Genomic DNA, 120,152 nt, shown 5'->3' on the forward strand with positions numbered 1-120,152 from the left:
AACCACTAATGCTGCTCAAAATAACTCCAAACCTCTGCAGCAGCATGAGAAGAGTCCCTACAGAGAAAACGAAGCACCAACAATGTTGTTAAAGAACCCCAGAGTTTATTAAAAGAGTGTTTTGAAAGACTTACCAACTGGCCTCGGTACCAGCTCCTCTCATAGTAAAGTCCATTACAGTGGATTACCAAAGTCAATCCCAAAGGAAGGAGCCCACTGGTGCTTCGGTTAATGTGTAAGGACTCTTCTCATGCTGCTGCAGAGGTTTGCTGTTATTTGGAGCAGTATCAGTGGTTAAAAAAGACGCTATAATGCCTTTTACCGTGCTGCTAATCTGTGTTTTAGCCGCATTGGGCTGTTAGCAGCTGTGAACGACTTTCCTGGATTTCTCCGTTAATAGTTGTTACACAAAAAAAAATCTCTAGATTGGCGTATTTGACGAGTACATTTGCTGAAAAAGACCCTGGGGTGATTTTACGCCAGAATTTCAATTTAATACACACCTTTTCTCATGCTTTGTTTTACACTGTAAAGGATGCCAGTATAAAACAATTTCACTTTCGATCTACCAGTCAATCTTCGTTCCTACCCTCACCTATGGTCATGAAAGCTGGGTCAGGACCCAAAGAACGAGGTCGCGTACAAGCGGCTGAAATGTGTTTCCTCAGGAGGGGGGCTGCAGTCTCCCTTAGAGAGAGGGGGAGAAGTTCAGCATCCGTGAGGAACTCGGAGTAGAGCCGCTGCTCCTTTGCGTTGAAAGGAGCCAGTTGAGGTGGTTCAGGATCATCTGGTAAGGATGAACCCTGGGCGCCTCCCTAGGGAGGTGTTCCAGGCACGTCCAGCTGGGAGGAGGCCTCGGGGAAGACCCAGGACCAGGTGGAGAGATTAGATCTCCACACTGGCCTGGGAACGCCTCAGGATCCCCCAGTTAGAGCTGGTTAATGTGGCCCGGGAAAGGGAAGTTTGGGGTCCCCTGCTCAAGCTGCTGCCCCCGTGACTCGACCTCTGATAAGAGGCTGAAGATGAGATGAGATGAGACTTTTCTATTAACCTCACCAATTACAATAGTTAGTTAAAGTTACACTAAAGTGCTGTCCTCTTCAGGACTTAGAAATAAATATGGTCTGTGTCATTTTCATTTTAAAAAAAGAAGAAAATAACATCTTACTTTAACATCTAATTCTAATTGTTATTTATCAGACTAGCATTTGGCGTTATCAGCTCAAGTCACTCCTGCTTCTGTGTAATTTGCACTTTTAACACCATGTGGCAGCAAAAGCTCACTCTGTGTGTGTGTGTGTGTGTGTGTGTGTGTGTGTGTGTGTGTGTGTGTGTGTGTGTGTGTGTGTGTGTGTGTGTGTGTCAGCTCTGTGGCCTAACAGCAGCCAGCACTTATAAATACTTAATGTCTTACCGCTGTTGCAGCAGAAGTGAAAGGGTCCAAATACAACAGTTCAATAGCACCTGACTGTGAGGTGTCACTGTCTCTACAGCGAAGGCTATTAACGGGCTGCATCACTGGAACAGGCACCACTGAAGAAGATTGTGGTTATTTAGGGCAGCACTCCATGAAATCTGACACTAATAATAAATTAATAGCTGAAAAAAAATGTTTTTGTTACGATGCACCACTATCAGACTTTCTGTAATTTTGTAATAGTTTGTTTTTTTCAAAATAAATTGCTAATTTTTGTTGTAGTGAAACAACCGGTGCACCCTGGAACATGACTCAGCAGGTTACTGAATAACTTAGCAGAGTAAATAAAGCTGTCAATATACTTTTATTGATATGTTTGTTTTTTTAAATGGTCTTGTCTTTCTTTGGTTGTTTTTTTTCCTATAATAATCCGATGAAGCGCTTTGATTTTCAGTATTTCTCCTTAAATTTTCCAGCTTAAACGTGAATATTTTCTTTTTTCTTCCCTCTTCGAAGACATCAACATCTCATCTCATCTCATCTTCAGCCTCTTATCCGGGGTCGGGTCTCGGGCGCAGCAGCTTTAGCAGGGGGCCCCAAACTTCCCTTTCCCGGGCCACATTAACCAGCTCTAACTGGGGGATCCTGAGGCGTTCCCAGGCCAGTGTGGAGATCTAATCTCTCCACCTGGTCCTGGGTCTTCCCCGAGGCCTCCTCCCAGCTGGACGTGCCTGGAACACCTCCCTAGAGAGGCGCCCAGGGGGCATCCTTATGCTTCACCAGTTTGACATTTCATGGACCAAACAACTCAATGAAACTAGAAATTGATCAACACACTGATTGAACATGAAAATTATCATTAGTTGCAGCCCTAATATACACATACAATACTGAACTATTAAGCTCAGTAGAGACCTTAACTTAAAGTGAAATTATGGCGTAAAATCATCCCAGGGTCTTTTTCGGCAAATACACTCATCAAATAAGCCATGAGACAATTTTTTTTTTCTAACAACTATTAACAGATACACCAGACAGTCGCTAACATTCGCAAACAGCCGCACGCGGCTAACACTGATCAGCAACACGGTGAACGTATTAAAGGGTTTTTTTTAACCACTAATGCTGCTCAAAATAACAGCAAACCTCTGCAGTAGCATGAGAAGAGTCCTTACACATTAAACGAAGCACCAATGGGCTCCTTCCTTTGGGATTGACTTTGCTAATCCACTGTAATGGACTTTACTATGAGAGGAGCTGGTACAGGGGCCAGTAGGTAAGTCTTTAAAACACTCTTTTAATAAACTCTGGGTTCACTAACTACGTTGTTGGTGCTTAAGTTAATGTGTAAAGACTCTTCTCATGCTACTGCAGAGGTTTGGTGTTTTTTTGAGCAGTATTAGTGGTTAAAAAAGACGTTTTAATGCGTTCACTGTGCTGCCCCGAGCTAATCAGTGTTAGCCTCATTACATTACATTAATTACTGTTATCGACTGTCCAGGATTTCTCCGTTAATAGTTGTTACACGAAAAAATTGTCTCAATGACTTATTTGATGATGATGAGTGTATTCACCGAAAAAAGACTGGGATGATTTTGCGTCGGAATTTCATTTTAACCTAAATGGGTCTTTTTGGGTTTTTTTTTCCACAAATAGGCTGATTTATATTTGCTAAAATTATGTTGGATTCATATTCATGTGTATTTTCAGATTAACTTCAGTTGTTGAAAAAATATCTTTCAGAAAAATGACCAAGCAGTAATTTGCCCCTCACCCTCCTCTGAGGACTCTGAGGACCCCTTTAATGGACAGTCACAGTCACAGTATCCATCTCAGAGCGTGCAGCATTGTAACGCGTGTTTGTCAGTACCAGTGATGTCTGACTCGACACATTCCTTTAATCTCTATTTTCCTATGTTGTCAGTATTTCTGTAAGAATGTTGTTGCAGGTCATTACTACTGAACCTTTTGTTCATGTCTATAAAGCGTTATTCATTTTCCTCCTTCTCTATCAGACACTATTCTGGCTTTGCTCTAAACGTGCTCCTGCACCATCTTTATTAACATGTCCCTTCCTCACATCTGAATGATTAATTACAATCATTTTTGCATGACTTGCATTATCATAAATATATGTATTGGAATAAAAGGTCAGTGTGATTAATGCTGTTACTGAAGGTGTGTTTATTCACTGCCCAGCTTGAACATCTAAAGCTTCTAAAAGAGAAAAATAGAGCCATGACTCAGCAGAAAACCTGGAAGGTAAGAACTGGTTCGGAAACATTAGTGTGACGACAAGACTACACTCGCATACCCACCCACCCAAAGATTATGACTGCAGTGCTTTTGACTCTGTTCTGTGGGGGCACTTCATCCTTGCTGCAGTGTGATGCCTCGGATGCTCCTCGGCCGTGCAACACAGCACGCTGCACATGTACGGTGCCACTGTGTAGAGTCCCGTCATGCTGTAACTGTCCCATCCTGTGGTGCACTGCTGTTTCTTCTTGCCTGGGCTCTGTGTGTGTTTGTGACAGGGGGCCGAATTTTTTGGCTGGAAACTCCTCAGCAGCTCCTCCAGAACTGCAGGGCTCTGGGACATCTGCAATGCAGAAGTCTATATATAGCCATGGAGTTACGGAGAGAGAGAGAGAGAGGGGGGGGGGAGAGGGAGACAGAGAGACAGACAAACAGACAGGAGGATAAAGGGAGACAGAGAGGAAGGACAAGACAGAGAGACACTGAATGAAAAGGGTGAACCTTGAACTGGAAAATGAGGACAACGTTCTCCAATGCAAACTTTTACAGCTTACACAAAGTGAATACCTGGTTTGTGCAAACTGAAAGCTGTGCAACACTCATTTTACTGGAGAATATTCCAGAAAGCCCCAGCAACCAAGTGTCAACTAAGGACATCAACACTTGCAATGGCAAGGTCACAGTACAGTGAGTGTGCCAGTATCTCTGTGTTTAACTCACTTAAAAGAGGAAATATAATTAATTGTGGACTCACAGGAACGGGGACGGGTGGTTGTTAAATGCTGAGGCTGAGTATTTATTGCTTTATCTCCAAGGGTCTCGGGAGGGCAGTGGAGGAGGAGAGCGGGTCAATTATGCATGCACCTCCACAACAACACAATCTGCTGACAGCAGAGCTCAGCACGCACGCAGCAGCAGCAGCAGCAGCGTGGGCAAATCAAGGACGACTGTGCACTCTGGCCAGCCGAGGCCCGTGGACCCGCAGAGCTGTGGGATTGATCAGACTCTTGATTCTTCAATAAATCTGCCCTCTGACACGCTCCCCGTCGGACTCCGCATCACAGAGGTCCACGCCGAGTCATAACTCTCCTTGTGTCATGGCCGAGACATAGAGCATCAATCATGCCGAGAGAGGAGGGCTTCAGCGGCACCGGGGACCTTTACACAATATACAAGAGACATTACGTGTATTGATTTACAATTATGGAACAGTTGTGATGTAACAGTGGAGTTTTTTTACATTATAGTCAATGATGCAGATGCAAGAAAGCACCATGATCTTTAAATAGAAATATACTAAAAGATACACAAATGTGCAGTTAAACTCAATACACCGGGTGTTTCGAGTTTGTGTGTGTGTCACGTGGCAAAATGTGGTCCTACTTCCTGACTTACACAGAGGCTAGCATGGTTGCTAGTGTCACAACCATGCAAGACACAGTCAGGTGTGTAGTTGAGATCAAAATAAGGGCTGAGTGTGAAAAGGGTGTGGTCCCAGCAAGGGTCCTGGAAGTGGAGGGGTAGAAAGGTAGGTAGGGAAGGGGCCATTGCCCCGCTACTTCAGCACTCTGGTGTTGCAGCCGGTGTGATCCCATCCCATAATGGTCTCTAGGTCATTTGAATGATGTATCATTTAAATAAATAGTTGGATATTGTGGGAAATACGCTATTTTGCTTACTTAACAAGGGTTTGATGAGATTGATGACCCCTCTGGTGTAGATCTCAGAGGGACCATGGTCTTTAGATAGAACGATGTAAATGTGCAGTTACACTCCCAGACAGCCCAGAGCAAATCCACATCCTTATCTCTCATGCAGTATTAGGTGATCTCTGGTGCACATCCAGAGAAGCGTTTTCTTTACTTTGTTGTAAAACGCTGTATTTTCTGCTCCCTGAACTTTACAAGCGTTCCTTTTCCTGTCATACTTAAAGTTAAACACATTTGTTCTGTCTCCTCCTACTTCTCTGTTTAATTGATTGTCTGTCAGTCTGTTAGTCTGTTAGTGCTGAATATGTTTTTGCCTCTCTGCTGATTCTCCTACACACACGCACACACACACACACACACACACACACAGGACTACAGTGTGTGAGCAAGGATACAAATAGTCTCAGGCTGTGATGAAGTTCTTGCTGGTCACAGCTGTGCTGGTGGGCCAGCGATGGCAACTGCCATCCATCTTAGGCGGCCCCATCTTTCACCTCCGTGTGCAGGCAGCCAGAGGTGATGAGATGAGCAGATAGCAACACCCGGCAGACATTATGCACCTCTGTCCAATAATGGAAAGATGTCGACTTCAGCCCGGAGGCTAAGGACGCAGGCAGGCTTGTGACTGGAATCAGAGTTTGTAGTACTTCTGTGTGAGTGAAGTAAATAAGTAGACAAATCCTTCGATAACAAATGCAGTCAAGGTGCCTTTGAGCACATTACTGATCCAGACCTGGTAGTTGATACATTATAAGCATTTTGAAATGTCCCATGCACCTGTGATATTAAAAACAAGTATGTTCGACCCTCCAGCGAGTCAACCCTCACAAAGCCATTGAGTCAGATGTGGTCAAGGGGAAGTATCTTTATGCATTGTGATGCCTCAAAGATGTGTCAGCTCACAATGACTCACATCAACACTGAAATAAGCTGTTGCTTCAGTTGAAATGTAAACCCGTGGCACAGGAAGCTTCTGATTTACAGAATGCAAAATGTGGTAACGCTCCCCAGTCAACTACATGTGAACTAAAGGCATCCTGGGACAGACTCCAGCTGCTTCCTGCCCTTTTATGGATTAACATATATATTTATGAAGGGAGATGTCAGGTCATGCATGAATTTTAAGCTGTAAATTTGAGTATTTTAGCAGAAGGCTTAATCATCATGTCAGAGTCCCCCTCTTCTGTAAAGACCAACGTCATCATATTTCATCACTTTTAGCGACCTTTTCAACGGCTTAACACTGAGCATACTGATATATTCCACTACTCCTGTTTATTCATGGATGGACAAACTCTCAAACTCAACACAATACTACAGTATTATATATCTATATCTATATATAACTCCATTATAACTCCATGTTTGCTCATTTTAACTTCTATAAGCACTAAACAACTATGGAGTATAATGTTTTTTTTCACAAATTTGTCATTCATTCATCCACCCATCTTCAACCACTTGTCCCTATTGGGGGGCTGGAGCCGGTCCCAGCTGACATCAGGCGATCGGGCGTGAGGCGGGGTACATCCTGGACAGGACGCCAGTCTATTGTAGGGTACATGGAGACAGACAATCATTCACACCTACGGGCAATTTAGAGTCATCAATTAACCTAACACCTGCACGTCTGTGGGAGGAAACCGGAGAACCCGGAGAAAACCCCCGGAGATCATGCAAACTCCACCTAGAAGGGCCCCAGCCAGGATTCGGACCAGGAACCCTCTCGCTGTGAGGCAACAGTGCTAACCACCATACCACCTTGTAATATCAGTAGTTCTAAGGAGTGGAAGAACACAGAGATGATGAGTGTTTGGTTCATAAATGTCTTTATTTGGCTTTGAGAGGAATATCACTGCATGAGATCGCAGCACGGACAGTCACAGTTGTATAGCAGAGATCTGGAGAGTGTCGGCACTCTTCAGCCTCCCCAAGTGAGATGGGCGTGAGACATGTTTTATTTTAACTTTCAATCGTGGTTAAGGCAAGTTTTTTTTTTTTGTTTAAATTGAACACACAACAAGCAAACATCTATCCCATCCAGCAGATATTCAAGCTCGAAGAGTCAGGCCATGCATTCATGCCCGTCGGTTGATTCATTTGTCATAAAAGAGAAACCCCCGGAGGATTTAAGCGATCGGTTAAAACACAGCTCAGAGCAAAGTGATGTGAAAATAGCCCTTAAATGCAACTCTGTACCACAGAGCCACGACACCTGCCGCATCTGCCCCCACCTGCCACTTACAGTCTGAGCTGAGGGCTGTCAGTGTCATCATCAGCTGCCTGACACCGACAGCCACCCTCACCTCCAACTTGTTTCCATTTTACAGCGAAATTAAACAAAAGCACCACTAAATTTCTATGAGGAGAAAGAAAAAAGGGGTTTCTCTAAAAACATAGGGAAAGAAATGAAAGAAGTCGATCCGCGGGTGAATATTAAACTGACAGGTGTGATGGAGGATACATTTATTGACAAATGAATCAATCAAAGAATCAAAAATATATATATATTTATATATATATAGCGTCAGTTTCAAACTCTACAATTGTCGTTTCCCAGAGATGCGCCTCCTCGTCGAGGAGCTGCAGCGGCTGGAATCATCACCCGACCTCCCAACACATTTGTATATACAGTTTTTTCCGAGCTCCGGGTTGCCGTTTAGTGCGGTGCTGTGATGCTGCGGTGACTTAAAGAGGATGAAACGGGGCTCGAATGGTACGCGGTACATATCTGTTGGTCGTGGTGGGATGAGATGCGGAACTAGAGAGTCGTGGAAAGGGCCGGAGGGACGGAGGGGAGTGAAGAACATTCAGTGGCTGTGGGGACATGTGGGGTCGGACTCACAGTTTAAATAGAAGCAGCTTTCACAAGCCGACATTCAGGAATGAGCTGGTAGAGCCTCGGTCTGCGATAAAATCTTTTACTGACAGTACTCTCCAACTTTTATAGACGTAAAAATCAAATAGCACCGTAAAAGTTGGACCGGCTGTGACTCTGTGCGTTTCTCTTAAAGTCTGTGTGCTGTTGTTACTTTTTCGAGGTTTGGATGCTTTGACTGCAAATGAGTATAACGTCGATGGCACACTTACTGCTGCTCGTGAGGAAAGGTCGACCCGTTTGAAACTCGAGACCGTGTGGCGTCATGCTAGCTCTCCGCTCGTCCCTCTGAGTGACGCATGCGGCGCGTGTTGGCGACCTCCGTAGAGTACGGAAATGGCTCCGACTCTTCTGCCGTCGCGATACGTCTATTTCCTCCTAAAGCTCGTTCTCTAATAACGTTTGTACTACTCGGTTCTGAAGTACAGAGCGAACGGAGACAGAAAAACAAGTGTGTGAGGCATCTGGAGTCTGACGGAGACCAGATCCGTATAAGTGACTGACGGTGGGATGTGGAATGTGTTATTGATAATGATGAAGATGATAATGATGATGACACAAGCAGTTTAGCTCTTGCTGTTCTTGTCGGTGGGGCTCTCCTTCTTCTTCTCCTTCTCCTTCTCTTCCGGCTTCTCCTCCTCCTCCTCTTCCCCCTCCTCTCCCTCACCCTCGCCCTCCTCCTGGTCGTCTCCCTCCTCTCCCTCCTCTCCCTCATCTCCCTCCTCTCCCTCCTCTTCCCCTTCCTCTCCCTCCTCTCCCTCCTCCTCGTCTTCGGCCTCCTCTTCCTCCTCCTCAGGCTTGGCTTCAGACCTCCTGTAGGCTCCGAGGGTGTAGGTGCGCGCTGACATGTAGGAGAAGCCCGGGTAGCCGGACTGGACCATGGCGCCGCCGACGGAGCTGAGGCGGCACTCCTCGCCTTCCAGCAGCTTCCTGCAAAGACAGACAGAGACAGACGGGGGACAAGAGATGACGTCGCCTCTAGTCTGGTGTCGTGACTATAATTGTCTCAGTGTATCTCTCCTGAGGGATCGAATATCACACGAGTATCAGTGGCAACACCTCCGCTCTCTGTTTTGTTGTATTTTCCCAAAACACCATCACAGTTGCTGAGTCAGGGTATTGTACGGTCTCACGTTGTATCACTTCCATTCACCTCTAGTATTACAGTTGGAGAAGAGCTGATCCATTTGCAGCAAAGAGGGACTATGAGATTGTTCACGTGAGCATTTTAAATCACACTTTTGAAAAGGAAAGCAGCTCATTACGACTATTTACTGTATAAAAAATGGACGTAGCATACCCGTCGGGGTCCGTTCTCTCAACTTGATCCAATCGTGATCGCCTACGGGAGTCGCCATCTTGTCAGACTTTGACTCCGCCTCATTTCCTCTTACAAAAAAAGGGCATGTATGTGACGTTGGGGGGAGGGAGATGCGTCCATCTGGCTGACGTACACCCAGAGGGTCAGAGGCTAGCTGTCACTCAAGAGGCCACGCCCCTAATTATTCATACATTTTAACCTTCAATAAAATAAAAACTAGCCGGGTACAAAAATCCAACCCCCTCCGTGTTGTCATGGAGATGTGACCTAAACACACAGACTAGATTGGTTTTTTGTACCAGGCTTTAAACAGGTTTAATGATGCTGTGTAAACGGCCTGTTTAACATGGGGGTCAATGAGAAACTGCTCTATTATGAAACCGGCCCCTAGTGGACACTTGGAGAACTGACGTTTTTGGCACTTCCTTTTTGGGTCAACCAGGAAGTCGCTGGGGTGGGGGCTTGATTACGACTCCTATTAACGTCTATTATTAGGTTGCGACCTCTAGTGGCCGTAGTACTTATGCAGGTGCAAAGTCAGAAGTCAGGTGACATCGTACTAAGAGGGTGGATTACAAGTTAACTTGTAAATCAACGTTATAATCCGTAAGATTTTCATCGAGCTAATTGTCTGTTCAGATACTCAAAGAGTGAGTTAAAACCGCGGTGATTGATCATATGACCCACCAGTGAAGGCGCTTGTATTTGCTGCTTTGACGAGAAACGCGATCTGAGTGTCCGCGGCGACTTTCCCGCGCTAAAATCAAACACAAGTGACAGTAAGTGGCGCTTTTTATGTCTTTCCCTCCCCTCTCTTTCCTTCCACATCGCGCGGGTGAGAGCTGCCAACCTACTGACGTCATTCAGTCGACACTGTGCGGTTTCAAAATTAACTCGGGGAGATGAATTACATCTTATCGCCAGAGTTGTGGCTAGAAACAATTCATCTCAATTCTAACGAGTTATGACTTTAAGTACATAATTATGTCAAGCTACTTCATGCATGTTGGGTGTTAGTTACGTAAAAACATATTTACTTTAACGCAAACCACGTGTTGCCTAAACCCAACCAAACTGTGACCGTTTCACAAAGTTAACCACATGTTTTAAACCTCAACCACTAGTTCAGGTATGAGGACGTGTTGATCTCCTGCCACCAGTAGGAGCAATCATTAAGGAAGCGCTCCTGTGAGTCATATTAGATCTGTAGCCAGACCAGGGTCATGCAGTTTTATACGGTGAATCCTAAAAACTGGACCCCAGACTCTGCACTAGAGTTTAATTCTAAAGATGCTTCAAATGAATGTTGGAGTGGAAGTGAGACGTCTTGTGGTATTGACTGGATTTTCGCTTGTAAGGATAGTATCAGCTGACAACATGTCCCTGAAATTTTAAACCATACAAAGTTTTGCCAACTAAAGAAACTGTCTTGCTCGGCTCGTGGACCTGGAAAAGGTTAGTAAGCCAAAGAAGTGGGATTTTGCATGTATCCACTGAACTTCAACAGTATGAAGGTGAGAGAACCAAATGAAAAATACAGTAATAACCATTGTACATCATAAGAATATCTAAATGGGGCCATGTATTGCACATGTAAAAGCAACTAAACACTTAAATTCAGGTTCATTTATCTCCCACCCTCCGTCACTGCTGTAACCTACCTGTAGGCAGCGATCTCTATGTCCAGCGCCATCTTGACATTCAGCAGGTCCTGGTACTCACGCAGGTGACGGGACATTTCTCCTTTGGTGCTGCGCAGGGCACCCTCCAGCTGCTGGATGGTATCCTACACACACACACACACACACACACACACACACACAATCATATTAGGAAACACTTATAAATCAGGTTGTCATGAACAAGACAATTCAAACTGTGCTGATAAACATCTAAGTCCATATGTTGAAGACGGTCTACCAGGTTGTGTCCTTGATCAGGCCTACTGTGTCCTTGAGTCTGACATCTCTGGCAGAATTCAAATTCTGTGGTAAATGGCCTTTGTTACGGAAATTGTCTCTGTTATTAGCCTGCACTCACCCTTACGAGGTGCAAAGCTTGTATTATAGACTGATTTATCTGTTGTCTGATCTTCTATACCGTCATCTTGACCAGGTGTCACTAGCAAAGCTCTCTCTCACCTGGGTAAATAAAAGTTGATCACATCATAAAACCCATTAAAGTATCTCACCCTGTGTGATTAACGTACCTGCATCTCTTCCATTTCATTGTTATGGCGATCGTCCATCTCGGCAATCTGCCTCTCCAGGGCCTCGTTGTGGCCCCTGAGGGCCTCGATCTCCAGGGTGCGGGCCTGCACCTGCCTGCGGTACTCGCTCAGCTCCTCCTTTGAGTGCTTAACAGCGTCCTGGTTGCGGGCGGCCGCCTCAGTCACGCTGGCGAACTTGGAGCGGTACCATTCTTCTGCCTGGTTCTGGTTTCGGGCCGACAGGTTCTCGTACTGGACCCGGATGTCCTTCAGGGCGGCGGTCAGGTCAGGTTTGCTCATGTCCATCTCCACTGACACCTGGATGTAACAACAGTGCTCTTTATTAGTAGGTTTAAACGTAGAAGTCACATCTGTAACACGATAATCCTCATATTTTCAAGAGTACATATGTATGAGAGTGCTGTTTTTGCTTATTACTTATACATAATTAACAAACTGTATCGGGCAGTGGACCACACTAGACCACATGACCAGTCTGATAAAAACAATTTCAGATAAATCAAACTCTATCTAATGATAATGTGCCTGCAGGTAGACGCTATTTTCCCTGTTTCTCACAGCTGTGTTCGATGCACACTCTTTCTTTCCGCGCTATAGTTAGACTGTGTCTCTTCCGGTGACATACACATGTATATTAGGTGAGCAGTGTGTCGATGCTCTGCCGCAGGACTGATGAATCGACTGCTGACTCGGGCTTCTGGAAAGCTGCGCTGTCAATATCTCACATGGCAGTAATATTCCCTGAAGGGGAAGAGGAGAAACCCTGGAGAAATCTACCGGCAGCCATCACTCTGCACGACTTACTCGATACTACTACGCATTCGATGAATTGATTTCTGCTCAAAGTTGCAGCGAAAGTTGCTGCAGCCCTCATTCGCTTCAATGCACCAGCAACACAACGAGCTCTGATATTGCTCCGTAGCATCTCGTTTGAAGAAGGAGCTTCTGTATTCGCACATGAATCGATGTTGTGGATGTTTTTGTCGATGAAAGCAGCTCCAACTAATTACAAAGACATTAGAAAACCTGTTTGTTTTTACTGTTGGGCTCATCTGCCCTACAAAGCCTAAGTGCAGTAACTACAAAGTCACTTATAATATGATTTATGCACAATTTTGGGGCTTAAAGCATGGATGTTAGGATTGATTTGGATAAAACATTATTCAAACGTAAGCTAACAAGCCATAATCCATCATCAGTGTGTCGAATACTCATTTCTTGGGACAATAAAGAAACTTTAAATACATTTTTTAGACCTTAAATGGTAGTTTCTGCACTTGGGCTGTGCAGGGCAGTCATGTTAAAAACACTTCAGCTTGAAATGTAGCCTGCACAAACACAACTGCCAGTGTACGGTACCTCACGGGGGTTTTACCGCCCGCTGCCCCCTTGGGACGACCACACCCCTGGATTATGCGCTATTTCTCCGCATTTTCGTCCTCCCTCCCTCCCCCCCTCCGCACCCTTCCTTCCCTCGCCTCCTCCAATGCAAACCTCACTATAAGCCTATCCCCCTCAAAATATTTACGACCTAACAGCAGAGATTACCGGAGCCTTCTGGAAGTTTGCAATGACCTTGCTGCACTAAACGTTTTCTGATTTGCATTTAAAGAGGCACCCCTGCACCACGACACTCACATAACACAGAAAATACACTTTGCAAAGACCGACATCGACCATTATGTGAAAAAAAGACACTATTTTATACAAAACATCTCCAAGTTTGCACGGGGGCGTGCCGGAGCGCGAGACCCCCAGATTGCATGAGGCGGAGGAGGAGGAGGAGGAGGAGGGAGAGGAGGAGGGAGAGCTCGCGGTGCTGAAACGGAACTGCAGTGCCATCAATTATCTAGTGCGCAATAGGAGCACGCAGTAGGTCGAGGGTACAGATAACCGCGTCAAGGCCGGTTTACTTTAACATGAAGCCCGAGTAAACACCTGCAGTGGACCTGAGTGTGTGGCTGAATGACCGGTGCCAAGGTTACTAACACATGTCTCTGTGGTTCTTTGGTCAGTCTCTGGGTGTTACAGGGATGTTAGTCCATTAAAGCCATTAGGTGAAACAGGCAATGACCTCCCATAATGATTGAGACGGTCGCTGTAAAGTCAGTCCACCAGCCCAAGTTGCTATAGCAGTGTTACACCGCCCTACACAGCCTAAGTGCGGTAACTAGGAAAACATGTAAGGTATAAAAAATGTCTTTAAAGTTTGTTTATGGTCCCAGCAAATTCATATTAGGACCACTGATGATGGATTGTGGTTTACTAGTTTGTCATTTACTAATTTTCATCTAAATAAATCCATATTTTCAGGCCAATCATTGTGCAGAAATCATGTTATTAGTGATTTTGTATAGTTACTGCACATAGGCTTTGTAGGGCAGTATAGCCTATAGAGATATTTTGTCTTATGGCAAAACAGGTATGGATGTGACACTGTAAAAAGTGAAGTCTATGCGGATTGAGGAGATTTAAAGTGGTAGTTGGTGGTAGTTGGTGATACAGAACCACCTGTGAGTGTGTGTGGACCTGCAGGTCATCAGAACACAGCGGGGTGTGTGTGTGTGTGTGCGTGTGTACCTGAGAGGCCTGCAGGGACGTCTGCAGCTCCTGCAGCTCCTCCTCGTGAACTTTCCTGAGGAAGGCGATCTCATCCAGCAGCGACTCCACTTTCTTCTCCAGCTCCAGGCGCGCCAGGGTGGCGTCGTCCACGTCCTTACGGTAGCCCTTCAGGGTGTTCTCCGCCTCTTCGCGCAGCTTGGTCTCCTCCTCCAGCTTCTCCCTGACGCGCTCCAGCGTGTCGTTCATCTGCACGCAGTCCAGGTGCATCTGGCTCCTCTCGTGCGTCAGCTCCTCCACGCGCGCCCGCAGCTCGCGGATCTCCTGCTCGTACAGCTCGTGCAGGCGCGACGGCTCGTTGTTGCGCTGCCGCAGCATCATGACCTCCGCCTCCAGGACTTTGTTCTGCTGCTCCAGATTGTGGACTTTCTCAATGAAGGACACGAAGCGGTCGTTGAGGCCCTGCAGCTGCTCCTTCTCGTTGGTGCGGATGATTTTGAGCTCGTTGGTGACCGCGGTGGACTGGGTCAGGTCCATGGCAGAGTCCGGCATGGAGGAGAAGACGCGGCCGGGAGCCGCCGTCCTGCGGTAGCTGGTGGAGGACATCACGGAGGGGGAAGCGTAGGCGCGGTGGCTGCTGCGGTACCCCGCGGGGTGCAGGCGGGACGGGCTGCTGCCCAGACCCACGCGGCCGGACCGGGGGGCATCTCCGAAGATCTTCCGATAGGAGCTGCTGCTGTAAACGTCGCTGGAGTAACTCATGTTTCCTTTACCTCGGTGGTGTCCGGTCCGACTGAGAGAGAGTGCGTGTGTGTGTGTGGAGTTTAGGAGTGTGTGAGGGTGAGTGTGTGAGCGAGAGAGAAAAGTGAGATGCGAGTGATGCCCGGCCCGAACAGGTGCTCTTATAGTGAAGGCGCCGGCGCATCATTTGACGCAGGGACAACAGAAGATGAGGGAAACCTGCAAGCTTTTGCAGAAAGCCTCCACCCTCTGGGGAGACACGAGTCCACTCATGCAGATCCTCACTCACACACAGACACACACACGCACACACACACACACACACACACACACACACACACACACACACACACACACACACACACACACACTAAATGAAGATCACGGTTTTGTATAGGGGCTGTATTGTACCCACTGACCCGAGGACTTCACTTCAACTTAAGGTCGCCTTTCATGCTCTGGCATCTTAATAACTATAATAATATAACCTCATGATAATAATCAGGTGTAATCTCATTTTCCCGGCACATGTTTTAGCCCTCCGGACTGTCTCATGTTACCTTAGTCCACACTGTCCACTGTCATTGCACTTTTTCTTTGCTGTCCCAGCAGAATGGCAAGTGGGATCGATGCGTGTGCCAGAGTGTTTTGGTGCTGCAGTCCGCATCCATCCGCCCTCATCCTCCCCCGACCTCCGCAATATCGGAATACGGAATGACACTCATCACAGTGGCCTGGTTCCTGCGCTCCCCAGCCCGCTCCCACATCCTCGCAGTCTCATCTGCAGCCCCAACGTGGAAACATCAGTGATGGGTTAGTAAATAATAAGTTAAATAACCGTGACATGGTCATAGCATCACAAACCAAAACATGTCATTGTATAAGCACCAACATCAACTCTGTATGGGACAGTTGAACTATAAGTGTCCCCATGTTCAAATGTGTGTGAAAGTGATTTCCCAGATAACTACATGTGTATAGAAGCTGATCCTTTGGTTGGTTATCATTATATCCAAATGTATCAGATGAATACAGTTACAGAGCTATCGTCATACCGGCCTGTGTGGTGTTTACAGCCGCGCAGAGGTGTCGCTGGCCGTGGTCCTGATCCAGGCCAGATGCAGGAGGAACCACGCCCCTGCAAAGGAGAGAACCCCCACCCGAAGAACTGCAGCCTCATCACCTCCAAACAGCACACAGGGCGCCTCCCCTAGTGTTCCTGTTCACACTGTCAGTCTGGAAAACAGCCCAAACTGAGAAAAGTCTGCAGCCAAGTCACCATTTCCTCTGATTTGGAATAAAGCCAGAGCTAACTCAAAGCCATCTTCACTGCAAATAAAATAAGGTTTTCCTGATACCAGTCACCTGCTTTATTTTACCTTAATGCAACATAAAGACACGAAGAGTTCATTTGCAAAAACAGAAGAAATCAAGATTTTTTTCATTGCCAATTCATAACAAAAGTTATCTCAGATATGGAGCAGGTAAAGACCACACTCCATGACCCAACAATTCCCCCATGAGTACACAGTGGTAACGAAAACCTTCCCTATAACAGGCAGGAACATCAGACAGACCCAGCTCTGTGGAGGACGGACATCTGTCTGCACCGGTTGGGAGGAAGCAAAGGAGAGAGAGAGAGAGAAAAGACGGACAGATGGACAGAGAGAGACAGAGAGACAATCCCAGAAACAACCACAAAAGTAACAGTAACTATAATAATATCTATAGTAATGTCAACACAACCCACATGTTATGGCAGTTAATACAGCAGAATAGTAGGAACAAGCACAGCTAAGGTGACAGAATATGACAATGATAATAATTATGGTGGTAAACATGATCAGTGATGAGTAGTGGTAATAACAGAGCTGTGATACAGTGAAATATATTACTGATGATGTTTTCATGTCTACAAATCTTATAATTTCTAAGACTAATGATAGTTTATATGAGTAATAGTGATAACAGCAGCAGGAAGCATCATGCAGGACCACGGCAGCAGGCACCACCACGATCAGCAGAGACCTGCGAGACGACAAAGCCCAAACAACTCCGGGGAAGAAGTTGAATTAGTAACATGCACTGATGAGACATGAATGATACAGACAGAGAGGAGAGAAGCTCAGAGGATCAGGAACAGGATTATCCCCGGCAGACTAGGCCTATAGCAGCATCATTAAGCAGAACAAAATCATCTTAGGCCCCGTACATGCAGGATCTAAGAGAAATGAAATGCCAGTAACAGCATCAGATTCATAAAACACGGGACGTGATGTTGAGACTGTCCATTGTGCCAATAGATGGTGTGCACTCACATGAGATTTGCCGTGATGTTAAGAGTGGCATGGGAGATGTGTTCCTAAGGGTGGGGTTACATGTGAAATTTCGGGACACATCCTCAGTAGTGATCCTTTGAATCGACGGGTGTTTCGGCCTTTAAACACTCGACACCCTCATCAAAGGTGGCCAGCTACAGGGTGATCAAGCCTTAGCTTGTGTCCCACGCCCAATCATTAGGAGTAGCCTAGCTGTAAAATGGCTAATATCCCAAGGGACTATGCAAGGCAGGGGCGTCCTCTTCCCTGAGCCAAGCCTACAGCTGACCGCATACCTCATGGGCCCTCCTCAGGTTGGAGGGTTGGGATTCGGGCTCTCAGGTCAGGAGGGGGTCATGTTCTTAGGGCCCAGCAAGGGTCCTTCCGTTAAATCCATAGCCACTGGCTGCCCCCTTTCAGCTGCTTCAGAAACGGATCTGATGGTCTGCCGCAGAGCCTGTCCCTGGATTCCAAGTTCCTTCAGCAGCCTAATGGTGGAAGAGGCCACGAATCCTCTACATCCGACTTCAACCGGACAGACTTTTGTATTCCAGCCATGTTGAATTGCGTCTGCTGCTAGCTCCGTGTAAATGCCAGTAACAGCATAACTAAGTCCAGTAAGCAGTTTGATTATCAGTGCACAACAAACAATAAGAGTTCCACCTGTTTGGGAGCTCAGTGAGAAATGTGTCTGAAAGGAGGGTTTTGTTGTTACGTACGCATATGAACCACTAGAGGACGCTAAAGCATCAGGGGTGCTGGACCCGTGCAGTAGATGAGCTGATGCTTTTCTCTTTTTTAGCACATTTTATTCAACAATTTCACATTTACAACAAATACGATGTATTCAACAAAAAATTAGAGTTTGAAAATACACTGAAAATGAATAAATAAGTAAATCTGGGGATAAATACTACTACTACTAATAATAATAATTATTATTATCAAAGATAGTGTGACTTGTTGCTGCTAATAAGGGGATTGTTGGGTCTCTGTAAATCATAAATAAGTCATAGCGTGTGGTCTTGACCTACTCTACGTGTTAGTGTCTAAGTGTCTTGAGTTAACTTTTGTTATGATTTAGTACAATAAATACAATTGAATTAAATTGACATTGAATCCTCACTATTGTTACAGTCGCATGTTGTAACTTGGTCATTGCCTGCACTTGCATAGTTTCCAGCGGCATAGGTGACTTGGCTGGGAACCGTAGGGTCGCCGGTTCGAGTCTGTGTGTGAACTGGTGGCTGGAGAGGTGCCAGTTTATCTCCTGGGCGCTGCAGAGGTGCTTTTGAGCAAGGCACCGAACCCCCAACTGCTCGGGGCAGCCCCCTCGCTCTGACATCTCTCCATTAATTGCATGTATGTAGGTCCTGTTTGTGCATGTGTGTGTATTTCGGGCCTGTGTGTGTGTGTGTGTGTGTGTGTGTGTGTGTGTGTGTAACATGAATAATAACAGAGTGAAAAAATTGAATTTCCCCTTGGGGGATAAATAAAGTAATAATTCTTCTTCTTCTTCTAAACTAATGCAGTCTGATACAACCGTCCTGCAGTCCTTCCTTCCTTCACGAAGGCTCTAATGTTCTGTTTTTGTTGACTTTACATTGAGAGAGGCGTCGATTCACCTGTATGATAATTACATGTGGTGCTGTTGAACTGTGCTGTGCTGACAGCCAGGTGTTGCCAGTATTTTATGCTAATGAGGGGAGGCTAAATATAAACTGTAGAGGCCGTGAGGTGTCGCCAAGGTCACTCAGCCTGTCAGGCTCCAGGATGTAAAGCTGCAGGGGCCACTGAACATATACAAACACACCCCATGATGACAACTAGGTCCTCACGCCAAGATAGTTCAGTTCATCAAGACGGAGAAATCATCACTGCCGTGTGTGTGTGTGTGCGTGTGTGTGTGTGTGTGTGCGTGTGTGTGTGTGCGTGTGTGTGTGTGTGTGTGTGTGTGTACTCTTATCTCACAACTACAATCATCATGAGATGACTCATGAACGAGCGATTTCCTACTCCTGACTTTTCTCTCTCACATACTTTCAAAATAATAATGTTTAAAAATGCAAAAACAGCCAAAACACACACACAGAGCTACAGGCTCAGATGCTGTGGACACAGCCTGGGAATGAGGACGTACTTCCTCTCAAGCAGGGGGGGCTCAGTTGTGTGTGAGAGAGAGGGAGAGAAAGAGCTGCCTCGGCTTCCCAGCCATTTTGACAGTCTTTGGTAACAAAAGGAGCTATTGAAGAGAGAGGATGACAGTGACTCAGCAGGAAACGGTTGGATTTCTATCATCGTGCGTCCTGCTCAGCCTCCCTGTCCCCCTTTACTGTTACCACCTGCACAGTAATGGCACAAACAGCACCTCTATTCAATTCATTTGACAGAAAGCATCACTCAGTGAGGTGATACATGCCATCGAAACCTGAATGACTCAGTCAGCTCATGCATCCCGTCCTCTGTAATGCAACTGCAGAATCATAAAGACTTTCAGTTCAGAGTGCAGGAGCTATGTGCGGCGCTTTGCACCAATAAACAACTCCCGCGTGAATCCTGAGACAACAGTAATGACTGTAAACAAACAGAAGCACAGTTGGCAGACTTGAGCAGTCCCTACGTTGCCTTTTGCACGCAGACGGTGACGCTGGGTGGATTATACAGGAAATATTCAGTGTTGTTTCATGACAAAAAAGACAGGAAGAGGGCGCTGTTCTCCCAGCAGACACAGAAGGGAAGCTGTCAGGGGTTTGTGGCAGTGGCAAATGGTGGAAGGAGTGAAAGACAAACAACATCCAGCATGTTTATCCTCTTCAGTGCAAGAAGGGTAAAAACACAAACAGTTTTAACAGCAAGTATTTTGATGTGTCACTGTGGGAAAAGCCCGTGGTAACACTGGAAGCATTCAATTTATTCAATTTAGACTGGGGACCTTTATTGTGATTACTGGTTCACTTGCACGGCTCACTGCTCACACGAATGAATATCAATCATCAAAGGTCTTCATTACACACGTTTAATAGAACCATATGGGGCAAATCGCGAGATCATGATCATTACTGGAAATGAGAGAAATACTCTAAAACAATAGTACATTTCCATGTTATTTCCATTTAGGGCTCATTTGGTATTATGTCAAGGGAGCACAGCTAATTTAACAGTCATAATGAGATGTTAAAAGGTAAATTCTATATTTTGGGGGTAACATATAGGGCAGGGGTGTCAAAGTGATCCAGTGAAGGGTCGCTGTGGCTGCAGGTTTTCATTCTAACCAATCAAGAACACACCTGGTCCAACAAATCAACTGTGTGAAGACAGTTCAGGTGATTGCACGACTCAAGTGTTTTTGCTTGGTTGGAATGAAAACCTGTCGCCACAGCGGCCCTTCACTGGATCACTTCGACACCCCTGATATAGGGGACGGACTGGACGTAGAGAGGTGAATGTGTTTCAATAAAGTTTCGCCTGCAATTACATCTCCCCACCAAAGATGCCGCTCCAAACAACACGTGTCGAATCTTTATGGCGTACGACTTAAATCCCATGTGAATTGGCCATTTATTACAGACGTCCTGAGGTAAGACTACTACGCCCCACGTCCCCACATTAAACTAATCCCGTCCGAATAGGGCTCATGTGTGTGTGTGTGTGTGTGCAGAGGGTGGGGAAACAATGCCCCCCACCTCCTCTGGTAGAATTGAAACATAGTGACCACCCCTTCACCGGCCTGCTGCTCTAACCTTTCTCCTCCTGCTGTCCCGAACCACTGCTGCTGCCGCCACAGCCACACTAGCCACACTAGCCTCACCGCGGTTTCATCTAATAGACGTGTAAACACTGGTCCACATGGCGGCTAGTACACTTCAGCTACAACTGCAACACAACAACCAGAATGAGCCAATGCATAGAGTCACTAGAACGTGAGGTATGGAGGTGCAAATCTGCTCATGTAGTTTGATTGATTAAGTATTTATTGCGTTCAGTGCTGCAAAGGGAAACATTAGACCGCATACCCTAATGTCTGGTGCATCTGTGGTACTATTTCCTTTACATCCAGTACATCATGACATCTAATAACTCAGAAACTCCCAGATCTCCATGGAGCCTCCCACACAAAAGCCTCTCCAGCAGCCCCGCTCCTTTGAAACTCCTTCCCTTTTGGGTGCTTTGATATGCCAGGTGTTACTCTCTAAGAGGCGGTTTCTGTGAAGAGCTCCACTACGTGTCAGGTACAGGCCACTCAGCTCGCTCGCTTTGTTCCATCTCGGATGCACTGATCTTGACTGATGTGCACTCTTCACCGCGCTCCCCCGGGATCCCTGGTTCCCCTACGCAGACCGTCTCCTCCATCTGTTTGCATACGCGAATGCAAAGCACACACATGCACACAGTCAAATATCCGTCTCTCGATGGGAGCTGTCAGCCGGGATGGAGGATGGTCTAAGGCGGTTGCCACTTCCTGCACTGACGTTCATTCACTTTGGATGTGAACGTGGGTGTGTAAGGGGATATGTGCCATCTACTGCTCACCGATCGTTTTAAAGTCAGTTTTCCAGAAGGACGCTGTGCTCACCCTTCAAAATGACGGATGATACAGTAACTTATTTATCTCATAATACATTATAGAAATATAAACACAAGACTGATTGGCTCATTTTCACTCAGCTGGAGTTAAATGCATATTGAGCATCAAATAGCAAACAGCTATTAGCATTAATAGTAAATACACTCAAACTTCTAACTGTGCTTACATCCTCATTCAACCAGCAGTGTGCGGTGAAGTTAACTAACTCACTTGTCCCCAAAATGTCCTGTTTACGTGGCATACATCATATGCTGTTTCATTGTGATGGTGATTTTGTGTGTGTGTGTGTGTGTGTGTCCGAATGCGAAGGTCAAGTGTGGGTGTGCAGGTGCCGGTTAAGATGCTGGATTTGACTAATCTGACGAGCGAGGATGCCGAGAGGTGAGGTCAGCCCGTGACCCTGACACAAACAGACACACTTACTTACACAACTCCGGCGATAACATCTCTATACACACACACACCAGCAGGTAGGTTGTGTCAATACACTCAGGAGCGCGTTGTGCTCGGCTCAGGCTGAGCTGCATTGCGGTGTCGGTCCTGTTTCATGTGCAGATTAAAGGTAAGGTGTGTCTTTTGGTGGATGCCTTTGTGCTGTACAGGAGGATGGGAGGATTATTTATACCATCACTGACAGACAGATAGATAGATAGATAGATAGATGGATAGATAGATGGATAGATGGATAGATGGATAGATGGATAGATGGATAGATGGATAGATAGATAGATAGATAGTAGTACATTTGTGTGACCTGACCCCTACCACTGTTATAACCAGAGTAGTAGCGATCAATTCTACACTAATATAAGATCAATAATTCTTCTATTTATCATATCAAAGTGGGGAACTCTGCCCCGGTTGAACGTGATTCATCAATCGAAGACTGATATTGATGTTTTTGCAATTACATAACAATGCTTTACAATGAAACAATAGATTCCAGTCTTGTGCATTTGGGTGTTAATGTGGGCCCTTCATCCAGAATCCCTATTCCCCCATTGGACCTCAGTCCTCAGGCAAAACCTACAATTGAAACGCTGTCGGAGCTAAATGAACCACTCCCCACGACGGAGGGGGAAAAAAAAGCCCTTCCCCCTCTGTTGCCAACAGCTCCAGAAGGGCTGTAGGATGCTCTTCAAGATGCTCATCCCCCTCTTTCTCCTGCGTTCACTCTCCGGCTGTGTTGGTTATCGAGCAGCAGTCAGATGGCTGTGATCATACAAACCTGGGATTAAGCCAGCAGATTACTCTGAAACACACTAGCGAGGATCAAGACCCTGTAGATCTCATCATTGTCTTTCCAATATCAAGATGAAGATCATTGGATGAGAAACGGTTGGGTGTCGTTCCTCAGTTGAAACCTACATTTACAGATTATAACGGCCGCACGGGCTTTTGTGACTCGAAGCGCAAATCACAACAATGACCAGGAGATAGGTAGGTAAACAAGGGTTTCACGTTTTTATTTCTTCAATATCAATGGCAAATATAAATTGCTGCTGCACAATTTTCAAAGGTTTTCTCACACGTTTGAAGTGATTCAGTTTTAAAGACATTGTCCAAATCATACAGTTCTTAAAAAGTAAGTGCACAAGACGCCCTCCTTTGAAGTTATTGTTCACTGAATCGACGTTTGACCTTTGTCGTGAGGAGAACGGCGGCAGGCGGCGACGATGTTCATGGAGCGATGACGCGGTGTGTGTCTGTGTAGGTGTGTGTTGTGTAATGCGCGAAAGCACCACGCCTGAGACCGTCACAATGGAAAGGAATGGCCTTTTGTGATACACGTCGATATAGATCATGTGCACTCATACGTATCTTATGCTTCGGTTCGGTCGTGTCTGTTTTTTAAGGCGTTATCAGCCGCTTTGTATGCAGGGAGAAAATGTGCAAAAATCAAATATACACATGAACACGAGTTTCCCCCTGATGCTGAAACCTGTAGCTTAAACAACTGGTCGGACGTTAGTCTTGTTCTTTGAGAGGTTCGACACCTGCTTCTTAAGGCAGACGCTGAGAGCACCGGGGTCTTTTGTTTTTGTTTTTCGAAGGGAGGATGAAGGGTGAAGGTCAGGAGACATAGCTGCATGTGATCACCGACTTCACCGCCACACACCTGCCTCGCCTGCACCATGGACACAGATGCAACATGTGGAGGGAGTGGACCACGCTCACACGTGCATACAGGAAACACACACACACACACACACACACACACACACATACATACGTACATACACACACACACACACATACGTACATAGATTGGCGGAAGACGGACAACAGGCAATGGATGGAGAAAGGTAGGAAACAGGAGACTCCCATAGACAGACGTTAATGCTTAGGTTCACACATGAAGTCTTGATTTTTTTTTTTTGCATTTTACTGGTAAACAAAAATGAACAGAAAACCAAATCAGAAACTTAAACGCCTCACACTTGTATTTATTTAAAACCCCCCACCCTCTACCACCCCGAGCGTTTCTCTCTGAAGACAGCGACCGAGTGAACACACACACTCACATCCACGCCGACAGATGGCATTTCCGTGAACACAACTACCCACTGACACCTAAATTTTCATCACGTTTCCCGTTTAGTCCCCCGTGTAACGCGGCTACACGGTTCCTCTCTGTTTGACAAAGGTTTCAATTTGACACAAAATAAGCAGCATTCCACACGCAAACACTAAACAATCCTAGATCTGTTTTTTTTTTTCTAATTCATCTTCGTGTTTTGACAGATATTTGAAAGCGGTGGGTGCAGGAGCGAGGGAGCGGGGAGGTTCCTTTGGCACTGTGCTGCTAGGACGCAGGGTCGAGGACGTCTACATTCAAAAAGCCGCGACCCTCGTCCTCCCCGCGATGAAGTTTCCGAACGCAGAACGCGGTGGATTCTCACGAGGCAGGGCGGCCATTTTGTTGGATTTTCCCCGAGGACGGTGATGGCCGAACGGGCAGCACAGCTTCGCCAGAGGAATCGTCCCCCGCCCTCGACCTGACCACCGGCTCCTCTCGCTTTTTTACTTTTTCATTCTGATTTTTTTTTATAAATTATTCAGATTTTTTTGTCCTTTTATTCCCCCGCTGAAGGGCGAGATAGCTTGGAAAACAGCTAAAAAGAATGATGATCAAGCACAAAGAAAAACATCTCATTTCCTAGGAGCACCGTGCCAAACTCTGAACGCACACAAAAGCCTCGACGTTTCTAAATACTCTATGGATCGACTAGGCTGTGCAAACAAACTACACATAGAAAACTCTCAATAAACCTCACGAGAAGAACATAGGCTATGACTAATTAAATATATTTCTATATATGTATCTATATATTCAGTAGATCTAATAAATACATTTGTTGATAGACATAGAGATCTTTCTGTAAACTATTTACATTGACATTTGTTTCGCAGACACAATAAATAGCTATGAAGGCAAAAGGAGAGAAAATCTGGAGTTTGAACATTTTTAGTGCTTTTCATGTGTGAGTGTGTCCCAACTGAAAAGTCAGAGCCGGTCGTCGTGGTTTTAGGGAGACTCGGCTCGTCTCGAACTCTCCCTTCATAAATAATTGACAGGAACGTCCACTCTGGAAAAGAAAATAATGCTCTCAATCTCACCTGCCTGTCCTCTCTACATAATGGAATGTGCTCCAGTCTCTGGACTGCTCTCAGTAGATCGGCTCTTCCCTTTCTATTAATACCTGGTGAACGGGGCAGTGAAGGAAGTGGTAGTGTACAAAAATGTACCAGCACCTGCCAAGATATACCAGCATTTGGCCCGGTGGCTGGTGTTAAAAGTTTCCACACCTGCTAATGACCCCCGTCAAGACGTGACATACACACATTATGAGAAAAGGATGCTGTAAAAACGCCACAGTCGTCAGAGAGAGGCAAAAAAAACCCATCAAACCCACCCCCCCAAAAACCCTCCCGTATCCCCCGGCCCCTTCACAATCTCATGCTGCACAAATAGTTTGTTTTTGTTTCTGTGTTCTTATTTTTTTCCTCTGTGTGGACAGAAATTACAGAGTAGGTAAACGCCTGCCAGTACCTCGGGATTAAGGGACGTATTGCTGTCGGCCCCCGATAGTTAAACCCCACAAACTTTAGCGTCCCCACAGCACGGCTAGACAACTGCCGACACTCACTTCATCTTGTAACATTACTGCAACAGCTGTGGTGGGGCTCTTTTAAGTTTTTAAGAGACAGCATATGACAAAAAAATTAAACTGTTTACAAAAGCAACTGTAAGTGCAAAACACTGTGCACGGATGGTTGACTGGTGAATCGGGCAGAAAAAAGGCCCAACATCCTCTCAGTGTCACACCTGCGGGAGGACTCTGTCACACTGGACAACTAGGAGCGATGGATGGATGGGTGTGTGTGTGTCTGTGTGTGTGTGTGTCTGTGTGTGTGTTCAGTAAGGGTGAAATCTCATAAGTGCTTCCCATGGCTCTTGAGGCATAGAAAAAGAGGCAGTGGGATATTGTGTGGTAACATTCTCTGGCTGAAAGTTGTGTTTTCTGTCGGATGGACGGAGGGACGAAGGGGTGGAGTGTCTTTAAAATCCCACTCGTTTGATTGGTGCAGAGCGGGTAACACCCTAAAGACTGACCGCTGATGATGGGCTGGATGCGGGCGGGTGTCTTGGAGGTGTTGCAGTGTGGATGGATGTCGTCGCGAGGACATGAAGTCTGCAGAGGCCTTGCTGGTTGCGAGGCCTCAGACTTGGTCAGTCCTGGTAGGGATGGAGAGAGGGAGGGAGGGAGGAGTGGGATAAGGGAGTGGTGAGGAAATTCTGGGACGGGATTGGCTGAGGGGAGGAGATGAGAGTTGGGTCAGTGACCAGTGCTTTCTATAGGCTGCAGCCGAGCTGCTTGGCCATCTCCTGAGTGTCCTGCAGGAGCAGCAGGCTGGCGCTGGAGTAGCCCTCGTCGCTGCAGCTGCTGCGCAGGCTGCCTCGCTCGTCCCCTGAGTCACTCACACTGCTGGTGCTCCACTCCAGGTCACCTAGCATGTAATCCGTCCCCTCCACATCCACATCCAGGTCCTCTGTTGGAGCACAGGAACCACAAAGAGAACAACGTTATAGGGCTATGATCATTATTTCAACGGGTGCTCAAAAGCTCATATTACCACTTTAATCCTTCCTGAGTAAACAAGATAAGCTACACTCTCTTTCGTCCTTTGTTCTAGCACTTGTACTAGTGCAGACACCAAGACCCTGTAGCCTGGTCCCTGAATCTGTATGTATGCATTACCCATCCCCCCCAACCCCCAGTTTTGAAAGACTTTGGAGAATATGACAATATTATTATCTCTACAGTAAATTACAGTGACTGTGATGGCCATATTGAAGACTTCAGTGGATCATCTTGTTAGACATTTTTCAGATTTATATTATTTGCTGTAGATACAAACAGGCTTAAAATCCTATAAGACATAATTGGGATGAAGGGCTCATAGCCCAACTAATTATTCATCTCTCAAACCCTCATCATAACAATTAGAACTCCTATTGTTTCACAGAGCAGCAAGTTTATTGTGTTTATTGTGTTTATTGCATATTTGAGGACAGCTGTTAACCACAAGATAAGTGGCTCCGGGGTTCGTAGAGCTTCTCACCACATTATGAGTCTCTATCATTTGCGAGACTGTTTATTGTTGTCTTGTCCTTATCTGGATTCACCTGCTGAGTGAGTGAGTGTATTATGTCGCTGTACCTTGGTCAGAGTCGGATTTATCCGAGGACACAGTGGAGCCGGTACTGTCCATGCGGGTCCTCTCCACCCCCAGCTGCTCCAGACGCCTCCTCAGGTGTCTCCGCTCCCGCTGTAGCTGCTCCACGGTGTGCTGAGCTCTCCTATCGCTCTCCTCCAACCTCTACAGAGTGGGAAGAGAAAAAGCACTTGAGAAGTTGTCAAAAATGTTTCTGTGTGTGTGCGTGCGTGTGTGTGTGTTCCCTCAGTGGCTTATCTATGACAGTTTAGTCACTCAAATACACAAACATCCATAACAGCACAAATTGCCCCTGTCTTGTTTAGGGGACCTCCAGTCTAGATTTCCCCATCACAGCACTGCGCTGCGCTTATTAAAGCTTAATGGCATATGATTAAACACTGACGCAAAATGTCAATTCTAGTGCTTCTAGATGTCGATCATATGCAATACAGTCCCACAGACTGATTAAACAGGCCTGTCTTACACGGTCCTTGATTGGTTCAAGCCCTATCTTCTAGGCCCACTTGGTAGGGACATCTGATCTGGGTGATCCGATCACAAGGGGACCGCTCTCAGTCTCTGTGTTCAGACCTGGCGGTAGCACACGTCTCCGCGTGTGTTTTCAGTGATTACTTGTGATCTGATTCCACTTCCCTGTTCTGTATGTAAATTACCACGTACATCATTTCCATTTAGGGTATAGATAACCTATATATTTGAATGAAAATTTGTTTTTTGGTAATGTGTGTGTGTGTGTGTGTGTGTGTGTGTGTGTGTGTGTGTGTGTGTGTGTGTGTGTGTGTGTGTGTGTGTGTGTGTGTGTGTGTGTGTGTGTGTGTGTGTGTGTGTGTGTGTGTGTGTGTGTGTGTGTGTGTGTGTGTGTGTGCGTGAACTCTTATCTCACAACTACAATCATTACTACAGAAATGTCTGAATGTGGACACCGAAAGTGTTTTTTGACATCCGATCTCAATGCGTCCTCAGTGTTTTCACCTGTAGTTAGAGCGGTCTACTTGTGTTCGGCTCACTCAGATCGCATGCTACTGCCAGGTCAACAGGGTCCTAGACAGGGAATACTTTGTCTTCGTTGGTAACTGCTTATGCGAGCGATCTAGCATGACATGGAGTTCCTCAAGGCTCCATCCTTGGACCTATGCTTTTTAACCTCTGCATGCTTCCTTTAGGTAAAATCATATAAAACATTGCTTATCATAATTATGTAATTGATATCAACGACTGGGCTCAAATAGACTTGCTGCATTATTAAAGCGACTGTGGCTCAGTGGCAGAATGGGTCGTTCTCCATTCGGCAGTTCGATCCCCACCTCCCCCGGTCCACATGTCGAAGTGTCCTTGGGCAAGACACTAAACCCAGCTCCTCGTGCTGCGCATGGGTGTGTGAATGCGGTGTGAATGATTAGATTAGATGGTATGTAGATGTCCACTGCCATCAGTGTGAATGTCTGTGTGAATGGGTGAATGTGACAAACACGGTGAAAGCGTCTTGAGTAGTCAGAAGACTAGAAAGGTGCTATATAAGTACGAGTCCAATTACCATAAAGACAAAACTGAGATCATGGTCTTTGGTGCCAGTGAAGAAAGGCTAAAAGTGCAGGTTCATATTGACTGGTTTGTTTTTTAGTAAAAATAAACAAAGAATTAGAAAAACTCTAGTAGGTTAGACTAACTGAAAGGGTCTTTTCTCTGTCTCTCCAAGAAAGCACTAATGTAGCTTCAGCTCATTCAGAACGCCACTGCTAGAGAACACATTACACTAATTCTCTCCAGTCAGACAGAATTGACTTACAGCCAATGCTGGTGGTCTACAAATCATTTAAAGACTTCTTTATGTAAAACAGACATTTATGCACTTGTGTCTCATACCTGTCTCTTAAACGTATATGTAAAGAACCTTGAGTTGCGTCTGTGTATGAAATGTGCTTTACAGATAAACTTGCCTTGCCTTGTCGCACTGATTCAATATCAGAACCAAACACACATAAGTTCACGCACCTTGATATGATCTTTGGCCTTCATCAGCAGGCTGAGGGTGGTGTGCCTGTTCGCATCTGGTCCTAAGGGAACGAGGGATTTCAAGCGCTCTAAACACAGCCGTAGATGTGCCCGTCTGAGGACAGAAGAGAAGAAACAAATATAGCTTTTTCACACCACATACACACAATAAGCATGTGATTAGTTGAGCCTTAAAGTTCATTTTCAGCCTTGGGAATAGTAGTTGACAATAAATAAGTAAGTCAAGGTCCACTTCCAAAGTTTTCATCACTGGAGGAGGTTTGCTCGGTTGTATCAGGTGACCTAAATATGGAGCATCGGCTGCGTAATGTCAAATGAGCAAAGTTATGATCACAGCTTCATCCACTTGCGAACGGAAGAAAAAAAGCGAATTGATTTGTAATTAATGCAACTACACTTAAAGCCTTATGTAGCTGTTAGGACTGAGAATCATTCACATTTCCCTTGCTTTGAGGAATAGAAACATGTTTTTTAGTCATGTTAGTGGCTTGACTCTAGTCCTCCACACTGGTCGAGATGGAAATATCTCAATTATTGGATGGATTGATATCCAATAAATGCTGAGTTCATAGTCGATAAATGATTAATCCTTGTGACGTTCGTGATCCTCTGACTTTTCCTTTAGTGCTACCATGAAGTTGACATTTGTGGTTTTGAGAGAGAGGTCTTGACAACTATTGGATCAAGTGCCATGAAATTTGGTGCGGACATTTATCAATAGTCATAACTTTAACAGTCAAAATTTCAGTGTGTTTTAGTCTTGTATCTTAATTAGCATGCAACACTGAAAATTACACTGGTGAACATTTTCAGTTTGAGCATGTTAGCGTTCCGATTGTGATAAAAACCATGCTTCCTTTACCAGTGGGGTCCTTAGGTCCTCTAGTTTCATACGATACCATTCCCTTCATTCAGTGCTATCTTTCAATATTCCACAGTTTCAGTACTTACAGCTACAGACACATGTTGGGCTGTACCAAGGAAGTAGTCAAAACCCAAACACTGGGTGCATTTAAATGTCAATGAGGTTTTTTTATGTTCTCTAGGAGTCTCTCTCTACATGTGTTTTAATCCCACTGCTTTTTGACCCAAATACTCATTCATATAAGGGCACACTCACACTGTCCTTCCACACCAAAACAGGTTTTTCGGCTAAAGCCTAGTTCGTTTGACCAGTGTGAGAGCAACCGCTCCGCGCATAACTGCGGCCAGCTGGCCGTCCACGGCCCGTCTGAGAGAGGTGGGCTTTTGTAGAGCACGTTCGCACATGTACGAGCACGACGCCTACGGCGGTTCTGACGTCATTTATGTGCGCCTGTTCGGACATAGAAATAGAAGGACGGACCATGCACGGACATTTAACAACAACAATGGCAGCGAAAGGTTCACGTTGGTGTGATGCGGAGGTGGAGCGGTTTTGGTTGAATGAAAATATTCAAAGACAGTCGACAAGATACACAAAAACTCTGAGGTCTATGGAAAGATTTGTAAACAAAGCGACGCATCACGAGGACGTCAATCAATGCTCGTGACCTGTTACGGCGTGATGACGTAGGGACAGGCAAGAAGCATTTGCGCAAGGCCCAGGTAGTGTGAGTACAAACGGGCCTGGGGCGCGGGGGGCGGGGGGGGGTGGGCAAGTACCCTAAAGCCCGGGGCACGGTGCGGAAGGACAGTGTGAGTGCGCCCTTAGAGGTTTTGAGTAAAAGATTCTATATAGAGTGATGAAACTCTCCTGTGTGTTTGGTCAGCATTGTATCATTACTACATAACGTTGCTACATAGGATATTCGAGGTATAGTGTACAAACCCTCCCTTGACAGGAAGAAAACAGACATGTGCTGAAATCCCCCAAGATCAACTGTTGACATATGTTTAGATCTGAACTCATTACTGATGTCACCTGTCCTATGACGCAGCCTACATTTACATTTCTCATCTCCACTCCGTATCCTCCTGTTGCCGCTCAGCTGGCTGTTACTAATGCCTGGTGGGTGTTTTTGCGCCCACTTGACCCCGCCGTTACACAACACACTCCTCCAGCTCCTGCCTCGGCTGAGTGTATACGCGTTTGAAGGCCTGAGTGTGCCTGAGTGAGTGGGTGTGTGTACGTCAGACTCCCCCCGAGTGAGTGTAAAAATGTTTTTTTCTTGCAGCTGAGGGCCGGCTGGATGAGCTGTTCATTTATTGTCTGCTGCAGGTAATCCTGATATGAGCGTCACTGCCGAAAGAGTTCATTCAAAATTGGACTCATGGAGAGAGGTTAAGACTGACTGACTGTTAGCAGAGGACACGCATTAATACATCATCACCCCTGGCTCTTTAAAAAAAAAAAAAAAAAACACAGGCATGCTGTGAAACCTGTGCACGCACACACAAAGTCAAGTCAACTCAGGTTTGAGTTGCTGTACCAAGTGTCTGCTTCTCTGCTGACTCAGTCCAAAGGGCATGCAGATTACCATTACATAACACAGAATGTTAAATGCCTCCGGTTGTGTTGTTCTGACATAATCAGCCGGGTTAGATAATGTTTGTTAAACAACACTGACGAGCAGCATACTCATAAAACAGCGCAGGTCACATGCTGTCTGAGTGAGAGACAATACTCTGGGGCGTGGCTGTAACACTGCAACAGGTTTATTCTAGTTCAGTGTGGCTCCAGTGCAGTGTGTCAATAGGTGAGTATGTATGTGGAGCTATAGGCTTGTTTGCTATCAGCCTGAGGCCAGAACCTACATTTCCCTGCCCTAATTTTGCATAACTGTTTTAAAAGTCACATGACTGGTCCGGCCGCTGTCCCCGTGTATTCCCAAATGAAGCGAATGTGCATGGTGGCCTTTTTGCATCAAAACAGTTGCAACTTAGTCGCGCCTTGCAACCAAAATGATGTATCTTGCTGCTAGCAACCTTGCAAAAACTACACCTACATCAAACTACAAACTACAATTCAGTCAGTGTGATGCACTTTGCTAGGCTTGCGAGGCCATCCTGATCTTGCGAGCTCCAATGTATTTTTCAGTCTGGTAACGTAACCAATCAGCGTTGGTCTTTAGGCGGATTCAAGTGTGACGAAACGAGAAGCGACTGTTCAATGTAAAACAACATGGCTGCTTCCATGGATAAGATGAGCGCAGCTATGGAGCTAGCTGCTAACGCGTTTCTCTCTTGGATCCTTCTGTTTGAAAATGAACCGCGCAGCTGTAATTGTGCCTTTTATTCGTAAATTTGCGTTACACAAACGGCAAATATCCTTTACCGACATGTTGTTTACCTTCTGACCTTTGCCCCGATATTGTTAGTACGTCATACGCTTAATCTGATTGCTTGATTTGGCCCGTATGTTGGTGATAGACAGATGGTTTATCCAGTCAGCTACCAGTATTTTCGCCCCTTCCCAAATATCTCCAAACGAGAGTTCGCAGATGGATAGATGGCTTACATGTAGTTTAAAAACCCCCAAATATATGCGGGTTAAGGGCAGACCCCGGTTTCTTAAACACCATGTAAACCCTATACCCCGGGTAAAATCAGGGTTCTGATAACCCAGTTAACAGACCTAGAGAACTCCTTCAGTTCCCCAAATATTCATGCATGTAAATAGCATTGTCAGATTATTATCGGGTTTCTCGTCTGTGTATGCTCCCCACTCCGCAGCGGTGGCTTTTGACCCCAGCTGTACTGTACAGGAGGTCGAGTTACTCCGTCATTTTCCCATTCAACCCCCGCTCATGTATACTGGGGGAACTTCAAAAATCTGATCATTCCCTTAACCGGGGTAAGGCCATTTTAGGGTTACTGATGTCTGTGTAAACGCACTGAATCAATCAGGTTAGCACTTGCATGAGCAGCAGTCAATCACCCTGCTTTCCTCTCCCTCTGACCCCCCAAGACGGTGACCAGCTAGGATGAACTTGAGCATGAAAAAAAAGGTGTGGTGCTGGTTGGAGTCGTGTTACATGGACGTAAACATGCACGCTCCTTTTTTCTGTGTGCAACCAGAGAGGGGAGGGGAGTACAAAATAAGGCTTTGCATGCGTGTATGGAGATTTCACTTAGACAATATTTCCAGAGGGGGGGATGGGTCGCGTTGCACTCCTCTGGCTTTAATAGCAGTGGGTCGACATGAGAAATTTACAATCTGCCTCTGATAGCTTTCTATCATCGAGACGCTGCTGGGAGAAACTGGCTAAAGGCTATGGATGTCCTCAAGCGCAATACGACGGGCTGCGGTCGTAACTTTGACTTACTGCTGTGCATGAGGTGTCTCAGGCAGAGGGTTAAATCCCAGGCACAGGCCTCAGTGCCATATATTATTCAGTTTATCCACTGAGCTGCTGGTTTGGATCAACTAGCACAGGGTGGACGGAAGCACTGCGAGTGACGGGGAAAATGTGTGCCTGAAAAATAACAGCAGTTTCATTTTTGTTTGGATTCATTTAAACCTCACAGCCTGGTATAACAACGCGGACATTATCTCAGCCAAAACGTATTAAAGTGAAAGTAATGCAGTGTTTAATGTTTATAGCAGGGGTAAGAGTCTAAAGCAGCACTGTGAGGCTGTACTTTGGCACTGCGGTGCTTTGCTGGATGCTAACTTAGGCTTAAGTCAAAGCTAACTCATGCGGATGTTAAGCAGGTTAGCATTTCTTTCATCATAAGCCAAATGGGTCAAAACACAACATCAGTGGGTCAGTCGACTGGTGGCTGCACTAGCTAACAGAGCGATAAAGAGATGTGTGTTTGGATACGAGTAGGCAAAAAAACATGACGTTATATTCACAGCATAATGCTAAAGACTCTCCAACTTCTGTTCCACAGGAACTTTAAGTCATAAAAAAGCATTAGACAAATTCATTTCAGGGCAATTCATCCAATAATTGTCAGACCTCTCACTCATTACTGTGATTTTCATTACGTTCCTGATTCACAGTCAAATGATGTAAATAGGAACAGATGGGTTAAATTTGAAAATGTAAAGCGAAATTCAAAAATACAGAAAATGATATACAACGAATATCCACAGGGAAAATAGGAAAAGGCAAACGCAGAAGGGAGGGAGGGAGGAAAAATGTATTTCTATTGCAAAATGTCTTTATCACTTTCCAAATTTAATAAACAAATACTAAGCTATAAGCGTTTAAATGTCAACATGAAATAGAAGCATTGCCACTTTTTTACAGTATGAATATGCCATTTTAGTATCCAATCACCTTTTTTAGTTTCCTTTTTCTTTTTTAAATATGTAATTATGGCCGGATTCTCCTGAGAACTAAACTCAGAACACTTTATTTACCATCTCCTCTTTTATTTTTAATCCTGAGTAAGATCACACCTCTGTGACTGAGCTGGGAACCGGAGGGTTGCTGGTTCGAGTCCCTGTGTGGACCATGAATGGAGTGTGGACTGGTGGCTGGAGAGGTGCCAGTTCATCTCCTGGGCACTGCCGAGATGCTGTTGAGCAACGACCAGCGCCCCCAACTGCTCGGGGCGCCGGTCACTGGCAGCCCCCTCGCTCTAACATCTCTCCATTAATTGCATGTATATAGGTCCTGTCTGTGCATGTGTGTGTATTTCGGGCCTGTGTGTGTGTGTGTGTGTGTGTGTAATATGAAAAATAATAGAGTGAAAATTGAATTTCCCCATTCGCGGGACTTATAAAGGAATTCTTCTTCTTCTTCTACTTACCAGAGATTCTTAATCTGATACAGTTTCTTTCCATCTACAACCCATTCATGTATAGACACTGTCCGTGGTGCCGGAGGAACAACAACTACTCACAAATATGCACAAACAAACACACAGATTAGGACATTTTCACGTACCTGTTCTTTTCCATTTCATTGTGCGTAGACCTGTGGAGATAAAACGCACATTAGAAACCACACATGATTATAACCCACTGCTTAAACAGGGAAATGTTTTCCTCTTTGAGTGCCATCATCGCAGTCCAAGGCCTTACTGCAGGGGAGTAAAACAGAGAGAAAGGGCTGTGTGGGAGTTTTATGAGCAGTCACAACGGCGGAGAAAATGAGATTCTAGGAAAAATGAAGAATAGACTGGGTATTCTGATGCCTGAGGCTTGTTCTACGGACGATGCTTGTGCTTCTTTTAAGGCCCACACTCTGATACGTGATGAGGAGGCCAGGGGTAAACATAGTAACAGTAACTAGAAACAGAAGCCAGGGACTATGCCCCTTCATATTGCCTGATTATCTGCTGTGCATGCAGTACTGAGAGAGGTGGGGGGTTGGGGCAAGACACAGTGCTGAAGGTAAATTGAGAGATGGAGGAGGTGTGCTAGTGGCCAGCATAACTTCTGCATTGCAGTGTTAAAGACACACACACACCACACACACACACACCACACACACACAGGGTTATATGTAGTATTTGGAAAGAATGTGCTGGACTGACCTATGGGAAAAGGGGTGAATAGATAGTTGTTGTTGGGGGGGTCGAAGGCAAAGATCCCCTGAGCATTCTTGAACTCTACCTCCACCTTGCCTACTGATCCCTTCACCCAAGATCCCAAAATAGCATCTGCACCTTCAGCTCAGCTGGGCTTGACACGGTCACCATGCCATGGTCGAGGTCCTCAGAGGCCTCTCACTTTCACACACACACACACACACACACTTTAATTCACCTCTGTGTTTGACAACTTACTAAGCTAAGAAATACTGTCTTACAGTATCCTGATTAACAACCTCTGAACAGGGGTGGGGGTTGGAGGAGATGGGGGGGGGGGGGGGTCATGTCTGTATGTGTGGTATCATCTTGTTTCAGCTTTGGTTGCTCTCCATCTCTCTTCAGCCAGTGTGCATTCCTGTGCGGGGCAGACAGCCGCTGGTGACATAACAGAGCTAGCAGGGACATGATCCCACTTATTCAGGTTAGATTTCAGGCTCTTAGACACGTCCCACCTCCTGGCCTGGCCCCATAACCCTCTACCCTTCCACCTAACACGCATCAGACGCGACAGGGTACAGCTGACGGATAGTTCGGATCTTTTGAAGCGATCGGGTACCTCTCCACAGTCTGTGTATTACCAACAGTAGGTGGGAACTGGCACACCCCCTGTTTGGTGAAGCAGTGTGCACTTACAAGCAATGTGTAAGTGTACGCTATATTTAGAATATTTTCACTGCCGTTGTATCCATCTATGCTCTCTCTTTCAGGGACGGTACAGTGAGCATAAATGTATAATGCTCACTGTACTATCATGCATAATTTGTCCGCCGCTCTGCATTACGCAAATCGTTTTGTTGCCAGTTGGGGCATTTTGGTCCACTGCCGTTGATAACGCTCCTTAGGAAATTAAGTGAGAGATTTCAGGCTAACTTGCGTTTGCAATTTGGTCGAGCAGCGTGAGGCTAGCAAAACCTGAGCAGTGAGGTGATCAGGTCGTAGAGAAGCAGACAGCGGAGCCAGATTATCGAAGTAAAACTTTAAGTAGCGCGCATGAATGCTAGTAATTCCTCATTGCATGGGAATAACTGCAGAAAGTGCAGGTCAAAGTTGAATGAGGAAGTGGGTCTGTTGACCGTAATTTACAACGGGCAGTGTGAATACTAATTTGGCAGTTAGCCTTTATTTCCTACAACTAAGAGGAAACAATCTGACTGTCGATAGTTCTTGAACTGTCCACCGCCTTTTAGCAATGTCACCACATTCCCACATTTAAGCAATTAACTTGGTGAACACAAAGTTCATATTAACGACAGATATATTAATCCCCCAAACTACATAAGTAAGTCCAAGGATGATTCCTGGTTCCTCTGATTCCTGGTTAATCAACTTAGAGAAGAAGCGGCTCTGACGCTGCTCCTGGCTGCTTTTACTGCAGCTTGTGTGTCAAGTGAAAGGGACAGTGATGGGCAGGGTCACTGACGGCTCAGGGCAATGTCGTGAAAATGAATGGCTACTCTAATAATAACGCTCAGTCTTAGAACTCGACGCACAGAGAGGACCTCCAGTCTTCAAGTCTTATTACATAGGTCACTGGGCTATTACAGTGCTCCTCCACCGTTTCCAAAGTCAAGTTCAAGCCCATTTTAAGCATTTTATTGTGCATTTTCAGGCTTTTCCAGCACTTAAATGACATATTTGTGTACAGTACATGACAGTAAACTAATGAATGCACTTCATCACATTGTGCTATGTCAATATTCAGTTTCATGAGATCCTATATAACAAGCAGTTTCAAGTGTGTAAGAAAATATCGACAAACCTGAGTATAGTATGTTTTTTCTGATACTGTATTGATTCTGTACTTTTAATAGTTTAGATGCAAAGATTTGTGGCATACAGTGGTCCTTTCATATTGTTTTAAGTCTTCAGTAAATCTTCAGCCATTTGAATTTATACTTTATACACTTTTCCCTAAATTAGATTTTTAAAAAAGTAAAATATCACCTTGCCTACAGAATAGGAATATAGCACTATATCGTCATAACCCCTATTTCTTCATATGTATCCTATTGCAAAGCCCTAGTTTCAAGCACTTTATTCAAAATCCAAAACACTTTTCGAACGCCACATTAAAGTTCAGGGGTTTTTAAAGGATTTCCAGCATCCGTACGAACTCTGTATTCTTTGGAGTCCTTGATGGAGTAAGTTTGAGATGATCAGACTGGATAAATGAACTGAAGCAAGATGATTCATCAGTGCATCCTTTCCTTCCCCTCAGTCTACAAGAAGATTCTTCCACATGAATCTACCATTAACCTGTGTTTTTATCTCTGTAGCCTCGCCCAAGACCACATTAGCCTTTAACAACAACACAGGGTGGGTGAGCACGGAGGACTCGATTTGCCTGCTCAACAAGGATGGCAAGATCATTGTATGATTTCCATAGTGCACTGTAGTTTCACAGTGTGTGTGTGTGTGGGTGGGTGTGTGTGTGTAGGATGGGGGAGGACTCTGCATCTATGTAATGGAAGAGCTGGTGCTCTCCGTTGCCTGCCAAGAGTGAGAACAGAGCAGGAAAGACACCGAGGGGTGGAGGAGGTGAGGAGAGAGAGAATACACAAGTGGGTGAGAGTGATGAGGGGGAGGGTGGGAGTCACTTCTACTGACACACATGCACACATACACACGGCAGGAACACAACAACTCCCCTCCCCCACTACACACAAATCCACGCCACGGGGAAAGGAACGTTGCACATAGTGGGTTGAGTGGCTCCACATATATACATACATTACTGCCCGCCCTACATTTAAAGCGCCAACAGCAATAAAATAACATATAATGCCTGATTAATTAATGGTCCGCTCTTCTCTGGGAGAAATCCACCCTCCCCCCCTAAAGAGGAAAATTCATTTAGTCATAGTGCCGGTCTGCCTATTAATGGACATCACACAGGACCGGATCAGATCATCTAGGCTGAGCAGAAACCCTCACTAATAACAAGTGTGGCTCTGACGTCCTCAATAGTAATGAGTGATAGTTTGTTGAATGCTCGTAGATTATGTGGGAGTTGCCCCACATAACCCTGGAGTTGAATACATAAAATGGTATGGTAATGGTTTCTTCACAGGGCCGTATAAAAATGTGGTGCCACGTACGCGTGTTAAGACAAGTTCTGAGGTGGAGGGAGGCGTGTTCTTGCAGCGCTCCACAGCCTGCTTCTTTAAGTGCGTGCTGGCGACAGATATGTCACCGCCCTTGACAACGTCGTAAACCGAAAACACACAATAATCCTGGCCAACAGGCTGGACCAAATATTTGAGTAACACCTAGTTCCCTTTAAAGAGCATGATTTAGACACGTATGGACACAATGAATGAAAGAAGCTTCCTACACTGAATAAGTAGATACGGGCAATTATTCAGATTTCTTCAAATCTTGGCGGCCGATTCGAGCTCAAGTGATTAACTGATCTAACAATTTGTCTATTGAAAATAAATGAATCAGCAACTATTTCAATCATATCATAATGGCTTGCTTTCGATATCACTTTTAGACTGTTGGTCAGCAAAAAAACAAGACATTTGAAGACGCCACGTTGGACCATGCAACACTTTTCACCATGGGCTTCATTCACTCATGTCTTCCTAGGTTTTTTCTTATAGTTGTTCTTAAGAAAGGTCTACGTTGGCGTCACGACGTGTTGAGTTGTTCGTACCCCTGTACTTATCACGATGAAGCACATTTCCTCGTGAGTTGAACGCACGTGCTAGATGATCTTAATGAGCATAGGAAGCTGCCCACGCCAATCCCATAAAAAGAGAAGGAAGCTCCGTGTGCACACAGCCACACGAAGAAATTTCAAAGAAGATTTGAGAGAATCGAGTCAAGAATGCCAAGATGAGAGTCTATGGAGGGTGGAGTGCAGGAAGTGAACACGGAAAGAACCCTAACCTATCCAATGGTAGACTAGAGTAGTAGTAAAGCCCTTGGTGGTGTCCATAGCTGTTTAGCTCACATGGAAAAGCCTACACCTCAAGCACAGAGGCTGTCTTCTTACTACTGCATCAACACTTCAGCTCTCTCTCTCCCTCCCAATAAAGGTTATAAAAAAACAACTAAAATACTACTGGGTAGTGCTTTTTTTTAATTTAAAAAGGACATATTGCTTTTGTCAACACATTATTAATGCGAAAAATATTAAATCCTTTATATTATACAACTGTGTAATTGAAGATAACGTGTGATAACATGTCAGCACAAAGCTTTTGAGTGTGCGTAGATTTTGTTCTTACTTAAGAAAACATTGGGGAATGCCCGAATCTTGAACACTGCGTCAAGTGTGGGTGGATTTTAAAAAGGTATTACTTCCTAATAACGGTTGGTGAATGAGGCCCTATGTTCTCAAGAATTGTAAAGACTTAACAATTAATTATAAAATAAAATCAATTGATTAACCTGGTATCTGTGAAGATAGGAAATATTCAAATGTCTGTGTATACCTGTATATATCCACTCAGGGGTTATGAGAGGTAACAGGCCTATACATAAACACGTACACACGCTTCACATCGTGTGCTCTGTACATTGGATACAGAACATGGCACACAGCCATCCAGGGGACACTTCAGGTCGTACGCACGTTTTAAAGGTCTGCCATCTTAGATAGGCGTGACAGTTCGAATGGGGATCACACGCACTCTCGGTCTCTCCTTGAAGATATTCATGGTGCTGCCCTTGGTGCACACACTACCATAATGGAAGCAGATGTGTCGAGAATGAAACGCAAGGGGCCTCAGAGAGAAGTTCAAATCCTGCACGTCTGCACGCCTGACCAATCGCTGCATGGGCGTTCTGGTCAGATAGTCGCTGGTGTACACTGGGTCACACGAGGTTAGAGGCCTACAGACCTCTTCAAAGTTGTACACATAAACTAAATTCTCAGTGTTATAGTTGAAAAACACTCTAAATGTGTCCAAGTTTGATTCCTGTTGCAGCGAATGCAAACGACATCAGCTGACAGTAAGTTAACAAGACCCCAGGCTGTTGCCTAGCAATGGAATTACATTGAAAGGGTCTATATATAAACCTGTCCGTATGCTTCACCTCATGTGATCCGCATTCACAGTGGACGGGGAAGTTGTTAAAGGGGGATCATACAATGGATTTAATTAACCAGCGCAGTTTTTCAGACTCATGAAACTCAAGATCGTACTGTCAAACTTTCAAATATGAATCAAGACTCTGTTATTGTACCGTTTATTTCTTGCCTCGTCTGTTTTCAGAATCGCTCATCTGATACAGTTTGCGACACTTTTTTCCTGCTTCAAAAACAACCAAGCACCACCTCAGCTGCATGTGTTGTGCAGAGATACGTCGTTTCATTGCTGCGGATGGTTGTAGGTCACTTTTTGTTGCTCTGATTGGTTGTAGGTCTATCTAATTGCACCCAGGGGCATTTTGAGCTGCACTGTTGATAATGAAAATCAAAGATGAACAGAGAGGTTTCAGACTACTACGCATTTGCGAATTAGTACGATGCCAGGAAAGGCTGCTCCCAGAAGTTGTTTGGTCTATAAAATGTCAGAAAATGGTGAAAAATGTTAATCGGCATTTCCCAAAGCCAAAGATGAGGATGATCAAATGTCTTATTTGGTCCACGACTCAAAGATATTCACCTCAGTGTCATAGAGGAGGAAAGAAAACTGAAAATGTACCCATGTGAGAAGCTGATATCAGAAAATATGATATTATGGCACACTATTATATCCGTGCTCTTATCTCTGGGTTTGGGAATGTTGGACATTGCAACGCTGTTCACCATGTCGCATAACTGAAGGGGTGAAATATTCAAATGTCTTTGTATAGCCGTCTTGTTACCTTCGGTCTGACAATATCATAGCTGGATATCCATTCAGGGGTTATGAGAGGTAACGGGCCTATACATAAACATGCTTCACAGTGTGTGCTCTGTACATCGGATACAGAACATGGCACACAGCCATCCAGGGGACATTTCAGGTCATACGCACAAGTCTGCCATCACAGATAGGCGTGGCGGTTCATATGAGGATCACAGCACACAATGTTCAGAGGACACTTTAGGTCAGAGTGACAAGTGTTTCCCAAACCCCAAGATAACGTTCTCAGATGTATTGCAGAGGCTCGTTCCACATTTAAGAGTACACTTAAAACGTTCCTCTTTGATAAATCTTACAGTTAGGGCTGACTAGCACTTAGTTATGCTGCTATAGGCCTAGTCTGTCGGGGACTTTGTGTAATACTCTGAGTGTCCCTCCCCTCCTCTCTCCCTCCTCATGTCTCATTAATTCATTTTACTAAATTACTTCTTCCCCGTCTCACAGGTTTCTGCTGCCGTCGTCCTGAATGACGCCTCCTGGTACTAGAATTATTATTTTTATTATTATTATTTATATCATCATGACCTTTTGTGTAGTATCACAGCTATTTCTACTTTCATTTTGGAAATTTTCATTCACTACCTACAATGCTGATAAAGTTGACACACTTTGGGGGCAACTGACAGCCCAGCCAGACAGATTCTCCATCGCTGGGGATTTTAACCATGCAGACCTCGAGACTGTTCTGCACCAATTCAACCAACATGTGAACTTTCCAACCAGAGAAGGTAACACCCTGGACCTGGTTTACACCTCACACAAAAGGTGCAGACAAGGCTTACAAACAGCTGGTCTGAATAAGGCTTTTTCGTCCAGTTATCCTTTGTCAAAATCCTAAGCAGGGAAAATGGCAGACTATTTGACAGAATTATAAACGAACTGGGTCTCCTTGGTAGTGATGTTACTTGCCATGGCAAAGTCCTCCCTCGGTTTAAAAGGTAAAGCTTGTGTTGTTATGTTTCACAACATTTTCGGCGCTGTTGTTTCCTGATTTATTCTATTTCCGGGTCAAAAGCCACTGAGCGGGGTGGAGGAGTGCATAACCCACAGAGCATGCGCAGACGCGAAACCCGATAATACTCTGGATAAACTGTTTACACGCATGAATACATCGGTTACTAAAGGAGTTATCTAGGTCTGCAAACTGGGGTACGAGAACCCTGACTTTACCCTGGGTACGGTGTTTACAAGGGTGAGTATTGCCTTATTCCGAACATAATCGGGTTTTTAAACTGCTTGTAAAGGCTGACACTGTCAATTCCTACATCAACAAACGCTTTGCTGATGATATATTCACCGCCAGGACCATCACGACCCAGGCTAACCAGGAGCCATAGCTGACAGGAGAGGTCCAAAGGCGTCTGAGGGCCAGGAACGCTGCCTTCCGAGCCGGGAACACAGCTGGCCTGAGAAGAGTGAGGGCCAACCTGTCTTGCGGCATCAGCAAAAGCCAAATTCAACTACACTTTTTTTTCGTCATTCATCACGATTTTGGCGTTGTTTCCCGACCGTCATGTACTACAAGCCCTCGCCACAGACCTGTGACAGCAATACCTTCCTCCTGAACGACCTCAACAGCTTCTTTGGCAGGTTTGAAGCACAGATCAACATGTCCGCACAGAAGACCACCCCTCCTCCCCACGACCAGGCTTGGTGCCTGACTGCGGCCAGTGTGAAGAGCACTCTCTCCTACAACACCGGCAAGGCTGCAGGTCCTGACAACATTCCTGGTCTTGTGCTGAAGGACTGTGCAGAGGGGTGTTGTTCCATCGTGCTTCAAAGCCACCACCATCTTCCCTGTGCCAAAGAAGCCCTCTCCATCCACTTTCAATGACTACCGCCCCCCCCTGCACTGAACCCCATCATAATGAAGTGCTTTGAAAGGTTAGTCATGGCTCACATTAAATCCACACTAATCAAATCCCTTAGGTCGTACAGAATATGGTTCCACCAGTGCTGCCTCTGATCATGGAGCTTTTTCATTCTCTTCACCGAAACAATCTGTGAACTTAATGGTCAAAACAAGTCTCACAAACAAAATTTCACTATTGCATGAAATCCAACTGGAAAGGCATCATATGTGCAGTAGTGTCCATTGACTGGAACTGTCAGGACGTGCTACCTCACTGAAATGTCTTCTGCAGTCACCTTGACTGACCCACTTTGCCTTGCAGAGTGGCCAGTCGCTTCAAGTCGGACTGATGTTTGCTGCTGTCAGTCACATGCTTTAAAGAAGATAAGATCAGGTCAGATCATGGCCTTAACCCAGGAGCTTTACTGTAGTGCCGTGTGTTGAATTTTATATTACTCTGCTTTGTAACATTTCTCATTCGAGCATCTAAAAAGTGAGAAACAAAACGCTGTTAAATGTGCTCACCCATAATTCTGTCACCGCAAATGGCAAATTATATGTGTGAGTTGTAAAAAGAAAACCACAATCAACAATCAGGAAACAGGAAACAATCAGTGGGGACACACACACACACAAGAGTGTACATCACGAGTGCCTTGATGCAGGGCTGAAAAATTATACAGTGTGTTTTCTGGCCACAACAGGGTGATGTGCCTTTACCTGCTACTTGTGTTTTTCTTGCTTTTGCTTTTCCTTTTCAAGCTTTCCCTCTCTCCGCTGCTGATAAAGGGTGGCATGGAGGCATAGCCGTGTTCAGCTTCTGCAAGCAAATAAACAACATAGTGGTCACGTGTTCAGATATCTGGAAATGCAAAAATACAGCCACGGTGAAAATGAGCCAAAGTGAGAATAGAAAGACTGCAAAATGTGCCCCGTTGGATCTTGAGCCCTGTGGAATTCAGTAGCAATATGTTGTGTTGAAGTGCAGGCGCGCCATGAATGGATCTCATGCGGTATCTCTACACAGTATTTTCTCCCCTCAGCCTGGACAATGATGTCATCTTGAACTGAAATAAACCCTACCAGCAAACCACAACAGAGGGAAAGGAGGGGCCTCCATGAAAACAATGTCTCTCTGCACATTTGACTGCATTTGCCACATATGCATTCATCCTGTCATTACCAGAGAGGCAAATGCAGGTGTGTTTTTGCACATTTACAGATTACCCCCAAAAGGTCTGACTATTAATATGATGATGAATGATTAGCACCTTTTGTGGGTAGACGTGCATTCTGCTGTTGCTGAGTAAAATCTGATAATGTTACTGTATTTAATGCATGTAAAAAAAAAATATGAAGGGCACCAACAGGATTTACTGTAGCTGTTAAATGTCAGTAGCATAAATTAGGGGGTTTGGAGGAGGGGGGAGGGGTGTCATTGTCATTACCCAGGAATAAAACAATCCATAGAAAACAATCCACTTTACCTCGTTCCCTGCGCTCGAGGTACTCGGCTGCTTCGATCAACATCTGCACCATTCCGATCGCCGCCATTTTCAACAATAACACTGATAATAATAATGTAACAATAGGACGAGGGGCTCTGTACACAACTTGTCAGGTCCTACCACTGGTCTACCTTAACGCACAGGTGTTCTGCTAGGTGTTATTTGTATTAAAAAACGTTAAAAAGCTCCTGCTGCAGTGTTTCAAAGTGAAATGTCCTGAACACAGCAATGTAAAATAAGCCAAAATAGCCTCTTTCCTTGGTGTTTGTTCAAAAGAGTCAGGCGACGTCAGGGGGTTTGGTGTCAACACCGACGCTAACGTTTCTCCAACGGCTAATGTCGCCCCGTTTATTACACCAACGGCTGGGTTAAATATCGTTGTTTTTGACGTAGTTTAAAGAGAAAAAGGCAGCTCGTCGACTTAATTAAACAGTTGCCTTACACATTAAAAACCAAGCCTCCCTCACGTTATTTGGCTAAAAACAACAACTTAGTTTACGTGACAAAGTGCCAAATGCACGACAAGTTAAAGCTAGCTCTGGTGTATAAAGACGCAGCCAATCAAAACACAAGAGCGCTGGCTGTCAGTGACTGGAGTGAAATGGATAAAAAAAATAATAATAGACGAGCTACTTGTCTTAAAAAGTTCAACGGACGAAGTCATCCAACCGTATCGGTTCAGCGGGGTTTGTGTTTGGCTAGTTTCGCGCGGTACGGTCTCGCTGAAAAACGCGGATAACGACTGACATCGACCGAGGAACGGCGAGTGTTTATCAAACTGCTTCCGAAATAGAGGCTTGTTGATCTGGGCGACAGCTAACTAACTGTGCTTCGCGACAAAGCTTCAGCGTGCTGCGATATGATTCGCTGTTGGAAATCGAATCGAGCTCCTATTGGTCGTTCACGCTGTCAATCATCGAAGGGGGGATGGAACTGACTACCACTATGGGCCACTGAGGGCCCGGTTCCGCCATTTTGGCTCTAACTCACATTGGCTTCAGCACACTGTGTGGAGCCAGAATGGGCTCGGTTTCCGCACTACACACTCCTGTAACGTGATTGGCTGCTTCCTGGTAAGCTCGTAACCAGGAGCTGAAGTGACACACCCGCTTCTGACAGAGGACACGCCCCTCTACCATGCTGTTTCGCGGTGTATGGCGATGATTGGCTGTCGTCGTGTTGTTTGTCTTATTTCGTATTCAGGTATTGGCCAGATTCACATGCTCTTTTACTATTGGCCTCCTGCTCATCCAATCAAAAAGCGTATTAGCACGCATGCGCACTTTCCGTAACAAGATATCAGGATAAGCTGCTTCAAAATAAGACGGATGTCCATTTAAAGCAGGGAAAACATGCGGTAAAAAACCTTAACTATGGTGAGGACGACATGAAATGGGGTTATCAGCTGGTGGACGTCCTTCATCCAGTCTCAAATGCAATAATTGAATAAGAAAGCAGCCCATAGCATATGTTTTTACATAAATTAGATTCAATTTGGTGACACTGACCACAAAAAACCACATACACAAAAACGCACATCCATCCAAATGTACATTAAGTTATATTTATAAAGTCAGTTGCACTAGATTCTGTAATACTATGCGCATTTTCATACATTTACAACATTAATGTTAGCATTATGTCACTGAAAATGATGTATGAAAGTGTTCCTGCACATCATGACAGATGCAACAGGCACCTTCATGATGTCATAATCAAGACTGCAACCACACATTTTTAAATGCTTTTATTTCAAATAAAGCCCCAACACACCTCAAAAACACAACGCCTCATGCATTGTGTCGCATGTCAATATTCATTAAACCACAGCTTGAGGGGAGACCTACTACTCATAATACAAAACAGTATATACATAATTGTTTCATCACACAAAACAGGTTTGAAATAATAAGAAATAGCACAACATCGTCCACTGCTCCGAGGGGTGAACGGAGGGAAGCTTCTCGGGCATCACGATGAGTCGTCGATACTTTCAGGCGATGAAGTCCAGTGGTCTGTTGAATCCACCTTTTCTGTTCATGTACTGCCTAAAAAAAATAAATATATAAGAAAACATTACATCACTATTACCCTCGCAACACTTGCAGATTACATCATCGCGCACCAATAGGAAAGCAGGGATCTCCGCATAGAAACACCTGCAGAGGTGATTGGCTACACAATAACACTGGTTGATGCTTGAGAGCGCTCGCTGTGAGGGGGACTGAAAAGTTGACAGCCTGACCGACAGCTGGGCTTCAAACACTACCCACAAAAGGATCACTATACAACAGAACAGGGGCTTATGAAAGAATTCAAAAAAGGATGTGTTGCACTGTTGCACTGCTGCAGGACCAAATGACAGCTCTATGCAATTAGAAACATTTGGATTTTTTGTTGTTGTTGTTGACATACCTGTATTTTCTCTTCATGGTCACATTGACGGCAAATGCATTGACTGCTCCTTCATTTTTCTTCCTCTTCCCCTGTTTGAAAACAATGTTACTGCCTCTCACACACACAAAACGTCACACACAACAGTTCTGGTTAAATGGTGACACATTACTAGTGAACAGCATGTAGGAGTCTCTGCTTGACTTCCTTAATTTAATTCACAAAAAATAACTTGTGCAGCATTTGTTAGTTAAGATTCTCAATATGCAACATTCATTCCGCAATGCCAAGATGTTCACTGAAAAGCGCACCAAGACATTTATTCCAACATGTCATAACATATTCAGCGTATTTAACAGTATAAATTAAGTATTAAGTTAGCCATGGAGGGCTAGCTTGCTGTCCATCAATAGACGATGAATACCGCATCAGTGGCATGACCTTACTCATACCATCAAAAAGCATGGTAAAGGGGAATGTTAAGAGTGGTTGCTACATTATCCTGAGCTGCTCTGCTACACTGTGGGCATCCACCATGTGTTTGTAGAAATTCAGAGCAGAACTGTGATAAACTGGAACATTTGAGAGTGTAATCAGGGATGGAATGACTACGTGGCTTGAGAACATTACAGAACCTTTAAAATTAAAGTTTATCACATTTACACAACAACACTCGTGGTTGAAAACAACGAAAAAATGTATCAGATGTGCCTTTCGTTTAGACGGCGACTGCATTTTTGGGGCTTAAAAACATAAATAAGTGATCCCACCCTCCAGAGTGGAAATCTTAAAAACGCTCCACTGTTGTGTTTCTGTGTAAAGGGGCAAAAAGAGCAAAAGTGTGCTCTGATCTGCTCACGTGGCGTACGTGTTTCCGTAACATCCATGTGCAGAGTACAGGTAAACAACAACAAAACATGTCGGACTGTTTCCATCAGTGGGACATTCAAGTGTCCTGTGGGAAACGAGGCGGTGGGAGGCTGCAGACCGTGCTGCAGATCCCTGTCACACTGTACAGCGTCCTGCTTCTCCGCCATTAGGGAGAAAGGCAGGTGGAAGTTTCTATGCATGCACCAGCTCTGGGTGGTGTTGTGTGGCAGTGCTTCACAGCCCCTCCTAGCCATCTGACGTGTGTATTCCACATCGAATATCATACACTTTTGAGTCAATGTATGCACGCAGATTTCCCCCCAAAGACGCTCGTCTAAATGTGGAATAAAAAGTGAGAACGCAACGCCACTTTTGCATTTCCTTACTAGATTGTCTTCGTCTAAACAAGGCCTGAGACTCACGGCTTTAAGCAAATGTTTTATGTAAAATGTGATGTTGTGCAGACAAAGTGCTGGGCACACAGTGCTGCTTTTTTGCTATTAGCAAGAGGAGTAGGAGGAAGTTTCTATGCATGCAGGAGCTCAGGGTGGTGTTGTGTGGCAGTGCTTCACAGCTCCACCAACACACCTGACATGCATACTACATCGAATTTCACACACTTTTGCGTCAATGTCTGCACGCAGATCTCCCCCCAAAGACGCTCGTCTAAATGTGGAATAAAAAGTGAAAACGCAACGCCACTTTTGCATTTCCTTTCTAGATCGTCTTCGTCTAAACGGGGCCTTAATCGAGTAAAGAGAATCCTCTCTGATGCGTCAGTTCTCGCGGTATGAGCTGTTACAATCAGGCAGACTATACAGAGCTCGGTGATGCATGTTGAATGGATTTAAGAACTCCTTTGTGTGCGTTCCAGTAGGAGTTTTAAACACCAGCCTAAACTAAGCAGAGGTTACAGAAGCTGTCCTGCAGTACAAACCCACAACACCTCAGGGTGTAATTTTGTATGTGTATGTAATTCATATCCTCCGTTTGTTGGTGTTGTTTGCCTTTTTGTGTTGACAGGTCTAGCTTTGTAGAGTCCAAGACAAATTTCCCATGGGGACAATAAAATATCTGTCTGTCTGTCCAGCAAGCTCACAGAGATGAATGCAAACAAACCATACAACTTCAGTTCAGCTATCGTGTGCAATAACTATTTGAAATAAACGGCTCCTCCCTGTGGCTGCACTACAAAGTACACCCTTGTATTCTTACCTTGCTGCTGTCGAAGGAACCAAATCCCATCAGTTTCATCATCTCAATTTCCTCTTCTGTTTTGCCCTGCATGTCTTCCTCTGTCACAAAAAAAAGAATAAAAGATGAATTTGAATTTTGGCAATAACCTGAATGTTGCCCTTGATAATGTCATAAGCACTCAATATGCTGCATTTCTTCCTAGCAGGTGCATATTATTAATCTAATACCTGAGATCTCAATGGGCTTTGCAGACTTTTCCTTAGAGTCTTTGCGATCATCATCCCGCCGGTCAGAGGAGGAGGAGCGGTGACGTCTGGGCGGAGACCTGCAGTGGGAACATTAATGGCTGTCAAATGGCTGCAGGATGGGTTACCATGACTACTAAGGTCAGTCACTTCTGACAATAGTTTTCTATAACAGCTCACTTATGTGGAGATAACATGTGAGTGAAGGCATCAGGCTTGACATAAACATTTAGCATTTTAAAAAGGTAACAAATTAACAGGCATAAATGTACTTAATATTGTTTATTAACAAATAAAGAGTACATTAGCAGCAAAAATTTATAAATAACACGTCATGTAAAGCGCACTGCAAACATATTTTAAAATGTAATATAAAATATAGCAGCTGCCTGAAACCCAACAAGCAATTACTTAATTAACCTACTGTGTATGATATTAATAAAAAAAGGAATGACTGGATGCTAGTTAGCCAATATTGGAGGTGATATATGATCCAGGTATGGGATCGGTGCATCTCTACTTATATGTAAAAGATAAATAACCATGCAAAGTTCTACAACTACAAAAAGTGGTTGCTCACCTAGAGCGTCTCCTGTGAGGAGATCGTGAACGACTCCTCCGCCGCTCTCTGTCCCGATCTCTTGAACGAGAGCGTTCCCTTTCCCTGCGCCGTCGCTCACGGTCCCGTGAAGCTGAGCGGGAACGCCTTCTCTCTGCTGGAAAGGAGGAAACAATATGACATTAGCAAATTTCAGGGCATGTTTGCAGCAAGACAATAACATTCTTCCAAACAGAGTTTATGAGATTCTCTTCTTTGTTTTGCTGAACTTCTCTGCAACGTGTTTGATGTACAAATGAGGGGTTTAAGCAAGAAACGGTTTGTGCAAACAGGGATGCTGAAATAAGGTTTATCGAAACAGATGGCAATATGTTATCAATACTGAGGTTGTTAAAACTGTCAATACCATGTTTCGAAAAAATACGATATCCACATTTGATAGTATCAAGTGTCGAAGCTATAAAAAATGCAGATCTACTATACGATTTTCAACCCAAGACTGCACAGAAGAAACAACAGGGAACAAAATAAACTGTGTTTGTTTGTGTTCACTGCCTTTTTCTGTACCAGCACTGTGTGGAGGATGTTAATAATAATAAAGAAAAGATAATCAGTGTGGCATGGACTTTTTTCTTCTTTTTGCTGGTATCAAGTATCGTCATTTTACACTAATGTTAGTATCAGTGAATTGTAGTGACCACATCTTGAACTTTCTGTTCCTCTCCACAGACTCTCTGAACCCCAGTCACTACGACACACAGTCCCTCAGTATCCTATTGGTTCTAAAATCTGGTCACCTTAAGATAGGCGACATTTTAATGGTTTATATTCTCACATTTAAGGCTAAACTAAGTAACTTTGAAACAAACATTCAGTTCATTATCTTTTGCTTTCTTCCACTGTAAAATAAGGTACAACGGCAACACCGGACCAAGCTAAACCAGCTAACTGCTCAAACAGCTAACTGCTAAACCAGCTAACTGCTCAAACAGCTAACTGCCCAACCAGCTAACTGCCGAAACAGCTAACTGCTCAAACAGGCTAACTGCTCAAACAGCTAACTGCTCAAACAGCTAACTGCTGAAACAGCTAGCTGCTCAACCTGCTAACTGCTCAAACAGCTAACTACTGAAACAGCCAACTGCTCACACAGCTAACTGCTAAACCAGCTAACTGTTCAAACAGCTAACTTCTCAACCTGCTAACTGCTAAACCAGCTTACTGCTCAAACAGCTAACTACTGAAACAGCTAACTGCTCACACAGCTAACTGCTAAACCAGCTAACTGTTCAAACAGCTAACTTCTCAACCTGCTAACTGCTAAACCAGCTTACTGCTCAAACAGCTAACTACTGAAACAGCTAACTGCTCACACAGCTAACTTCTCACACAGCTAACTGCTCACACAGCTAACTGCTCAACCTGTTAACTGTTCAAACAGCTAACTGCTCACACAGCTAACTGCTCAAACAGCTAACTGCTAAACCAGCTAACTGCTCAAACAGCTAACTGCTCAAACGTAACGTCAGCGTAACGTCCCTTCTGGTTTCTTACCTCGTCTTGGAGGAGACCGACTCCTGCTCCTGCCCATTCTCCTCACAAATCAAACGTTACCCTCTAAATCAATGTGGCACTAAATAGAAAACAACTGGAGAAATGTTTAAAGTGTGTTGTTTGTATTTATTCACATTAATGGCTGCCACTCCGAGGCAGGCTCGTTGTCTCTTTACTTCTCTACGAACTTCCGGTGACCTTTCAGCAGAAGAGCGCCCTCTTTAGGGGAGGATCTTCTTCTTCTTCTGCATCTTTATTTAGGCAGACGAGACGCAGCTGTGGCGCATTGCTGCCCCCACTGTTTGTTATTGAGAACTACATCAAACCCCTTTGTACAAAGCTGTTTGGGGAAGATAATCCACCTGTTTTTGTTTTAACCCAAGAATCACAAGGACTGTTTTTGAGTCATATATTTTTATGTTTAATAATAAAGACTAATATTCCTTATGTATCACAAAGCTTGTTTTTTTAATATACTTATTATTTTTTATGATCAAGACTAATATTCCTCATGTATCACAAAGCTTGTTTTTTTAATATACTTATTATTTTTTATGATCAAGACTAATATTCCTCATGTATCACAAGGCTTGTTTTTAAATTATATATTTTTTATGATAAAGAGGAATATTCCTCGTGCATCACCAGGCCTGTTTTTTAATTATTTTTACGATTTTTTATAAGAAAGACATAATATTCCTCATGTATCACAAGGCTTGTTTTTAAATTATATATTTTTTATGATAAAGAGGAATATTCCTCGTGCATCACAAGGCCTGTTTTTTAATTATTTTTACGATTTTTTATAAGAAAGACATAATATTCCTAATGTATCACAAGGCTTGTTTTTGAATAATATACTTTTAATGATTTTTTAAAGGATAAAGGTTAAGAACAATTTTTTGACTGGCAGGCAATTTAATAAGATAAGCATGGCAAATAACATTTTGATTTGTTCTATTTTTATACATTTTATAATAATGATTTAAAAATATAGATTTATTGTATTTCCTTTTTTTTCTTATCTTCTCTCCAATTTGCTGAGGCCCCATTAGCGCTCCCTGTCCCCCACTTTGAAAACCACTTATTGTGTCAATTTAGGAAAACCTATTTGTAAACATTCATCATTCCTTCATTCATCTTCAACCGCTTGTCCCTTTCGGGGTCGCGGGGGGGCTGGAGCCTATCCCAGCTGACATCGGGCGTGAGGCGGGGTATATAAACAAATTTTAATGGCACTAAAATTAATATTGTGTATTCCTCTGTAAATTATTAGTAACGGTACCATTATAAGAACAAAATGTTAATTAAGATAGACGAACTAGTTGTGCAGCTGGTTTTAAATCAAACTTGATCTTTAATGACTGATACATGGTTACCTTGCAACACTCACTTTATACATTCTAATATAAAATAAATTAAAACCATGAGCAAACATCACACATCAGCCTAACAGCTACGGGTCCAAACACAAAATAATTACAACTGTTAAGAGGTATTTTGCACATACATTTAAAAGAAAACGGGGGGGAAAGTGGAATGTTTAGTACCTTCAGTATCTTCTGTTACTGGGTTTGAAACTGCATCTGCAAGCAACAAATTCTTTACGCTGTACGCTGTTAAGGGAAACGGAGGCATTCGTGGCGGCTTGTGTTTTGTTGTGAGCCAGCCTACTTCCCCGGCCTTCTCTTTCCTTTAGTCTTCCCTGCTGCGATAAAGTCAATAGGCAATAGGTTTTACGCAAAACCAGCATTCGATAGAGCACAATCAGTAGCTATCAGTATATTTCTACATGTACTGCACCTGTGCTCACACAGTATACCTGCAACGTCTATCTGAGAATTAGAACCAAATCATGAGTGGAAGATGCCTATGGTGAAGAAGAAGAAGAAATGCAACATACTAGAATGTCAATATACATATGCTAAGTGCCTATTATACATGAATAAGGGGTGCGTCATTCAAGGGGACGTACATTTCCACCTTGTCTTGCAAAGTCGGGGATAAAAAAACAAAAATGGTAGGAAACCAATTCTGAGTCAAGTGCCGTAGATCACACTAGTAATCTTAAGTTTGAGAAAAGAACGTGTTTGAATGCCTATACGGTGAAGTGAAGTAATGGTTTCATAGCACAGCAGGTGAAAATAAGACATGAGTAATACAGGGACTGTGTGTGTGTGTGTGTGTGTGTGTATGTGTGTGTGTGTGTGACAAGAAGCATCAAAACGTCGGGTCTTATCCGACCTGGGTCAAATAGTAAGTGAAAATAATCATCAGTGTTTTTTGAACCTGCGTAAGATGAATCACCACGTCGACCAATTCAGTGAGTGCCAGTGTTACAGTAAAGTATCGCTAAGTCAATTTAGTACACCGTGTCTGTGAGTGACATTTAAACCGACCGCCGTTTGAATAGATCTGCTGTGGTTAACTCATCCGCTACTGCCGTCACACGCTCCAATGCTTCACAGTAGTATTTCACCGAGGTCAGGTGTGTGTGTGTGTGTGTGTGTGTGTGTGTGCCTGAACGCCTCAGGTCTCCGCTTTCTCCTTCTGCTTCTTGCTCTTTTTCAGGAACGACGGCGGCTTGAACTTCTTTTTCTTCTTGGACGGGGACTTGGAGGGGGAGCCCTCCGGGGTGCCACCCTGTGGTTTGAGGGGCAGAGGAGCGACGGGTGCGGAGGAGGTGTCGTTGGTCGAAAGAGCCTTCATGCCCTTCTCCAGTTCCTCCGTCGTCTGCTTCTCCTCCTCGTCTCCGTTATGTATGGCTGGAGAGTCGGTCTTTGCCTCTTCTGCTCCAAGTGTTGTTTTAAAAAAGAAAAGAAAAAGGAAAAGAGAATATTCAGCAACCAGACCAGAGAGCTTCGAGTGTGGTGGAGCTGCAAAGCCACATGCCAGCCATGTCACAGCAGATGAACATGCTTGCGTAATGAGAAGTGCGTCGTCATTCTCTATACTTACTAGTGAGACAAGGTCAAAGCACCTGAAGTGCGCCCTATGAGTCAGTTTGGAGTAACACAGAAAAGGACGGACAGACAGACAGACACAGAGGGAGAGAGCACAACAGATGCAGTAGGTACAGAGACGGATGGGCTGAGATGTGGCAAATGTAAATCAAACGGTAACAAAGACACTTGAACCAGCGAGACACTGGACTTACACAGACATAATGAATGCATTACATTTACTTTTAGCCGTCTCTATGGCAGTGCTGGCTCACTGGCAGAGCTAAAGGAATCCCTATTAATGCTATAACCTGTATTTTCCTGCTGTTAAGTCAAAATGTCTCATGAGAAACTTCAAGTACCAACCAACCGTAAGTTATCCAACATGTAAACCTTCACCACTGATGACTCAGCAGCTGCATTATAACTATTACACAGTTGTATTTGTAATATTTTACTTAAGTTTGTGTTTTCAAACTCAAGTAAACTTGTAAACTTCAAACTTGTGCTTTGTGTTTAACTGTGTTTATTGTGAAATTGTAATAATTGTAACCAATGTTTAAATGTGAAGCAAATTCAGATTCAAAAGTTAGATCTTTTTAAGTGAGTTTAGTTTGATTTATCTGACCATACGTCACCATGTCCTCTTTCTCCTCCTGACAGTATCGGACACTCAGTTTAGACCGATAACCATGACCAGAATAGGTCTCTTCACTGTCTAGATTGCTGTGCTGTGAATATAATTACAAACATTTGAAATATGATCATGAAGCACTTCTTATCTACAAGGCAAATCCTTCAATAACTGACATTAGATAACCCAATTATTTCTGAATGTGTGCTCACAGAAACTCCCTTTGTCTCAAACACAAACACAGCAGCTTGGTCAGTGGCCCAGCAGAACGCTGTTCATGCCTTTTGTGAAAACACAAGTTCCACTGACTTTTATTAACGTACGTACGAAACCTACTTTAAGTTGACCTACGAATACTGTACTCAACTGATGTCACGTAAGAAAACATACTCATTTTCACACAAACCACAATTCTCTTTGGCAGTTTCCAGGCCTTTTTTTTAAAGGACGGACAGGAAATGGGGTGAGAGAGAGGGGGAGACATGCAACAAAGGGCCGCAGGTTGGGGTTGAACCCACGGCTGCTGCTGCCTAGAGGACCTTCAGCCTCTCTATATGGGGCAACTGCTCTAACCACTGTACCATGAGCTGCCGCTCCATTCCATTTTGCTAAACCAACCATACCCTAGACATTGAAAAATGGCGCCCCAGGGTCCCGACTAAGCGGCTGCACTGGATGAGTTAGGAGTGCAAATGTGTCACAACTGCGTATGAAGAGATGTGACACAGTCGTCAGTGAGCATATGAGGCATGAGAGGGCAGAAGCAGCACTGGATCACGCATGAGTCCGTGTAAGATTTGGAGCAGGCCGCTGAGCAGATACGCAGCGTGCAAAGCAAGCAGAGCAGAGAGTCAGTCAGCGCTGTGCCAAGCCTCACCTGAGGGGGGAGGGGGGCTGGGCGGAGGGCCCTTTGTGGGGGAGGCAGCGGGGGGAGACTCCTCGTCGTTTGCCACCTCCTCCCCTACTTACCCAAATACACACAAAGACACACACGGTGAGGGACAGTGAGGGTTCGGGTGCGCAGGAAGTTAGAGTTGCGGACACACTTTACATGACAGTCACAAGTGAAGTCAGGTTTGTTTCAGGGTGCTGTGTGTAGCATTTTAACTTCAGAGAGGAGTATCTGTACATTTTGAATCATGACGGTGAACATGTGGCGCCTCGGCCAAATGTTTACAGCCATTGGACACCGTGCATCACTGTGCGCTGAGATTTTTGACTGGTTGTAGACACTTAAATCATCATTGTGACCTGTACACTAATTCAGACCGGCCATCTTTGAAGGTTCTAAGGCACATTCACCGGCTGAAGCTTATTTATGAAGCTCTTCTGGGTTTGGAGCCTTCTCACTTATGTTCATATCTTCAAAGAGCCAGAAGCCACTATGCCTTGCGTTCCTGTGATACCTTTAAACTGTCTGTGCCTCGTGGCAGCACTGAGCTCGGGAAAGGAGGGTTTAGTTTTGCTGCTCCCACCGCGCGGAGCTCTCTCCAAAATGACTCGAAAAGGGTGGATCTCATTTCGCTTGAAGCCTTTGGCTCAATGCTAAAAGACACGAGACAATTGGAAAATGCCTGTGTTTCTGATTTGTAGTCCATGGTCAAGAGTCTGCCCTTTATCTGTAAATCATTTTGCACATCGTAAATCGTTGTACTCTTTTAAACTGATGTTTTTAAACCGTCACTTTATTATGTGATGCTGCCGTGACGTGCGCTGCTGCCGCCTTCTTGGCCAGGTCGGCCTTGTGAAAGAGATCCCGATCTCAATGGGTTTTTATCTGGTTAAATGAAAATTAAGCGTCGCACCACGCGGCAAGAATCCAGCGGGACGCCTACTGCCTGTTTCACCGCACAACACGGAGGAGGGCGGAAGACTTCACAGTTTCGCACAATGGAAGATAATGGATTAAGTGACAGCCTGATAAGACTTCATTTTAAACCAAAGGTCTAAACTGGATGTGTCACACACAGCACCTGTGAAAGGGTTAGAAGAAAATGTGCAATGCATTAATAATGAAAGTGAAGGGTAGTGTATTGAGCTGCCTTTACTATACTATACAGGCAAAAGGATGTAGACTAACCTATGGCAGAAGAGCAGAGGCTGTTTTGGAAGGACATGTTTAACTCGCACATCTAGACGTTATATTTGCCAACATACTTTTTCCCATATTAAGTTATGGAAATAACATTTTATAGCTTTATTCTAATGCTGCTTAGAGGAAAAATCAAGTTCTAATCCTAATAATAATCAGACATCTACTGTATACTATATATTACAGTAATCAAATCTAAATAGAGTTGAGTTGAATGGATCGTACCATTGGTCCCTCCGTCCTGTTTCCTCTGTACCTCCTTGCGGTACTCCTCCAGCTCCTGGTCGGTGAGCTGGTTGAAGGGGTTGGGAGGTTCTGGCTCTGGTGGGACTTGAGGTGGGCTGACTGGAGACTATTAAGACAAGCAGACACCCACATCAGAGCTTTTAATACTGCAGATGTTCAGGAGGACGTTTCTTAGAGATGACAAATGACGTGATGTTTGGTAAGCAGCGAGACTGAAGTTTACCGGAGGACTGTCGACCGTTATGACGCTGGCGAGGACTTGAGACTGCGGCCCTGCGGTCTTCATGTCCTGACGGTTCTGCTGTCGGATCTGAGGAGAGTAAAGCATTTTCGTGTGACATTCTTGATTGATGTGACAGTATGCAAAATGCAAAATTGGGAAGACAGAAGATGGTGGGAGACAGAAAAGGCCAATAAGAAGTTACCTTGTTTCGTGTCTCTATCACCTCTCGGGGGTTGGTGAAAAGAGGCACAAACTGGTTCATGGTCTCCATCTTGATGGCTGTGCTGCCAGCTTGTGTCACCTCTTCTGCCTTTAACCACTAAGGGAAAGACAACCAACATCAAAACAATATCTCAAAATCATTGTTTTACTCAATATTTCATGTAGAGGATCCTGCCTGCATGTTTGAGTTAAGTCCCTCGCTTCCTCAAAATAGTATTTATTCCCTTTAGAAGCCTGTTTTTAATCACGCAGCTCTGATATCGTGGATGTTTGTCCACCAGAGGGCAGACTCTGCACTGCAGCAGTCAGCACAGGGCAGTGGGCTTTCCCCTGCAATGCAGAGAAGCTTAGAGCAAGGAGGGTGGGAGGGACTGAGGAGGAGAGAAAACACAGAAAGAGAGAGTCAAGCTCCTCCCACTGATGTAAGACAACCAGCCTCATACTGTTCTGGTCTCCACAGGAGTCGTTGCCGCAGCTCTGCTTCATCGTTTCTCCGGAGTACATAGAAATCAAAACAAATGCTCCGCAGTGTACATCAACCTCAATGGGAAACGTGTTGATTTTGGTTGGATGCACATCACGGATAGATCTTAAATGTCTTTTTAAATCATCAGAAAGAAGGCGAGTCCACTACTTTCTCTGTCTGTCTCCTCCTCCATCAGTTATAAGCTTACACCACCAGCTTCCATCCTTCTCTTCCTTCCCCCCTCCTCACAGCTCACTTTAACCTGCCTTGGTTCTGATCCCTCTGCCCTCGAATCTCTTTGTGTGATTTGTTTTACCTACGTTTCACTACAGACACTCTACCTATTCCTCCCTCTTTGAGCAGGAAGCATTACACAGTGGCCAATGTAGCGTGGTCTGCACACATAGGGGCGTTGCAATAAACAACTTATGAGAGCAGACATTTTTGGGACCGTCACAATGATTTCACACGTCTGGTCTGCAACTTCATTCGAGGCAACTCTTTAACTTCTCCTTTAGTGTGATCTGTTCAATAAATCAGTGATTCCCGGAGCCTCACAGTGGTGCGCTGTCCCGGGCTGGCTAGCTCCTGGCTGACTTTTTGGTAGGTGTTTGGGGTGTTGAGCCATCGAGTCCTCTCCTGCTGCTGGCGCTGAGCAAAAGGGTGCTGCCTCAGAGCCGGGTGGACCCCGTCGTCGTCAAACTGGTGGAAAGCCGTGGCCGTTGCGGGTACCTCCACCTCCCTTCTCGTCCGCGTCCGCTCCAACAGCACAGGGAAGCGGTAGGCGTAGCCTGTACGGTAGCCCTGAAAAAACAGCAGAGGAAAGAGTCGGTTCACCCTTTGGAGGACAGAATGATGCAGGAAGCAGACACTTTAAGGGTCTGCTTTAACAAGCCTTTAATACACCATTTCATATCAAGCTGTAATTAAGGGATAACAGCACTGACTCACAATATCTGGCCCTAGTTAGGAGCAGAGCTTAACCTTTATGGTCGTTTTCTGCAACCAAGCTGTGTCAGTGCACTAAATGGAGCAGTTCAACATTATGGGAAATACGCTTATTGGCTTAGTGACAGGTAACAAAATGTGCCGCAGCCTCTAGCACTCACATCAACACTCAATGTATTGTTTGTTGAATAAGTTGTGGTTTAATAGGGGGTTATGCAGCACTATATATCGGCCAGGAGCAGTGGTTTTGTCGTCACTGTGAAACTGCCAGGCAACAAGCAAAGAACTCTGGAAAACCAGTTCTGTTTCTGATTAAACAAATGTGATACAAGATCATCATCAGTGAGCTTTAGAGGAGCTGGTAGGTGGATCGTGTGGGAGCGTACCCATGATCCCAGGGTCCTATGTTCCCCGCTTTGTATGCAACCGGGGAACATAGGACCCTTATTTTGAAAAAAGGTCCAATGCTCACAGAAAGGGTCCTACGTCCCCCAATCTGTTATTTTTTCCACAATCGGACCGAATTTCCCTGGCAAATGGGCCTATATAGACCCTTACACTACCCCCACCCCAGACCCGAACCCCTAACCCTAACAAGATGCCATATCCGCGAAGGCAGAGGCTTATGCGACCGGGGAACATAGAACCCGGGGAACATAGGGATGACCCCCAATGGGTTACCTTCAGTTGGAGCCAGGCTAGCTGTTTCTCCCTGTTTCCAGTCTGTGTATATGTTCAATGGACCGATGGGGGGGGAATCGATCTCATAATTTGATTCTAGCCTTTATCTCATGTCTGTGATTGCGTGTGACCAGAGTAACATTTTCAAAAGTCTCACTGAAAAGTCTCAACTGTGTCTGCTGTTCAGTGAACTGCTGTTAAGTTACTGCTGATGCAAACACTTAATGACGCTGCTTTACATTAAAAGATGTCCATCAGCAACCCACAGAAAGGCTTTTATGATTTTATTGTGAAGCAGCTACAGGAAATGCAGCAGCGCTTACTCTGCATTCACATTGCAGCGATGGGAAGATTACCTCAAACAATCGTCAACATCATCAGACAACTGATGATGGTTGTGGGATTGCAAAGTGGGTCATATTAGGGTTGAACAATACTCTGCATTGATCTGACAGACTTATATCCATTAAAGGACTTAAGCTGATGTGCAGTATTAATATTTCTTTGTCTTTTTAGACACAAAAGCACCTCAGAGGAATACAAATGTACCTGTCATATGGTGCGTTTCAGTTGTACTCGGAAGTCGGGATTTCCAAGCTCCTAGTCAGAACTTTCAACTGGAATTAACCCCGAGGTCAGATTTCCAACTCGGGAAGTCGGGTGATGCGCATAACCCCCGAGTTGACATTTAAAGATGGCTGCCGTGGTTGTAATCAGTAAGTAGAAACTCCTGTAATACGGCTAACCTTAGTTTCAGCCAGTGTTATGTTATTTAGGTTTTATCAGTGACCTCTTTATGCAGAGAAGGGTTAAAATGACCTTTCGTAAATGTAGTCATCTTGTTTCCTCTTACGTTTTTGGCCATCGGCTACTTTTTTCCGACTTTGTAACTGAAACGCTGAGTGTGACGTCATTCCCAGCTCCGACTTCCGACTTAAAAGGAACGCACCATTACTTTGGACTTGGATGTTAACGTAAAAGGTATTTACAATTGACCTCCATATAAAAAGGACATGGCATTAGTAACAACTCTGAGCTTTTCGTTGGTGGACTGTGGATCAATTGTGAATATAGCGTGGTAGGAGCGGTCTAAGATGCAGCAGCCGCACTGAGCTGTTTGGCTGAAGAGCTGCAGCTGAAAGACCTGGTGTGAATCAGCAACGATCCCACACACATCGAGGCGAGTCAAACCTTCTACTGTGCCCGAATCTTAAATCAGTATTGCACTGCCACAAAACTGAGAGAGACTCATGAAAAAGAGAGTGTTTTAAAGTCAGTGCAGCAGAGACTCATACGTATATACTGGCTTGTATTCCCTAGTATGGTTCAAACATATCGGATCCTACACTTGCTATAATGGGACTCACTAGCAATCTCTATTAGACGTATGTTAGATATAACCCTCATCCGGGGCCCTTGATGCCCCTGATGTATAGTACTCTCCATGATGAGTAGCCTCATCTCGCATCTCATCTTTAACCGCTTATCCGGGGCTGGGTCGCGGGGGCAGCAGCTTTAGCAGAGGACCCCAAACTTCCCTTTCCCGGGCCACATTAACCAGCTCTAACTGGGGGATCCTGAGGCGATGAGTAGCCTTAATTAAAAACATCTAAAAGATGTATTAATCCTCGCTCATGGCTGTACACACGTTTCTGTTTGGTGTAACTGCTGCCTACCAAGTTATCCAGGGTTCTCATGAGGGCTTCAAACTCGTGCTCCCCGAGGCGGCTCTTGTGCAGGGGTCCAAAGGTGGAGCCAGCCCAGCCCACGGTTCCGGCTACGTTGGGTTTATGGGTGGTCCGGTCCAGCAGAATTAGGTTCTGTTCGCCACCAGCACAGCATAAAGCTGACACCTGACAATAATAATAAAAGATTTAGAACAAGCAGCAGCGTCTCTTCCTTTTTATTCAGGAATAAGTTACCACGCTTCTACTTCATACACAGACATTTATTAAATCAATCCAGCTTGGTGCCTTGCTCAAAAACATCTTAACTATGTTTACTGTGAGGGTGAAAATATACAACACATCAACCCCTATAGATTTGAAGGATCAATGCCCTGAAAGTGACATATCTGTTTCCCTACAGGCCACTGTTGGTCCTGTTGGACCACTGCAGTGTCTCTTTGGCACGCGACACTCCTTTAGTGTATTATGCTGCAGTGCAGAGCTGCTGGCTCAAGTTCAGTCAAAGAGAACCAAGAGAAAGAGACAACTGCCCAGGTGTAAAATTGGTGCATCTACATTTGTACACAACACACACATGCCAGCTCACTCTCCCACTCACACACACCCACATACTGTACATGCAGTGGCAGCACTTCGTCTCAGTACATCAGCTGTTAGTCAATAGTGTGTGTGTGTGTGTGTGTGTGTGTGTGTGTGTCTGTGGACTACCTGGATCTGGCAGGCAGCCTGGATGTGGTAGATTGTGTAGAAGGCCTCCTCCACAGACTCCCCCAAAGCCACAATGCCATGATTCCTCAGCACCAGGACCTATCATGAAACCAGCATTTACACACAAATGCAAATCAACTTCTTTATTTCTATTTTACAACAGCTGCAGCGTTTTGAGAAATGGTACCGTAGAACTAGAGGATGCGGCTTCTGTAGAAACTGCGGTGTGAACGCTGGGTGCTGAAAAGCCAGACACACCGAATGTTGAATAATACTAATATTGTACGAAAACCTGTGGAATATTTTAAGGTTTGTAGAAAAGCTGACGCTAAAACTGTGTTGCTGGTTTGAATCTGAATGAAAAAGCAGTTGAACTATGAATTAGAAAAGACGGAAAGGGCTTTATAATTGTGAATTGGATACAAAAGTTTAATATAACTAATAATATATGAAAGATGTGGAATATCTCAAGGTTATTTGAATGGCTGACACTCAAGTGCATTGTCGGCTTTAAACATTGAATACAGATTATGTTTAAAACATGAAATATTTGCTGAATGGATGAATAAGTAGAGGAGACGTGAAGGTTTGAAGATATTTGAGTCAAACTGTATTAATTAGCTCATCTCACTCAGCTCTGTCTCTCCAGCTGCATTTAAAGGTTGCCATGGTGAGGGCACCTGCTAAGTCAGACCAACTTTAGTCTGCAAGCAGCAGCAGCAGCTTCAATAATTAATCCAGTGTAAGAGCACATCACCTTGTGTCTGTTCATCGTTCGTTCATAAAGCAGGAACAACCCCCGTGGGACGCACAGGAGCAGGAACAGCTCCACCAGGAAACGATACGCACCTTTTTCAGATTAAATGTCTGTTCTCTTGGGGTCTGCTCACCTTACAGGTTGGCCCCAGGCTCTTCTGCAGCTCCACTCTCTCCTCCTCCTCCTCCATGACTCCGTTGTAGTCGTAATAAGCCACGTCGCCAACCAGCAGGGCCTCATGGGACAGCGGCAGGAGGCCGCACTTCATTGCTGAAACCTGGGAACGGTTGGCTGTCAGTTGCGGCAGCGAAGGTCATGTTCACAGTGTTGACGTCACAAAGTGCTTCACAAGCAAATCCATGCTGGACAATGATATAGGGTTATCGGATTTGAAGGGAACGAGATGACACTGCAACTGCTACAACAATGAAATTATATTCAACTCTAAAAGTAGATTGTTTTCTATCTTAAGAGTATGTAAGACCTGACACGAACACACTGAACAAACTTATAAAGAAGGCAGGGTCTGTTGTTGGCTCTAAGCTTGTCAACCTGGCGGAGGCGGTGGAGCACAGGATGCTGGCAAAACTGCTGGCGATCATGGACAATGTCTCCCATCCCCTCCATAAAACCCTGGACAAGTTTAAGAGCAGCTTCAGCTCTTAAAGAACGGCACAGGAAACCATTCCTACCTGCTGCCGTCAGACTCTACAACGCTTCACAGCAACGCTTCACAGCAACGCTCAGGGAATAAACTCACACTATTCAAAGTGACTTATCACTGAAATGCACCTTTCTCTCTCTTGCACATTAAAATCCACATAGTATATTGTAATATAGTGTTTATCTGCGATACTGTACTGTAGGGATAAATAAAGTTATCTATCCATCTAAGTATTCATTCTCCCGTGTGTATCTGGGTGTGCCCAGCAGAAGTGTAAAGGTGTCTTCTCTTAACAGGACCAGACAGAGCTGTGAGCTAATGCCACTCTGTCCCCTCAACCGGGCTCAGGCTGACTCACCGCAGCAGTGGCTGGTGAGTGTAGGTGAAGCAGACAGCGAACATCTGGCCGGGCTGAGTAGATGGCCGAGTGCAGGCTGAACCGCTCCGTGTTCACGCCCAGGTTGGTGCTGCCCTTCTCCACCACTTCACCCAGGATATTCACTTTTACCTGGAGACCACATTGAAGCTATTTTAAATCTCATTGTGCGTAAGATAAGTCAACGAATCTGAACATTATAAATGGTGCAAGTGTAGACTCTTAGGCAAAGCTGTTGCGTTAGCCTGTGCAGGTGTTCAGGTACCTAACAAAGGAGCATGTGTAACCTTAATTAGTCTTACTCACCAGACTGGATCCAGTCACTTCACTGTAGGCCAGCCCGTCTGGAAGCACCAAGAAGTGTTCCTGTTCTTTACTAACACGCAGCTGTCAGGGAGGACAAGAGGCGTTAGTGAAGACGGACAGATGATGGAAGTAAATCTGCGCTGAGATATGATGTGGTGTTAAAGCTGTCCCTTAAATGCTGCTGTATTCATGTGTGGAAATAACCCTTACAGTGCTTTAAAGGTACCGCGTAATGCTAATTTTCAGGTTCATAGTTGTCATGGCAGCCTGGGAAAGACTGTAACGGCACCGTAGCATCACTTTCTACCCATATATAGTATAGTTGTGACATCACAACTGTACAGAAGTCCTAAAAGGCACAGATTCTGAATACAGGCGGGGAGGAATGAACGTTTTGATACTTTTACAGTATTTATAAAGCACCTCCGCCTGCTTTTTAGGAAAGACATGGAAATCTCACCTTTTTACTATATTGGACCTTTAAGGCTGCTATCTTAAACCAACAAACTACAAGAAGTCCAATCTTTCTCTTCTTGTATCCATTGCACCAAACCAACGTGATCAACTAAACATAACACTGCTGACTCAAGCTGATTTCGTGGTGGGTTCTGACCACCAACAGACAGTCAGTATAATCTCAATAAACACATTCTGCTCATGAATGTAGGATATGTAGGCAATGAGACAAGATTTGGGTACGGGAAGCTTTCTGGTTTCCGTGTGTAGTTATTGACCAATCACGTTGGAGCATGTTTTGGTTGCATACACAGTCCGAGAGGCGGGACACATCTGACCAAATGCAATAGCAGAGCCCATTGGCTATCATCTAATGAGGATTTAGCCTTTTCATTAGCTTCTTGCTATTATTTTTCTGCATTCATATTCAGATATCTGTTTACAGCGACGGGGTCTCTCAACTCCAACTCCATCACAAATGAAATTGCGGAGACCATAAACGAGGCCGCCGCTCAGAAGACAAATACTTGTATCACCCGGCTACACCAGATTTCCCGAAATATTTGGCCGTCGCCCCCAGAAGCTGAATCACCATCAGACTGGTAGCCCATGGGTTCGGAGATGGAGTCAAACTAGATTTCTGTACCCGATGTGATGAACAGGTCTGTTCAGTGAGTATGTGTTCTGCCTCACAACCAAAGGAAAACAAGATTAAGTCAGGAATATAATGTGAAAAGGGTAAAGGGACTAACAGTGAGACAGGTGCGGCTGATCTGGACCCAGCCGAACAGATCAAACAGGCGATGGACACTCGACAGCTTGCAGCGCATCAGCCTCTCCCCCTTCACCATGCTGCCAGGCTCCCAGCCCTGCAGGTCATTGATGGGAGTCACCATCATCATGTCTGCGGAAGGAAGACAGAACACCAGACAGAGACAGAGGGAACGCAGTGAAGATGATGGTCGGCAGACACAAAGGTAAGTAGGAAAGTAGTCTGGTATTGCCAGAGCTATCCCCACAGTGCTGGACCATTATCCAACATATATTAAAGGGGGTATAGGGGGAAAATGCTCTGGCCGGTTTGTATTTCTTTAAACCAATCACAACTGTCTTAGGCAGTGCTAAGCCCAGGATACAATTCAATTCAATTCAATTTTATTTACAGTTCCAAACCATAACAAAAGTTATCTCAGGACACTTTACAGAGTAGGTATAGACCACACTCTATGACTTATTTATGATGAACATAGACCCAACAATTCCCCCGTAGCGTACGGTGGCAACGAAAACCTTCACTATAACAGACAGGAACGTCAGACAGACCCAGCTCTGTGGAGGACGGACATCTGTCTGCACCGATACAGTGATGGTAACCTTTGAGATGATGCACTGAAAAACAATGCAGCTGTGGACTTTTGTGCGACTATGAGTATACTATGAGTTGAAAGTGCACTTTGCATTCAGTCTGAACACACCAGTGTACAGTTCGACTACAAGCCCACACGCTAACAACAGGAATTGTTGCTAAAATCTGCATTACTCGTGTAATAAAGAGGACAAATAATGGGATACCAGGCTAAAAAAATGTCATTGTTAAAGTGTAGGCAGTGTTCAAGATTAGTTCAAAGTCCACGTACTGGAAGGGGAGACGGGCAGAGCGGCCGGGGAGCCGTGTGAGGCCATGAAATCAGCCAGCTGTCTCAGCGCCCATAGGTTGGAGGAGCTGCCGCCCTTCTTCATCTGCTCCTGGATCATTACGTCCAGCTCCTCCCTGAATGACTACACATGCAAGCACAGATATTAATATTTTACCACAAATACATGGAGGCCACACATTACAAATCATTTCAGTTTCATAATTATACTTAATGTGTCTCTCTTCGGTAACCCCTGAATGTCATGTGATCAGAATCCTTTGAAAGATGCTATGATCGCAAACAAACCCATAGGGGCTTTGAACACACTCCCACACTCCAGGGGCAAAGGTGAGTAAACATAGATAATGAGTCAGCCTCTCTCCATCAGTCCTTTCACTTAATGGTCACCCTTTCCATTTAACTTCATTAGCGCATCAACCACATCAAGAAGAGGAGGAGAGAGAAAAGAGAAAAAGCCTGAGACACGGACAAACGGCCATCTCACCGGACTCTGGAGGAGGCTGGAGATGCGCTTCTTATGCTGGGGTCCGGAGCTGGGTGTGGAATGCAGCGGGGACTGGAGGCTCTCGGGGACCCCATCGCTGGGGCTGCGCTGCACCGGGGTGCTTTTGGGGCTGGGGGATTTGCTCATCTTTTACTGTTTTGCAGTGGGTGTCTCACAACCAGGGGTGGGTGGGGATAACTGTAAAGAAAGAGTCACATTAATAAATGCTGCTTCAATAGCACTTTGGAGAACTGTCGTGACACGAGACGGAGGTAAACTACTAAGTATGCTAATTTAATTTACGCATGTGAGAATGCAAATGGCGGCAAAAGGTAAACATTTTAAATGTATTTGCAGGGGATGAGAAGATCCACTCCCATCTATACGTTTGTTAGTTACGAGGCGAGAGCTAGCAGCTGGTTAGCTTAGCATAAGAGCTATGAGTTAAAATGACAATTTCAGATTTTACAGGGAGGTTGTGTAACAGGCTGGGGTTCAGTGTCTCGCCCTAGGACATTTGGACATGTGGACAGGGGGGAGCCATCACTATGTGATTAGCGGACCACCTCTACTCTACTGGTCCTCCTACTGCTGCAGACCATGGAGCATCTTTCCTACCCTGACTTTCATTTCTCTATATAGTAGAAGAAGAAGAATTACTTTATTAATCCCGCAACGGAGAAATTCGATTTTTTCACTCTATTATTTTTTTTAATCATGTAACACACACACACACACACACACACACACACACACAGGCACGTACACACATATTCACAGACAGGACCTATATACATGCAATTAAGGAGAGATGTCAGAGCGAGGGGGCTGCCAGTGACCGGCGCCCCGGGCAGTTGGGAGTTCGTTGTCTTACTCAACAGCACCTCTGCAGTGCCCAGGAGATGAACTGGCACCTCTCCAGCCACCAGTCCATGCTCCATTCATGGTCCACACAAGGAGTCGAACCGGCGACCCTCCGGTTCCCAGCTAAGTCACCTATGGACTGTGCTACTGCCGTGTTTTGCAAAAGACATGGTGAAAGCCAAGTATGGCTGGGTATGAGTCCAAACTGCTACTTTTCCCAGACCCCCGCTCCTTCAGACATCGTCCCAATTGACCTTATGGCTAAATGCAGGTGTTACCTGGATGTTCACCTGTTTCTGCCATTGTTGCTCAAAGAATGTAATTTGAGTTTGGATCATTTATATATTTCTATAAAGAAAGCGTTTGGGTTTGCTGCTCCCTCTGCCTGGAACATGTTACAGGAAACTTTGAAACACATTAGTTGGTCTCATTGAACACTTAAGGGGAAAATGGATGACCTGACCTGGAGGCAGAAACATCTGGCTGTAGATGTTTTGCCCGAGGCTTTTATTATCGTAGCTGACCTTGAAATGTTTGCCGTTTTGGATGCTTAGTGTTTTTATTGCTTGTGTCCACCTTGTGTTTGTGTGGATGTGTGACTATGCTGCTGCCTGTCTTGACCAGGCCACTTGTGCAAAAGAGATTTTTAATCTCAGTGAGTCTTCCCTGGTTAAATACGAGTTAGATAAAAAATAAAATAACTTTAACGTCCAAGTTAGGGTTACTGATGAGATGCTGTCCATTTACAGAAGAGAAAAAATACAGAGAATTCAGCTTGAGAACAGTCTGGAGATCAGCCTGAAGACCCACCGTAACACATGATGAATCAGAAAAACATTAGAAACCCTGCACGCCCCCGCTCATTGGACTAATCACAGCGACTGGACCAGCCCTTCCTTATGGAGCTCCAGACAGGATGAGTCTAAAGGGTGCCTGAGGACGGCCAACAAACCTACTGATGATACCGACGGCACACAACAATCTGTGAGTGTTGAGCTTCCTCTTGCCAGAGTGTCGCTCCAGCATGGGACACGTTTTTTTTTTTAAAGGACAGTTTGTCTTGTGAAAATATGTTTCTGTTCAACACTTTCTGTTCATACTCATATGCTCCTAAAGCAGCAGCCATGATCATTTGCAGATGAAAAAGTTATTGCTATACTAAGGGCGCACTCACGCAGTCCGCCCGCACCGTGCCCCGGGCTTTAGGGTACCTGTCCCCCCCTCCTTTCCCCCCGCGGGCCAGGCCCGTTTGTACTCACACTACCTGGGCCTCGCGCAGATGCGTCTTGCCTGCCTTTACGCCATCACGCCATAACACAACACATGCATTGATGACATCATCGCAATGCGTCGCTCTGAGTTTTTGTGCGTCTTGTCGACTGTTTTTGAATATTTTCATCCGACCAAATCTGCAGTAAACACTCCACCTCCGCATCACACCAACGTGAACCTTTCGCCGCCATTGTTGTTGTTGTTAAATGTCCGCACATGCTCCGTCCTTTTTTCCATGTACTAACAGGCGCACATAAAATGACGTCAGAACTGCCATAGGCCTCGTGCTCGTGCACATGCAAACACGCTTTACAAAAGCCCACCTCTACCAAACCGGCCGTGGACGGCAAGCTGGCCGCAGCTAGGCACGGAGCGGTTGCACTCACACTGGTCAAACGAACTAGACTTTACCCGTAAAACCTGTTTGGGCACGGTACAGAAGGACAGTGTGAGTGCGCCCTAAGAAATGTAGGGGTGCAAATGGGAGACTAACATTTTGTTCTTAATGACGTGCCAGGTTAAATAAGATTACATGACATTAAAAATTAAAGACAGATCCAGTGAGAAGATTATTGTTTAATGCACCTGAGCCTTTTCTTCAAAGAGCCCACAAAAGCCCTGCCTCACAATCCAGTGGTGCACATCAGCCCAAACTATAAAGACACCATCAAAGATGATCAAATATTAAAACAAACGATTATCACTTCAATCCATACACTCACTCATGCAGTTAACCCTCAAGCAAATCCTTTTGTATCTCGCAGTAACATAAAAGCAGTTTCTTCTGTCGGCAAATGCAAAAACAAACAGTATATCGCACATCAAGCCTTGATTTAGTTCTTTTTTCAAATGACGGCATTAAGATGAGAAACCTACACTCACATTAAGGATGCTGTATTCCTCAGGGCACCGGCCGGTGGAAGTGAAGAGCTACAGAAAAAGCAGCATTGGCAGAGCACACATGCAGCCGGCGGCATCCGAACCGCCGACAGGAAGTTAGCGAGTGATACGGCTCGGTAATTGGAGAAAGAGTAAAGAGTTACGGTAAGGATCTTCAGAGCGGAGCTGGCCACTCCCTGATTCACACACACACACACACGCACAAACGCGCACTCACACACAGTTGCAAGGAGCAGATAAGGTCCCAGACACACCACACCCTCTCTCCTGTGCAACATCTCCCTTGATTAGTTGCGTTACTGTAACATGAATGTTACATGTTGTTGCTGTTGTTGTGCATCCCTGCTCAACCTCATCCCTCCTGTCTCAAGCTTTTAAGATGCTCGCTCTAATAGCACCAGAGAAAGTTACATCAGATCCATGTGCGTTACTGAATCTCATCGTATTGCACACGAGAAGCTCTGACAGATGACTAAACCTTTAATGGAGCTTCCGGATAAACTGTGCACTTTAACCCGAGCGTGTCAGGCTTCCTGTGCTCAAAAGCACTGAAACATTACATCAGCTCTCCAACAACATGAGCCATTCACTGAAGCACTAAGCAGCAAGCATACGCTGATGGATGAGCATTTTATTATGTTGCATTGGAATTGAAGGAAGTTCATTTTTAGGCTTTTAGCAATCACAAACTACGGTGTTTAAATCTGTGTTGTTGATGATAGATATTGTGATATGATTCACAGTGTTTGAGGAAATGATCGTTTTGCATCAGGATACACAACTTGATTAAAGAATATATTAAAATGACCATGGTGTGTTTGTCAAAAAGCACCAAACCTCCTGCAATGTGTATATTTTACTACTCTATATTGCGATTTCACTATAATTTTGATTCATTGTTCAGCCCTAATTTATAATCAGGGCTTCAAGGTGGATGGATTTTAACAAAGCTGCTTATTCTTTAAATAAGCAGTCAGTCTAGAAAAGTCCGTCAGTCTCTCTTTGCATAAATGGGAAAATGTCATGTTCAGTAAAAGGATATTATATTTACAGAGTCTCCATTTCTCTCTCTCTCTCTCTGCAGAGAGGGGCCCCAGCTGCTGACAGGCAGCAGACAGAAAGCCTCTCTCTCCAGGGACGGTCCTAATGACTAAGGGGAGACATAGGGATCTGGCTGCTGGCCCACCACCGCTCCTCCTATCCTCGGTCGTGCTGTGATGGCTGATCATGCTGCATCATCACCTCACGTTTGTTTACGAAAACCTCAAGAGGCAGAGGAGCGGACTGTCTCTCCAACTGCACAAGCACAATTTCAGTATTGCTTAAAGAGTTCCATACTATGGATACCAATATTATACTAGTGTTATTTGCTGTTGAACCCTTCAGCAGAACACAACAATCAAATGTACGGGTGCTGTGAAACACCCTGACATCTTCGATCTAACCTGTGTATGAAAAAGAGGTGAACTAAACCAGTTTTTAGGTTCACATTCACATCCCTGTATCGACTGGTGGAACTCCCTGGTTTTAGGTCTGTGTCTGAGCATCGACATCCAGGCAAAGGGGTATAATTACCTAAGTAGCTCTGAATTGATTTTCTTATGCTTTTCTTTCAATATGTGTGTGCACATGTCATAATGGCCCGGTCAGTGAAGCCCAACCAGTTACGTTATTAGGTTCTAACAAAGCACATAACAAAATAAGATGGAGGGGAATAATTGGGATCATGTTCAAACTTATTTGAAAATGATTTAGGCCTACAGGTCTAAGTCTTCATTCATTCATTCATTCATTCATCTTCGGGGGCTGGAGCCAATCCCAGCTGACACCGGGTGTGAGGCGGGGTCCACCCTGGACAGGACGCCAGTCTATCACAGGACACATAGAGACGAACAGAGACAGACAACCACTCACACCTACGGGTGATTTTAGAGTCATCAATGAACCGAACACCTGCATGTCTTCTGGGTGGTGGGAGGAAACCGGAAAACCCGGAGAAAACCCACGCTGACACGGGGAGAACATGCAAACTCCACACAGAAGGGCCCCAAACTGGGATGGGAACCTGGAACCTTCTTGCTGTGAGGCGACAGTGCTAACCACTACACCACCGCGTAGCCTTTCTAAACTCAGTGCAACTCATATGCGCCTATTTAATGGTAAACAACACATTATAATACAACATAAAACTACTTGTTTAGATGTCACACATTAGCCTGTTTGAGAAAGAAAGAGTAGCTCCTCACTACCATCTGACCTTGATTATTTCTGTATTGCATGCGTCTGCGGTATAACTAAAACTCAGCTGGATTTTATGATGAACACCATTTATTTTCATGACTTTCAATCTAATATTCCTGCCTCACACAACACAGCACAAGACTACGATAAGCCAAGACTGAACTAAATCATTATGGCATGTTTATGGGAACCTTTGCTGTGTTAGACCCCTGAATAAACGGACACATTCACTTGAAACATCCAGCGGACTGAGTAGTCCTGCTGTGCAGCACAGTAAGTGCAGGACATTTGTCCTCCAACAAGATTAAATGCAGCTAGGCGAAATAGAAAATTAGCCATGCACAGATACCCATGTTCGGTCATATTTACCTTGTCGACTGCAATTGATGTTCACCGATCGCACTGGCCGATTTTTATCAGTTATGTAGCATTTATTTTGCGCTGTCTAAATGTATTGAAAGGTTAAAAAGATTGATTCTTTTTTAATGTTTCATGTTAATAAAGATTATATTAAAGGTTATTAAAGGTGGTTTGTGCTTCTTCAAAGGCAGTGTAAGGGCTGAATGACTTTAAAACAGCTCAGTATCCTTTTAAATAATTAAGATAAGCTACGTTTCCCCGGAAAAAGGGCAATAAATAGCAAAACAAAACAAAATAAACAACAACAAAACCTTCATATCAGCTTCAGCCAGTGGAGGCTTCTTTGTCAAAAATAAAGCGGACTTTCACTCAGAAAATATTATCTTTCCTGGCGAGAAACAGTGAGAATATTGTGCGTCAACATAATGTGCACAGACACAGTTCATATCGTCCCTATTTAGTATCAATTTAGTTCCTATCAATAACGACAAAAACATAGTTTTAAGATAATGATTGAATGGTAAATGGACTTGTATTTATATAGCACTTTTCTAGTCTTCTGACTACTCAAGGTGCTGTCAGTGTTTGTCACATTCACCCGTTCACACTGATGCAGTGGACATCTACAATCTAATCTAATCATTCATACCACATTCACACACGCATGCACAGCACGGGGAGCAATTCGGGGTTCAGTGTCTTGCCCAAGGACACTTCGACATGTGGACCGGGGAAGGTGGGGATCAAACCGCAAATCTCTCAAATGGAGGACGACCCACTCTACCTCTGAGACACAGTGGCCCACAAGTCGCTTTATGACAAGTCATTGATGAAGTGAACAAAACTAAACATACTTTTTCTTTTAGATGTTTCCATATTTAATCTTGCAAATAATTTGACTGCATTTTCAATTAGACATCTCCCCTCTTACATATATATAAATATATATACTGTATATGAAATATTCAGAGAGGTGATTTGGTCATGAAAGCAGGACAGTTCCTGAGCATCACAACAGCTGCCGGCCCAGGATTTCAATCAGGCTTATTGATCAGAAAGTCACGTGAGTGCCGGGCACCATATTTAGTGTCTACAGCTCCGTATATCAAAGTGAACGCACAATATCTTTTTATGGCTTTTTAGCATCCTCCATCACTCCCCCTGCATGGCTGCCTAGCAACACTCGCATGCGCTGCAGCATCAGCACCACCAGGGATCCGCTGTAATGGCCAGGCGGAGAAATGCAGCGACAGCTCAACCCCGCACCGACCTTCCTCTGAACCGAACCGAGAACACGCTCATTTAATCAAAGCACACCTCAAATGAGCAAAAAGCGCCCCTGATGCCCCGTCTATTAACCCTGACGGAACTCAGCTGCGCTACTGGAAAACGCATAAAAAATGGCTAAAGCACCACGGGCACTGCCATCACAGACTTGCAGGCTCACTCTCTCTGAACACACGGCACACATGCACATACAGGACCGTGCATTCGTCACGGGCCTCCTCCATCTGCACAACACAATGCAGAAGGAAAGCACGGATAACATGAGGGCACCGTGCGCACAGGACCTAGGTTGTGCTGTGCAATAACGTTAAACGAGCGCATAGTACAATGAATCCGTAAATGGGTGCAATTGCATATGAGAGACACCATCAGTCCGCAGGCTTCGGTCGCTGTCGTGTCGGTCTGGGACTTCATGTGCGCACACACGGCTCATGCACGCGTCAGGGAGGATCTTGTAGGCTACTACGCCCAGCCATCTAACCACGGTTGTTGTTCGCCACCACTGAAACACAAATGTCGGCTCACCTCAGTGCATCCTCAGGACCGTGTCTTCCGTGCGGGTGCGGCACACCCACAGCCCGGAGCCCTCCTCAAAACAAACAAAAAAAACACAGACGTGCTTAATTACAACAAATCTCTCACTATTGGTTCCTTTGTCAGACTATTTCAGGGCCTCAGCTGGTGCCAAGTCAATGGACCCTGGTGTTTTGCATCGCTCCGTGCGCCTGGGCCAGCCCACTGCCACGCCTGTCCACAGTACGACACCAAGGGCTCCCACTCATACATACACCTACAGAGGGGATCAGCCTTTGCGACGCGCGGAGGTATATTGTGTTTGTGAAGCGTGTGCAGCCCCGGTGGCTACCTAATGCTGTCTCCTGAAACGTTGTTTAGTTGGCTAGAGGCCCGGAATAAAAAGATATGCCATCAAACAGGCGCCACCTTCTGTTCTTATGGAGAAGAGCTGGAAAAAAAAGATTCTAGATGATTTTCTCACATCTGAATCGACACCGGTGACATTTTAAGTGATGTTTTTAAGCACAAGTACCTTAAACTTAGACTTGTGTGTTTACATATTCTGCCACTTCATACTTAGAAGTAAATACTGTACTTGTTATTCCATTTGCACTGTAAAGTGTCACCTTGCCCAAACAAAATTAAATTATGATTTGAAATCACAGAATCTAAATTGAGTAACTTCTTATCTCATCTCTTCTCATCTTCAGCCTCTTATCCGGGGTTGGGTCGTGGGGGCAGCAGCTTTAGCAGGGGACCCCAAACTTCCCTTTGCCGGGCCACATTAACCAGCTCTAACTGGGGGATCCTGAGGCGTTCCCAGGCCAGTGTGGAGATCTAATCTCTCCACCTGGTCCTGGGTCTTCCCCGAAGCCTCCTCCCAGCTGGACGTGTCTGGAACACCTCCCTAGGGAGGCGCCCAGGGTTCATCCTTACCAGATGATCCTGAACCACCTTATGTTGTATTGTTATGTAAACAATGATGCTGCACTTTACTCAACCTTAATTATTTGCCTTGACCCAAATTAGTTTCTTTATCTTTTAGGTATTTTACCAAAACTAATTAATTCAAATGTATTCACTTGTAACTGAATTGACATGAATTCATGTTTGCATTGAGACCAGTGAATTGATTTACATGAATCCAAACTATTTTTCAAAAAAATGCATTTTATCTCTGCAGAGGTGAAAAGAATAACGATGTGTGTCCAGATCCTCTGAGCTTCTCTCCTCTCTGTCTGTATCATTCATGACTCATCAATGCATGTTACTAATTCAACTTCTTCCCCAGAGTTGTTTGTGCTTTGTCGTCTCGCAGGTCTCTGCTGATGGTGGTGGTGCCTGCTGCCGTGGTCCTGCATGATGCTTCCTGCTGCTGTTATAATCTATCACCTTAGCTGTGCTTGTTTCTACTATTCTGCTGTATTAATAAGTCATATTCACATTACTATAGATATTATTATAGTTACTGGAAGTGTGTCTGTCTGTCTCTGTCTCTGTGTCTGTCTTTGTCTCTCTCTGTCTTTTCTCTCTCTCCTTCTCTTCCTCTCTCCGGTGCAGACAGATGTGCGTCCTCCACAGAGCTGGGTCTGTCTGACGTTCCTGTCTGTTATAGTGAAGGTTTGCGTTGCCACCGTACTCTACGGGGGAATTGTTGGGTCTCTGTAAATCATAAATAAGTCATAGAGTGTGGTCTTTACCTACTCTGTAAAGTGTCCTGAGATAACTGTTGTTATGATTTGGCACTGTAAATAAAACTGAATTGAAAATGAAATGAGAGAATGTCCAAAACAGTCAAGTGTCTTTGGGTTATGTTCCCGTTTATTACACAATGATGAACATATTTTAAACAAACCATCATGTGAGGATATATAACTTATGGCCACAAGGTATTTTCACCTATGAGACCACGCAGAGTCTCTAAAAAAAGAGTCAAACAAACATATTTGAAATTATGACAACAAAAATTCCTCCTACATACGTTTACAGCATGACCTTAATCTAACAACTTTATGGAATATGACAGCATAAATCCATCCGGCAGCCATCTTTCTGAAAGTATCCATCAATCAATGAAGACAGGAAAATTCCCCATGGCCCCTCTGACTCAGGCGACCACACACACACTACTCCAAATCATTTTTTTAACAAAGGAATCTTATTTTATCTAGAGAAATACATGTAAAAACCTCAGGAAACAAAAAACAATGTCCAAATTCAGGCTGGTCGATCCATTGAACCCTCTAATGGACCTGTCCCTGCCGAGTCCCCACTACCCCACAGCATCAGGAAAAGAAACCCTTATATAATTAACTTATAACAGAAAACATCATTCTTCAAACCAGGACAGCACAGTAATCCATCTGTACCCTCCTGGCCTCGTTTTGCTGTTTGAAAACTGTCAGTTCAGCGTTTCTAAAACAGAGAAAGAAAGAAACCTGACGGCCACAGACACAAGCGCTCATTGATCGTTTCCCTGATTGTGCCCGTTCTCTCAAAACACGAGAGAATATTCTCCGCAGATTCAACTCTATTATCAAGAATCAAACCTCATCTTTGTGTCGATGCATCAGATGACAAACATTCAACAGCGCCTTCTGTTGCATGAGCATAATGTCATTAACCTGTTCCTCTGTTAAGACGATCAAAAGTTCACCAAACGATAACCGCAAGAATCATACAGGTACAAAAAACCCTTCATGAGCTACACTTAGAAAGAGATGTGCATGTGAACGAGGTCGGGTTGGAGAACTGTCGAGTTCAGACGTGAGACGACTCGAGCACCGAGGCCGGTCTCCAAGCTTCTCCACACCTGAGAGAAAGAACCAGCAAATCAATCACATGGATTTAAATTTTGATTGTGTTGTTGCCTAGACGTTTACCACCTGCGGTGATTGATAATCAGCAGGAGTTTAAATATTTAATTGATGACTCTAAAATCGCCCGTAGGTGTGAATGGTTGTCAGTCTCTGTACGTCTCTATGTGTCCTGTGATAGACTGGCGGCCTGTCCAGGGTGTACCCCGACCCCGAGATAAGCGGTTGAAGATGAATGAATGAATGATTGCAATTTGAGTTTTACTTTTAACAGAGTATATTTTTTAAAAAGCAATGCAGCGCCTGCAGCTTCTCAGAAAACTGATTTTGTTTTCCTGTGAGTAAGAAACCTTTGGATCTGGTCCATCAGGGTCTTGTAGGAAGTGTGCTGTGTTAAATATCTAATATATGACCATGGTTTTGGTCACCTGGGAGTTAAAAAACAGAGCCAAACTGGTAAAAATGATAAAAATGTCCAGTAAAATCACAGAGAGGAGCAGAAACAGCTTGGATGGATTCATGACCATAGAGGATTTTGGCCCCTGGACAATGCATTTCAAAACCTGCCCTCAGGAGGGCACTATAGAGCTGCCAAAACATCCACACACATTAAGAAGAAGTCATTCATACTGAATACCATTACAATATTAAAATTCATGAAAGCATTCAGGACAAGCCCTGCGATAGACTGGTGTCCTGTCCAGGGTGTACCCCGCCTCACGCCCGATGTCAGCTGGGATCGACTCCAGCACCCCTCGCGACCCCGAGGTAAGCGGTTGAAGATGAATGAATGAATTCAGGACACTTTAAAGCTCTTGACATCACCTTTTTACTCTGTGTATTAATGGCATGTTATTTATTCAATGCATGTTATTGTGTGATTTTATTTGGTGAAGCCAAACCCAAATTTCCACATTATGGAAAATAAAGGAAAAATGAACATAAAGAGTACAAATTAAGAGAAATATTCTTATGTTTGACACCAAGTGCAAGATTAATAATAATGAAGACGGAGTTGAAACACCAAAGAAGTCTGCGTCACGTCTCTAAATCAGCATCAGCGTCTGAAATGGTTGAACTTCATATTTTACCTTCATGAATTTCCTCTGATGCGCGTTTGTTTGCAGACGTCGGACGGCCGCCACGTCACGGTTCCACTCTAGAGAATTAACACCACAGTAAAAAATGTCACTTAAAGGATATAAACACAAGTGCTGTTCATGTTTGAGCCCATTTATTACAGAGCACACACTTCACTGACGGACATTTTCATTTAGGTCGATCCACCTTCGAGGCAGCTACTGGTGTCAGATCATGTCAGACTTGGAACTAGCCGGAGATGTGGCGCCAATCAAAGTGAATATTTAGTCGTAACACTTTCTTTTCTTATCTTCAAATTTCTGTAAGTTGATTTTCAAACCGCACTGAAGTGAACGGAAACTAAAGGCTTCACGTAAGGTGCTGACTAGAACAAACATCTTGTGTTTGTGTGCCTCCTCCAAACTGTCCAGACTTAATAATATATGTTGAGTCAATCTCATAGTGCGATTTAGAAAATGGATGTGATTTGTACCCTCAGTGAATGAACTAAAGGTAGATTATAAGGGACACTCACCACCGTCAGACTCCATTTGCGCAGATCCTCTGAAGAATTTCATCCATCTTGAAACACATTTCCCCGACACTTCATCACCAAACACACAAAATATAACAAATTAGAGCGCAAACAAACAAAGCAACAGAAGAGCTTTCAGCAAATCATTTCACGTCTTACCAAGCCTGATGGAGCCAGGATGCTCTCCTCTCTCCGACACTGTGCCCTGTTCGGCTCTCCAGTTGTAGGTTTACACGTTCACCTCACATTCTGTGGCAAATCAGACACAAATATTGTTTAGTTTCCCCTGCAATCTAAATGTTTGACACCTCAGTCAAACATCCCCTTGTTAATGAGGTTCCTCTCACGTGTTCGGTGGAGCGTGAAGAAGATGAAGAGCAGATAAAGTGGTCAGCACAGTGCCAGAGGAAAATAAAGTGAATAAGGTCAAAGAAAGAAAGGGATTGTCATACGCTCAAGCTGTTGAGAGAAGATCAGAAAATATGCATTGACAAGAAAAGGGTCTTTTGCGAAAGCCCTTAGGATAAAGATGGTGGACAACATGGGTCTGGGTGATAGAATGGACCGTGTCATGAATGGTGGGCTCACTTTGGGTGTAAATGAAACTCACCAGACGAAAACGGTACAGTGATGGACGAGTGTCAGAAGGTGGCAGCAATGCAGCATTCTGGATGCAGAGGAACTTACCACACAACCCTTAAAATAATATAAGGAGAAGCTTACTTCCCTGTTTTGGAGGAAAGAATGGCTCCCCCTGCTGTTGGTCAGGAGGATGTGCAGGATTATTGAGGCCTTGGAGAGGAGAGGTCAATCTTCTACCAATGCATACTCAGCCTTGTTAAACAGTAGAGGAGCTTATTCTAAGCTTACCTGTATTTTCCATTTTAGTTATCTGTTGGTTATCCTTGTATCTGCAAAGGAGAAGTTTGGTTTCACTTAACTTACATATTTACTTACCTGCAAAATACATTTTACCTTACTACTAACGTACTTGAAACAATGTCACGACTAGCTGAGCTTCTTGCCATTCTGCAGGATGTGCTCTGGAACAGCTAGAGAAGAGTGGGATGAGACTGGAAACACGTACCTGTCCTGTAGTCCTTATCAGAGGACTACACTGATGGATGGGAAGAAAGAGCAAGGACACAGCTTCATGGTGACAATGAAAATATGACTTTGCTTACAGATACTGACTACTTTGATGCTGCTGAAAACAAAAAGACCACAGCTGGTCTGTCCCGCTGGATGATCTTGTTAGGCTGGCAGCTAGAGAATGACAACTTACCTGTTTTGGTCTTGTCATAAGAAGTTTTTGTGTACCATCAACATAAAGAAGAGCCCATTCTGCCAAACATCTCTGCTGCTGGAATCCAAGTGAATCTGGAGAAGATAAAAGCTGTGGAGGATTTCCCAGTACCTCAAAGTTGTCCAGAGGTTATAGAGTATGGCTGGCACCACCGATCTGTGCCAAACTTGACTTATACGTACCATTAAATGCGCTCAAACAAAAGGAGTCAAATTCCATCGAGACCCTGAGTATCAACGCTCTTTTGAAACCCATGAAACTCACCTGGTATACCCGACCATCGTGGGTCCCCCTTGTAATGTACACTGATGCCAACGATGTCGGTCTCAGGGCTGTTCTTGTCCAACAAACTGGGTTAGGTTCCAAGGAAGTCTTTGTAAATGGCAGCATTAGTCTAAATGCAGAGTTCACCGGTGTCCCGGAAGGGAAAGTAAAATACAGTACCAGATGCTGATAGTGACATCGTTTGCGGGACTTTGACATGAAGAGCACATCTAGAAGACCTGGAAATACCACAAATGTAATAGTCTGCAATGGAAACCGACTTTCAGGTCCACCATTTCAGAGGATAAGGCAAGGCAAGTTTATTTGTATAGCACCTTTCAACAACAAGGTAGCTCAGTGCTTTACATAAAACGGCAAAAGCATTAAACAAACATAAAAATGACATTCAGATAAAAAATAAGCAAATAAAATAATTAAAAGAAAAAATAAATGGGGAGCGGCCGATGGCTCGGTGGTTAGAGCAGGCGCCCCATGTAATGAGGCTGAAAGTCCTTTACCACAGAACGTATAAAAATGGACGTAGCGTCTGTTGAGGTCCGTTCTCTCAACTTGATCCAATCGTCCTCGTCTACGGAGTCTCCACCTTGTAAGACTTTGACTCCGCCTCATTTCTTCTTACCAAAAATGGTATGTATGTGACGTTGGGAGGAGGGAGATATGTCCATCTAGCTGACTTATACCTCAGAGAAGTGAGACAGGGGCTAGCTGTCACTCAAGAGGCCACGCCCCAAATTATTCAAACTTTAACCTCCAATAAAATAGAAACTAGCCTGGTCCAAAACAATGAACCCCCCTCAGTGTTGTCATGGAGATATAACCTAAACATAAAGACTAGAATACTTAAATAGGTTTAATTATGCTGTGAAAACAGCCTGTTTAACATGAATGATGATGAAAAATTGCTCCATTTTGAGAACCTGGCCCTAGTGGACACTCACAACTGCAGTTTTTGGAGCTTCCTGATTGGATCAACCAGGAAGACTCTGTGGCGGGGCTTGTTCACAACGCAGCGGCCGCGGGTTTTGACTCCAACCTGTGCTGCATGTCAACCCCCCCTCCCTCACCCCATTTCCTGTCTGTCCTATGTAATAAACGTTTGAAAACTAGAAGTTACAGAGCAGTATAAGGTAACTCTGATAGAGTCGAAGTTGCACTAGTTGAGGAGATCCATTATTAAATTGTCTGAGAACCATTGAAGAATGACTCTTTGCTTCTTTTCCTCCCTCTAAACTAGGACATGAGATAAGTGGCTTCTAGAGGTTCTCAAATGTGCAACCCCGTCTCCTCGATGTTTTGTTGATTCAAGCCAAAACATCTTGGGGGTGGCTCAATGGTACAATCAGCTTCTTGATAGATCGCCTGATGTCCACCACTAAACTGAAGGATTTAAACCTGTCACCATGTTGGCTCTGGCACCGCTCGGTCCACTTTATCTATATTTAAAAAATCCTGGGTTCCATTAGCTATTGGCCTTCTTCACAATTAAAAGCACTGATCACTTTAACTCCTTATTTCTATCTAGCTTTTATCCAGTGAGGCACTGTTGCACTTTGTTTGTTGTTGAATTGATGTTAATTGCTTTCCTTTGTCGTTGTCCCATGTCGCCCATGTTTTTTTGTGTATGCTGGCTACACCGCAAATTGCCCTCTGGGGACAATAAAGATCTCTTGAACTTATCTAGATCCACTGGGATGCCACCTTGGCCTGCTTGGTAGTGTTAGCTATCAGCCACTTCCTACCCATGCCTTTAATCCTAAGCAGGGTTCTTCCACATCTTCAAGGAGCCCTTTGCTCCTCGTCTCTGCTTCTGCTATAGGCTCCCCTGCCATAAAAAAAAAAAAAAAGTGGATGGTTCCCAGTAGAATATTGCTATGGCTTCTTCTTTGCCTTCTGCACACCAGCAACCAACTGTCAGAATCTGGTCCTGTCACCGCCACTTGTGGAGGTTTGATGGAGTGAGCACAACATCATACACAGAACACAACAGACACTTGATCTGGTGTCTTTCCAGGATTATTGGAGACGTTTGTGGTGTTCTGGACTCTGATGCACAAATCACTCTGCAGTTAGCGTCCACAAAGAGCCATTCTCTTTCAACCATCATCTCAGCTCAGGGCAGATCTTAATATGTGGTCCAGAAGATTGAGGACATGGCTCTGAGCTTCTTCCTCACAACTGCTGTAATCACCGCTTTCCGCAACTGGTCTAAATCATGATCAAACATCTCCCATTTCCTCTATGCTGCTGTTACAGGCCAGTTCACTGGTTCTTTTGATGCAGGTGTCAGGGTCATCTTGCATTCTGAGCATCTTCTCTCTCCTTCTGGTGCCTTGTCTCCTCTGATACAATGATGATCATGTTCTTCCTCCATCCTCTCATCCCAGGGGACTGTAAGCTTAAGATGAACAGATTGCTTGGTGCCTTTGATCCAGAAGGAAATATTAGATCTGAGGTTAGTGTGGGTTTGTCGCCCTGGAGTTTTGTCAGATATTTGATGGGTTGTTGGTGAGAGACACCCTTTCGTTCAAGCGTTGCTTTTTGGTCTGCTGGATCTTTAAACCTCTGATTTTTGGATGTCATCATATCCACATCTGCAGACCTGGGTAAATGTAACATCTGTCTTGTGAGGTTGATCATCCTTCTCCACATTTACCATACATTGAAGATATCTTGTAATATATCTTTCAATAATGATTACAATTAATGATTGGTTCTTCCTCACAAAGATGTGCTTCAGCCTGCCAAGCCTCCACATTTGCTCATTCGTCTTTCCCAAACGTAAACAGTCTTTACTTGCTATCATCATTCTTCCTTGGTTTCCAACTAGTATTTGTAGCTTCAATTGGGTCTGCCAGAAAAGGTTAACACAACATGTTTACTTTACAGGGACTCACACCGGTGTCATTGCTTTCTCTTTTTTCCTCCAACATACCTCCCTCCAATCTGGGCCTGAGTTGAGTGGATTCTGAAGTTTCTCAAATGGGCGGCCCCTCAATGTTTCATTGATGGAAGCCCAGACGTCCCAGACAGACTTGACAGTAGAACCAGTGTGCTGATATTACCCCCTGTACAACCCTCAGTTCTATGATGCTGTTTGCCCATCAGCAGGTTGGCTCGTCCACCTCTCATTCCACTTTATCAAGTTCCAGCGGGGTGCTAATTCTGCCTGCTTGGTGATGGTGGCTTCTAGTCATTGCCAGGCCAAGGACTAAATCCTAAGCATCCAAGAGCTCTCCTGCCCTGTGAAGTGGCCCTCCACTCACAGGTTACCGTCCTTTCATCCATTCTGTTTGCTCTGGAAGATGAGAACCTGATATTTATTTAGCTTGTGCTCATGGTCTTCTTAAATCCTCTCATCCTAGGGGACTGTAAGCTTAAATTGAACCCATTTCTTGATGCCTTTAAGCCAGAGGGAAATATTAGTTCTGATGTTAGTGTTGGTTATCTCCTCTGCAAATTTAAGCTTCTTAAAGTCTGTCCCCCTCTCCCAGTTGCTTACTGTGACCGAGATCCCGTTGCTCATCATCTCTTCAGCATCATCTTTCTTTCCTGTTCCACATCAGTAATCACATCTTAGGCAGGACATCATGCATGGAACACTAAAGAAATGTGAACCCTAGATGTCTTGCCAGGTCAGTGCCCTCTCTTCAATCATTTCTCACATCTTCCAGCTGCCCTGTTTGTTCATGGGCTATAGCCTTGCCATGTAAGCTTTCCTCTTCCGTCTTGTGGACATCCCTCTGCACTATGCCACGCCACTTCAGGGTTAGACTTGTTCTGACTTGCCAGGGTGGAGGAGCCCAGACCTAGCTTGCCCGGGGTCAATGATTGTTGCAATTCTTTTGGGGTAGGCTTTTTACCCAGTTGGTCTTGTATTCTGAGAATTTTCACTTTCCCTCTGGTGCCTTGTCATCTTTATCAGGGACACACTATCCAGAGAAAGCCCTTTGGTTTGACTCCCGCTCTGGCCTCCCCTCAGTCTCACCAGATCTTCCTGTGCATTGCCCATTACGGGTAGGTTGTGTCCTCATATCCACATCTGCAGACCTGGGTAAATGTAACATCTGCCCTGTAAGGTTGATTACCCTTCTTTCACTCTTACCGTACATTTGAGGTATCTTGTACTATATTTTTCAATAATGCTTAATGATTAGTTCTTCCTCACAAAAGATTTGCTTCAGCCTGCCAAGCCTCCACATTTGCCCTTTGGTCTTTCCCAAACATAAACAGTCTTTGCTTGCTGAAATCCTTCTTCCTTGGTCTCCAATTAGTCCATCGTAGCGGTCATTGGTTCTGCTACAAAAGGTTAACAATATCTCTTTTACAGGGACTCACAGGTGTCATCTTTGAGTCAGTGATATGCTTTCCCTTTTATTTACTCCCTAAACATACCTCCCTCCAATCTGGGCCTGAGTTGAGTGGATTCTGCAGGTTCTCAAATGGGCGGCCCCTCAATGTTTCATTGATGGAAGCCCAGATGTCCCAGCCGTCCCGGACAGATGTGACAGTAGAATGAGTGTCCTGATATTACCCCCTGTTAACCTCTCAGTTCTATGATGCTGTTTGCCCATCACCAGGTTGGCTCGTCCACCTCTCATTCCACTTTAACCAGTTCCACTGGGGTGCTGGCTCTGCCTGCTTGGTGATGGTCGCTTCTAGTCATTTCCAGGCCAAGGACTAAATCCTAAGCATCCAAGAGCTCTCCTTCCCTGTGAAGTGGCCCTCCACTCACAGGTTACCGGCCTTCCATCCATTCTGTTTGCTCTGGAAGATGAGAACCTGATATTTATTTAGCTTGTGCTCATGGTCTTCTTGAATCTTCTCATCCCAGGGGACTGTAAGCTTAAGATGAACCCATTGCTTGATGCCTTTAAGGCAGAGGGAAATATTAGTTCTGATGTTAGTGTTGGTTATCTCCTCTGCAAATTTAAGCTTCTTAAAGTCTGTCCGCCTCTGTTGCTTGCCGTCGCTAAGATCCCGTTGCTCATCATCTCTTCAGCATCCTCCTTTCCTGCTCCACACCAGCAACCAAATGTTAGGCACTCACATTTTCCAGCTGGCCTGCTTGTTCATGGACTAGATCCTTGACAAGTTAGCTTTCCTCTTCTGTCTTGTGGACTTCCCTCTGCACCATGCCATGCCACTCCACAGGGAAAGCCTTGCTCTGACTTGCCAGGGTGGAGCAGCCAAGACCTAGCATGACCTTGACTACTGACCGAATGATGCCAGCATGAGCCTGTGCTTCCTTCAGTGCTGTGGTGGTGGACCATTTGTGACCTGCCACCATCAGTAAGAAACTGCCTGGTTCACTCAGATTTACTGTCACACAACATCATGGCCTGGTATGTTGTTACCTTGTGCTCAACCCTCAAAAATCCATCTCCCTTCACGCAGTGTCCTGGTTCTGTTCTTAATATCTCTGCTGACATGACAAGATGATTCATCACTGTGGAAATTAAACATCTTTCAAGTGTTGCTTTTTATCCCATTATGACACTCATCCCTGTCCTGGTCTCTGTGTCTGACCAGGTTGTGCACGTTACTGGTTGGTTGCAAGCACATCATCTTTGATGCCTCTTCAGACCCCTCTCATTTTGGAACATCTCCCACATTTGCAGACAAGAGATTTCCTGCTCAGCTGTTCCATCGATTGTCATTCATGGCGGGTCATAACAGCGGTCTGTGTTTATCCTTTCAGTTGATAATCAGACCCTGCTCTTAAGTGACCCTGGGGCTATCTTGTAATATATCCTTTGCAAAGAGATTGATTGGTTCTCTTCACAAAAAGGATGTGCTTCAGCCTGCCAAGCCTCCACATTCACGCTCTGGTCGGGGAGGTCATCCAAGTCCTTCCTTCAAGGATTGAAGTCATACCCTCTCTGCTAACTTAAGGTTCATCGCTGCTACAGTACTGCCAGGTCCAAATCCATCAACAATATAGACAATATCCCCAGGGCTTGACCTGTCTGACCTCAATTGTCCATATACTCGTCCAACATGAAAGTCAACAACTGTTTCTGGCTCTTTCTGGGAAAAAAAACGTTATTGCACCAATATTGAACAAAAGCTGATTATATTTCTAGTAATGGTATGGCAAAAAGATAGAAATTTAAAATTCATTCACTTGCCGTACATCACTTACACTAATGTAATCTATATAATGTAGCATTTATAGTTATTTTTTCTGAAACTCAACTTTTTGTTTAAGTATACCCAATATATCTATCTATTGTGAGGTTGCATTCATAAGGAAGCCACCAAAAAATAAATTATTTTGGTTATGATTGTGACAAAAACACTTTGATTTGAGATGAATAAACATGGCACAGTATCTGCCATTGAGACATATTTAAACACAAGGGTCAAGCTAAAAGACCTTAGAAAAATTAAAATGACACCTACCCTTTGTAGATTCCCTGGGTTCAGACAGCTGTTTCTTGGTGGAAAAAGTAAATGATCCAATCAGCTCCGCGGTGGGACTAACGGCGTTGACAAACAGACAGCATGTCTTCTAAATATCGCCCTACATCGTCGTTTTGTTTTTACTTCACGCTGGTCTTATGCTGCGTTTTCCAGGAATTGGTGTATAGTTTGGGGAGCAGCGGTCCATAAGTTGATGTTTCTTGTTTTGTCTTAAAATTACGCTAAATTCAGGCGGATCGATTGGTCTATAGTGGTAGATAATGAGAATCTCCCATATCATGCATAAATAATGAATTAGTTATATACCTTTCTTTTCTGGAACTCATAACGACTCATTGAATCCAATTTTGATATTGTTCATTCCTTCACTTTAATTTATTGTAAGGTTGTATTGTGGTTGTTGTACTGCATATGATTGAGACAATAAAACTTGATATGTTTTAAGATGGACAGAGACGGCGCGGCGGCCATGTTGAAAGACAGACGGCACGGCGGCCATGTTGAAAGACAGACAGACGGCACGGCGGCCATAATACAGAGGAAGAAAATTAAAATGCCACTTACCCTTTGTAGATCTACCTGAAAAATAAAAACATTATTGCACCAATATGATCCAAACTGATTACATAGATTACTGTGGCACGGCGGCCAAGTTAGACAGGCAGATGGCACAGCGGCCATGTTGGAAAGAGACGGCACGGCGGCCATGTTGGAAAGACAGACGGCACAGTGGCCATGTTGGAAAGACAGACGGCACGGCGGCCATGACAGAGATAGACAAAGAGGCAGGTAGGCGCGGCGGCCTACCAAAAATCACATTTAAATTCAACCTACCTTTTTGTAGATTTTCATTGGTCCAGACCTCAAAATCCATCCACTCCAACGGGTTGATTTGTTGTGGCATCGGGACGCAAAACAACGGTTTCCCGGTTCCAATCAGCTCCATGCTGGGACTAACGGCGTTGACAAACTGACACAGATAGCAAGTCTTCTAAATATCGCCCAACATCGTAGCTCTTTTTTTACTTCACGCTGGTCTCATGCTGCCTTTTCTAAGAATTGGTCTGTATTTTGGGTAGCAGCGGTCCATAAATTGATGTTCATCGTTTTGTCTTAAATTCGTCATATTTCTTTTCCTGGAACTCACAACTACTCATTGAATCTGGTTTTGATGATATTGTTCCTTCACTTTAATTTATTGTTAGGTTGTATTGTGGTTGTTTTACGATGGACAGACAGGCACGGTGGCCATGTTGTAAAGAGATGGCACGGCGGCCACGTTGGAAAGAGACGGCACGGCGGCCATGTTGGAAAGAGACGGCACGGCGGCCATGATACAGAGGAAGAAAATTAAAATGCCACATACCCTTTGTAGATCTACCTGAAAAAAACGTTATTGCACCAATATGATCCAAATGGATTACATAGCTTACTGTTGCACGGCGGCCAAGTTGGACAGACAGATGGCACGGCGGCCATGTTGGACAGACAGACGGCACGGCGGCCATGTTGGACAGACAGACGGCACGGCGGCCATGTTGGACAGACAGACGGCACGGCGGCCATGTTGGACAGACAGACGGCACGGCGGCCATGTTGGACAGACAGACGGCACGGCAGCCATGTTGGAAAGACAGACGGCACGGCGGCCATGTTGGAAAGACAGACGGCACGGCGGCCATGTTGGAAAGACAGACGGCACGGCGGCCATGTTGGAAAGACAGACGGCACGGCGGCCATGTTGGAAAGACAGACGGCACGGCGGCCATGACAGAGATAGACAAAGAGGCAGGTAGGCGCGGCGGCCTACCAAAAATCACATTTAAATTCAACTTACCTTCTTGTAGATTTTCATTGGTCCAGACCTCAAAATCCATCCACTCCAACGGGTTGATTTGTTGTGGCATCGGGACGCAAAACAACGGTTTCCCGGTTCCAATCAGCTCCATGCTGGGACTAACGGCGTTGACAAACTGACACAGACAGCAATTCTTCTAAATATCGCCCAACATCGTAGTTCAGTTTTTACGTCTGTATTTTGGGTAGCAGCGTTCCATAAGCTGATGTTTATTGTTTTGTCTTAAATTAGTAAAATTTTTCCCCAGAAGTCACAACTACTCATTTAATCTAGTTTTGATGATATTGTTAATTTCCTTCACTAGACAAAGAGGCAGGTAGGCACGACGGCCTACCAAAAATCACACTTAAAAATTTAAATTCAACCTACCTTTTTGAAGGTTTTCTTTGGGCCAGTCCTCAAAATCCATCCACTCCAGCGACACAGACAGCATGTCTTCTAAATATCGCCTTACATCGTAGCTCTGTTTTTACTTTACGCTGGTGTTATTCTGCATTTTCCAAGAATTGGTCTTTATTTTGGGTAGCAGCGGTCCATAAGTTGATGTTTATTGTTTTGTCTTAAATTAGTCAATTTTTTCCCGGAAGTCATAATTATTCATTTAATCTAGTTTTGATGATATTGTTCCTTCACTTTAATTTATTGTTAGGTTGTATTGTGGTTGTTGTTTTAAGATGGACAGACGGCACGGCGGCCATGTTGGAAAGACACGGCACGGCGGCCATGTTGGACAGACAGACAGACGGCACGGCGGCCATGATACAGAGGAAGAAAATTAAAATGCCACTTACCCTTTGTAGATCTACCTGAAAAAAAAAACGGTATTGCACCAATTTGATCCAAACAGATTACATAGCTTACTGTGGCACGGCGGCCAAGTTGGACAGACAGATGGCACGGCGGCCATGTTGGACAGACAGACGGCACGGCGGCCATGTTGGACAGAGACGGCACGGCGGCCATGTTGGACAGAGACGGCACGGCGGCCATGATACAGTGATAGATAAAGAGGCAGGTAGGCGCAGCGGCCTACCAAAAATCACATTTAAAAATTTTAATTCAACCTACCTTTTTGTAGATTTTCATTGGTTCTGACCTCAAAATTCATCCAGTCCACGGGTTGATTTCTTGTGGTAGCGTGGCGCAAAACGGTTTCTCGGTTCAAAATTGTAATCGATCCGATAAGCGAGACTCAACGATTAGCCAATCAGTGGCACGGACGGAATGAACACTGTTAAAAAGCTGTGCTCCGTACACAGACAGCATGTCTACTCGATATTGCCTGATACAGATGTTTGTTTTTACTTCGCTTTGCTCTTAAAACGCCGTCAAAAATACGCCATCAGTATCGACTTAAAATGATGTTAGATTCAGGCAGATGCGGCGGCCATGTTGGACAGACAAACGGCACGGCGGCCGATCAAAAACACGACCCAGACTCAAACAATAAAATGACACCTACCTTTTCGTAGATTGACTGGGTCCAGACCAGTGTCTCAGTTGAAAAATGAAATCGGTCCAATGGCCGCCGCAGGGAACTAGCGATTAGCCGATCAGCGCCACGGACGCGACGAACGCTGTTAAGTTGTGCTCCGTTACACAGACAGACACTGAAGTTTGGTTTTGCTTCGCTCTGCTCTGTGATGCTAGATTCAGGCAGGTACGTTAGTCTGTAGTGATGGATTAGAGGAAGCCTACGTTTAAATGCATATATAATCTATTATTATTTATTATCTTGAATCTAATTCTGACTTTAATGTTCAGTTCCACTTTATTATTCTATTTATTAATCTATTGTTAAGTTGCATTCTGGAGCGAGGCTCCTTTGACTTCACTATATGTCGTACTGTATATGATTGTTTATAAGACAATAAAACTTGATATTTGATGAGATAGACGGCGCGGCGGACACGATTGTGAGATAGACGGATAAAGTGATAGGCACGGCGGCCAACCAAAAACACAAAAGGCTTAAAGAAAATCAAAAAGAGACTTACCCTTCGTAGCTCCGCCTGAGAAATAAAAACGTTATTGCACCAATATTTAACCCATTACATTTATAATTCATCCACCTGCCATACATCACTGTCACTGAGACGTGACTAATGGTAATTTACAGGCGCATATCTGACCTCACATCTTTAAGTAACATCTGAAATATTTTCATCACTAAACACCCGTTTGGATGTTCCAGTTCAGTAGTAGCAGCAATGTTGGGCACACGGCGCGGCGGCCATGATGGGCACACGGCGCGGCGGCCATGATGGGCACACGGCGCGGCGGCCATGATGGGCACACGGCGCGGCGGCCATGATGGGCACACGGCGCGGCGGCCATGTTGGGCACACGGCGCGGCGGCCATGTTGGGCACACGGCGCGGCGGCCATGTTGGGCACACGGCGCGGCGGCCATGTTGGGCACACGGCGCGGCGGCCATGTTGGGCACACGGCGCGGCAGCCAACAAAACAGACTTAAATAAAAGTGGCACTTACCCTTCGTAGATCTACTTTGCCTGAAAAAAATAAAACATTGTGACGGATCAGATGATTATTTTAGTGCCAATAAGGCAATACATTTAATTATAAAATGAGACAGTAGTATACACAGATAATATGAAATATGAATATATATTACACATGCATATATAAAAAACTTCACTATACACACACACTTCAGTTAAATCACCACAGACAAAAGCAAAGACTCTACTCACTGTTCAGAGGTTTTAGTTTGTCACTTCCTGTCGTTTGTCGTCAGAAACAGGTAAAAGTTCACCTTCAAATGAAAAGAGAGAAAACTTTTAATATATATATATATATATACATATATATACGTGTGTGTGTGTGTGTGTGTGTGTGTGTGTGTGTGTGTGTGTGTGTGTGTGTGTGTGTGTTTGTGTGTTTGTGTGTTTGTGTGTTTGTGTGTCTACCTTTGTGAGGATTAATAATATTTTATATTTTCCTCACTTTTTAAAGTTCTGTTTAAAATTAAAGACTTGGTTTTAGGATCTGGTAAAAACAATGAGTGCCCGTGCGTGCGTGCGTGCGTGTGTTCATGTGTGTGTTCATGCGTGTGTGTGTGTGTGTATATATACAGCTACCTTTGTGAGGACTAATATTCAGACTTTTCTTACCTTTTTAATGGTCTGTTTAAGGTTAAAGACTGGGTTTTAGGATCAGGGGAAAACAATGCGTGCGTGCGTAATTGCGCGCGTGTATGCATGTATGTATGTGTGTGTGTGTGTGTGTGTGTGTGTGTGGCATTTTAGGCAAATAAATCCAGATTTGAGGTGAATTATGCTTCAGAAAGGAGCTTACAGGCAGGTGAACAGGTGCAGGAGTCCAGGAATCAGCAGCCTCAAACAAACCGAGGACGCGCAGGAATGCTCAGTTTGTTCAGCTGCGCTCGTTAGTGAGCACGTGAGGTGGGCGGGGCTTAAACCTGCAGCGGCAGGGCTGATGAGGTGAGCGTGAGCAGGTGCGTTAAAGGCCTCAGACAGAGAACACCTGAGGCAGGTGAATAAAGAGAGGATGGTTGATTCATTCATCCACAAACATGTAAAGCAGCTCAGAGTAAATGGGTGATGTCACGTCTGCAGATATCCTTTTGAATACTTTGATTTAAGTCTTCATCTGATGTGTGATTTATTGTTTTTGCAGATATTAAACAACAAATCTGATTAATATTCAATCTGAAAATAAACTGTGACCCGCTCCTCTCCTCTTCTGTCGTCAATCTGGAGCTTTGTTGATGGTGAAAACATTAATTATGTTTAATCTCTATATTTGAACGGAGCAGCTTTATTACCTGTTGGTGTAACACAGGTTACACATCTGTATTAAAGACAGTTCATTGTGTATTAAATAACACAGACAGTTGAGTTAAAAGCAGTAAAATAAATCATTGCGTATCAAAAAGCAAGACGTCTGAATTAAAAACAGTGAAATTCTTACTGCAAAAATCAATTCATTACATATAATGTTTAGTTTAGGATTGAAAAACAGATGTTCACTTAAAAAGAACTGTAATAAAATAAGTTAAATGTAGAGTTTTCATTGGAAAGAGCTGGACTTGGAGATGGTCTTTGGAGAAGCATCCAGCAGCAACTGTTTCGCTCTTGGAGGGAACCAGGTGCATCACTAGAGAAGATATCCGGGGCTGTAGCCCACAAGTTCGAGTCCTTTTTAGATGGGGGGTTCAGAGCGCTACCGTCTGGTGCTAATTAGCATCAGGGAAGACACACTAGATCAGGGGTGGGCAAATCCGGTCCTGTAGAGCCACTGTCCTGCATGTTTTAGGTTTCTCCCTGCTCTAACACACCTGAGTCTAACAATAATCAAACTGTGACGAGCTTCAGCTGCTTGATAACGAGCACATCATTAGACTCAGGTGTGTTAGAGCAGAGAGACCTAAAACATGCAGGACAGTGGCTCTCCAGGAGCAGGATTGGCCTAGGGGCGCCTCTGTTGCTGGATGTCCCCAGGACCAGACTGAGACCCAGTTGATTTGCCGACCTCAGTGCTCGGGCTGCACCACCCCTGCACGAGATAATACTGAAGCATTAATGTGAGATTTTAAAGACGTTTGTTTCTATTTAGTTGTGTGTGTGTGTGTGTGTGTGTGTGTGTGTGTGTGTGTGTGTGTGTGTGTGTGTGTGTGTGTGTGTGTGTGTGTGTGTGTGTGTGTGTGTGTGTGTGTGTGTGTGTGTGTGTGTGTGTGTGTGTGTGTGTGTGTGTGTGTGTGTGTGTGTGTGTGTGTGTGTGTGTGTGCGAACTTAAAGCACATTTAGACACAATTTACCAACTGTGCACATTACATTTCTTTGTTAACAGCTGATGTTTGTGCGCTTATCAAATGTAAAGAGCACAGAATATTTTAATACTGCTGATTTTGAGAAGTTATTTCACTAACCTGATTATTTGAATGTGGTTTATTTTATTGCTGAGGACTGTGATGTCATAGTACAACAGTAATTCAGTAAATATAGTTACTCTCTATTGAAATAGTTTGACATGATTTATGTTCTATAATTCATGGAGAGCTGAGAAAATTCAAATGAATGCTCCGTTTCTACTTATCGTAGGTCATGTTTTTTGCGTTGGACCCCTCATTGAGATTTGAATTTACCTGGATGTTGGAGCCAGTCAAGGTTTGATGGCGAGCAGGACTCTGGAGGATCCTTAGAGATAGGACGCCGCTGAACTTGGGTCCTTTTCCCCGTTACACATACACACACCATCCACACACAAGGGAGAAGGGAATGATTTTCCACCTCTACGGTGCTGAATGAACTGAACTTAAGAATAAAAGCAGCTGCAACGCTTTATTTTTTATTTTTAAATGAAAAACAACATCAAAGATCAAACTGTGATTTAACAGAAAATGAAAGACAAAGAATCCGTCACAGATTCATTTAAACAGAACTGTATAGAAGTATAAATTCATAATTCACATGAAATGACACGTGATCACTACAGTTTAGAAAAAGATATTTATCACGGCTCAAACTAAAATAGTTTCTTTGTTTGATAATCAAATATACAGAATAGCTTGATCCACAAGTGTCATATTTAGTGATTAATGCCTCATGAATACAAACAGATGAACATCAGCCTATAAAAAAGTTATGATTATACAACCACAGCATTAATCTACCCAGCACTTTGTCTTTTGTCGGCAGGATTACAGATAAACTAGAAGTCTCCGGGAAATCGTCTCCACTCACAGGCTGTAAATGTGCATCTGGATGTGAGTTCCTGTCTGGTTCTGGTTCTCCACAGTCCTCTCCATCAGCGTCTGTTTCCATCTGTTGAGTTGCGCTGCTGAATGTAGGCTCCAACTCTCTGTTCTCCTCAGTTTAAGTTTCATGAAGTTGTGAGGACTGATGAGCAGCACATTTATGTCTCTTGACCCGTTCAGGCCACGCAAATCTTTTTTGCAGCTGCAGCTGAACAGTTTTATCTCTGTGTGGACTGTGATGTGGTGCATCAAAGGTCTCTTAAATGAAAAACATTTCTCTTATCACAAAAAGGGCAGCTATACGGTTTCTCTCCCGTGTGGGATCTCAGGTGGAGCTTCAGATGAGTGTTAGGTAGAAATCGCTTGTCACAGAGGGAGCAGCTGAACGGTTTCTCTCCTGTGTGGCTCTTTATTTATGACTGTAAACTCCCGCTTAGGGTAAAAGATTGATTACAGATGGAACAGCTGAATGGTTTCTCTCCTGAATGAGTTCTGTTTTAGAGCAGACCATGCAGCCGAATGGTTTCCCTCCCATGTGGATTCTCATGCCTATCTTCAGATTTGTCTTCCGTCCAAATCTGTTCCCACACTCGGAGCAACTGAATGGTTTCTCAGCGGCGCTACATCTTGAGTCACGGACAACTTCTTTAACATTCAAAGAGTTTGAACCTGACTGAGGTTCTCTGGTCCCAATCATCTTCATTGTCGTCAGTCTCATTCTCAGAAGAGTCTGAAGTCTTGTCATCAGTGCCCTCTCGGCGCCAAAACGTGTGCTAAAGTGCCCTCTAAGAGCTAAAACGTGTGTTAAAGTGCCCTCTAAGAGCTAAAACGTGTGTTAAAGTGCCCTCTAAGAGCTAAAACGTGTGCTAAAGTGCCCTCTAAGAGCTAAAACGTGTGTGCTAAAGTGCCCTCTAAGAGCTAAAACGTGTGCTAAAGTGCCCTCTAGGAGCTAAAACGTGTACTAAAGTGCCCTCTAGGAGCCAAAACGTGTACTAAAGGGCCCTCTAGGAGCTAAAACGTGTGCTAAAGGGCCCTCTAGGAGCTAAAACGTGTGTTAAAGTGCCCTCTAGGAGCTAAAACGTGTGCTAAAGTGCCCTCTAGGAGCTAAAACGTGTGCTAAAGTGCCCTCTAGGAGCTAAAACGTGTACTAAAGTGCCCTCTAGGAGCTAAAATGTGTGCTAAAGGGCCCTCTAGGAGCTAAAACGTGTGCTAAAGTGCCCTCTAGGAGCTAAAACGTGTACTAAAGTGCCCTCTAGGAGCTAAAACGTGTGCTAAAGGGCCCTCTAGTAGCTAAAACGTGTGTTAAAGTGCCCTCTAGGAGCTAAAACGTGTGCTAAAGTGCCCTCTAAGAGCTAAAACGTGTGTGCTAAAGTGCCCTCTAAGAGCTAAAACGTGTGTGCTAAAGTGCCCTCTAAGAGCTAAAACGTGTGCTAAAGTGCCCTCTAGGAGCCAAAACGTGTACTAAAGGGCCCTCTAGGAGCTAAAACGTGTACTAAAGTGCCCTCTAGGAGCTAAAACGTGTGCTAAAGGGCCCTCTAGGAGCTAAAACGTGTACTAAAGTGCCCTCTAAGAGCTAAAACGTGTGTGTTAAAGTGTCCTCTAGGAGCTAAAACGTGTGTTAAAGTGCCCTCTAGGAGCTAAAACGTGTGCTAAAGTGCCCTCTAGGAGCTAAAACGTGTGCTAAAGTGCCCTCTAGGAGCTAAAACGTGTACTAAAGTGCCCTCTAGGAGCTAAAACGTGTGCTAAAGGGCCCTCTAGTAGCTAAAACGTGTGTTAAAGTGCCCTCTAGGAGCTAAAACGTGTGCTAAAGTGCCCTCTAGGAGCGAAAACGTGTGCTAAAGTGCCCTCTAGGAGCTAAAACGTGTGTTAAAGTGCCCTCTAAGAGCTAAAACGTGTGCTAAAGTGCCCTCTAAGAGCTAAAACGTGTGTGCTAAAGTGCCCTCTAAGAGCTAAAACGTATGCTAAAGTGCCCTCTAGGAGCCAAAACGTGTACTAAAGGGCCCTCTAGGAGCTAAAACGTTTGTTAAAGTGCCCTCTAGAAGCTAAAACGTGTGTTAAAGTGCCCTCTAGGAGCTAAAACGTTTGTTAAAGTGCCCTCTAGAAGCTAAAACGTGTGTTAAGGTGCCCTCTAGGAGCTAAAACGTTTGTTAAAGTGCCCTCTAGAAGCTAAAACGTGTGTTAAAGTGCCCTCTAGGAGCTAAAACGTGTGTTAAAGTGCCCTCTAGGAGCTAAAACGTGTGCTAAAGTGCCCTCTAGGAGCGAAAACGTGTGCTAAAGTGCCCTCTAGGAGCTAAAACGTGTGTTAAAGTGCCCTCTAGGAGCGAAAACGTGTGCTAAAGTGCCCTCTAGTAGCTAAAACGTGTGCTAAAGTGCCCTCTAGGAGCTAAAACGTGTGTTAAAGTGCCCTCTAGGAGCTAAAACGTGTGCTAAAGTGCCCTCTAGGAGCTAAAACGTGTACTAAAGGGCCCTCTAGTAGCTAAAACGTGTGTTAAAGTGCCCTCTAGGAGCTAAAACGTGTGCTAAAGTGCCCTCTAGGAGCTAAAACGTGTGCTAAAGTGTCCTCTAGGAGCTAAAACGTGCGTTAAAGTGCCCTCTAGGAGCTAAAACGTGTGCTCAAGTGCCCTCTAGGAGCCAAAACGTGTGCTAAAGTGCCCTCTAAGAGCCAAAACATGTGTTAAAGTGCCCTCTTCCATGGCAAGAACCCCTGTGTGTCCTTCTTTCTTTTCGCCCCTGCCCTTCAAAAGGTCTGTGCACGCCACTGTGTGTAAAGACTCCTATCATTAACCTGACTATCGCCAGATGACTTTCGTTCCGCCTTGCTTCCACCTTGACTCCATCTCGCTCCACTCAACTCATCTGGGATCGCTCCACTGCAGAGGGATTTACAGGGTCTGTGAAAAATGCTCAGGCCAATCAGGAAGCAGGCGCCAACATGGATGCTGCCATTTCATCCCTGTTGTCCAATCCAGAGAATCTTTCTTCTTTAAAAGAACCAGAGAACGGCTCTGAAGGCTTTTGGTGGTGGAAACAATGTCGGCTGTTCTGTTTCCCCTGCGTCGCTCTCATCAGCGCCACTGGTGGGTTTCAATGTAAGTGGTTGAAGTAGCACGTCAATAAAGATGGCAGACAAGTTGTTTATCCAGTCATATGCAAGGATTTTGGATAAGGCCCAGCCTCCTGAAAACACTTTCTAATGGAGAGATCGCAGATGTTTGAGTGAAACAAGGCGGAAAGAAATTCATCTGGCGAGAGGCAGGTTAACTTCTCATGCTGCTGCAGAGGTTTGGTGTTATCTTGAGCAGCATTAGTGGTTAAAAAAGCCGCTTTATTGCGTTCACCGTGCTGCCCCGAGCTAATCAGTGTTAGCAGCATTACAGTAATTACTGTTAGCGACTGTTCAGGGTTTCTCTGTTAATAGTTGTTACACAAAAACAATTGTCTTGATGAAGACAGTGCAATGAGTTTACGCCGGAATTTCACTTTAAGTACATTAAAATGAAAATGCGTAGAACCTTTTTACTAGGTAATCATTTTCAAGCATGCCTTTTACCTGTAATGGAGTATTTTTGACACTTTCACTTCATTCAAATTCTTTATTACTTCTTCCAACCACAGCAAATTCATTTACAATGAGTGCCAGCAATGTAACAAAAAAATGCTCTTCTGTCTCTTCTTGGTACAAATATCTTCCTTCAAAAGCACAATACATGAGGCAGATAACAGTCACATCATATTTATAACAGTCGTCTTGGTACCATGAAGTGGTGAATTTAAATAAAGCATAAATTAAGACTTAGATAAAGAAAAAAAACTAGCCAAACCCTTTCAAACAGCAACGTTGAAAACAGAAGCTGTCTCGTATATCTTTTTTAAGGGTTGCCAAGGATACGGTTTGTTAAATGAAAATAAAAGCAAATTCATATTTACTCAGACAAAATGTTAATTTCAAATAAAATTGCATTTTCTTCGAGAATAATCCGCTCTTCAACGGGCCCCTGAAAAATAAAACAAGAATGATGTTCAGTAAAATAGCACAGTTCCTTCGACACAGTTATACTGAGTGACTTGTTGATAGAAATGACTCATCTGAAGGGTCTTTCCCTCTCCCCCCAAACACACACACACACACACACACACACCATACTGGACTGTTGTTAGTACACTTTGGCTACAGCTGATCACACCAACAGTGATACTGGGTGCATCAGACTTGATACATTCAACCAGCAGAGGGCGCTGGAACAATGCAAAAGTAATTTTCCCCTGTGCTCCAGTGCAGTCCAAAGAATAAAGCATGTACATTTCTGTTCTAAGCATATCATTACATTTGCAAGAGTTTGAGGGCTCAGCAAATGAAAAGTCACACCCTAATTAACAGTTCAGCACGGGTCTAACGAGCCAGAATGACCGTTGGGCCTGTGAGCACTGTGGTCACGACGTCACTGGTGCCAAACGGCAGGAATCTACACGGATTTGATTGTTATAAAAACGTCTGTTATCAAGAACGTATCAAACATCAACGCCACAACTGTTGCTCCCGTTGCTTCTCTTACAGCGTCCTTGGGTTGCAGTGTATATGCTCTACACGGCTTTTGTCTCGCACTGGCCATGGGCCCTTTTAACAGCGAACCTTGGACTAGCAGGAAAAGAGCAGGTGTTATGATATTTTCAATTAAATTCAGTGCGAGAGGAAAGCCTTGGTCCTCGTCAGCTGATGTAAATCACACACACACACACACACACACACACTGCAACCCAAGGACACTGTAAAGGAAGGAACCACACAGGGGAAACATCTGTTTACTATTAGACCAATATTTGGGTCTGATACTATTTCTAGCCTTTCCACAATTCATAAGTACAACAACTATTATCATCATAACAAATTAGACTATTCATATTATAATGGGCACTGTCGCCTCACAGCGAGAGGGTTCCTGGTTTGAATCCCAGCTGGGGCCCTTCTGTGTGGAGTTTGCATGTTCTCTCCATGTCTGCGTGGGTTTTCTCCGGTTTCCTCCCACAGTCCAAAGACGTGCAGGTGTTCGGTTCATTGATGACTCTAAATCACCCGTAGGTGTGAATGGTTGTCTGTCTCTGTTCGTCTCTATGTGTCCTGTGATAGACTGGCGTCCTGTCCAGGGTGGACCCCGCCTCACGCCCGATGTCAGCTGGGATCGGCTCCAGCCCCCCCGCGCCCCCGAGGGACAGGCGGTTGAAGATGAATGAATGAATATTATTATGTGTTTTGACAATCATTTAAACCAGGGGTCTCAAAGTGATCCAGTAAAGAGTCGCTGTGGCTGCAGGTTTTCATTCCAACCAATCAAAAACAGACGCGGTCCAACAAATCAACTGTGTGAAGACAGTTCAAGTGAATGAGTAAGTTGAGTCAGGTGTGTTCTTGCTTGGTAGGAATCAAAACCTGCAGCCACAGCGGCCCTTTACTGGATCACTTTGACACCCATGATTTAAACATTGCTGTATTAGACTTTCACATTTTTTGGTTATGATTCGTCCAATCTGCGCATTACCTTCAAAAACGTTCTTGTGAAAACTGATGTGATATTCATGTATTAAACATTTCCAACCTGGCAGGTTTTCCACTTTCGGTCCGGGCAATCTGTTCTAGGGTTGAGACATCTGTTGAATAAAGCAGAAGATCACATTTGAGCCGTTAAGGGTTCAGAATTTTCCTTCATGAATTAAACAGCATGAAGAAAAACACATTTTTCCGTTACTTGAGGATAAACTGGTCCTGACAAATATCTTCTGCTGGACTAACCCGAGACAGTTTTCCCCCCTTTGAGCCTTGGTTTCATTGTTTGTTATGCACACACACGCACACACACGCACACACACACCGCCAGCCATTGTGGCAGCTACCGTTACGTTAACAGCATACCACACAATGGAGTGGAACAATGGAAATGTGCTGTTGTCTCCATCTGAACCTCTTGGTCCTGATTCATCCAATCAGATGACGAGGTACTTGTGAGAACGGTTTGAATGCCTCGGATGTGAGAGCCACACAGAGAAATCAAAAGCTTTGTGTTGATTGCCACCTGTATCTAATTCCGACCGGATCATCATACAAGCAATGTGTCTGATTGCCTATTGTCTGAAAAAGGTATGTATGCCTGTTTACAGTATGGCTGCTGCCTGCATTGTGTTCAAAAAGGTTACACCGGTTGTCTACTGCTGATGAAGAGTTAGCCTTCACAAAGTCCATCTACATATAATTCAGGGATGTATATTAGTGAGCTCTTAATTATCAAAACACGCATACCTAAATTGATTTTCACTCCGAACTCAAATTGGCATAAAAAGCCTGCGGGGAAACGTCTTTAAACATAGGTTACAGCCATTTCTCAATACTGAGGTCACTTTTCCAATTAAAAATATTATTATATTATTATGAGGTTAGCACACAGAAGTCAATACGGACTAAGTATGGATATATTTTCATTAGAGCTGGGGATTGAACATCTATACTATTAGGCAATTATCAAATTGCCACCATAGCGCTAAAAAGGCTGATCCAATACGAATAACCTGTTTGGCGAATTGCACCATCTTGGGAATTGCAGAATGCATTGTCAGTATGAGGTGATGCATCATGGGATTGAATGGGAGCAAACACATCTCCGCCTCCAGAGTTCTGCTCAACTTAACCTTCATTCATAAAGCACATTTTAAACAACCCACGGTCCACTGCTGTACGGGTCAATAAACAATACACAATGAAAAAGATACACATAAAAATACAGTAACCAGGTTTTGCTCAGCCAGGGAGAAAAAAGTTGGTCTTCAATTGGGAATTAACCCTCCTGTTCTCCTAAGGGTCAATTTGAACCCATTTAATGTTTAACATCTCTAAATAACGACGTCTTTTTGTGTTTTTTTTGCTTTATATTTATGACTTTTCCTCATTTTATGGGGACGACTCATAAAAAACCTAAAATTATCATGATTATATATTTTTTTTATTGTTCTTATCGTACATGTACTTGTGTCATCGGTGTTCCTTTGGGTCAGTTTGATCATCTGGATGATTTAATCATTATTATTATTGTTTATTTTACAATTCAAATATCATATGAGGTCAAATTCATGCTGCTGTCCTTGATAACGGACGTTACTTTCATTCCAGATGTTACAAATAACACAAAATAGCACTTAAAATAACAGACTTACTTTAAAACACACACACAGAAATCCCTCCATGCAGTTTAACATCAGTGATATTTTTCATTTAGTTAATTAAATACATAAAGTACCCGACTTAACGTGAGTCACACATTGATTTTGAACATTTTCGAGATGTTTCAATTGCTACGGTCAAATTGACCCCTAGAATAAATGGTGTTAGTAAAATTTGAGGGCAACAGGAGGGTTAAACACCTCTAGGGTCGGGGCTGATCAAATAAACAAGGGCAGGCTATTGTTGAGCCTGGATCAGGGGTGGGCAATTCCGGTCCTGGAGAGCCACTGTCCTGCATGTTTTAGGTTTCTCTCTACCCTAACACACCTGAGTCTAACACTAATCAAACTGTGACGAGCATCAGCTGCTTGATAACGAGCACATCATTAGACTCAGGTGTGTTAGAGCAGAGAGAAACCTAAAACATGCAGGACTGTGGCCCTGCAGGACCGGCATTGCCCACCCCTGGCCTAGTGGCGCCTCTGTTGGTGGATGTCCCCAGGACCAGACTGAAAACCGGTTGATTTGCCGACCTCAGTGCTCGGGCTGGAGTGTGACAAACATCTATCCATCTTTAAAAACAAATAACAGAAGTTTAAAATCAATCCTGAAGCGGACAGGGAGCCAGCGTAGCAAGGGAAAAACTTTCTAAATCTTTGGGCGGAAGATGGGCCTTAATCTTGGCTAGGAGTTTTAAAGACAGAACTAACCTTCTTATTAAATTTAAATGCACCATCTACTCCAAGCTTCTTAAATAAGAGCGGGTATTAGGAGTTAATGGGCCCAAAAACTGACAAAGTCTTCACGAAGAGAGCGTGATGGCACTATGGTAGAAACCTCACAGAGATTTTCAAGAGAAATTATAATATTAAAGAGAACTTGATGGTTTTATTGGGTAGTGTGTGTGTGTGTGTGTGTGTGTGTGTGTGTGTGTGTGTGTGTGTGTGTGTGTGTGTGTGTGTGTGTGTGTGTGTGTGTGTGTGTGTGTGTATATATAAATAATGGCATGCTGTTCAGGAAATTAATCTTTGAATAAATGGAATAAAAAGTCTTAAAACATTGAGTGAAATTTGAATATATTGAATGAAACACTCGATATACAGCACAATCCTTCATCAGCGTTACAGCGAGTCACCTTTGCAGACACTAGCCAGAGTGCGTAACACACCAGCAGCAACAACAGTGTTTGACTAGAAAGGGCAAAATCTGGCCTAATGCAAGTCAAACAAACTCAGTAATAGATCTTACAGTAGTTCAGAGTTAGCTTTCCCTGCTTCAGCTTTTCGATTGTGTTCAGAAATCACGGGAGACGCTTTCATTTTGTCCTCTGGCCGAAGTTTAGGGCGCTAACCTCCTTCCCTCCACTCAGCAGCAGAAACAACACACGGCTCCTCCTGAGCTCGGGGTGAAGCCTCAAACCTTTAATGTTGCAAATTCGCAGCACTGTCCGTGTGAATGGTGCTGCCATCATACGGTTTTCCTCCACTATCGCCGTCTTTTACCACTTTTTGGCTGCTACCGGAAATTGTTTTCTTTCATGTTACCTGCGCATGAGTGGACGTTGTGAGTCAATCGTCAAAAATGATGAACTCTATAGACCCACCTGGTTTTTTATGCTCTTTCTTGAATAAAAAACTTTAAGAAGGGTCGGATCTTAAAGTCCTTTAAAAAAAAATAATAAACGGTATGAATGTCGCCCAGATTATTATTATTATTATTATTAACTGCAACTATTCAGTTTTTCTCACTTGGAGAAAAAAAAATAAGTGCCTGAGTGCTTGGGCAGCGCTACACCCTTGAGTCCGCCACCGCCCCCAGAATGCATTGCGTGTTGATTACTTGGTCGGCGAGCCTAATTGCTGCACTTCAGCAGCTGTCCCGCGGAGCTGTAAATGGACTTTACAGCACTTTTCACACTCACCCACTCATTCGTTTCGTGGCATACATTTACTTATTCCTTCAGGCTACATGCCCATTATCTAATCTAATCATTCAAAAAATGTGGAGCAATGGGGTCTTGACATGTGGATCGGAGGAGCCGTAGGGTGTCCGACAGCCAATCTTTCGCGTGGAGAACAACCAGCTCTACCTCCGAGTGGCCGACATACACCGAGAATAATAACAACATTAGGCGGAATATAAGTGAAGTGAAATGAATTACCAAAGTCTGGTCCGGTGCTACCTGGATGAAGAACTGGTACGCAGGCATCACACAATGCTGCAACACCAGTTTTGTCATATCTCCATCCACGGTTACCGGCTCCGAGGGCATCGTGAAGCCGTCTTCCATGCATTCCTCCGACATGTCCATCAACTGTCAGGAAAGAGCCAAGAGTAAGATACAAAATCAAAATATGACCTTCCGCTCTCAAATACTTACCTGCATTAGGCGTGAGAAGTGAATCCATGATCGTTACAATGAATTAAGGCAGTAGAAAAGATTCAATACATTTTTACAGCCTTAAGAAAAAGAGAAACCTTCATGTCCTCCACATCAAACACCGTCAGTTTCATTAAAATATGACCCAAACGTTGCTTCTGCTTTCATGTTCTGACTTGGTTTGTATTTTGTAGCGTCATATTGAGGATGCAGGAGGTCTCTTCAGTAAAACTTTTGTCATCTGATCTTTGTACTTTCTCTGCTTTATGACGGTTTCCTGTTACTGCTGAAGAAAACCCAGAGTTTCCTGATTTTCCTGCTCCACAATAATAATAATAAAAAAGCTTTTAAATGATACAACAACGGGGGACTTCCATTACAAACAGGAAATTAAAATGTGTTTATCGTCGAATTAGCGCTCAGACTCCTCTGTCCGCAGCAAAGCGGGTCTCGTACGGGCCCCTGACGCCATTACAAAATAAACAGAATATAAAGAAAAGGAGGAGGCTCTCTCAAAACTAGCGCCATTTTAGATCGCACCTATTTTGGAGAACAACATCACCTCTGTTAAGTCATTCTTGGTCAATCCTCAGTCAAATCTTTATACTAAAGGTGGCCGGGCATTTCCCGCTCAACCCCTCAGATGTGGAACGACCTGCCGGAGGAGATCAGGGAAGCAAACGCTCGCTTTAAAGAGGTATTATTACTATTATTTCACGGTTTGGCCTCATCGCCACTGTTGCCTGTACAGTTTAGGATCACGGACCTGCTGAGTTGTGATTGTTATGTTCAACAAATAAAAAGGTATAAATGTCAGCAAACACTCTTAAAGCCCCTGAACACCCACACAGGTGTTTTCAGTTACTCTGGCTGATTGGACCTCTGCTTGGGTTGAAGGTGGGCGGGGCTTTGATGAGAATTTATGAGGTCATAAATGTTTGTCTACTGCTAAGAATGATAAAGGTGAACTTTGTCCCGCCTCAACAGGTGAAACAAAGCCAACAGGAGAGTCGGTAAGGTGTCAATCAATCGCAGTAGACACACCCACACAGTCCTGAGAAGAGGTCTACCCACCTAACTGAAAACTCCTGTGTGGGTGTTCAGGGGCTTTAAAGCTCAAAGTCAGCTCTCAGACACCATAGACACTGATTTATTTTAAATCTAATGTGCAGGAGCACGAAGAAGTGCACAGAAACGGCATTGTATATTGTCAGAACCATCTCGTTCTTGTTACAAATTAGGGCATTTGGCTGATTCTTTTCACAGGAATGCTGCTCACTGTTCAATATCACAGGTACGTGTAGGCAGGTACATTAGTTAGGAGGTCTCACCCCAAAGCAGGGTGTCAAGGTGATCCAGTAAAGGGTCGCTGTGGCTGCAGGTTTTCATTCCAACCAAGCGAGAACACACCTGATCCAACAACTCAACTGTGTGAAGACAATTCAGGTGATTGCATGAGTCAAGTCAGGTGTGTTCTTGCTTAACTGGATCACTTTGACACCCCTGCTGCACTACATCCATTGAGATACTAGATACGAGCAGAGCATTCAATGTGCCCCCCTTCCTCCCATACAGTGATGAGATCCCCGCCTGCACACTGTGTGGCTTCACTGAGAATTGTAGTGACTGCTTTGCCTCTATATTTTTAGTTTATATAAGCTAAACCGCGTCAAACCGACCTAACTGCACAGTGGAAAAAGACAAACCTTACATCATCCATTCTCCATAAGTCGTGGGCCAAACCGACGGTCTGACCATAAGTGATTGCATTCTTTAGGAAATCAGTCCCACTGCCATCATCCTGGGAAAAAGAAAATAACACTAATCAAAATAATTGGCAGTGCTGCATGCCCTTTAAAGCCGACAGAGGACACTCTCCGTGGACTTCTGATGAATTCAGAACTTACGTTGTCATTATCCTGCAGAACCGCGACGAGCAATCGGATGTATTCCGTCGCAGCCTTGAGTGTGTCCACTTTACTGGGCTTCCGGTCCGGCCGCATCAGTGGCACCATGCGCTTCAGGCGAGAGAACATGGAGTTCAAGTTCCTGATCTGCAAAGACAAGAGGTTTTTATATTAACTGGGGGCCTTCTGTGTGGAGTTTGCATGTTCTCCACGTGTCTGCGTGGGTTTTCTCCGGGTTCTCCGGTTTCCTCCCACAGTCCAAAGACGTGCAGGTGTTCGGTTCATTGATGACTCTAAATCACCCGTAGGTGTGAATGGTTGTCTGTCTCTGTTTGTCTCTATGTGTCCTGTGATAGACTGGTGTCCTGTCCAGGGTGGACCACGCCTCACGCCCCATTTGTCAGCTGGGATCGGCTCCAGCCCCCCCCCCCCCACGACAGGGACAAGTGGTTGAAGATGAATGAATGAATCTTAAGACTTTACAGAACTTTAGGCAACAGTTGATGTTGATTATATATACACGTTTTATGTGTTATTTTCCCACTAGTTTTTACATTTTACGTAAAGCGCTTTGAATGACCTTGTTGTTGAACCGTGCTAAACAAATAAACTTACCTTTTCTATTTTCTGCTGCTTTTCAGTAAACTGCACTGTAACAATCTTTTGTTTTAAACGATCTTTTATGTTTTTAAAATCTTTTATAAATGGTTCATGTGTTATTTTCTCGCTGCTTTAATGTTTTACGTAAAGAACTTTGAATGACCTTGTTGTTGAATTGTGCTTAACAAATAAACTTACCTTTTCCATTTGCTGCTGCTTTTCAATAAACTGCTCTGTAACTGTAACCATCTTTTATTTGTATATGTTTTAAACAACCTCATGTGTTTTAAATCTATTGTTTAATATATATATATATGTTCTTCCCACTAGTTTTAATGTTCTTTACATAAAGCACTTTGAATGACCTTGTTGTTGAATCGTGCAAAACAAATAAACTTGCCTTTTCTATTTTCTGCTGCTTTTCAGTAAACTGCACTGTAACAATCTTTTATATGTTTTAAATGACCTTTTAGGTGTTTAAAATCTCTTATAAATGGTCCATGTGTTATTTTCTCGCTGCTTTAATGTTTTACGTAAAGACCTTTGAATTACCTTGTTGTTGAATCGTGCTAAACACATAAACTTGCCTTTTCTATTTGCCGCTGCTTTTCAGTAAACTGCACTGGAACTTCTGTAACTGTAACCAACTTTGATATGTTTTAAATCTTTTATGTTTTATTTTCCCACTAGTTTTAATGTTCTTTAAGTAAAGCACTTTGAATGACCTTGTTGTTGAATCGTGCTAAACAAATAAACTTACCTTTTCTATTTTCTGCTGCTTTTCAGTAAACTGCTCTGTAACTGTAACCATCTTTTATATGTTTTAAACGACCTTTTATGTTTTAAATGTATGTGTTATTTTCCCACTAGTTTTTACATTTTACGTAAAGCACTTTGAATTAACCTGTTGTTGAATCGTACTAAAAAAATAAACTTACCTTTTCTATTTTCTGCTGCTTTTCAGTAAACTGCACTGTAACAATCTTTTGTTTTAAACGATCTTTTAGGTGTTTAAAATCTTTTATAAATGGTTCATGTGTTCTTTTCTCGCTGCTTTAATGTTTTACGTAAAGAACTTTGAATGACCTTGTTGTTGAATCGTGCTTAACAAATAAACTTACCTTACCTTTTCTATTTGCCGCTGCTTTTCAGTAAACTGCTCTGTAACTGTAACCATCTTTTATTTGTATATGTTTTAAACAACCTCATGTGTTTTAAATCTATTGTTTAATATTTATATATATATGTTCTTCCCACTAGTTTTAATGTTCTTTACGTAAAGCACTTTGAATTACCTTGTTGTTGTATTGTGCTAAACAAATAAACTTGCCTTTTCTATTTGCTGCTGCTTTTCAATAAACTGCTCTGTAACCATCTTTTATATGTTTAAAATGACCTTTTAGGTGTTTAAAATCTCTTATAAATGGTTCATGTGTTATTTTCTCGCTGCTTTAATGTTTTACGTAAAGCACTTTGAATTAGCCTGTTGTTGAATTGTGCTAAACAAATAAACTTGCCTTTTCTATTTTCTGCTGCTTTTCAGTAAACTGCACTGGAACCGGTGCAGTTTTAAATCTTGTTTAAAATATATATGTTCTTCCCACTAGTTTTAATTATCTTTACATAAAGCACTTTGAATGACCTTGTTGTTTGAATCGTGCTAAACCAATAAACTTACCTTACCAAATGCTGTCAAAGAATAAATGTGTAATTAATAAACATGTTGCAACCATGTTGACTGAAAGCACCGAAATAAACCAGAGGCTGACAAAACAAAACAATGTCAGCCTCATTAGACGGTAAACGTTGACATGTTGGCATATGCATGCTTGTTTACATCCCTGACACATAACTGACACTAACATGGGTCACAGCGTGCACAGCTAACTCTCTACTTAACACAGACTCTGAGCTAACTTAAGCTTGACTTGAGTTTCCCCTCTAAACTTGAACCAAACCCGCTCCGTGCGTCACCCTCCTGTTACCCTCCTGTCCCCGGACTACCCAACGCGTCTACCCCTCGCTCACACGGCGTCCTCCCCGACAAACCCTCACCCTCAGCCGCTCCTTGGCGTTCACCAGTTCCCTCTTCTTCACGGTTTCGTTGAACTCCTCGGCGACAAAGTACGAGCCGTCGTTTCCCCGTTTCAACTTCTCGATGTTTTTGTACGCGGGGAGCGCAGACTCGCCTGTCAACACCTTCAAAATGTCGCTCATTAGTTCCTCCCGTGGCACCTTCATTTTTTAACGAGCTACATGTGTGAGACTTGGCGATGCGCCGCTGCTGTTAATTAGTGCCGGGGCTTGGTGCTGTTCTCATCGGGGTATCAGAGGCTGGAGAGCCGCCTGCGCCGTGCGTGCGTGTGTGTGTGTGTGTGTGTGCGTAATTAGGCCCCTGCAGCACCTTGGGTTGTCAGTCTGAACGGGAGTTGAACTTAACGGATGAACCCGGTGGTGGAGTGGATCCACCTCTTAATATGGCAGTTTACAGTATACCCACCCACCAGCCAGAGAGACACTGTATATATATATATATATATATATATATATATATATATATATATAGTATGTTTTATTTCACAGCAGTTGTGTCTTGTAAGCCTGTTTGGGCTGGACATGTATCTGTGTGACACCATCAGAGGCGGATTCATGCACAGGCTGACCTAGGCTGCAGCCAGTGGCGGATTGAACAAACAGTAGCCTAGGGGGCCCTGACCACCTTAATCTGCCACTGGCTGCAGCCTAGGTCAGCCTGAATGCAGCCAGGTATGTAGTAACCATAAAGGAAGTGGGTAAACTTGCATATTTTTATGATTGTATCCAGTTACAGATTAAGGTGGTCAGGGCCCCCTAGGCTACTGTTTCATTGGGCCCCCCACATTATGCCCCCCCCCAAAGCAGAAGAAGAGTCCACAACCTTGAAAAATCCTGTTGATTTAGGAATTTTCTTGAGTAGATCTTGGTCCTGTTCTTCTTTCAGTCCGTGTGATTTTATTTTTCGTGCTCCGCTTCACATTTCCTTTCTGTCTAATAACAGTGAGTGATGTATCATTGACAACAAGACCGACCTTATGAACTCGGCCACATGATTGGGTAAATGTGTCCTATATTTATCCAATCAGGGACTTCATTTTTAAAAATGTTTCTACGGGCCTCAATAGGAAGCAAGTTTATTTTTTAATCGTCTGGCCAATCTGGGGCCCCCGCACACCTAGGCCTTTCTGAAAGCATGATTAATAATATGGGGGGCCCAATCAGTAGCCTAGGGGCCCCTGACCACCTTATTCTGCAACTGGACACAATCATAAAAAGATGCAGGTTTACCCACTTCCTTCATGGTCACAACAAACTCACCTCAGAGCTGCGGAGAATGTTGGCCCACCTTTTTAATCAGGCTTTTAACTGACCTGCTTGATTCAGTCTAAATTCTTCTATGCTTCTTATATTTGTTATTATTTTTAAGTTCTATACCTTTTCATCTTATCTTACTGTTTTAGCCCCTCGGTTTTCCAGTGTTTCCTCCCGGGGGCCGACCACACCGGGAGTTGTTTCTGGTCCACCGATGCGGGTGCTGTCCCGTGACGGCCCTGGCCCGGGCTGATGAGAGCTCTACACCGCAGTGTGCAGCCTACTGTCTCCTTCGCTCCCTGCAGCAATGGACCGTGACTCCTCTAGGTAGCTTCTTCCTCGCCTCAGATCTCTCGTGCCTGGCCATGTCTCCTCAGCAACAGCTATATGTGTGTGGGTGTGTGTATGGCTATATGTGTCTGTGAGTGTGTATGTCTTATGCATCTCCATATGCATCTGTGTGTGTATATTTGTGGGTGGTGGGAGGTTTGTGTTTTCATGCGTTTCTTTGTTGTTCATGTGTTGTTTTGCTTTTATTCTCTGTAAGGTCATTTGTGCTGCTGTAAAAGTATGACAAGATTGATTTGATTTGATTCAGAGATGAACAGTACAGTATGTCACTTGCATAACTATGACTCTCTAATGCACTTGTTACGTTTTAAGAAGGTTGAAACCAATTCAGTGGCTGTTGCATTCCAGCTAAAATTGAATGTAATGGAAAAATCTGATGCGGTACAATAAAAAGAAATGTTTCAGAGTAACATTTATTTGAAAAAATTGGATCAAATTCTTTAGGTGGTTCTTTGGTGAAGGAACAATGCAGTAAAACCTGTACCATAATGCATGTCTGAATGTGTAGTCTAGATGCTTTCTGTAGGTCTTACATACACTATATATATATAATAGTTTTTCACAGTGTGCTTCTTTGTAGAGAGCTTTTGTGTATGAACTGTGCTATCAAAAAAATAAAGCCTTCATGGGCAGAGAAAGACCTGCCCACAAGAATAAAGTAAAGGTGGAAAAATGTATTTTTTTTACAGTATAGCGCAAACTAAGGTTGAACCAGCTCACATTGAAAGCTGTGTGTTGCATTTTGTTGCCCATTGTGTAACGGTTGATTGATAGAATATATTCATTTGGCCACAAGTAACCTTACGTCAAAACAGTTCACAAACAAACCTAAAGTAAAAGTCTCGGGCGAAAATGACACTCACAAAACATTTCACTTTCTCTCAGTCAGTCGCATCTTTCTAAATAATCTGAACTTTGTCTAAACGGTAACGCACACCTCATATTCTCAGAACTCACAAATCCAAAAAGGTAAAACTTCACAAATATCCTGCAAAATGAAACACTTCAAACAATGTTGTGTTATTTTGTGTTCAAATGACACACACACACACACACACACACACCTGGGGGGTTACGGATGAGTGGTGCTCGTTCCATGCTTCACATTTCACACTGTCTGTCTGAGCACACACACCTAACACACACACACACTCTGACACCTTCACTCAGCAGCTGCCGGTGGAGCTGTAGTTAGATGTGACACTATGACTTCATTAAAGACTATGTATGTGAAACTCAACTGTATGAGTGACACACACACACACACACACACACACACACACACACACACACACACACACACACACACACACACACACACACACACACACACACACACACACACACACACACACACACACACACACACACACACACACACACAGTATTTGCCCCCTTCATCTGTTTGTCATACTTTAATGTTTCAAATCATCAAACGAATTACAATCATAGACAAAGATAACCTGAGTAAATACAAACTAATGACTTCATTTATTAAGGGAAAGAAAAGATATCCAAACCAACCATGATTACGCCATACATACATCAATACACGGCTGATTTTATGAGAGCCGTCCAATTACAAAAATGGTACATGGTACTACATTAGCATATAAAATGAGATATCAAAGGAAAATCTGGAGTGCTGCAGCGTCTGTTACCTTGGTGCTGTATCATACTGCACTCTCTCTCTGAGGTATTACAATTTGAAAACAACCTCTTAGACATCTGCTGTATATGTCAAGTCATTTGATTTATTATGAAACATACGCAGTGGAACAAAAGTCATACTGTTGTGATTTGTGTCCAGATCGTCTGGTGTGCCTTGCTCCCTCTTCAGCCTTTTGTTTGTCTTTAACAGTATTCCTGGGGACGGGAGCGTACCTTGGTTCCCAGGGTCCTATGTTCCCCGATGGTTTTTTTTTATTTTTAAAAAGGGTCTGACATTCCCCCCTTGTCACAAAAAGGGTCCTATGTTCCTCAGTCTGTTATTTTTTCCCCAAATGGTGCTGAATTCCAAGGCAAATAGGCTTTTGTAGACCCTAACACTACCCCCTTACCCTGACCCTAACCCTGACCGTAACCCTAACCTGTGCTTGTTTCTACTATTCTGTTGTATTAACCGCCATAACATATAAGTCATATTGACATTACTATAGCTATTATTATAGTTACTGGAAGTGTGTCTGTCTTTTCTCTCTCTCTCTCTCCTTCTCTTCCTCTCTCCGGTGCAGACAGATGTGCGTCCTCCACAGAGCTGGGTCTGTCTGGCGTTCCTGTCTACGGGGGAATTGTTGTAGAGTGTGGTCTTTACCTACTCTGTAAAGTGTCCTGAGATAACTTTTGTTATGATTTGGCACTATAAATAAGATGAATTGAAAATTGAACTGAATTAACCCTAACCGTAACCCCTTACCCTAAAAATGCTAAAACAAATCAGCGAAGGCAGAGGCTTATGTGACCGGGGACCGTAGGACCCTTTCCGGGGGGCAAAGGAAGCTCCTTACCTCCAAGGCCTACTCCTGTTTGGTACTCTTTTTGTCATTAAACACCATTTACATATGCACCTGTGTCAGATACTCTGGCTCAGGGTCCAGACTTGAACTTAAACACAACATATTGTACCATTCAGCGTGACAGCTTACATCCAACTCTAACGACGCTCGTTGGCACTTGGAGCACAAAGGGTTCCAGTGACATCATCGGCCTTGTGAGAGGTTAAATACCTGGATCTCACACCAGATAGTTGGACCAGTCCCAGCCTGGTCCTGGTCCTGGTCCTGGACCAGTCCCAGCCTGGTCCGATGTGTACATGAACTGATGAAGCCTCTTGGATGAGAGGTGAAACGTCTTCCTAGACAAACAAACCTGATTCTAACGATTTGCTCGTGATCAAGCAGCTGATGCTCGTCACAGTTTGATTATTGTTAGACTCATGTGTGTTAGGGTAGGGAGAATCCTAAAACATGCAGGACAGTGGCTCTCCAGGACCGGAATTGCCCACCCCTGATCTAGACAAATAACCAAGTCCAGTTGCTTTTGACTGAAATTGCTTTGGGGATAACGATGACCTGGACACATGAGAACATTCACAGGCTCAATCACAAACAATTACCTCACTAAATGCTCCTGTCACAGTCTGCCCTCTCTTTTTCTCATACACCTCACCTGCCTGCCTGCCTGCCACTCCCTCCTCATCAGCCAAACTCTTCTCAGCTGTTGCACTCAGCTCCCCCTGATCACCCAGTTTCCTCACCATTCACTCTCTGCCCGATTGTTCTTACCACTCATGCAGGACACTCCAGCGATTACCGGACTGCCTACACAGTTTCCACCCTGTCCCATCGCCTTCCCGGATATCGACTCAGCCTTCTTTTCTCCAACACGACCTTCATCCCGCCCCCTTGTTTTTGTGTGCCTCTCTCCTGGGCCGTTTGGTGTATTCCTGCAACGGCTCCTTGATTCCCTGCCTGGCTTTGTTGCAACACACACAAAAAAATGTGATTAAAATGTTCAGAAAATCAAATATGGGACAACATTTACAACAAATAAGAGGGAAATGCGGTAAGGCAACAAAGAATAAGAGTTAAATATAAAATCCTATCTTTAATCCTTACTGCCTATTCATTTGCATAAATACGAAAGAAATAATAAAACACAATGCTGAGTTAAACTAGTGCAACAACTAGAACAAATCATAACACAATCTGGGTTCTGCTATAGCCCTCATACAGGAGAGCACTTGTGTGGGGAAGCATAGACTGTGACTTTCTCATGGATGTAAATTTGGAAATGACTGTGGGTCAGGGTGAAACATCTGTCCCCATGAAAATGTGTGAATGTTTTACTATAGGGGAGATCAAAATCTCTAATAAACTAATATATACTTGATTTATTGTGAAATACTGTTTATTTTTTACTGTCCATGATTTTGATTGTGTATCCGCTGTGGCTATACCCCCGCTGCACTTCAACAAAAACCTTTATTTTGTGAAAAAAAGCAGTTTTTTTATCAAGTATTTATTTGTTGTTCTCTAATTTGGATCTCCACTGTGTATGTGTGTTGATGAAAAACATATACTTAAATTGGTCAGATGTCTGAAGTTGCAGGAATAGCCATCTCCGCCTCCCTGTGTACCATATATCTCAAAATTGCGATCTTACGCAACGGATAACAAAGGGAATTTCATTCTACTGTGACCTAACCTCAGCTGTCCAGCCAACCCCTTCTTAGGCAGAGGCTGTCCAGTTTCCTCCAGAGGACAAACTGTGACCCAACCAGGAGACGTAGTGTGTACCAGAGAGCAGAGAGACCAGAAACTACACTATACAACTGATAAAGACATGAGAGCTCACATGAGGTCGTGTCAGGCAATTGTGGCCTCATAGCTCAGTGGTCAGAGCACTGGGTAAACCAGGGGTCGTGAGTTCAATTCTCACTGGGGCCTATCTTCCTTGGAGGCTGCAGTACCCTAGGTGATTTGGCTAGGAACCAAAGGCCACCCACATGAAACTCATCGTAGACAAGTCCAGGTTGCTCTCCCACCCAAGACCTTAGCATCACCCTTGACCGTTGTGTGGTCCAGAGGACAAACTGTGACCTAACCAGGAGACTGACTGCTGCGCCAGCAATCACCCTGAAACTACACTATAAAACTGATACAGATATGAGAGCTCTGATGAGGTCTTTATGTCAGGTAGTTGTGGCCTCATAGCTCTAGCTATCTTCTATGGAAGCTCGTATCCTAGGTGACTTGACTAGGAACTGGAGGGTTCACACACACACACACCCCAATATTTCTCAATGGATATCCACCGCCCACATGAAACTCAACCTAGACGAGACCAAGTTGCACTCTCGCCCAAGACCTTACCATCACCCTTGACCACTCTGTGGTAGACCACGCACACACAGACGGTGTGGAACCTAGCTGATGATTTCATTTACTAAGGGGAAAAAAGATATCCAAACCAACCGTGCCCTATGATTACACCATACATACATCAATACACGGCTGATTTTATGAACATGTACTTAAATTGGTCAGATGTCTGAAGTTGCAGGAATAGCCATCTCCGCCTCCCTGTGTACCAGATATCTCAAAATTGTGATCTTACGCAATGAATGACCTAACCTCAGACCGTCCAGTTCCCTTCAGAGGACAAACTGTGACCCAACCAAGAGACTGAGTCCGTACCAGAGAGCTCCGCCAGCAAACACCCTGAAACTACACCATAAAACTGTGATAGGCAATTGTGGCCTCATAGCTCAGTGGTTAGAGCACTGGTCTTGTAAATCAGGGGTCGTGAGTTCAATTCTCACTGGGGCCTATCTTCTTTGTGTGCAGCAGTAGCTCAGTCCATAGGTGACTTGGCTAGGAACCGGAGGGTCGCTGGTTAGGGATTGGTGGTTGGAGAGGTGCCAGTTCATCTCCTGGGCACTGCAGAGTTGCTGTTGAGCAAGGCACTGAACCCCCAACTGCTCTGGCAGCCCCCTCCATTATGCATGTGTGTGTATTTCGGTCATGTGTGTGTGTGTAAAATGAAAATTGAATTTCCTCATTGTGGGACAAATAAAGGAATTCTTCATTTGCACATGAAAGTCGCAAAAATGCTTTTCAGTTTGTTGCCTTCCCTGTGGTCATTTGAGGCTGCTGCCACCGCTCCGGCCAAATATAACTTTAAAGCTCAGGCTATAAATAATCATTCATGTGACACCTGGATCACTGCGTGTTTGAACACGAGGGGTCCTGTCTGACTTCAAAGTGCACGTTGTGACAGAGATAGGCCTGCTGTGTTAACAAGGTGTTCCTGCTTGACCTCTTTCCTTTAGGAACGATTGAAGCAGTCACAAATACTTCCAGGCGCCAAACTGGCTGTCCAGACATGTACAGTATGTGAAAATCTTTCAGATGTGGGCTGTATTTTATCTCCCTCATCCCCCCGTCATGTCTCACTCCTCATTATTTGGCATCAGGGTGGCACCAAGTGGGACTTTCAGGCTCTTTTCAAAGAAGACGTGTCGGTGTGTCACAGTCGAAAGTGTAAACAATCAGAGTAACGATGTCTTGATTAAATGTAGCTGTTTCAGTGCAGGGTCCTTAGAGTCTTAGAGTGTAACTGTGTGAAGTCACACTCACGGCTGAAGGAAGCACACTTTATGTGTAGTGTGGAAATACAGCGGCAAGCTTCGGGGCAAACTCCCTCTGTCCTGTCCTTACGTTCACTAATATTATTAATAAGCACATTCACTCCACAGTAGGCCTAAGCCTATGCACTAAGTTATTAAAACATACAGTATCCATGTGTGAAGAACTGTCAGAGAAACACACAAAAATAATTAAAAACAAGTAATCTATTATTTAAAAAGTATCACTAACACAGTGTACAAAAACTCTGTTACAAGGTTTGCATTTAAAAAGGACCTTTCCACTGCCAATTGACCTTGAGGATTGCACGGATGGACAATTACGTTGGTTTAACCTTCAGCAAAATGCAACCCCTTCTTAGGCAGAGACTGTCCAGTTTCCTCCAGAGGACAAACTGTGACCCAACCAGGAGACTGAGTGTGTACCAGAGAGCTCCAGCAGCAAACACCCTGAAACTACACTAGACAACTGATAAAGACATGAGAGCTCATATGAGGTCTTTGTGGCAGGGAATTGTGGCCTCATAGCTCAGTGGTCAGAGCACTGGTCTCGTAAACCAGGGGTCGTGAGTCCAATTCTCACTGGGGCCTATCTTCAATGGGGCTAGGATCCAAGGGGTTCATACACACTCCCAGATATTTCTCAATGAATATCTGCCACCCACATGTAACTCAACCTAGACAAGACCAAGTTGCCCTCCCACCCAAGACCTTAACATCACCTTTGACCAAACAGTGCCCTTCACCTGTGTTTGTCATACTTTAATTGCATTGATTATTAATTGTTTAAATCAAACTCTGCGAAGTAACTTGAAACTGCAGCTGAATTAAATGATTTTAATGAATTAAATTTAAATAAAGTAGAGTGTACAGTAGCCAACTGGATGACCGCAAGTTAAAGGTTGAATATGGAGAATGAGCAGAACAACACCATCTAGTGTCTCAAGACCGTAGTCGCAACAACAACAAAAAAATTAAAAGCAGTCGCGTTGCCAGGTTGGTCAGACCCGGTCCAGTAGCCTACAGTAGACCGGAGTCTGTTTGAACCCATCGCTCGCATCATCGCATCATAAAATAACTGTTGCAGAGGACTTAGACTGGCAGTTACTGTTAGCCGTTACAGCTACGTAAAGATGAAAGTTAGCTTACCGATCAAGGAGAAATGTAGCCAGTTCGGCGTGTGTTTTAATGCCGTTGAACTCCTTTCTCTCAGTCCATGGAGTGAATGCTCGGCCTATATTGACTCTGGTTTTTGCCCGTCTCCTCTCACTCAGCTGCTGGGACAAATAAGCAGCTGCAGGATCGGCAAACTCTATTTCATCCAGTGCCAGCCTACAGTAGCTGCACCCAACAACAGACAACCCCGGCAACCAGCAATGCCCAACGCTATTGGCTGCTACCATGGAAACAACGTGACAGAAATCATGTAAACTAGACTAAATATTATTTTTTAATGGAAAAGCAGTACTTTTTTCTGTACCCAATCAAAACGCATGTGTATTATTATTACACTGTTGCCGGGTGGTTTTCACCTGAGCAAATAAATGTGTGTGATTTCATTATGCTGCGTTTATCTGAGTGTCATGGGTCTGTGGGTAGCTTCAGCATTGTCTTTGATGGCATGGGTGTTTTCCTAATCCAAAACACATAGAAGGTAAAGTAGGTTTTTGGTGGATTCTACCAAGGAAAGTGTTATTTGTGTGCCAAGGACACTGAGCCTTCACCAGAACAAGAAGAAAGCGGGGATCATAAGACCCGGGGTAACATAGGACCCGGGGAACATACGCTCCCAAAAGATGCTAACTACACTTACCGTTCTGATACGTCTGCTAGTTGCTGGTTTTAATGCACAACATATTCCTCATCTGAGTTTGGGTTTGACTGACGCCATGTTAGGACACCGAAAATATAACTTATTACAAGTGACCTGCTCTCATTCTGCCATATGTGTGCACAAACATACCCAGGCAAAGTGTTATTTGTGTGCCAAGGACACTGAGCCTTCACCAGGGATGGGTGCACCAAAAAAAACAAGTTTCCATCTTCATTATTTAGGAAGTTTTTGTTCCGAAATTCCTAATTTTCCAGTCATTTTGGGGCATTTTTATATGGTAGAGATGACACACACTACACAAATTTGGCATGCATATTCATGTATTGATATAATTTGATGATAAGCACTTTTTATTGGGTGTATTGCTCCTTTGCGTTGAAAGGAGCCAGTTGAGGTGGTTCGGGTATCTAGTAAGGATGAACCCTGGGCATAGAGTGTGGTCTATACCTAGTTAGTAAAGTATCCTGAGATAACTTTTGTTATGATTTGGCACTATAAATAAAATTGAATTGAACATATTCAACCTTTAGGTGAAGTCAACTGGTAACTGTTTAAATTACAAAAACAAACTCAACAAGCCTTCACATAGGTGTCATTTATTAGAAGGCTTTTATTTGAAGGCAGTCCTGTTATTTAACCCTCCTGTTGCCCTCAAATTTTACTAACACCGTTTATGCTAGGGGTCAATTTGACCGTAGCACTTTAAACATCTCGAAAATGATCCTAATCAATGTGTGACTCAAGTTAAGTCGGGTACTTTATGTATTTAATTAACAGAATGAAAAATATCACTGATCTTCAATTGCATGGAGGGATTTCTGTGTGTGTGTTTTAAAGTAAGTCTGTTATTTTAAGTGCTATTTTGTGTTATTTGTAACATCTGGAATGAAAGTAACGTCCGTTATCAAGGACAGCAGCGTGAATCTGACCTCATATAATGTTTGAATTGTAAAATAAACAATAATAATAATGATTAAATCATCCAGATGATCAAACTGACCCAAAGGAACACCGATGCCACAAGAACATGTACGATAAGAACAATAAAAATATATATAATCAT

General features: G+C 44.1%; 5 protein-coding genes across 5 annotated transcripts; all 5 read right to left on the reverse strand.

The window, feature by feature from the left end:
• Positions 1 to 7,317: 7,317 nt before the first annotated feature.
• neff1 (neuronal intermediate filament family member 1) lies at positions 7,318 to 15,197 on the reverse strand. Its single transcript, XM_083912455.1, has 4 exons — positions 14,392 to 15,197; positions 11,791 to 12,108; positions 11,243 to 11,367; positions 7,318 to 9,190 (listed from the first exon to the last, which is right to left on the reverse strand). Exons 1-4 carry the CDS (start codon positions 15,130 to 15,132, stop codon positions 8,827 to 8,829), a joined length of 1,548 nt encoding a protein of 515 aa, XP_083768581.1. The 5' UTR covers positions 15,133 to 15,197; the 3' UTR covers positions 7,318 to 8,826.
• A 10,769-nt stretch (positions 15,198 to 25,966) lies between these two features.
• mxd1 (MAX dimerization protein 1) lies at positions 25,967 to 46,239 on the reverse strand. The gene is made up of 6 exons (XM_083912029.1): positions 45,444 to 46,239; positions 44,677 to 44,776; positions 35,595 to 35,624; positions 29,752 to 29,866; positions 27,741 to 27,900; positions 25,967 to 27,069 (listed from the first exon to the last, which is right to left on the reverse strand). The coding sequence occupies exons 1-6, from the start codon at positions 45,508 to 45,510 to the stop codon at positions 26,873 to 26,875; spliced, it is 669 nt and encodes a 222-aa protein (XP_083768155.1). The 5' UTR covers positions 45,511 to 46,239; the 3' UTR covers positions 25,967 to 26,872.
• A 957-nt stretch (positions 46,240 to 47,196) lies between these two features.
• On the reverse strand, positions 47,197 to 52,448 carry snrnp27 (small nuclear ribonucleoprotein 27 (U4/U6.U5)). Its single transcript, XM_083912568.1, has 6 exons — positions 52,284 to 52,448; positions 50,751 to 50,886; positions 50,153 to 50,250; positions 49,944 to 50,023; positions 47,880 to 47,950; positions 47,197 to 47,512 (listed from the first exon to the last, which is right to left on the reverse strand). The coding sequence occupies exons 1-6, from the start codon at positions 52,318 to 52,320 to the stop codon at positions 47,458 to 47,460; spliced, it is 477 nt and encodes a 158-aa protein (XP_083768694.1). The 5' UTR covers positions 52,321 to 52,448; the 3' UTR covers positions 47,197 to 47,457.
• Positions 52,449 to 53,781: 1,333 nt separating this feature from the next.
• add2 (adducin 2 (beta)) lies at positions 53,782 to 75,414 on the reverse strand. Its single transcript, XM_083912010.1, has 15 exons — positions 75,284 to 75,414; positions 67,835 to 68,032; positions 67,330 to 67,471; positions 66,445 to 66,596; positions 65,237 to 65,317; positions 64,913 to 65,062; positions 64,024 to 64,167; positions 63,134 to 63,232; positions 62,414 to 62,590; positions 59,667 to 59,912; positions 58,623 to 58,739; positions 58,421 to 58,507; positions 58,177 to 58,303; positions 56,737 to 56,820; positions 53,782 to 55,072 (listed from the first exon to the last, which is right to left on the reverse strand). Exons 2-15 carry the CDS (start codon positions 67,979 to 67,981, stop codon positions 54,813 to 54,815), a joined length of 2,013 nt encoding a protein of 670 aa, XP_083768136.1. The 5' UTR covers positions 67,982 to 68,032; positions 75,284 to 75,414; the 3' UTR covers positions 53,782 to 54,812.
• Positions 75,415 to 98,931: 23,517 nt separating this feature from the next.
• figla (folliculogenesis specific bHLH transcription factor) lies at positions 98,932 to 109,740 on the reverse strand. The gene is made up of 6 exons (XM_083912961.1): positions 109,464 to 109,740; positions 106,809 to 106,955; positions 106,613 to 106,702; positions 104,683 to 104,835; positions 100,909 to 100,960; positions 98,932 to 99,312 (listed from the first exon to the last, which is right to left on the reverse strand). Exons 1-5 carry the CDS (start codon positions 109,647 to 109,649, stop codon positions 100,946 to 100,948), a joined length of 591 nt encoding a protein of 196 aa, XP_083769087.1. The 5' UTR covers positions 109,650 to 109,740; the 3' UTR covers positions 98,932 to 99,312; positions 100,909 to 100,945.
• Positions 109,741 to 120,152: the final 10,412 nt, after the last annotated feature.

The sequence above is a fragment of the Echiichthys vipera genome (genome assembly GCF_963691815.1).
Source record: "Echiichthys vipera genome assembly, chromosome: 4".
Classification (NCBI taxonomy): domain Eukaryota; kingdom Metazoa; phylum Chordata; class Actinopteri; order Perciformes; family Trachinidae; genus Echiichthys; species Echiichthys vipera.

Coding starts and splice junctions, on each gene's coding strand:
- neff1 (XM_083912455.1), bottom strand. CDS start 15,132: ATGAGTTACTCCAGCGACGTTTACAGCAGCAGCTCCTATCGGAAGATC. Junction 12,109..14,391: donor CGTCCCTGCAGGCCTCTCAG/GTACACACGCAC, acceptor TGTTACATCCAG/GTGTCAGTGGAGATGGACAT. Junction 11,368..11,790: donor ATGAAATGGAAGAGATGCAG/GTACGTTAATCA, acceptor GTGTGTGTGTAG/GATACCATCCAGCAGCTGGA.
- mxd1 (XM_083912029.1), bottom strand. CDS start 45,510: ATGGCGGCGATCGGAATGGTGCAGATGTTGATCGAAGCAGCCGAGTAC. Junction 44,777..45,443: donor CCTCGAGCGCAGGGAACGAG/GTAAAGTGGATT, acceptor ATTTGCTTGCAG/AAGCTGAACACGGCTATGCC. Junction 27,901..29,751: donor AGGCCAAAGATCATATCAAG/GTGCGTGAACTT, acceptor CCCACTCTGTAG/AGGTTGGAGGAGAGCGATAG.
- snrnp27 (XM_083912568.1), bottom strand. CDS start 52,320: ATGGGCAGGAGCAGGAGTCGGTCTCCTCCAAGACGAG. Junction 50,251..50,750: donor CCTCACAGGAGACGCTCTAG/GTGAGCAACCAC, acceptor TTCCCACTGCAG/GTCTCCGCCCAGACGTCACC. Junction 47,513..47,879: donor ACCATGAAGAGAAAATACAG/GTATGTCAACAA, acceptor TATTTTTTTTAG/GCAGTACATGAACAGAAAAG.
- add2 (XM_083912010.1), bottom strand. CDS start 67,981: ATGAGCAAATCCCCCAGCCCCAAAAGCACCCCGGTGCAGCGCAGCCCC. Junction 58,508..58,622: donor TGATAGAGACACGAAACAAG/GTAACTTCTTAT, acceptor TACTCTCCTCAG/ATCCGACAGCAGAACCGTCA. Junction 58,304..58,420: donor TAACGGTCGACAGTCCTCCG/GTAAACTTCAGT, acceptor TTGTCTTAATAG/TCTCCAGTCAGCCCACCTCA.
- figla (XM_083912961.1), bottom strand. CDS start 109,649: ATGAAGGTGCCACGGGAGGAACTAATGAGCGACATTTTGAAGGTGTTG. Junction 106,956..109,463: donor ACGCCAAGGAGCGGCTGAGG/GTGAGGGTTTGT, acceptor TTGTCTTTGCAG/ATCAGGAACTTGAACTCCAT. Junction 104,836..106,612: donor ACTTATGGAGAATGGATGAT/GTAAGGTTTGTC, acceptor CTTTCCTGACAG/TTGATGGACATGTCGGAGGA.